This window comes from Neospora caninum, chromosome V, assembly GCF_000208865.1.
Source record: "Neospora caninum Liverpool complete genome, chromosome V".
Taxonomy (NCBI): domain Eukaryota; phylum Apicomplexa; class Conoidasida; order Eucoccidiorida; family Sarcocystidae; genus Neospora; species Neospora caninum.
In genome coordinates, this window is record NC_018391.1 from 1,235,850 (window position 1) to 1,373,140 (window position 137,291).

Here is a 137,291-nt window from a genome sequence, read left to right on the forward strand (position 1 = left end):
TGCAGAGTTCGCGTTACAGACAGATGCAGATGTAGGTACCAAATGGCATACACAGAGACGTCCGCAGAGATATATCGATTTGGACGCAGGCAGGGCGGTATAGAAAGAGTTACAGAGAGAGTGGCATAGATCCATGTAGACGCCTGCATACAGGAGGATATGGAGGCATAGGTCGGCGCAGATTTGGATAGAAACAGGCTTCGAGAGGCAGGGCAAAAGGCAGAGAGATACGGGTCGGAAAGCACGTCTCGGCAATCGCACCTCCGCGCGGTCGTAGAGATTCAGACACCTAGGAAAGTCTTGTCTTTGGCTGTAGCATGCCTCTTGTGGACGGCGGCAGTGAGGCAAGTTTTTCGTTTCTATCTCACCGTCGCAGATGCAGCAACTACGACTGTGCCAAGGAAGGAGAGCGCTTTTCCGAGGAAGACGGCCAAGCCGATTCTAATCGGATGCTCCATCACGACTTTGAACGCGATCCAGGCCGAATGACAGAAATTCTTTCCCGTTAACGCAATCTGGAAAACACGGAAGCGTGCATGCAAAGACGAAAACAGGAGGTAGATCTCTAGACGGGCGAAACGCAACATGCTTAGCACGGAAGAACAGGAATGACAACAAAGCGCGGGTCCCGGGAAGAACGAGGCGCAGGGTGGTGCGGGGACAGGCGTGGACACAGGGGCATTTGAAAGGAAAATGTGAAGACTCAGATAGTTCACATGGTCCTTTAAGATATAGATAACAATGCAAATCGGTCGAGAGACCGGCACCTACACAGGCCAACAAAGCAAGAGATAAACAGTCAGTTACAGATACACAAATTCTCTATCAGCACATATACATCGAAGCCGCATGCACATCTGCTGCTTTTCAAGGTTTACATTCTGCTGACGGCATTCATAAAAAAGCAAAACGGGTACGTGCGTGTATATATAGAGAGATATCTATATCGTGTTTCAGGTGTATCAGTAGATGTGGATAGAGGTAGATGTATGCAGATATGTATATATGTAGACGTATGTATATAATATGTAAATGTGTGTAGATGTATGTGTGTTTATGCCTGTATGGAGAGGGGCGAGTCGGAGGCAAGAGTTCTTTTCGATCTGTTCACCTGAATGTAGGCTTGGCGATCGAGGAACTCAATGCATTTTTCGAAGCATTTGACGAGGTAGCGGAGAATGCCGATGAGTGCAGCCCAGACGGTATTGCATGCGCCGACCGTGGAGAGAAGCTTTCCAACTCCACACGGCGAACAGCGAACGCACGCAGCCGATCCTCCCTTCTTGATGTGGCGATGCTGAGCCGCTAGGTAGCGGAGAAACCACTGCGAGCACAGAGGGAGACGCTCGAAGCAAGTTGGCAAAGGAAAACCTGAAAAACGTTTCCAACCGTTCAGCGTGGAATTAGAAAAGCATCAAGCGAGACTCGCGCACGGCGGAAAACACGCGACTCCAAAACCTACTCTTGTGTCCCCCGTCGGAATCCAAGAGGTCTCTCTATCCTAACATCTATGCAAACATATATGTATATATATAATACATGTCCTCAGATGGGTGAAACGACATTTATATCTATCTATTTATATATATATATATATATATATTTGGGAAGGGACTGCGATGTGCACAACAGGGTTGCGGTTTTTAAGGAAGGTATTTTGTCGGTTGATGAATATTGGGGCAGAGGTTTTTGAAGGTGTCTGCGGGCGTAGGAGGTACCGCCTGCTGAAGGTGTCCGTTTTTAATCCCTGTCTTTCGCATGCAGAGAGGTTCACCTTGAACAGTTTGATGACCGAGAGAATGAAAGAGCCAAAGGCGAGAGATCCCAAATGGTACTTTATTGCGACACCGAGAGACTTGACAACAACGCCTACACACACACGCGATACAGCAACGAGAGTGTAGAAAGGATGCCGGTGCTCTCACCGGTGTGCGGAGACCGCGCGAGTCTAACGGACGTCTCGACGTGCAGGATTGGTCTATAAATACTCGCTCTGCAAGTGTATTGAAAGAGTAACCCTAAAGAAAGCGACAATCAAACTGCCTTGGTGCGGAGGTCTTGTTCTCTATGCTTTGTTTCTATGCTTCGTCCTTTAAGCATGTGTGCTGGTGCCGCATACACCACAGCTCTGCCTGCGCTTTACCCCACGCACCTCGGGATTCCTTTTTTCCTCTACTGTCTTCAGGGGTAAAATACCACCTGCAAACGGCGCCGGCCAGCACTAGCTTTCCGTTATCGCAGAGATCAGGGAAGGACAGAAGGCGAGCCACCAAGCAGAGAAAAAGGAGGACACCCATGCAGGAGATACACCGGAAACGTGTATTCGTCGCCTCTGTGTCTGAACGTGTCCTGGTCGTCCCTACTTCCACGAACGGCCGGTATTTGCACCAAGCGATTCTGCCGCTCCGTTTCCAGTCTTTTGAAGACACAAACCCGTTAGACGGAAGAACCAAGCGTGTGCGTCTCTTTCACGTTTCTCTCCCTCGTTCCCATCCGTGCGTCATGTATCGGTACAATAAATTACGGATGTTTGCGTACACCTAGACATATCCATATACCTAGCTGGATGCATGTGTAGTGTATGGATGTGCATTGAAAAAGAAAGCTGCAAGTTCAGAAGGGTCGTTACCGGCTATAGATTCACGTGTGAAAGTCTTTTCGTACTTTTCTCTTTTTCTCGTTGGGTATCTGTGTTCTTCGACGCGAACGGGGCAAGACACTTATCCCCTTCCCAACTGCGAAGAATGGAAACACGCCTTTCCGAGTGTATGTTTCTTGTTACTGTCTTGCTTCAGGGGAGAAATCTTTTTTCCACGTTTTTTTACGGAGATATATGCGTGTGAGACAGTAAAACTCGTGACACACCACATTCGCGTAGACAACACCTGCAACGTGTCTGTCGGTGAAAGTACCTGGTTGCAAGCGAGAAGGAAGCAGTAAATCCAGAGGAAAATGAACAGATGGTACCTGTGGTACACAGAACACGCACACTGGGAAGGCTTTCTGACGCCCACTCGTACACCAAGCCTCTGCGAATCACAAAGCAGGAGTCCTCTCACGAACAGGTGCGTCGAGAACAGTCGAAACGGATCGGAAGGATCAGCCGAGAGAGCGAAGAACGTTTCTACAGGATCTCGTGAGAGACGCCATGGGGTTTTTCGGCGAGTTACTCCCACTGTGCGTTTCGCTTGCCCGCGCTGAGTCTCCCTCTCCTCGGCGATACTTTCTCTTTCCTCAACTGTATGAGCCTCCTGTTCACCCCTCTGTCTTCCGTTTTCAGAAAACACTTCTACACTATCTCGGTGGGGCGCAATTTTGACACGGAGTCTAGCGCATGTTGCCACGACGGGAGTTCTGCCTTGTCTTTTTGTGCGTTTTCCGCTTCGCTTTCAGCAGTGGTAAAGTGTCGCTTTTCGCGGCGGGAACAAGCAAGAAGGGAATCAAGAGATGACGAGCTCTCAATCTAAAACGTGCAGGGTAAAACTCTGCGCCTGTCGCCGTCGCGGTGGGTCGGTTTCGACCGACTACTATGGCGACCAGGTGTCTCTCTCAGGCTGTACAGACACGGCATGAAGAAGAACCTAGGATTTCTGCTCTGCGGCGACGGACGGAACTCTCGCGTTTGCCGCCTCCAACCGCAAAATGGAGCATGGGATGAGGCAAACGCTGAGCGCCGAGACGCCCCCCTTTGTGAGAACGAACCAGAGAAGATTTGTGACTGTTCCACTCATTTGCACGCGTTTCGTCTCCTCCAGAATTGCACCCTGAGCGTCCACGATCGCTTCGCTGCTGGAGTAATAAAGGGAAGCCGCCTCCAGGATCGAAGGCTTTCTAGGATCCAACAGAGACTCTGTGATGCTCACGCGATCCTAAAAGCAACGGCGGGGCCGAGCGAAGCCGAAAACACCGGAAACCAGCGTTTGCAGAGGTAGACAAAGAGGCACCGAAGCGTGGCGCACGCACACGAACGTACACTCGAACCTAGAGAAATCCATATACATCGAACGCGGAATGTGTTTTTTGGTATGTGCATATTTGGCCCCACGTACATTCGTAAAGTTGCACAGATAGATACATACATGTTCATATATATATGTTTATATATATATATATAAGTAGGGCGGCTGCTCAAGAGAAAACGCCGTTTTGCGTCGAGGGCGAGAGTTGCAGAGAGGCGATTTCGAAACGACACCGTCGCATACGGCATCCAGATTTTCTACAGACACTCTAGCGTCTCTCACGCACCCAACACTTATTCGCTCCACCAACAGTCACAGCATTTGCCCCTTTTTCTACGCAGATGCTTCCAGAAAATCTTCACTTTGTAGGCTTCGCAATTTTGGAGGGTCTGCCCCAACGTCATCGCCTCACACCATCGGTCTCTCCGCATCATCCAAGTAAATACTACACGCACGCTCCTACCTACATCTACATACATACAACCCTATATATGCATATATATGCATATATATGCATATATATATATATATATATATATATTGACACTTGTACCCTTACATGCTTACCCCCATGCGCATATATATATATATATATGTATATGGTGAGAGGGTGGTATGCGGTTCTTGGGTGTGTTCCGTTCCTCGCCCTGTATGTGGCCTGCCAGGTTTTTCCTGTGTTGTGCATAGCTTGCATTCCACTTCTTCTGAGAGCGTCGCTTGTGTCCGTCTCGCAAGTGTCTTACCCACAAATCTCGAGGCGCGAGGTTTCCTTCAATCTCGGCGTCTTGTTTTGCCATCGATCCCCGCGGTGCGTGGCGGGGCGCGTCGGCCGTGCGGTCTCCCATGGCGGCGAGTTCAGCGGCGATCACGGAGTCTCGTTCCACAAGTTCTCTCGTCAGCAGGCGTCGTGGCTCCGGGAAAGGTTTCCGTGTCCCTCGGAGATTTCTACCCCGCTCACTCTGGCGACTGGGATGGCCTCCTGCGTCTCTGTGGCGAGCTTCAGTCTCTCCAGAGAACGGCCGAGACGCCCATAGCTGCTCAGACGGCGGGTCAGGTGCGCTCAGGCGAGGCCGAGAGGGAATTGCGGCCGCCTCACCGCTCGTTGGCGTGCGCCCCCACGGAGACAGGCGCGCTGTTCCATGCGGGCTGCACGGTGATGGGTTCCGCCGGTCTTCGAGGTCTTCCCCCCCGGCAAAACCGCCGGATCTTCGAGACGGTGGCGAAAGAACAGAGTGAGGAGAGGTGACAGAGGGAGGAAAGGAGACAGAGGGAGGAAAGGAGACAGAGGGAGGAAAGGAGACAGAGGGAGGAAAGGAGACAGAGGGAGGAAAGGAGACTGAGAGAGGAACGGGGGAGCGGCGAGAAGGGGAAAGAGAAGGTTGGGCGGATCCGGTTGAGGCAGAAACCGGCGGAGCCCCGACGCTTGGTGATAGACCCCATGGAGGAAAGCGGGTCTTTTCCGAGGGATTGATCACCGGTGAAGTCGCCGTAGGCCTCGCGTGTCGTCCAGGCGAGCGGATTGAGTCCGTCGACAGCAACGACGAGCGGCTGCTTTCTCCGGGAAAAAGCATACCTGTGTTTGTCAAGTGCGTGGTAGACGGCGAGGAGAGAGGGTCAGGCTGAGTGAGCGCGACGGGCGCGGAGCTCGAGGCGTCCAGCGAAGAGCGCGACAACGGCAACAGGCTGTCAAAGGGCCGAGGAGGCGGCTGAATCGACTGATTTGCGCGGTGAACGAGGGAGCGCGAGGGCTGGACACCTCCAATAATCGCGTTCACCTTATCGGGGAAAACGTCGACGGCAGTTACCAAGCACGCAGCCGTGTAGACTGCAATGCAGAAATAGGCAGCCTGCAGTGAGACGGTAATCACGGGAACTGCGACGGCGGTCGGTTTATGGTGAAGAAACATCGCGGCGACCTGGCGCAACGAGACCACAGCAGAGAAAGCGGAGAGACGTGCAGCGAAACGAAACTCCGGGAAAACCCCGTCTTTGCAGAAACGGACTCTGCACCATGTCGAGAGACACACACTAGCTGCTAAGGTGACTCTCATCGCGTGGCACGATGCGCCTCCTCGCTTTTGTGCAGGGCGCTCTGAATGGCCATCGTTGGGTCTTTGCAGCGCGTTCTCAACTGTTTCCAGTGTCTCCCGAGAGATTCTTTAAAACGCGGAAAACCCTTGCTCAACGCCAAAAGCGACGCTCGCCATAAAAGACGGCAGGAACCCCGTTAGAAGACCTCGGACCTCACATCACCAATCTGCTCACGCGACGGCACCCTGCGGTTACTGGTGAGGCTGTTTCTTCACGCGAAAAAGTCTGTTTTGTGCGTCGGGAAATCGGTCGCTCTCTTGACGCGTTGCTGTTCCGTTGTACCAGCGGCGCGTGGGCGACATCTCTCCTTGTGCTGGAGAAGATCGGCGCCTTTTTTCCACCCAGGTCCCCTTTTACCGCCTTCAGTGTCGGTGGGCGACACCACGCGGTTGCGTGATCGAGGAAGGCGCTGCAACCGCCCTGCGGAGTCGAGGAATTCAAGCAGTAGTTCTCTCGCGTCGCGCTTCGAACGCAGCCTCACCTTTGTGACGGCAACGGCTTCGCGAATGCACTGGGAGAGGAAGACCAGGAGGACGGCAAAAACGCCGCCAAGGCCTAGAACGAAAGGAGCACGGAGGCATCGACTGCAGTGTACACGAGCGCTGGGCGTCACCCGCAGCTCCAGGCGTTCGAGGGAACTCCGCCCCAGCAGAAAAATGCTGACAGCCGAAATCCTAACTTCGTCGTCCCTCACAGGGGCGTGCCGTTGAGCCAACACACAGAGTTTTCAAAGTTCAAAGTTGCATCCGTCTTTTGGGCGGATCCCATGTTCGATCACTTGTGCTTGCCGCAATATCATAGGGCAGTTGACGCACCTAAGAGCGTGTAGCTGGAGTACCGGGCGACTTCAATCCAAAACGAAGCCATCACAGTCCCTTGAGGGTCTACCCCAGGACGCACGGTCTCGGCGGGGACCGCTCGGGCGTGGACAAACCACATGCCGACGCCGCCGGTGACGAAGAAGGCGGCGAGAAACAGAGTGATGGCGACGTAGACCAGCGCACCCCCTAGGAGGCGCAGTGCAACGAGCCAGAGAAAGCTGAGAAACGAGGAGATCAAGAATCAGGCGGAACCGAGGTGGAATGCAAGAGATTGTGGCTGTGCCCCGACGAACCCAAGGCTTTTTCGCATGGAACCAAACACAGTGTGTCGGATTAGACCCTCTCCCGACCCGGCGAAGAGCGACACATCGCGTTCCGTGGTGTTGTAGAGGGTGTACAGAGATCCACGTGGTGAAAAGGAAGCAGAAGAACTCATCTGGCCCACCTCGGGGGACAACTGCGATCTCGAGATGCACTCTCTCAGACGAGAACACGTTTAGATTTTCGCGCCCGCGCACGCGCGGCCAGCGAAGAGGAGTCCTGTTTTCTCGTCTACCTTACCCCACAACACAAGCAACGACCGCGCAGGCGGCGATTGCAGGCCAGGAGATGCTCAGCTCCTCGGCCGCTTGCTGCCAACCCCGGAGGAGTCGCTCGGGAATGTATTCGCTGTAGGGCAGGAAAGTATGGTCCAGTCCCTCGACGGCGGGGACACAGAATCTTCCCAACACTGAACGCGAGGAAAAGGGGAGAAGCGGAAACAGCTAGCGGTGGAACGGGCGCGCCGTCGAGTGCAAGTGGGAGGTCTTTCCGTCACAACCTGGGGAGGCGAACAGCCCAGCAAAGGAACGGATAGGCAGCCGCCGACATCCCGTAGTTAATCTCGAGGCTGAGCACAGACGCATGAACTGCATACGCCAGTTTCGTCGCTGACGTCGCTGTATTTGTGTGACCGAAACCTTCCGAACATTGCCATGCGTCTGTGTGTCCGAACTTCCGGGGTTCCGCTAGAACATGAAAGGACAACGCGTGAAATATCTCGCAGACGGGTTTTGCCACGATTCCAGTGCCCCGCTAGGTTCTACGAGTTTCGGAAAACGTGTGTGTGATCAAGGCCAGTCGGCATAGCGACGTTGGAGCCAGGAAGCTAAGCGGATGGAGAGCAGGCGCCGTGTCCACGGCCGCCAGATAACGCATGACGTACAGGTGGAGGTAGGAAATGGCGGGGGAACGCACATTTCCTCGGCGTACGGACAGTCGGATGAACTCATCGCCGGCAGCTGGATTGCTTGAGGGTAACGGGACAAAGGCAGAAAAAGTGGAAGCACTCAATGAGGGCGGCGAACAGCGGCATACACAGAATACACCAGTCTCAGTTCTCGGACCAATGGCCGGAGACGGAAACGCAGGCCGATGTGTTTTCCGTCCGTGAGTGTGTGCAGGAGCTTAAAAGAGCCTCAGTCCGTCTCTCTTTCGCGTGCGACCAATACACCAATTTGGCAGACGGAGTTGTTCTCTTCAAGAGAGGATACCCACATGCCGTGAACTGTACTGCCTTCCGCGTGCCGGACTTACTTTTGCCGTTGTGCGTGTATTTAAGCGTTCTCTCGAACTTTTCTGCGCCGCCTGACCCCGTTGAGTCGGCAGAAAAACAGGAGGCGATGCACACCGGCTGCAGGTAGGCCATTATGTCCTTAGGCTCGCGGAAGATGGTCATGTTCGCAAGCGCTGCGGGGCAGTCAAGGCAAAGGAGACGGGTGGGTTAAACCTGAGTGGGTGAAATGTGATGCGTACGCGAAGCTTCCAACAGCAAGTAACTGACACTCGTCCCCTATGGGAAGCCTCCGAAAAAACGCACAACCTGAGATGACGTTCATGTAGATCTACATGTAAGAAATGTACGGCCGCGGCAGAATGTTGGGACCACTGGGGTGTTTGCTGGAGATCCGTCAAAATGCGGAGCTACAAAATGCAGGTTAAAGCACGGTAACGTCCTACAGGGTGTATCGATTTGCGTCTCCATACAGAAGTGTTTTGGTTACAACGACATACGTAGTACATCTGCATGCTTATATTTGTGTTCACCGAGGCGTGTATAGTGTATAGGTTTATATGTACATGCATACGACGCCCACGCAGATTCGAGTCCCCGGTGTTTTGAGGGTCAGGGATTGCCTGCATGCGCTTTGAAAGGTCACGTACAGGCGTCCCTCCTCTTGCCTGCTGCTGACGCGCACCTGTATAAGGCAAATCCAGTAGCTCGCGTGCGCTTGTCGAGTTAAGCACGCGATTGACGTTGAGTGTGAATCCAACCATTGGGTGGTCAGTCGTCTTAAAGTCTGCCAAGCCGCAGAAAGCTCCATCGAAGTCCCGACCCATCAACAGCCGGGCAGGATCACCTGACAGCAGGCGTACCCACGCAAAAAGAGCCCCACAGGATGCTGACTAGAGAGTTCTTTCACGGACAGACCTTTTGCAGAACGCCATCTGTGTCCGAGGGAGAAGCCCACAACGTCACATGGCGCCAGGCATCCCGGTTCTACCTTATCGGTTGAGAGAATCGTGTGAAGGGTATCAAGTGAACAGGAGAACGGAACGTCAAACGTTGCTCCCCCGTAGAACCCCAGGGCAAACGCGTGTTGGTCTCGAACATTCCTGAACGTTTTCTTGCAAAATTCCCTTCATGCGCCTGGTTAATAAACACGAGTCAAGATGGAGGGTCTCCTTATGAAAGCCAAGGTCTACCATTTGCACTGGATGACACGCTTATGGCTAAGTTCACAGGCTCTGAAGGTGAGGCGTGCAGCTGAACACCAACCGTTGTGCGTTCAGAACTCCAAAATCTTTGTAAAGTCGGTGGCGCTGGGTCTAGGCAGGCCATAGCAGAGTTCCCTAAGAACGGTCCGTGTGGTTGTGGAATAACGCACGGCAGGGAGAACCTGTAACAGTTTGGAAGCCTCCGGAATGCATACTACATGGCCGCACCTTTGTGAAACGCGGCGATGGTGACAAAGACTGAGGCAGCAATCCCCGCGAGGAAGACGAAGAGAAACAGGATGTCCGTGCAGCGTCTCTTTTTCACCGGCCCTGGCAGCAGATCTGCAAAGGGTGTCAAGCTCCAGAAGGACGTCCCGGCAGAACTAGGTCGGTGGGGTAAAGACGGTCTATATTCCTGCTTACAACTGTTTATTCTATTTGAGTGATACAGTTCTGGGTCGCGGATCCTCTATACAGAGACAATATCTACTTATAATGTGATAATAACAATACATGATCTAGCCGTGCTGTGGCCAATTTGCCCGCCACCAGGGCGCGAGCCCATAGACATCCTGCTGACGAATTTCACGAATTCGGACAAGTCCTGCAACAAGAATGCCATTACCTGGCTAACTGTGATACAGCCCGTGCGCGAAACCAGACCAAAAGTGCTGTATTTCTCCTCACGCTATGTGTCACTCTGACACTGGCATGCCATTGCTGGCTTCGAACGCTTGGGCCCACGAGTGCCGGTGTATGCACAAGTAGTGTATCGTACGAATAGCCACTCAACGACTCCGTTACAGACTACAACTGGCGACATTGTGGAAGGTTATCTTATAACTTTTCTGGACATTCTTTTTTCATTCGTCTCAACGAAAACGCCAGGCGTTTGGTAGCGGGGGACCGCCACGGCAACTTCCGTAGAGTCTGTAATTGCTTGTCACTTGCTCACCGTCGAGTTCCAGATCGAGATCTCGATGTTTTCTACTTCTGGACCTGGATCGGTGGTCATCGTCGTGTCTGTCGTATTCCGCTTCCCGAGCGTTTCTCTTCCTATCCCTCTTCCTAGTGCTGTTGACCCCGTCCTCTCTGCCGTGAAAGTCGTCCCTTCTGTCCTTTTTGCTACGCTTCTTCCAATCCACCTCCCCAGTTGCGTAGTTGTCGTGTCTCCTGGAAGGATGTCTTCGTTTCCGTCCACTGTAGGACTCATCATCGTGCCGGCTTCTCGTCATCTTGTCCCCCGCGCATTTTATTGGGAATCACAACTTCGTCGATTCTAGTGGGTTGTCCCTACGCAGTCAGGCGATCGACCAGGAGACGCGGTCTTTCGCCTGGATATAACGGCTAAGAGACGCGTACCCCCAGTTTTGTTATTGCTTTGCTGCATATCCCGTGGTCTATTTATTGACGCAAAACACAGTGAAAAACAGAGAATCTGGCTTTTTGCGTTGCGCAAGCTTCCGGCAAGCGCTCCCAAGGAGTGTCTTCGAAGAATCTCCGTGTATTCGTTACCTACAACGTGAATGCCGTGAGACGAAAGAGACGGGAAAGACAAAGAGCGACGGCTCACGCAGGTGTTCGCCACAGCCACTTTTTGCCGCCCTATTTTCCACAGCAACGGAGATCAGGGCTACTAGGTGCCCCTCGCGGTGGCGACACCGCTCAGAACTCAAGAAGATGAACTTGCATTACTTGTCGTTACAGACAAAGATCAGCGCGCTCAGGTAATGACTACGGTTTACGGTAAAGCCTGCTGATTCTGGACTCTACTACCAGTGATCGCCACACCCCGGCTATCTCGACAGCAGCCAGCGTCACTACGTCTGCACTTTGTCTTGCCAATTGTGGCCATATGCGTGTCAGAGCCATCAGAAAACGGTAAGACTCAAACAAACCGTTGTTTCTGTTCCTGTAGCCTGATGCTCTTGGAGCGTGTCCTATATGCTGTATTTCAAGCGCAACATTCCCTCGACACCTCCGAAAAGGCAGAAAGCATCAAGGCCTTGAAACAAGTCGGAAGACAAATGCATGACTCTGCCTTTCATACGCACCTTATGGATAGCTGTACGCAGAAGAATGCACAGAATTTCTTGTGGAAACGAGGCCTTCTGAAGACCAACAAGTCCTTTTCTGGGGTATTTAGTTGGGTTTCAAGTACCTCTTACAGCTGGGAATGCTTGACCTTTTCAAAAAGTACATGCCAGAAACACGAGACAGAAGAGTATATCTTCCGTAGTGCCATGGGTGTGTACGTCTTTTCTTTTTCGGGAGACATTGTCTTGGGATGGCTTCCATAAATAGCATCAGCAATGGTTGTTGCTGGGCAGTGTGTGATCATGCACGAAACAAACCATTGTTGAAAAGATGCTGCAACCAGGCAACACGAGAATGCGCTACAAACAATTTCAGGGATTCTACACATCTGGTCCCTCACGGTAATCAGGCCACTATAGGTGAAAATGTGTCACACGGAAAGTAGGTAACGTGGCATTTCTTCAGAGCAAAATTGCATGGGGCGAGACGGTGTTCGTAACCCGCAGTACGCAGCACACGTAGAGATCTCGAGTTTCGTGCATGCATGCATGCGACCAGCAGAGGGAATCCCGACGGAACCTGCAGTCCATTCCGATCTCTAGGTTTCGATGTGCGTTTTATGATCCTGTGTGAAAGTAATTGGCTCCTTGTACCTAAGTGCAACAGTGAAATGCAACGGACAGTTTCTGCGTGCCATCGGGCAGGTTGTTCGCAATCGGAAACGCAGAAAGATACACCTGCAGACTTCAGCGGTAACGTAGAAGCGTTACAAACCATTTCAGCATTTCAGAACAAAATCCAAAGGCAGGTATTCTCTTCATCTCAGGTTGATATCGCACCGCGCGTCGTTTGGTGACTTGTCAGGGTCTTGTAGTTTTCCCAGCAGGTGGACAGGAAAAAGGTGACGAACAGCGGAGCATGGAACACAGGAATGACTGGACAGGATCGACGTTCACGGGAGAATCCCGGAACGGCTGGTTTGAGGGTACTGGGAGATACAGGTTTGCCAGTGGTGTTGTGTACGAGGGACAATTTCGGAAAGGAGACTTCCATGGAGAAGGTATGCGCGACTCTGGCTGCATCCGCGGTTCAAAGCCAGCAAATGATGCTACACCCACATCAAGGCAGAGAGACCGTTAGCCCCTCCGAAGAGCAGGCACCCTAGAGGTGTGAAGATGTTGCTTGGCCGGATGAGCTTGCTCAACATGCTCTGTAGCAAAATGATTCCTTGCGTAAAATGCCTCGGGGCCACCTCGGTACATCTGTAGAAAACTTGCATGAGTTTAGTGCCTCATCGAAGGCGCACAAAAAAATTAAATACCAGAAGTCAAAACATATAGTGATGGCGCAGAATGTATGTCAGCGTATGCGTCGACCTTTAACTGTATAGTAATGTGTTTGCTCACATATCGACACGCCTCTGAGATGGCTTCGCAAGTGTTCCTCAATAAAGTCTGGAAGAGACAATCTCAGCTAATCCCCCCCATTTGGCTCGGGCGTCAAAACACAACGCCTATACTCCCGAACTGTCGACCGAATCTGGTAGTACATGCGTCTTCCGGTGGATCTGCTACTCGAAGCATGAACCAGGTGTCGGCTGCCTCGCGACGTCACGCCCAACGTGCAGGCAGTTAGAACAGTACAGTGGAAGTATGTAACAACTCCCATGATGGTGTGATGTAGGCGAGCTTATCTATCCCAATGGAGGGAGATACAAGGCGACATGGATTAGGGGAAAGGCCACGAATGGAAAGTACATATTCAGTGATGACTTGGAATACAAGGTGAACAACTGGGAGTATATTATTCCACAAGACCGCCGTTTCTACGCTGAAACGGTTGGGGGCTTCCGACCACAAGGAATAGCCCTTCAAACCAACCAAGGACAGGCAGAAAACATTCCATATGGAACGTACAATACGGGTGAGGCAAGAGTCCAGTGCTCCGCACACTGCTGCAAGGCCATAGAACTACCTAATGTCAGGGTATTTCCACAACATGTCCGAGAACGTGCCTCTCATGCGCATTACCATGGCTTCAACGAGCGGCATCAGTACGGGGGATTGGAAGTGAGGAAGACCATCCGGATTGTTTGCACCACGTGAACTTGTGTAGCACGTTGATGAGGGAAACTGCAGGAGCATATTTAACCCTGTTGGCACAAATATGCATGGGCGACAGGACTCGATTTGTGTTTGGCTATGCATGTGCTGAATGGACACTTTTACTGCATCAGCAAGGAGAAGCCGCTCTTTGCCTGTTTCCTTTTGTGAATCGGCATCCTGCAGGTGATGGATTTTTTGAACGGACGTCCCGGCGCATCCATACCTATGACGGCGCCCATGTTGTCGCGGAACCAGATCCTGCGGAGATCACGTGGATCGTAGATCAGTGTAGGAAGGGACTTGAGGGCCCGACACCCGACCGTGCAGAACAACTTCGACAACAGGCGGGCAGTAGGCCTAGCGGAGTTAACAGTGTAGATGACGCTCCATTGGAACAGAGCTCATGCGGAGGCTCAGAAAATTATGACGAGAACAGTGCGGGGAAATTTTAGCTCCTGTGTAGCCGCGGGTGACGGAGTATGATCTTTGTGAGGTGTGTTTACCCCCGCTGCTGACTAGGGCCGGGCTTCTCGTTATTGACTTTCTCGACGATCCGGTGGTCCGCCAGTGTTGTTAGCATTTACGCCGTTTCATTTCTACTCCTTGCATTCTCGCCACTGCGAGTATTTGTATCGTTCGGACAACGCATCGCAACGCCTTTCATTCTGATACTATGGTCAAGGCTCATCGGTTGCGTCAACTAAGGAGTGCGCACCCACAGAAAAACCGAGACGAATGCGTCACAGCGAGGACCTTATCACACAAGGAAATGAAGGATGGTAAGAGAGCCTCAGAAACAATTTTGGCTGCACACGCAACGAGTCCCGTCCATTTGCCTGGTTGCTGGGTGTCACCGGGGTACCACCTGCAGATAATCCGCAGAATGCTATTGTCAGTGTGAAGGGAAGAAACCGTTTTCGCCGTCCACGTGCCCTGTATCGGAGTTTAGTGGGCGGCCTGCGCGAAGCAAGGGCGGGAGAGAGGCGGGTGTCAGGGTTGTACTGTGCAACTCTCAATCCGGATGTACTTATTATCGTCCGCTGCCACTGTCGTGTTTCCTTTTGAGAAGGCGCGGGTGTCGCGGGTGTAAGCCGGAGACCTAACACAGAGGACCCTGTCTGCTGGCAAATAGTCCCTTTAAGCGGATCACTTCTGTTTTTGCTCGAAGGACGTCTGCCCTGTTTTGTGACAAGACGCATAACCGTGTCGGTGCCTTCCATGCATCGGCTGTTGCTTTCCGTTGTGGAATGTGGAATGTCAGCTCTGGCCATTCACTTGCTGTTGACGGAGCGTCTGTCGGATTTTCGTTTGGTGCTGTCAAGAGATATTTTTTGTCAATTCTACAGCATTTGAGGAAGTGTGCTGCCTCTTCCGTGCAAGCCTGTCCCACGTCGGTGAATATTTCCAAGTGATCTACAACCGCGCATAGCGACAATGGCGTCCCGAAGGGTACCACTGTTCGTTGCACTTTGTTTTATTACGATAGTGGCACAGCAGTCAATAGAGGCACTCGGCAGTGCCAGCGCTGGAGAGCCAACTGACACAAAAGCAGCGGAGACTCGTTGTCAAATATCATCCGAAACAGCATCGAGTGCATCAGAGCCTGCCGCCGACCAACAGTCCTTTCTGACGGCTCGCAGTTCGTCTGTTTTGGAGAATGAGGTTGCAGGACAAGGTGATGTTGAGCCTCAGGAGAAAGACGGAATTGCACAAGGCAGTGGCGCAGGCCATCGGTTGCCACAAGGGAGCACTCGACGACGTGATCAAGCATTTGCGTACGGCGGATACTACAGCTACGGAGCAGGGTTTCCAGGATTCATGCCTTATGGCGGTTATGGTATTTTTGGCGGCTTTCCGAGGATGCCTGGTTTCGGTTTCCTGTTCTGATATGGAAAGGTGACAAATCTGCGTTGATACAAGCGAGGGCTCTCGCCGCTTATTGCTTTAATCGGTTGGGACTGGCATCCGCTATCTGTGTGTCGAATGAACTTATGAAACTCTCTCTGACCTCGAAAGTAACGTTCAAGATGTTTTGCCCTAAGGGCGCAAACCGCCGAAGACGCGTGTGCTGGATTCCAGAGATGATTTCACAGTTTTTTTCGCTGTCAGTACGGGGAACAGAGGGAAAGAACCTTGATGGAGTCTACAACGAAGGGGCTCGCACCCCAAAATCAGACTGAGTTGCATCATGCTCTCTCAGAAACCACGAAGCATCCAGTTCCGGCAGCTGCCAGCTTATTTAAAACATGTTTTGGTGTTATTGTCTCCGAGTTCCACTTGAGCCCACCAGAAAGTAAATACATTCCCGTATTTGTGGTCGCTGATATTTCCTTCGTGCACCTCGGGCGCTTTAGGAGAAAACGCCGTAGGGCTCATGTCAGTCTTTTTGAAGGTGCGAGTTCTTCAGCATGTTTCCGATCCAGCGAAACTGCACTGGCGCAGTTGCTGAGCGCGTGAGCAACACGACAACAGTCACACTGACGTAGCGAACCCGGTCCGAGTCTGTCCTCGAGACTTGACACCACATAAAACCTAGATTGAATATCTGACACGGCTGGAACCGTAGGATATGCACGGTCCTATCGAATTGTACTGTCCCTAAAAGTAAAGATCTAGGATAAACCGTCTGTAGTAATCAAACGATTCTGGGATATCCACTTAGAAACGACGGCCGCGGTGTGCGTATACGATAGATCGACCGCTCCCTGAATGGTCTACAGGGATGCACCGGGTGATCGCAAGCGGTCCAGCTACTTCCCTCGTTGGAGTGAACCAACTGAAACTTGATTTATTCCCTATTAACACAGGGCGACGAGGTGTGCGATTGCGTGTTGTTGAAAAGCTGCGAATTGGAGATGTTTTGTTTCAAGCGGAGATACGGTAACCTGCTCAAGATGTCTTTTCGAGGCGAAAAATGTTAGTCCTTCCTCTGGAAGACAATGAGTCGGTTTATCCTTCAACTCAAGAGTACGTTGTGATGCACCTTGCTGGGCGCCGACGTCTCTGGATTTGAGATAGTTCCGGTGCCACATAGGCATGCGCCACTGTAGAATAGGTATTTTTGCAGTCAGCCGATAACTGGCGATCGAAGTCGATTCGGTAATGGCTTGGTTTGCGGGAAGCTGATAGCGTTAGATGCGCTTCGGCCACGGTTTTGGGGCTTCTGTACTCTGTGGGTAAACTGAGTAAAGTCTCACTACGATATTTAAATGGCATGTAACATATCCTCGTTGCTGTACAATGTTTAGAGCGGCAGCCTTCCATTCGGCTGCCTCAACATGTCATTGTGACACGCGAACATAACTCGAATGGCCATCGGCCCGTAACACCGATCCCCCTCCTACCACGTTCAGGCCTCATAGTGACCGCCGTTTGGCATGCGCATGCACGGAAATTATCCCAGCTAAAGTGGTTCTTAATAGCATATGAGGAAGACAAGCAATGCACTGCCATCGGCGAAGCTGCTCTCCACCGCTGGGAAAATGTTGCCCCAGACCCTGCCGCGATTCCTCGGGTGAGCGGTACCAGGTGGGCGCTTTTCAGGAATTCGGCAAATTAGCCCACCATTGAGTCTTCGGTGTCGATTCATCCCACTGGGGCCATCGGCTTACTATGTGCCTTCCTGCTGAAGCGGGGCAGAGAGGCTGATGGTCTCTGAAAAGCCTGTCCGACTTTAGTCTGAGAGGGAAAGAGCATCTATCTCTAGCAAGGCAGAAAGGACGGTTTTGAAAAACCATCACCCAAGAAGAATCGCTTACGAAGAAGCAGAGGCGCCAGAACACAACGACAGCCAAACCGAGACACCCCGCAACGGCGGTGGACCACGTTGTAAATCTGGTTGCATAATGTCACTCTTTCATGAAAGTGGTTCGCACTTCGAGTTCTGGGAACGATCCTTGTGAATGTAGGCTGTGCCCCAAATACCTCGTGGCTCTCACTTCTAGGTTGTATTCTTCACTTCCACAAGAGTAGCTTTTGGACCGTGTAGGTGGACGAGTCTATTGACGTGAGTATCTTAACGGTGCTCAATCTGATTTCTATGCTACACAGCCGTACAGAGTAGTAAATACTAAAGTCCAATACCCCACAGTGAGTTACAGGATATATTCCACGTGTTTTTACGGCATGTCATCTGTGTTGTACTTTCGCTGAAAATGACAGTTGAGCGGTGGGATCAGCCAATTCTGAATTTGGCGGATTCATTGACGGGCAAGTGCGCAACAGAGAGAGTTGTGATTCAAAAGATGCCGTGCTGCCTTCACCAGCCCAGAGCCAGAGATGGTTTTTGAAAATGCTCCGGTTGCGCTATTTTTCCAGAGGCCTGCTCCGAGGCCCTTCAAACGGCTCAGGAAATGGTGAAGAGGATCACTGACGAGAAAGAAGCTCTGGAGGTGGCCCTTGAAGAGCAAGAGCAGGCGCACGCCTGCCGCATCAGGAACTTTCAACTGGTGTGTCGGCGTTATACAGAAAACGGAACGCGATACGCTTGAAACCTTCTACCCCAGTGCCGGCAGAAGCGCCATTGTTCAAAAAGGAGTTCCTGGAGCATCTGTGTTTCTTTCAAAGGACCTCGGGAATGTGGGTTGCTCATCGTTTTTCTGGACTTAAACCGGAATTATTGTTACGCCATCGTTATCTCTGCGGTGACACAGTAGGCATCACTGTGACTTCACATCTGACAGTGTGGCGCACCCACAAACTGTTGAACACAGCTTTTGCCCACGCAACAGGATGGATCTTCGATTAGCAGATATGAGCAACGTTGAAGACGCTGTGACTTGTTTCCAGGAAATGGAGAGCTTGCAGGCCAGGATGGAACAGGTGGCCTCTGAACTGTTAGGAAGCCAAGAAGAGTTGTGTCGTCTTCGTTCCATAAACGCCGAGGTCAGCAGTCCGTTTTAGTCGTCCAGTTACACTGGCGCACCTAGAAATGCGCGCGGTTCAAGTAAAACTGGGTTTCTGAGCCCAGCTGCCGAAGACCAGTGCTCGCAGTGCAGGAGTCAGAGCTTTAGTTTTTTCTGCACGCGTCCATATGTCTCCGAAAGACACTTTTCTAACGTCTAAAACTCCCTTCAATTTTGCTCGTGTTACATTCCTGTCGCCAGCATTCGATCCTCCAAACTTCCTGGTTTGGTTTTGCAGCTGGAATCTAACGTGGCAAATGCCGTCAAGCAGGCTCGCGCCTACAAGGCCGACAAGTCCGAGCTCAAATGCAAGCTGCAACGCCTATCGCAGGAAGAGAGGATCCGAGCGGATGTGAGGAGAGCGTTCTTGAGGACGGGCGTATCCTTGACCTGACTTCCGAAGGGTCTGCGATGTAGCCTCTCGTAACCGGAATACCCGTGGCGCGTCACTGTCGCCACACATTTTTTCTGTTTCTTCTTTCGAAGAGGGGTTGTGACTCGGCATGGCGACGATCATCACATCCTGTATTACACGAGGGGCGCATGTCAAGCGGGTGGCGCACTGGGGCACAGATATCTTTCTAAAGAGACCATGGCCTGTTTTGTGGATACGAAGCCAGAAGCCAGGCGCCTGGAAGTTGTCTGCCGTCGCATTATCCAGGAAGCGCAAAGAGCGTGTGACGCCTTGAGTAGCGAAGTCCGGCGAGCACGTGGCAGCGCTGAGACACTCGCCGCAGCCCTGAAGGACTGCCTGATGGAGAAGTGAGGAAGGCACGACTCTGCACGGTGGTGTTTCAGCGTAGCGATAGCTCTCCGTCGCTTCCAAAGGCAGCGTCGTCTCCAGGACACACTCACGCAACCCTGGATTGGCCTCGACGCATGTGTTTTTTCTACCATGTCGCTGAGAGTGCAGCCAACGTTCGAGGGCCAGAAACCCCCACGATCATTGCTATCGCTGTTTCGCAGGCACTACCGTAACCGCAGGAGTGCAAGAATTCGTGCCATCTCTGGTCAGTGGTTGCGCTACGGACGGCTCGTTGGATGGGTTGTTTTTGTCGACACAAATAAGAAGGATGCGGAACTCAATCTACGTGTAGCGCAACGGCCGCCGCAGTGTGCAAGGCCTGAGTACCTCTTGAAGCAACCGTTTCCCCGTTCGTTGTCGTGTCCTGGATTTACAACCGAGGTTCCCGAGATGTTGTACAGTTGTTCTTCTGTACGCGCACCTTGTAGGCGAAGCATCCTGTCTTTCTTAACGGAAGTCTTCAGCACGCCGCCAGATACCTCTACACTGATCAAACCTGGCGCGCTGCAGAATGCCAAGGTAAATCAAGACAGCAGGCCGTCATGTCAAGCAAGTCTTCTGCTGCTGCCGCGCAGCTAATGGTGAAGTATCATCACGTTGGCGAAAAGCGAACAGTGCCACGACAAATCCGAGTTTTGGGCTCTGTCTTTTGAGTAGAAAGTCTTTTATGGGCTGCCGAGCATTCTGACGGCGCGTCCAGCTGTCCGTTACCGCTGGGCACAGGATGTTCCTCATTATTCCGCTCCTTTGTGTGCGAAACATGAGACATCGCTTCGGCCAACGGTTTCGTCGCCATTTTTGCAGTTTTATTACTAGTCGAAGTCTGCATGTCAATATATCTATGTGTATGCACGTTCGTTGTTTCCTCCTGTTGCCTTGTCCTTGTGATACTGATGCAGTTTGTTCATTCGACGCTGACCCCTCTCTCCATGCATGTGTTGTTGGTGTTGAACTGTTCTGGCTCGGGGTATAAACGCCTGTATTTGATTCAGCATGGAGGACAGGAGCTGTTAGGCCTTATAGGAAATCTGGAAGTCGAGATTCATGACGCCGCTATGCACCTGCATCATATGGTAAGCCCCGTGTGTTGGCGTTCGTCTCGGAGATCTCGACCAGTCCTCTGCCGCTGGCCACAGCCGCTTTTCCCCCGCTTCCCTGAGTTAAGGGAAGCGTCCTTCGTTCAGAAAGAGACACAAGAAATCCTTTCGCGACTACGCGCGGACTTCACAGTGGTTGTGGACTGACTCCGTTTCTTTCCGCACAGCTGCAACGTTTACGAGAAGAGTCCAAGTACACCGACACTGTCTTTGATTCGAGACTGCAAAGTTTTACAGTCGACGAGCTCATACACCGTCTTCTGCTCGAGAGGCACAACTCAGGAGGAAACTGCGTGCTCGAAGATGCCTGCCACTGCCCAACTCTTCCCGGTAACCAAATAGGCGCAACGCGATTCAGGCGCATGCGAAATTGCAAACTGCTAGCGAAACAACCTTCCGTTGTGCAGGTGCGGTGTGCTGTGTGTCCGCCGAAAATCTGCCTGCTGAACGCTGACGTCCATCTCTGGCCTCGTCACTTGAGAGAAAAGCGAGTTGGTCAGCCGAATCCTGTGGGAATCGACCACGGCACACAACTTTTTAGAATATACGCCAACTTTCGACGGTATGCCCAGTACCGGCAAGTGTCTCATTCATTCACCCCGAAACGATGAAGCATCATCCATGCACAGAAGGCTACCCCTGATCGCGCATCCTCTCCTAGCGGGGCACGAACACAACAGCCCACCGTGTCTAGTTAATTTTCTCTACATCATCCCACCGCGCCCCGCCGAATTCTCTTCACATCCGTGTGGCTGTTGACTGTTCCGTTGTGTTTTGGCACTCCGTGTGGCGCAGTGACATGCCGCATTGATTGGCGACTGGAAAAGGACCGTTATCTCAGGTTGAAGCACGTGATCAACAGAAAAGTTGGACAGCTCCTCAAACTGCAAAAACTCGCGAAATCTGCAGCTGCTGCCAACAGGTGCCCTCTGTACTAGGGTTTCACAGGGAACCCGCGCAGAGAGCGAAACTCACGAGCGGCGGGGCGACCAAGGAAGAAATGGTTTACGGTGGGGCGGGACAAATGCTTTTGCGGGATCTCTTGTACGGCCCTGAAAAGGGGCAAATTAGAGTGCCGATACCCTCTCCGCAACCTGAGTCGCGGTGAATAGGATCGAGTCGGCAACCTCTCCACGACGGTTGCGGAGCGTGAAACTGGCGTGGACATCGACTTGGCACAGTTGCAGAATCGCTCATGTGTCGGCAACGTCATCATGTTTTCGTCTTGCGAAAAGGGATGAGATAGTGTGCAGTCCGGCTCGCCTGGAATGTCTTGTTTTCGTTCAGTTTGGTCCTCGGGAAAGCGCGCCAAACGCCGCGCATTCGGTCACTGGGGTACAGAGGAAATAAAGAGGGTAGCTGGAAAAGCGGCTGCCTGGAATCCGTTCCGCCGTTTTGGTACGCCTTTTGTTGCACATATGTACGTGCTCGCGGAATCGCAAGCTGTACATGACCGCTTCGTGTTTCTTCCCTCTTGTGCACCACATCTTGTCACACGGGGCAAAAGCGAGCAATCTGTGTGAATACACGCAGCCGTCGTTCCACACGTTCTAATCGCTATCGGCGCCGACCCTTGCAACGAGATGAAACATCTCGTTCTTCTCGGAGGCATGTCTGTTCGATTCAAAAGTTGTGATCCATTCCCTGTTGCGTAGATGTGTCGCACTTGTCTCGCGTGGGTCTAGTGTCGAACGTTTCTTTTGACACGGACACCAATCGGCGAAGCTTCGCTTCAAAAAGACCCCGGTGGGGAGAGACGCTTGCTTGCGGACTCGAGACACACAGTTCGTTGAGACGGCTTCAAAAATGACCAGCAGGCGACTTCCGGAGAAACGGAGACTCTCAATATCATCACTGGACGCAGTCCTGTCGGGATCACCTATTTCTAATGTCTGTTTTCGTCGCACACTCGATTCGAGGAAGGCAGTGTGCAGCCTACCCCTCGCCTGTCAGCAGCAGTGGTTTTGCGGGGTCTCTCTGCCTAAGCTGCGCATCTTCGAGGGTGGTTTCCCAGCTCTCGTTTTTTTTTCGGCGTACGCCAAGCCGTCCACTAGACACGATTCTTCACACAGTTGGTCTGTGCAACAAAGTTCATCACAACGTCCACTGGCATTCAGCTACCTTCACACGAGCACCCGACTCAAGGGTATTCGACGCGCCTTCACACCTGTTTGGGCGACGGGCCAGCAGGCGTGAATTCAAAAGACGAGAAACCGGTTGCAGCCACACAGCGCGCGCGTTCAAAGGGGGTGTGCGGTCTTGTGTCACCGTCGAACGGTCACTTTCCTCGGGAAACGCGTCTCTCTGCCAGTCGCGGTTCCTGCTCGGCAGCACTACACCACGTCAGACGAATCCGAGTTCTCCCGTTTTCCAGTTTACCTCTGGGCACAAAATCCTTCGGCCTCCTGTTCCAAACGGTCGGCACAAACGTGCAAACTTCGTGGCGCTCGATTGGCGGAGTGCGCGGTCCCCGCAGTGCAGAAACCTGCGGCTTCAAGGCTCATCAGGGATATCTGAACGTCGGAAGACGTAGATGTATCCAAGGTCGATGGGCGGCTCCACCGCTTCGGCGACCTTTTCGTCGTTGAAAAGAACGAGTTTCCCCGCCCTCTTGACGTGACACACGTAGTGCCCCGAGTTGGCGTTCTTCCCCATGTGTGTGATAAAGCCGTGGAGTTTGTATAGGCCACTCGGGTTGTCGTCCAAACCCCGCCGAGCCTTCTCAAGCGGCGTGAGCGCCGACACGTCTTCCATCTCTGCTTCCCGCTGCGTCTTCTCTGTCTCGGCCAGCACGGACGAGACGGCTGCGTCCAAGTCGTCCATGTGATTCAGCAGCCAGTCTGCTGCTCGCGAGCACACGTCGCCGCCAGGTCCGACAGCCAACAGCCCCGCCTTCGCCTGGTCGGCCGTGAAGCCCATGGACGAAATCATCGCGACAGCTTCGTCAGTCCCAGACGAAGACGGCGACTCAGAGCGCAACGGATCGTTCACGTCCGCGTCGTCCATGTGCGCCATCAACCAGTCCACGCATGCATCTGGACTGCCGCCCTGAACGGCCAGGCAAGCTCGCCTGGGACATCCAAACCCCAAAACACCGGAAACAACAGTGGTGCTCCTCCATCCACATCAAAATCCAAAAACAGAAGCACAGTCCTATATATATATGCGTATATATATATGCGTATATATATATATATATATACATGCGCATGCGTGTGCACATGCGTATGCGTATATATCTATGTGTGTGTATGCGTATATGGATACAAACCGATATTCCTGGGCATCTCTCGGCTTCTCGTCTCGGCACAGCAAGGGTCTCCTCAAACGGAACCAGCAAGCATGCACGGCTACGTGTATGACGCGAAAGGTGCACATATTTATATATTTATGCAAACATATATGAATAAAGCGTCTCCGACTCCCACATGCAGGATAACATCAGCGAGGTATACAAGGGTGCGTGCGGAGGCGGGAAAGTGCACATCCTTAGGCCTGTACAACTGAAAGGGGCTTTCCGAGGGAATCGCTTGTCTGCAGCTTAGGATTGTTTATAAGCCTTTTCTGCGGAGTATATACTACGAGTTGGACTGCAGCTCTTCGACTTACTTGCACGCATTTTCCGAAAATCCCATGGACTGCAGCGTGGTGAGGAGTTCCTCGTCAAACGCAGTGACAGCGCCGGCAGCTTCGCCTGCAGACGGTCGCCGACTCGACTCCTCGGGCATCACCACTTCGCCCTCTCTGAGACCGGAACCTCGTGCCTCGGCGATGCTCAATTCTTCGGGAACCTGAGAACGCACAGTGCATGCGTGTCAGCTGGCGCCAAGACGTTTGCATGCTTCTGCGTACGAAGAAGAAATGACCTCCCCTGGGTACAGAGATCGACGCGCCGACACAAAACACATGTTTCAACTGGAAGAACGCGTGCACACGTTCTTCTCGGCCCCCAGCAACGACAAATGCATGTGCTAACATGTTTCCGGACGGGCATAACGTGCACAAACGTATATGCGTGCCACGGTGTAAGCCTAATCTGTAGCGCATAAGCGAAAACATCTGCATGTGTGAAGAATATGTGTGCACGCCCACAGCTATGTAATCAAGCGCCTGGTTGCATGCACACACACGTACGGAGATAGCTGTGTAGGCATCCTTTTTGTTTCTCCTTTTTGTCTGAAGGCGACAAGTCGTGTGACGCGTTCTACGCGCCTCTGAGGCTCTTTGGAGGAACCCGCGGTACTCGCCGCAAAAAAGGCTGGAAGACGAAAGAAGACGACGCACGAGAAGCGCCTCAAGCAGGCGCGAGAGGAACAGAGGAATCGCGATGGGGCGATGAAGAGAGCTCGAGAGGAAGCGTCGACATGGCATCTTTCACGAGGAAAAGAGAGGAGATGCAGACTCACCAAGACGGGGCAGTAGAGCTTCTTAGCTTGCCAGTTTTGATCTGCAAAGAAGCGCTTCAGTTGAACGATCAAGTACGGCGGAAACGAGGCTAGCCGCAGTTGCTTGGAGGCCTCGCCTTTTTTCCCTGTCGCTGACGAGTAGAAATCCTTTAAAAGCGTGGAAGACAGAAAGCTGTCTAGACACTCGGAGAGCGTAAAGGAAGGAAGTTGCTCCGGAGGAGGCGGGCACGACGCTTCCGCGCCTCCAGGCGAAGAACTCCCCGCCTAGAGGCAATGCACAACACAGAGAAGGCGACAAAAAAAAGGTGCCTCCGGCCATCCCCGTAGGCCTCTTCAAAATTGACGGCTGACGCCTCCGCCGAAAAAAACACCATCCTGCTAAAAAACGGCCCAACCACCGAGACACGCAGACGGCTCTGCACAAGCTTAGATCTCTACATGCATGTACCTGCAAGTCATCCACATCCGCCGGCTATACATATATATATATATATACATACATACATGCATACACATACACATGCATATATATGCATAGATATCCATAGAACCCATACATACATGCGCATACGTGCCTACGGATATGCATATGTATTTGACTCAAAACCCTAATATGCATATGTAACACGTGCATATATATATATATATATAGATAGATAGATATACGTATATATTTACACTGATTTATAGTGTAAATAAATGTAAATATGCCCGCGGTTTTGGGAGCTTTGGGTTTTTCTTGTGTGTACCCCATTTTCACTGCTGACAGTGGTTGTGGACTCTGGCGAAGAACGGTCTTCCAGTTCCTTGTCGATCCCTGGACCTTCTTTCTTTTTCTGTCGCTTTTTCGACCGGCGTTCCGCCTCTTCGTGTTCGCGCTGTTCGCGCTCGAAGCGCTGTTGAATCTCCGGATCCAAAGGGACCGGAAGGGGGAGAATTTGCTGCCGAGTGTACGAGTACCGCACTTGCTTCGTCTCTGCACATTCGATGCGCTGCTCGACCTGCACACACCACAGACACAAAACACAAAATCTCACCTAAGCAGAAAGCGCATGAACCTAAAGAGTGATCAGTCTGTGCCCACATCTCTGTCCTCATATATATATAATATATATATGCATATATTAATGTGGGACCACAGGCGCATGCGATCACATGCACGGCCACATGTATACTGCATGCACGGTCCAGCTGTTTCGATGGCGCGTCGCGGTCAAAACCGCCTTCTCTCTCTCCGTACCCGGGCCGACATCGTCCCCGGCGGTCTCTAAATCTGCAGGTGTCCTTTCCGGGGGTTTTTCTGCCACGGACTTTCTCTGGCAGTGTTGTGCAGCTGCGCTCCTTGGTCTCCCCGTCCGGTGAGCTCGCAGTCAGCTGTCAAAACTCTCGGCGTTCCCCCGCCCCCCGTGGAAATCTCCCACCCCGCCACCCTCTCTTTTCTCATCTGTTCCCTTCTTTCCGCCCGCGGAAGTTACGACTCACGGCGAAGGTGAAGAGTTGCTCAATCTTGGCTCTTTTCAGCGCATTTTCTGCGCATGCAACGTCGTGCTCTGTGAAGTCTGTAGCAACAACTGTCTCCGCCGCGCCGCTCTGCGCGGCCCGCAGCTGCTCTCGGGCCTCCTCGACGCGCGTCGCCGCCTCGCGGTCTCGGTCCTCCAGCCACTGAAGGAGAAGAGAGAAAAACTCTTCTGCATCTTGCTGGTGCGAGGACGCGAATTCCGGATGAAGCGTTCCCACCAGGTGTCGATACAGCTGAGGCGTCACGCTGTCCGTCTCCAGATACGCCAGACCTACACGCACAGCGCGCCAGGCTCGCACGTGTTTTTCAAAGCAGAACACCTCCAAACCTGGGCGTTTCTGCATGCAGAACCCGCACTGGCGACGAAAAAAAACAGATCCACGCAACGTATCGAGCGCTGCGAATGCACGATCTGTGTATATGCCTCTCATGCCGTACAAGCACACAAACATACCTCATCTTATATATATATATACAGTTTTGTGTTGTTTCGGGGTTCGTTTCGTGTATCCTGTCTCTTTTGTGGTGTTGTGTCTTTTCGCTGACATTTTGCGGCGTCTGTATCGGCGATCTTGTGCTCCAAGGCGTGCACTTCATCTGTCTCTTCGAGGGCGTCTCCGTTGCCTCGCTCCGCGCGCGCAACTTTCTTCAACACCGCGGCCCTACGCCGCGCGTGCTGGAGTCGGTAGCGCGGCGACTGAAGCGCGGCCGCGAGGGCGCTTTGCCGGAGAAGGAAATCCGCAGTCGGCATGCCCGCAGACGCAGACAGAGAAACGAGAAGCGCAGGCAGCAGAGCCACGTACTTCTCCCGAACCAGCGGAAGAGACGTTACAACCTGAGGCCCAAACGGAACAGAAAGAACAGTCTGCATCGAAACCGGACGCAAAATGACGCATCGAGGCAGAGAGAGAGAGACAAAGACAGAGAGATAGAGGCAGATACGGATAGGGGCAGATACGGATAGAGGAAGATAAAGATGGAAGAAGATAGAGATGGAGGAAGATCGAGGGAAGACAGAGACAGAGGAAGAGAAAGAGGGAACGAAGCCGTGAGAGAAAAGGTTTGAAGTGGGATGAGGAAAGACGAGAGTGTGAGGTTTCTTGGGCTTCCGAAACCCGCTGAGAGGGAGTCGGGGTGCCCAAGACAACGGTCACTTGAAGTCCGCACGCTCAGCGGCTGAGGGAACGCAAGCACAGCTCGACCCCTGTGGGAGGCGACAAACTTCGCGTGAACTACCCTAGATTTCTCTTTTGAATGATGGGTCTTGATTGAAAGTACAGGTGAACGGCTGTCGCGTCCCAAAGGCGCGAACTTCTTTCCAAGTGGGAAAACGAGGCACGCCACAAGTCGGAGACGAGAGCCGTGCAGCCGTCGAGCAGCACGCGCTCACGGTAGGTCGTGACGCTTTTCCCGCATCCAACACCCCAGGAAACGAGAAGCGAGACGAGACACGGGAAGGAGACGAAGACGCAAAGGAAAGGAAAACGGTGAGACAGGAATGAGAAAAGTGTAAAGAGCAGAGACGAGAAGCCGTTGTGGGGTGTACCTGCAGAACCGCATTGACATAGCAAGTATTTCCGAGGTTCCGGAGACCGACGCAGCCTGCGCCGTTGAGGGGGACGAGCTCACGGTCTGCCTCCATGGCGCGAGACCACTCGTGGCGTACATTCCAGTCGAGGGCGAGCTCGTTTGTGCTTTTCTCCGTCTTGGTAAGCTGAGGAGGTTTCATCGGAACGCACAGAAAAGGAACGAGAGGGCCCTCGCGCCTGAGAGACGCGCCGTCGAAGGTTAGAAAAACCGGGGATACAGCGAACACCAGACACAACTCGCAGCCGCGAACGGCAATTCGGAAACAGAGACAAAAGGAAAACGCAAGCACAGGGAGACGGGGGGAAACAGAAAAACGAGAACGAGACGAAAACAGAGAGAAGGCAAAGCAAAGAAGGGAACAGAGAGGACCCGGGGTGTAGCAGGGGGGGGGGGGGGTGGCACTGTCCCAGTCGACTTTCTTCTGTGTCACTCCGCAAGAACGGTTCTCCTGGCTGTCGCTTCCGTCCACTCTTCACCGCACCTGTTGCACGTTGATTCCAAAGTGCGCGAGGTGTTCGGGGAGGTGCGGGTCCAAGACTGTGCAGTCCTCGTCGGGGGCGTAGCAGTAAACGTCGGCCGAGTACGGCGTGATGGTACCGAGCTTCACGATCAGCGGGTATTTCTGGCCAGTCTCCTGCGAAACACATCAACTCTCCATTCTCCACGTGCACAGACATATACACAGACACGCGCAGACACCTCTGTGTCGCGACAGGCCCTCACGTGGGAATTGAGGCAGACGCATTTGGAGAGGTGAAAATGTCTGCATTTGGGGGTTGGACCACGAGAGCCTGCGGAAGCGTCTCGTGACGACGAACGCTGGCAAAAAAACGGGGGAAACTGCACCGATGGCTCTGAATACGCCGAACGCAACAACTCGAGAGAGGACTGCGCACGGAGCGTGCGGCTCGCCCACCCAAGAACCAAAAATGGGGCTGTAGCCAAACTGTGGATGCATGCCGAAAAAAGCACTCAGATGTGTGTCTACCCAGTAGGCCCAGTTCTGTAGACGTTGATCGAACGATAGAAATACATGCATACATATTCATACATACATACATGCATACATATTCATTCATTCATACATACATACATACATATATATATAGGTATATGTCGTTACAGATATCTAGGTACGGGTGCCGCATGCCAGTACGTAGATTATGCACAGGGAGATACGAGAATTCGATACCATGATATAGATCGAGTGGGAAAGGTATATATATGGATCTGCGACTAGGTGTATATATACGGCTACATACGGAGATTTTGGGGTGGAGACATCTACGAATATCACTCTGTTTTCGAATGCTCCGACGGCACACATCTCTCTAAACGAAGGAGCTCGGCGCTCTCGAGAGAGAGGCGAGCCCCGCAGAAAAACGAACCTCAAAGTGGCGGATCGCTGCTCCTTCCCGTCCGTCTGCGCAACCTCCTCCGACGCCGTAGAGTTTTCGGCCACATCCAATGTATCTGCAGGTCCGCTCAGACACGCGAGGGGCGATCTTTTCCCTCGTCAAAACTCGTTTTCTCAGCCTGTCCCGCTGCCACCTTCTAGCAGCCCGTGCGCTCCGCGAAAGGCGCGTTCCCGTCTGGGTGTCTCCTCGTCGAGAAACTGCATGCGCTGCTTGGCAAGTCCTCTTTGTCCCCCGCGTCTTCACCTACCCGTCAGAGAGATTCAGCCACAGATTGGCTGTCGCCCCACAGTCGGCGCACCGCCAGTCGGTCGGTCCCACCAGCGGAGGCTGCGGCACTTGCTCCAGATTTGCCGCATAGCGACTCGGCTGGGAGGTAAAAACGCAGACGAAAGAGAAACGTTTCAGGCGCACAAAGGTGTTTGAGAAGAGAAAGGGACGCGGCAAACAGGAGAAACGACCCGGCAGTTCTTGCCTCGGTTGCCGGGTCCGGTCTCCCCTCGTCTCTCTCCCTCAGCCTGGGTGTCTCCTTCCATGTGAGCCTTCTACCGACGATCTTGTCAGTCAGAAGGGAACCGGATCCTCAACTAGGAAAGGAAACAACGAGCGTTCAAAGGGTGGGGAGTCGCTGCGTCTCTGTAGCCAGAAGACTGGAGAACGTTTTTTCGCCTTGAAACGTGTGTGTGCGTCTGGGGCACTTTGCTCTGCTCACCTTCAGTTCTTCTTCCCACGCGCCAATGGCAGTTGAGGCAGCGCCGCCTCCGAATCCGCGATGCTCGATCAGCGCTTGGCAGGCTGCTCGGAGGGCCTCGGGCACCGTGTTGATTTGCAGAAATTTCAGCTGCCGCAAGACGCTCTTTTCCCAGGTTTCCTGTGCCTTCGCAGCTGCTTGAGCGTCCGGCGCCGGAGACGCAGCGGCAAGGTAGGTGGAGCGGTAGCTCGTGGGCGGCAGTTCGAGGACGGGCGGAAGCAGCGCGAGAGAGTAAACAAACGTGTTGCTGAGAGTTTCTGGACACGCGTCTCCGCTGTTCTCTTCGATCTGGAAACTGAGGAGCGACGAGCAGAAAAGACAGCTGCGGATCTTTGCAGAGGCATGCGCACCGCGGACACGGACGGGGAGATATCACAGGCGAGACAGGGAACCACCCGAGCGAGGCAGGCGACGAGAAAGCCGCATGAAGAGAGAAAACGAAAACGGGGAGAACTCGCCACGGACATCGACATGCACACACGGCGAGAGGCAGACAAGGCGATCTGCGGCTCCGTCAAGAAGCGGAGATCGGGGAGGAGAGTCAACAAACCGGCTGAAGCGACGGAGCTTAAAAAAAACACGAAAAACTCGAAGCATCTCTGCAGCGTCTGCTCCCGAGAAAAAAGCGTGACGAATGAAACGGCCACACATGTGCTTTGCTTTCGGGGCATCCGCCCGTTGTTGCGTCGAGAGTTCGGCGACTCCCCGGTTACCGCTTCTGCTCTCTTTCGTCTCCCGCCCGTCTCCGCTTTCCTTCGCTCTGTGTTCGGTTCTCCTACGCTTTTGTCTTTTTTATTTTGTGTCTGGGTCTCTTCAGCCGGTGTCGCCCTCCCTGTCGCAGTTTCTGCTCCCTCTTGCCAGTGTCTCTCTCGCGTCCCTGCGCTTGCTCTGTGTATGCAGGTGTTCGTGCACCATTGGGTTCGAGCTCCGCGCCTCTCTCAACTTTGCTTGATCGCCCCCCATTGTTCCTGCTTACCCTCCTTCCACGTTGATAGCGAGTTTGTGCGGCTGTGCCGATGCTCTTTCCTCTTCGGCGGCGACATCTGCTTCGTCTTGGGAGGGAAGAGCCTGGTCTTTCGCATCGGGAGTTCGCCCTTCCGCTTCATGGAGTTTCCGGTGTATCTTCGCGGCCTGCTCATCGTCGACTTTCGAATAAACGTGGAGATACAAGCGCTGTCGAGGACAAATTTGTTTCGCAGCAGAGGCGGAACGCGAGGTCGCCTGGGTTGACGCTGTTTCCTTGGTGAGCACACAGTCCAGGGGAAGGGCGTCGATGGAGGCCGCGAAGAAAGTTGACAAATTCACAAACAGGCCGCACGGTGACAGCGGGCTGTCCAAGCTGAAAAGACAGGCGAAAGCACAGTCGCGGATGCACGTAACAGTGGAGGAGGCTGGCACAGGCACACACTTGTTCGCACCTATCTACGTCGGTTGGCGTTCTCCGTGTCTAACGAATCCTCCGCTTCTGGGTTCCTCTGGTCAGACGTATCCCCCCTCTCCAGTCTCGCGTCACTGCGAGTCACCATCTGTGCCACGGAAAGATTTTTCCGCGGAAACGTCGCTTCTGTGTCTTTGCTTGCTTCCTGCCCACGAAGTTTCCGTCCCTTCCACCGGGTGCATTTCGCTCGAGAGTGGGAAATGTGCGAGACTGGCGCGTGAGAGTGCAGCCAACAGCGTGCCTAGAGTGATAGGAGTGCCGTCCGTCACCTGTATGTACACTGCGTTTTCACCACCGTGTCCATGCAAGTGGCCACGCGCGCCTGGCCCAGCAAGGTCCGGAGCTCTTTCAAAACTTCCTCTGTTGCGTCCTGAGGCGCCGTTTCTGCAAAGGCTCCAAAGAACGGCGAGCCGGGGAGAGTAGCCTCTCCTGCACTCTGCGCGCCGGCCATGGCGGAGCGGTGAGTTGGAGATAGCAGACGAAATGCGGGAAATCGCGGGGGAAACGGCGACCGCGCGCACAAACGCGACACGCACAGGTGGCTGTCTTGTCACAGAACGGCGCGGCCTCGACGAAAAGAGGTAGAGTCCTCGTCAGTTTTTTCGCCTTCCCGGCACTCCGCAGTACTCCTGGTCGACTGAAGCAGAACGAAAACGCCTTTGATTGCTCGCTGCCACAGCCAACAGAACGCATCCGTGCCTGCTCCTCGAAACGCTCGCCCGGAAGCGGCCAGCGCCGAAAATTAGCGCAAGCGATGTTGTCCCAGCGACACAAATGCCGTCTGCTCAAACGAAAGACCGATCGAAGCAAAAAGATAACGGCAAATTCGGATACGGTTGCACTACAGAGTGAGCTCGTCCACGCAACGCGAGACACCGATTCTACAGCCGTCCCGCCATCCGCTTTGAAGATGTACGACAGTTGCCACGCATGCGCAAAAACGCTACATGCATTCGGACTCGCCCTCTGTTTCAGAAACAAGGCACTGCAGCGTGCGCGCGCGGTCTCCATGGCCTCTCACCCGCCCGATCCGCCAAGAGGAAACAGCCCAGACACGCGCGCACTCGCTCCGGTCCTTCCGGCCGACGAAAAGCGACGGGCAACCGCCCTCGGTTTTTCGCCGGAGGCGCAGGCGGTGAACGCACCGTCCTGGGCTGGCGCAAAAGCGGTTCTTACCCGCCGCTGAACTTCAGGCAGAGACAGCGGGGCAACAGGAGCGCAGTGCGGGTTCTCCGCGGGGCGGCGCATCACATGCCACGGAACCCGATCGGAGATACCCTGTCTCCCTCCGGTTGCGGCGTCGTTCACCGCGGAGTCTGGCCGCCGGGCACGAGAGGAAAAGCAAGTGGACGAAGCGATTCCGTCGCGAAAAGAGAATTTTGAGCGATACGTACTTCCCGAGGCGGATCGATCTTGTGTCTTTAACCGCTTGGCAGGTTTTCCGTGTGCAAGTCTCTGTGCCAAAGTCCCCGAGGCCCACACGCCTCTCCCTTCTCTTGCCACCGACCCTGGCAGGTTGCGTTGCGTACCCGGACGCGAACCGAGAGAAATCCGAGGCGCGAGAACGCGATTCGTCGAGCAGACCACGCCCCAGTTTCACTCTCGGGGAAAAGACCGTCTCCTTCTCCAGAACCTGTCAAACACGAGCAGCAGCACCGATGTGGGAGTCGCGAACCCCTCTCCGGCTCGCCGGACGCGTTGCTGGGTCGGAGGCTGTCGCGGTTTTCCCGCGCGTCACGAAGGAGAAGCCACGCGTTGGAAAGCGTGCGCTCGTTTCCTTGTGTTCTGTGGTCTTGGCGCTCAGCTGCGCGAGACTCCCGGTAACACTTGGCGCCGAAGTGGAGTCGAGTAACGGACTGGCAACGAGTGGCAAGTCTCCGTCGGACAGCCTGTCTACAACGGATGCCTACTTCGCCTCCTACGAGCCCTCGTCCGGCGAACAGGATGAGGAGCCGACACACCGTTTGTTCGTGGACCCAGCTTTCTGGGAAGTGGAGCGGTACCTGAAACTCGCAGAGAGTGTCTTTGGCGTCTTCGACAGGGAGTTTGACGAAATGCTCAAGGCGGCGTGGAAAAAACAGTCCGGCGACAAAGACCAAACGCTCTCGAGAGAAGAGCTCGACGCTCTGTTTTCCGAGCTGAAAGCCCAGTTCAAGGAAGCCGTGGTGGAAGATCAGGCAGAGGAAACCGCAGGTGGAGGCGCTGGAGGAGAAACAGCCGTCGGCGAGGATACGAACGGCGCCCGCCGCGCCGAGGAAAACCAACAGGGCGGGTCCAGACATCTGCGCCGCCGGGTTTCCGAAGAGTTAGGCACCACGAAACGCAGGGGGGCCATGTGGCTGTTTGATTCGGCGAATCTCGAGGAAGTCAACCTCATCAGCATGTTCCTGGTGGCGCTATCCGTGGCCTTGGAGAAAATCCCTATCCCGGACTTGTCTTTTTTCGACATGTTCTTCTAGAAAAGGTGCGCGGACATCAAAGGTGCACACTCGCTCCACTTCGTACATGGGAGAGTCACGGAACAGTGACGAACCCTCGAGTTCTGTGGAGCCGTGAATCTGCTATTGCAGGCAGGGCGGATGAACAGTTCTCTTGCTGGACAACATCCTGCATCTGTCAAGTGCTAAGAAACAAGACTCGCGTGTCACTTTGCCCCCGCCAACGAGGCCTCGCGGATGTACTGTCGAGGCCTCCCGACGTGAGCGAACTGTCGCATGGTGTCCTCGGAGTCGAAAGGCTGGTGGTGTCCACCGCGTATGCTCTCGATGGCTAGCCTTAACGGAATTCCTCACCGAGGCACAGTATGCTTGTTCGTGCAGCTTTGTTCCACCTGGTGTTGAGAAAAAGTTTGTCGAAAGCGGGCGGCAGCGGCGTTCGTTCTTGCTTGCCCATACCGTGTCCCGGCGACAGACCCGTTGAACGTGTACCTAGGTGGAACTGTACGTCGCGGTTACCTTGTGAAAAACTGGACATTCTGTCGGAGAAATGCGTCGGCTGTTCCACTGAAAGCTGGAGAGCAGCCTCCGCGCGGCTGTGTCGATACGGAGGTGTCTGCAGTGGATTTCGTTTCGTCGCTTTCTCGAGCTGAGGCGAACCCGGTGGGGTCACGCTTCGTGAGAATGCAGTGCTTTTCCCCGTCTTCTCAAATGCGACCGATATCTATATTGAAAGGGAAGCTGGAATATGGTGGCTCATCCTCTAAGTTGGCAACTTGCGTTTCTGAGGCGTCCCTGTTTATGCAGCGCTACCGATGGGATGCGGGCACAAAGTCTCGGGCACGCGTGTCGGTAGCCGGCATCCCCGCGGGGCTTGTTCCCATCGGTTGTGCACGATGATATTTCGTGTGATATGTCGTTTCCGTTGCTGGAGTTTGAGGTAGCCTCCCGCGTTTTGACTTGAACAGTTTGGGAGTTTTTCCATAAAGGGATCTAAAGAAGTTTATCTGACACACTTCGCGTACCAAAGGTGTTGATGATCAGCCGTGTCCCCACTCTGCGGCCCGTGTCTTGCCAGCTGCGTGTGTGTTGGGAGTGGTTACTGGTTTCTTCATGGTGGGACTTCCTTTTTTAAAATGCATTTTCATGCCGGTAAAAGCTATTTCGCGTCACGATGACGTAAAGGAGAGACGGTGGCCGGACTTTGGCTGACAGCCGCAACGGCAAAACCTGAGGAAAGAGAGACACGTACGCAACTATGATAGGTTGTGCGGATCTTCAGTGGACGAACCCACAAACAGCTCTAAATCTCTTTTGGCAAGCAGTTGTTTGTATCCAGGAGAGCTGTGGAAAATCGAATTGCGCACACGACGGCAGCCACACCTACAGCAGTTTTTCGACGGGAGGCCGGTAGTGGCTTAGAGTACGAAGCGCAACTTTCAGCGGAGGCAAGCGAAAGAGTCCGGCAAAAAACACTGTGGAAGCACGAAACTCAGATATTCTCGGCTGAGGCCGGCGTCCGTGTGCCTTGCGGTCACCGAGGCGCTGAGGGTACAACCGTTTGTTTGCATACTGGGAAGTCTGCTTCCGTTCATGATCTTTCTGTTGCCAAAACCTACGGAATCTCCGTTTAAAGTAGTTCGCAGGTATCTGGCTATCCTCAACGGCTCCTGTGCGACAGAAGTGATCGGCCGAAAAGCGCCGACGAGGCAGTGTGCATCCAGATCCAGAGCTTGCTGCTCTTGTAACCAAACAGACAAGAAGTTCGAAGGACAACACACTCAAACGATCGACGAAGAAGTTGCAGTACGTAGCAAGAGCAAGCTGAGGCACCAGACAAAACATACGGGTGTATCTTATTGCGGGGTTGATGAGGCATCTTTCTTGTTAGACTTCCTGACGTAGACCGGGCTGATTCTTCCACAAAAGCGACAACTATTGCGACTTTACCGAGTGTGTGAGATTGCCGAGTCGCTCGAGAGCGGACTGCCCAATACAGAGCAGCTTGCATCGAGACTGGACGGCCCTTCTCGCGAGAAGTGGCAGCCGTTTCGAACTCTCGCGGGACTTTTTTTCGTTCCTGCCGTATACAGGGTGGTTCATCTGAAATTCGCAAAGAGCTGTGCCCGCTCCGGGGCGGATCGCAAGCCATAGAGGCGCCGAGGATGCACTGTTTCATCGGAGTCTTTTTTCAGAGAGGCGTGAGGAATTTCTAGGCCTTTCTGTAGGCCTCTGATCACGATTCCGGTAATGGGAATATCCGTCGTTTTTTCCCGTGTCCGGCCGACGCGCAAGCACTCTCGTCTCACGTACCGTCAGTCAGTCTTCGTGGCGCTCCACCTCCGCGCGTCCGAATTCCCCCGAATCCTCACGTGTCAGTCTCTTTGCCTTCGAAAGCGGACGGCAATCCTCAGCAGTCGGCAATCCTCAGCAGTTCCAGGAACAGCGGATGTATGTTCATCTGGTGGATTCCTCGAAACGTTCCACGAGGACCACAGCGAAGACCTTGAAGTGGTCTCGTTCCCAGCGGCCAACACGTCACTTGCCCTTCAGACGCGTGCGATACTCCCGGCGTTCCCTCTCTCTATATATCAAGAGAAAAGCGCTTCTAAAGGGTGGGTTCCCGGCCTGCATTGTGAACACACACTTGAAACCCGTTGGCCGTCGTGGACACTAGGCAAAGACCCCTCTGATGCTCTCCTAGAGACCTGGGAATTCTACGCGACAGCCGTACGTAAGTAGTAAGTGCGTGCAGCACAGCTGAAATGCGAAGTCTGACAACTTGAACACGTCTACACCCGATAGCGGAGCTTCGTCGCTTCCTCGACTACATTCTCTTCCTGGTTTCGAAGAACAGATCTAGCTCGGCCTACACACACTCGCTCTTCTTCTGGCGCTTGATGCTGGTGAAACCACCAACGAACTTTCTACAACAAATGTGAGAAGCGTGAAGAACGGACCGGAGCAATCCCCCCGCGAAATCGAACGCTTCGGCCGCTCTCTGACCGCTCTCTGACCGCTCTCTGCGCATGCAACGGCACCGTTCTCATAGCAAAGTGTCTGCCGGCCTCCCCGTCGCGTTTCCCGTTCCTCCTCGCGGAGATGTCCCATCTGCACTTGGCGAAAACTCCGCGGCGACGGGGTTCTCCCTTCAAAAAGAGAAGACACAAAGTGACACGGCGTGGAACGACGTGCACCTTGCCTCGGGGGCTCTTCTGCTCGGCGAAAGTTTTTCGCGTGGCGCTGGCGCCGCGTGCACGCGAGTTACTCTGTCTCGACTGCATCTACGGCGGACGCCCGTGGATTCCGTTCAGTTCCGCTTTTTTCCTTTTTCGATGACTGATCAGGAAAGAACAGGCAGTCGAGAACCGCTCCAGGTGGGCAGCCGGCTTTGCCACAGTGGAGCATGCAAACCCCCGCCCTCTCGCTGGCTTTTCTTCTGGCGCTTGAAGAAAAACGTTCTGGCGTTCTTTTTCCAGTCCGCGTCTGTGTTTCCAGTGTATGTACACCTCCGGAGCGGCGCGCGCGTTTCCTCTGTCGCTGTCTAGCCTTCATTCCTTCTGCATCATCTTGTACACGGTGACGCAGCCGCGCAGTTCGACGCGGTTGTTTTAAGCCCTCTCTGCGGCTTCCGTTTCCGAGCTGTAGCAGTTTCCCAAGTGCCAATCCTAACCAAGACGAATGACAAACGTTGTCGAAGGCACTCGCGAAGCCTTGAGGATCGATCCTACGCCGTTCAGATCTTCTCCGTGCTCCGTACCTGTCTTTTTCCGCCTTCCGGCCGAGACTCCCTCTCCTCCTTCGTCCTCTCTCGGTTCGCCTCTGCTTCCCTGCTGTGTGCACAATGAGTTTGGTTCGAGATTTGCTGGGGTTCACCCCCCAGACCGCGCAGGGGGTTCTCCAATTGAATGAGCGACTCTTGCTCCACGAGGCTGCAGTCCCAGCGCCGCCGGCCTCTTCGCTGCCGGAGGTGGGTGCAGCGGCCAGCACGTCGGGGAAGGAGCGCAGCATGAACACCGCCGTTCTCTTCGCCGCCAAGTCTCCTCTCGGATCCGCTGGAACAGAGAAACTCGCGAAGAACGGCGGTCTGGCCAGGGACTTCCGAGCTGCAGTGATCGGCGGTACGACCGCTCTGCCTTCGCTGCCCGCCGTGATGCACAGACCTCGCGCGGTGAGAAGGCCAACGAGGAGGAAAAGGCGGGACGCATTCTCCAGAAAAAGGAGGAGACAAACGCCCAGACAAACGAGGGGGGGAGAACAAATATCCCCCCCCCCCACCCCCCCCGTGTTTTGTGCTGACCCGCGGCTCTTCCTTTTATCCGTATTTGGGACCAGCCAGTGGGAAATAAAGGCGAGGTGGAGCGAAAAAACGAAGTGTATGGATGGAAAGTGGAACAAGGAAAAGACGCAGGCGCGAGAGCTGGATTCTCTCGTCTGACATCCCGTCTGCTGGACCGTTGTCTCCCCTTCCTCCCCTCCCCTGCTGTCTCTGACTCGATCGACCGCTCCGTCGTCTCTTCATTGCCCCCACCTTATGCCCCGTTCTTGCGCCCAATTTCCTTTCTTCTCTCCCCGTGTTTGCTTCCTTTCTTTTCCTGCTGCAAGTGCCGGCGCCTCACCTTTTCTCCTCTGAGCCCGCTGCGTCCGTTTGTGCTATTCCGCCCCTCTCTGAGGCCGCGTTTTTTGCGTATCTGTCCCATCTTGGAACTGGTGACCGTCTTCGCTCTCCGTGTCTCTGCCTGTTGCTGCCGCGCCCTCCGCAGAAACGTGGCCAGGAACGACGCCCAGTGAGCAAGTGGCGCATGTGCGCGTTCTCGAACGGCGCGCGGCAAGATGGTCTTTGCCTGGCGCACTGGCGGAAGGTAACCGAGCAGCAGGCGCGTCAACTCCAGCAGCAAGTCTCTGCGCTGCATGCGAAGCACGGCGCCTCCCAGGCCTCCGAGAGCCCCGCGAAGGAAGAAGCCGTGAAATCCGAGGCCGGCTCTGCTGCCGGCGCTGAAGGCGAGCAAGAACACGACGCGCAGAACCAGACGCGCCGTCTCTCTTTCCAGGACAAGCTCCTCGCCTTTCTCCTCACTCCAGAGAAGGAGTACCCTTTCGCCAGGTTCAACGTAAAGACAGTGCAGCCCCCCCTCACTGCAGATTTGTACGAAAAGTACATTCAGGTGAGACCAGGGAAACTCAGGAGGCACGGGGGGGAAAGACGCGCGCCTTTCGAGCGCCGCGCTGTCACCATGCAGTCGCTTCGAAACCCAGGCCCTGCGTTGTCAGAGGACGCGGGAAGCGTTGGGATCTTGTGAGGTCGCAGAGCGATGCTGAAACGCAGTGACAAGAGGAGAAACGGCTCAGCGAAGCATGTGAAAAAGGCAAAGTTGTGGACCTCGTACGGCCCCTTTTGCTCGTATAGAGAGGAGTAGGAACGCATGCATGCGTGCATGCATGTCGAGAGGAAGGTCAAGAGGTAGACGGATACAAGTCGCTCTCACGGGTTGCTTCGACAGGGAAAGGAGCAATCTGCCGGAGGGAGAGAGACCGACTCTTCGACACACAAGCGTGCGAGTGAAAACACCCAACACTTACTCTCATATATACATATATACCTCTGTGTACATATATACGTATATATATGTATATATATATATATATGTGTGGGTGCATATGAGTGCGCTTCCGTGGAAAGCATGTATCTCTTGATTTCGGTGTCTTAATGCATGCTGTCAGTGGCAGAAAGCGGGGAAGGTTGTTCTGTGTGCGGTTGCTGCCCCAGCCTCTGGACAACTCGTGGAGCGCAGAAGAAACGTTTCAGCTCTGGCATTTGGTGCATGAATGCGATCTTCACTGGCCTGTCATCTTCGATGCTTTCCCCGCCTCTTTCGGCCGATCCGTCGAAGAACTGAAACAAAGATATTACGCCGTTGCCAAAAGGTAAGGTCCCAGAACGTAACCCCTCACGTGTCCCACTCCTTATATCTTTCCTCTTTCTTTCCCACTCCTCTTTGCCTCGTTTTCCCTCGTTTTCGCCGTTCTCTCTCGCTCTCTCGTCCCCTGTGCAACTACACGCACGCGCGTGTCCCTGTGTTTTCTCCGCTTCCTGGTGTCTCTTTCGTTTTCGCCTTTTCTGTCTCCAGTTCTGCGAGCTTTAGCCTCTTGAGCTTGGTGTCTGCACAGATTGGTTGCGCGGCAATTTGAGGAGAAGGAAGAAGAAGAACTCGCAAGGGGGTCGGCAGCGAGCAATGCCGTCTTGGCGCGCATAAGAGAAGAAAAGCAACGACACCCTCTCGTTCGCTTCAACTTCAAGTCCGTAAAGACTCGTCTCTTTCCACGTTTGCTCCCAACACGCATCTCCACATCTGTCCTTAAATGTGTATTTTCACGTGATTCTTACGTCCTTTCATTCACATGTACGCAGTTAAATACACATGCACGTATTTGTGCATGCATCCACTTGTAGCTTCGTCTGGACAAGGAGATGGCGGCACATACATACCCCTGCGCACCACGCGTCGTACTTGCCTATATACATATTCATCTGTACATATGCATATATGCTTTTGTGTGCAAAGATGTGTGTGGAAACGTTCCTTTGATGGGGAAAACGCGCCTCGTTGTCTGCGTAGGTTGCGTGCCCCGGCTGCTACAAGGAGAAGCGTGGAGGAGAGGATGCCTCAGCGCATGCATCCACAAGTGTAAATAGTATGTCCTAAAGCATTTACATGTAAATATGCATTTGCGTATGTTGAATCGCGTGTCGAGACGCAGAAGCTGTCGAATCGGCCCCCGTTTCGGCCCTTCGTCTCTCGTGTTTCCGGTTTTTCAGCGGTCTCTCGCGCGCTGCCTGCGGTGTCTCCGTTTCTTCGCAGCTTCGTGGCCGAGTGTCAGCGAAGGCTGCTGCTCGAGCGCCAGCAGCGCATCGGTGCCGAGGAGCTCCAAGCTGAGCAAGCGCTCCAGTCCCAAATTCGAGCCGCAGAGGGGAAATTCAAGAAAATCGGAAAGGCGCGAGAAGAACAAAGGAAACTGCAAAGGCGATTTGACCTCCCTCCGGACGCCGCGCCTCCGGTAAGAATCATCAATCTACGCTTCTGTACATTTGTATATATATATATGCATATATATATATATATATGTTTCTTTACATTTCGATGTTGCAAGAACATACGCACGTGTACGTATATATATATATATATGTGGTGAGTGAACTGTGCACAGAGAGAATCTGGACACGTAGTTTGGGTGAAGAAGCCCATCGACTGAAACGCATTTATGCATCTTCATTTGGGTTTATGTGTGTTGTGTGTGGAATTTTCCATGTGTTTGCACATCTTTGTGGTCCTCCACTTTTGCACATGCTGCTTCTTTTCACAGACCTCGTTCCTCGCCGATTTCATCTGTGTGTGTGCGCATCTTGTATCCACCGGTGTCGACCTCTGCACCGTGTAACTCCCGATGAACATTTCTGTGCGTTGGATCGGGCGTTTTGTGTGTGCTCGACTGTGTCGTTGTCTCCCCCGTGGCGACCGCGCTGCCTGGGGTTTCTCCTGGATCTTTTTCTCGTGGCCGTTGCCGCTCTCTTCGTAGGTCTCGGCGACCGACTTCCTCGAGCTAAAAGAGCCGACTTGCGTGACGCTCAGTGTGCTGCTAGAGGAGACGAAGAACTCGCGCGTCTCCGAGAAGGGAAACGCGCTGATCGACAGCTACCTCTCTTCTCTAGGAGTTGCGCCGCCCGTCTGCTTCACGTACAACATCGCCGAGAGTTACTGGTGAGAGAGCGAAAAAGGCCGGCGGCGCGGTCGTGATCCTTGAGACTTCGATGTTGTGGTCTCAGCTCGCGAGTGCGTGGACGTGGTTTTCTCGATGCGTCACCAATTGAGGGCGGGGCAGTCTTCGGGGCTGGGGTGGCTCGGGCCGCTGTGGGCCGCGGACTCCCCGAGACAGAGCAAAAGAAGGCGTTTCGAAATCCGCAAAAAACCGTCCTCTCTAGATCCCGGAAGCGATTCACCTGAACTATTTCAGGCGAGGACAAAAGAAACACACGGGTAGAAAGACATTCACACACATAAATGTGTATATCTCTGGAGATGCGTGGACTCAGATGTGCAGAGAGAGGACGGCTCCTGTCCGTCGACGCGTCTGTGTGGAAGTGAGAAGTGTAAGTGCGGGAGGACGTCTCTTTTTTCGATTTCGTGGGTCACCAGAGAGACACACGAAATCGAAATGTGCAGGGGAGACAGGAATCTGCATGCTTGGGTTTTCAGCGTTTCTCTTTCTTCAGGGGTTTGCGCACGGAGGTTTCGACGATGTTGCACCTGCGGCAGCGCGTGGAAAAACTGAAGGAGGTACGCTTTTCGAGCATCGCGACCTTGTCCCTGCGCCCAATTCTCCGGCGTCTCTCTCCTCGCTCTCGTTTCTCCGCAGCATGCATGCGCTGCTGACTCCCCCCCCCCCCCGCTCTGGATTTCTCGCGCCACTTTTTCTCGACCGTCGCCCCGCGTCGCGTCCCTGTTCTTCCTCGGTGTCCTTCCCTTCCAGAAATGCGAGCTCTCGCCCAGACTCTTCCGGCGTTCTCGGCGGTTCTCTGCTCCCTTTCCTGTTTTTTCGGTAGTCCTTCCTTCAGTTTGGTCCCACGGCCATTCCACTTCTCTTGGATCTGCTGGTGTGTTGCTTCTTCCCGTTTTGCTGGTGTCTCTCGCCCTGGCCGTGTCGGTGTCGCTTCACCGCCACGAAGCCTCAAACCCCAGACGCTCCGCACGCGCCCGTTGCGCGGTTCACCGCGCGTCTTTGACTGTTCCTTGTGATATATCTCGTGGTTGGCGTCAATGCGGTCAAACCTCCGGTTTGGACGGCCTTACAAAACGCTCGCACTGCGGGGCCGCAGTCTGTGCCTCGCGACACATCGGGGCGCTGCGAACTCGTGGAGAGATTGCCGTGTTTTCGCTCCGTGTTCAGGAACTGAACTACTGGACCACTGTGACGGCGAATCTCCCCCCGCTGCCGGTTGCTGGCGCCGCCCTCCTCACCTCGCCTGACGCTCGCCACGGGGCCGCGCATGCACCGGGCGGAAAGCCCGTGGGGTCGCTGCAGGCGCAGTTCTACCCTCGGCAGAGCGCGCAGGCCGCCGACGGCAGGGAGCGGAACGGCCCAGAAGGCTCGCCGCAGCCACGTGAGACGAACGACCGGGAGAAGCAAAAACGGGAGAGAAAGGCCGAGATCAGAGGGGACGGAAACGCGAAAGAACGAGAGGAAGAGAGGGGACGCGGGCCGCGAGGATGCAGGGGAACCTCTGAGGGAGAAAGGCGGGAGAACGAGGGAGGGAAATCGGTGAGATCTCGGACCTGAAAGGGGGCGAGTCGGGTTGGAAGAGGGATTTGGGCGAAAACCAAGGGAAGAGAAACAAGCGCGAGTGGGGAGTCTCAGTGAACCTTCGCCCCGCGCGGGAGCGGTCGCACAGTGTGTTTCCTCTGGGTCACCTCGTCTCTTGGTCGTTTCGTTTTGGCGCGGGGGCGTCTCTGCTTTTCTCCAAGGCGGCTGCAGCCTCTCTCTTCTCGCGCCCCAATTCCGTTCTCGCGCGCCGTGTCGCCGTCCTCGCGCTTCCCTCTCGAAAAGTCGGTCCGTTTTCTTCCCCTCTCGGCGCTGCGACGCTTCTCCCCGCCTGTCTGGTCTCTCACCTTTTTTCTCGGTTCTTGGGGCGTCCCGGATCCGTCGCCCGCGTCGGTCTCTTTTCCGGGTTTCCGCCGTCCCTCTCTCCTCCTTGTCCATTTGCTCGTCTTTCTGCGTGGTGGCCTCGCTTTGTCTTCAGCGTCCCGCGACGCTGCTTTCCCGCCCCAAGGCGCGTCTCGAAGCCCGTCGGTGGCGAGTGGCCAGAACCCGGACAGCGCGCGCACGCGTCCGAACGCTTCTCTCCCGGCTGCGTCTTCTGTCTCCGCGTCTTCTCCGTCGCCGCACAGCGCCTCGCCCTCACCGCCTCCGCGCCCCCAACCCCACGTCGCCAGCGGCGCTTCCCACCCTGCGGCTCTGCCTCCGACCGCCGCGCCGACGCACCCCGGCCTCGGCCAGTCCCACGACCCTGCGGCGGGCGCCGCCGCGATGCATGCGGCCTCACACTACCCGGTGAACGCCCCCGGCTCGGCGGTCTCTGCCGGCGCCTTCGCGCACGCGCAGAACGCGCACTCCCGCGGGCTGGTTCCCTCGCCGCAGCTCCACCGGCCTGGGGGCTCTGCGCCTGGCGCGGCCGGAGAGTCCGCCCTGGCCTACGGGGGCGTGGCTGCAGGGATGCATGCAGACCGCGACGAGCGGCCGTCGCCCCTCGCGGGTGTCTCCGCGGGCCTCGCCCAGGGTTTCCAGTCCTTCCCCTCGCACTTCCAGTCTGCGGGCTTTCAGGCTCCGCAGTTCGCGCCTGCGCAGCCGCGCGCGGCGTTTCCGCAGATGCTCGCGCACGGCGAAGGCGCCCACCAGAGCCCCGACGCAGGCCTCGGACTCCCGAGTGTCTCTTGGGGCGTCGCCCACTCAGAGGGGACGGGGATGGCGCCCGTTTCGGCGGGGCAGATGGCCCAGAGCCCAGCCATGGGCGAAGGCATGCAGAGCCCGTACGGGAGCCAACTGGGCGCGGCGGGCGTGAACAGAGGAAACATGCGGCCTGGGCAAGCTGGACCTCCACAGCAGAGCAAGTAAGAGAGTCGAACCCTCGGGAGACGAAAGGCTTCAGGGAGACAGGAACCGAGCCAAGAAAAGGCCAGAGAAAAAGATGGAGGGGGCGGAGAGGGACGTGGTGGAGGAAAAGGCAGACGGGTGTCGAGAACGGGAGAGGCCTGCAGCAGAGATACACGCAGCCACGGGTTTTTGCTCAAGTGTTTGTTTCAGTGTGCCTCTACATCGTCAGCCCCCCACATTTCTACCGACAGTTCCTGTCTTTGGAAGAATCGGTTTCCGACCGCTGGCGCCCCCGTCTTTGAGGCTCTGCCTCGCTTTCCCTCTCCTTCTCTTTCCCTCCTTCTAAATACGCTGTCTCTTTCTCTTTCCCTGCTTCCTCTTTCGCTCTGGCCTTTCTTTCTTGTCTCCACACAAATCCTCTCCGGTTTCCTCCACGCACCGTTTCCTTCTTCTTCTCGGGTCGTTTCGTCAGGCCTCCGCGTTCGCGCAGCCGCTCTTCCTCTGCTTCTGCGGGCTCTCCGTATCCGTCGGCGATGGCGCTTTCGCCGTCTGGGCCGTCGGGCGTCCCGTTCGGGCAGTCTGCGTCTCCGAGCCAGGCGCTTGGATCCTTTGCGGACCCGAAAGACGCGGCGCACGCGCGGCCACGCGCCGAGAGCGGGAACCGCGCCGCCAAGAAGCCGCGCTCGGCGTCGCGGAAGGCTCAGGCGGTCCCGGCCGCCCTCTCGGGCTACGCGAGCCTCCCGGCCCAGCGCGCCATCCAAGGTCCAGCTCAGGGAGGCGCCGGCGCCGAGGGCCTTCGGGGCGGAATGCTGGCGCCTGCGGGGCCCGAGCCGAACGCGACGCACCACCAGCCTGGGACGATGCATGCGCTCGACATGAGTGGAATGGATCACGGCTTGCCAATGTCCGGCGCGGGCGGGCTCCCCGGCGCGATGTAACCCGCCTGGGAGTTTTGGCGCAGCGCGAAGCAGGCGGCGACGGTGGGGTGCGCAGAGGCCGCCACCGCGGCGGAATCGAGAGGGACCGTTAGTGCGGGGAACGCTGGCGCGGAACACACGGGAGACGGGAAGAAAGACCAAAGGTCGAAAGGAAAGAGGAGAACGGGACGGAGAAAGAAGAGCCGTGGAAGGACACGCAGGCGGGGTTCGTTGGTTCTTCTGCATGCAGAACAAGCAGTGCCCTTCCGGGAGAGTCCTGCAGGAGAAACGAATGACGTTCGCGCCGGTTCGTCCGTCTCGACGTGTCTCGAGATGTATCTCGCTGTATGGATCGCTTCAGGCGCGTGAAGGTTTTTTGGGGATTCTCTGTGTATCTGCGAGGCTGTACACGTGTGCATAGTTAACTCTGTGAAGTTTGTTGGAACGGTGCGCTGAGCCCCCTAGACCTTTTTCGGCCGAGGTCTACGGCCTTTTTGTTCCGCGGCGAGACACATCGCTCGCTGCCCAACCCGTCACTCTTTCTGCGTCACGGTCGTAACGTGCGACGGCGGATAGACTTTCGTCTGGTTCTTCCTCGCACTCGCCTTCACCCGCCTAAACCACTCTCGACGGCAGAACTCTCTGTGCCTCGCTTTTTTCTCCTGAGGGAGTCAAGCGAAAGGGGGGGAGGGGGGGGGGCCGGTCTTCCAGCTCTCGGGCTCCTAAACGGTCGGCGACCACGGCACGAAACGCAGATGCTTCACCACAAAGTTGTACAAAGCAGGCATCCGTAGCGGTCTGCAAACAGTTCACTGTGACGAGTCTAGGGTCTCGCGAGGGGTGCGTCCACGCGCAACTTTCGTTTCTGACCCGCGCCTGGAATCTTGGACGAATGCGCGAAAGCCGTCAGAACACGGCCCCCGCGGGGCTCTTCCGCGAAGTGTCGGTTTCCACGCCACGTCGCCCTTGAAGCAAACGACGCGCTACGTTTTTGTTCGCGAGGAGCGCGGCAGAAGATCTGTAAACCTATTACAATACAACCTGTAAAAGGGCGCGTGTACGAACCTTCGCCTGGGGCGCGGTTCGCTTCCCGTGTCACCGCACCGCCACCGCGATTTGCGTTCTGAAATCCAGTGGAAGAGAGAAACGTGGAACGGGGGATTTCCCGTTCCACGTTTCTCGGTGAGCTGACCTCGTTTCTCTGTGTCGTCCACATCCCTTGTGAATCTCGCAAGGGAACAAAACGAGGGTGAGCGCAGCTGGAGAACCGTAGGGAGAGCCGTCACCAAAGGACGCTTCGGGTCCTCTCTCTCGCGGAGGAATGGAAGCGATGATTTACAAAAATGTGGGATTACGCCGGTTTAGATTGTGTGTTCTTTGCAGATCCAGCGGTTGATTCTTCGCTCTCGATCCAGCGAGCTCGCCCCGGCGCCTCGCGTGACTTGCGCACCGGTGAAGAGAAGCCCTTCCGGAACCTCCCGGCGGGAACGCGGGGAAACAGCGAAACAGGGAAAAGTAGAGAACGTTTTTTCGAGATGCAGTGCGTGGGCCTCTGGTGAAAGAAAAGGCAAGAGCGCACGTGAGAGGGAAGTGTGTAGCGAACCTAGGGTGACCGCAGTGTGAGAGAAGTGCCCGGAGTCCGAGGAGTCACTCCTAGAGCGCCCCGTTTTGCCTGACGAGACAAAAACAGGGTGACGTGCGCGCCTAGCTTTCGAAAGAACGTGTGCGTCGCTCCTCTCGCGCATCCGAGGACACCGCGAACCGGAGAGAGGAGGCGGGTGTGCGCGCGCGGCGAACGGAGTCGGCGAGCAGGGCGACACAAACCTTCGCGTGGTCTTCTCGCCACACGCTTCTCACCCCTTGACACAGGCAGGGAGAAGCAGAGTGCATTAAGTATAGTGGTGTCCAGCGTATATTTGAAAAACCAGCATTTGTGTACAAGCTGTACGAATGTCATGATATTCACTTGGTACTCTCCTTCCTGATGTTAGTCTGTACGGAATACTTAGGTCTATCTATTTATATTAACGACAGTGGATTTGGTAATGGTGTATTTATACTTGTCCCCGAAGAGGGCAGTGTTTCCCGACCTCGGAACGAAGGCCAGCGAAGACACACGCGCCTGTTCACAGTGCCTGAGGGCGCTTGCATGCGTCCACGGGTTTCCGTCCAACAGGGGCGAGCTCTACAGAAACAGAGAAGTCGCGAAACTCGGCGACAGCCGTCGCACTCGCGCGATCCGTCTGCCGCACAACTCGACCTCTCCCCGCGAAGGCTCTCGCTGCTGAATCTGCCCGAACCGTTTCCCTCGTTTTGCCGACCAAGTGTGTTGCCTCGCGCCGGGAAAGGCGCTCCGCGTGTCTTTCCTCTCCGCCTTCTCGCGCCTGCTCGCCTGGGCAGCCACACGCGAAGTCTGCAGGCGTGAGATCCCTTCAGGTGCGTTCGTCCGTTTGCCTCGCGTGGAAACCGGAACGGGGAGTTGCGCTCTCGTTGAGTTGTGAAAGGGCTCGGCTCTTTCCCGTGCGAGCTCCCGAGATTGCAGGTCACCGAGGCGCTTCCTCTGGAGACACGCGAGACCGCCGACACAGGTGGAGACAGGCAAACAGCACAGAGAGGTGGCCGGAAAAGACAAAACAGAGCACGGAGAGCGGGAGTGTTGACACGCAGCAAAGAAGGAAAAATCGTTTTGAATCAGCAGAGACCCGAAAGGGACCGCATCTCGACTTCCGCAGGCCTCGGACTTCGCCGCGAGTCGCGAAAACGCGTGGCAAAACCCCGGCACGCACGCCTCGGGAAGCCCAAAAGAACCTGAGAGAGAACCCCGGACGCCGAACGAGAGATGCGGCCAGGAAAAAAAATGTAAAGGTACCCTCCGCATAAGCCCCCCTCTCTCTCTCCATGTCTTTCCTGTCGTCGCGACTTCTCTGCTTCGCGTGGGGCGGTCGCCGCAGCAGACACCCAAGTAGATGATAGGCAGACGGCAAGAACGCGGTTTCCCGCACGCTTTCAGGAGCGCGACAGTCCTTAAAGAACAGAGAGAAACGGAGACTGCGCTGTCTCCGTTCACTTGCCTGTTGCACACGCGGAAAGCCGGAAGGCCACGACCCGAGTGGCGGAAGTCGAAAGCGTTTGCGTCGCCGGATTCTCAGACGGAGCGAACAGCCAGTCGCTGCGGCCCCTGCCTGGTCGGTCCGGAAACCCCGCGGCGAGAAGCGGCGAACGCGAACAAGGTGAGCACACACGAAGGCGCGTTCGGCTGTGGGTCGTGGTTACATTTGTCTTGCCGACAGCCAGAGAAGAATGCATCTCTTTAAAGCGGAAGACGACGCCAAGATCCCCACATGAAGAGTGAAGAGACCGAGAGGACACGCATCGTCCAACAGCCGCCGCGGAAGAGACACGAAAACAAGACACAAAGACGCCCTACGAAGTATCTTCTCTCTCCGGAAGTCGCCTTCCAAAGAAACGCCTCTCGGATTCGAAAACGAATTCGGCTCGGGTCTCTCTCTCTTGCAAGAGAAACCGACGCGCTGTCTCGCTTCCACAACAAAAGAACCTTCGTTTTTCCGAGCAGCCGAGCCTCCCTTGCCACCCTCGCCAGCAGTCCCGAAACAAAGCAAGATCTCTCCTCGGCGCCTGTCTCCCGCGGCCTTTTCAAACTCCCTGCGCGCGCGTCTGTTTCCTGTCTTTTGGATGTGCGTCTATCGACTGTGTGGCCGTTTCTTTGCTGCGGCCTTCCCACTAGCTCTCTTCGGCGTCGGCGTTTTCGGTCTTTCTGTCTTTTTCTGGATCGTTTTCTTCACGCTGACTCCCGAACTCGCGCTCTTCGTCCCCTTCGCTGCTCGTTTCGGCGCCGCCTTCGCAGTGGTCTTCGTCGCTCTCTTCGCTGGAGCCTTGCCGTCTTCCTTCTTCCCGGCCACTTTCTGCCGCCCTTTCTTCTCGGGCTTCGCTTTCTCCGCGCGCGCTCGCGACTGCGGACGCAAACTGTCTCTCTTGCCCCGCGTGCCTGTCGACTTCTCTTCTCGCTTCGCTGCTGCCGCGCCGGCCCGACCGCCCTTCTTCGCCTCCGCGGCTGCAGCCTTGCCTTTTCCTCCACTTGGAGCCGCGCGCGCCTTCGCCGCCGGGCGGCCTGCGGGCGCCTTCTTCGCCTGCGACTCGCCCCGCCCTGTCTCCGTTTTCTCCGCGTGTCGCCCCGACCGCCTGTCCTGAGCCCCCAGGCCGCGGCCGCCGCGGGACTGCGCGCGCGGAGTCGCCGCAGCTGCACTTCCCGGACGAACCGACAGCCTTCTCTTGCTCGGTTTCCGCCCTCCGACACTCTCCGTGAGATCCACTTCCACGTCCTCTTCCGGTTCTTCGTCCGCAGTGCCCGACGGCGCAGCGTCTTGCTCGTCCGCGGCCTCCTCCGCTGCGTTCTTCTCTTCCTGCCCCTCCCCTGCCTCCTCTTCCGCTTCTCTCTTGTCCTCCTCTCCCTTCGCGTCCTTCTCTCCTTTCTTCGCAGAGCGCGGTCGCTTGTTGCCTCCGCTCGGGGACACGCCGCTCGCTCCCTTTTCGTCGTCGAGACTTCCGGTCTCTGCAGGCTCCTGCGACGCGTCGCCCGTTCTCTCAGCGGTCCTTCCCCCGCCGAGCTCAGCTTCTGCTCCCTCGGCCGCGGCAGGCGCGACAGCCTCCGCCTTCACCGCGTCTCTTCCCTGTTTCGAGACGGCGGTCTCTTCGCTCGTCGCCGCCTTCTCGCCGTTCTCCGCGCTGGAAACCTGCGCGGCGTCGCTCGCACGCAAAGCGCCTGGCGCGGCTGCCTCCGCGCAGGTTTCCAGCGCTGACGAGCCTGCAGAGCCACAGAGAAAACGGGGACCTACACTCGAGAGCGAAGCGCCGCAGAAACGAAGAACGCGCTTCGCAACCGCGCACGCGCTGTTCGCGAATTTCACCTTCCCACCAAAAGCGCCAGCACGAAGGCGGAAAGAAGCACGAAGAGGGCGCGAGGGCTAGTCGTCCACACAGATTTCACGGAAAACCTAAATTCGCATATTTGATTGGCATTCGCCCTTCTCTTTCGGCAGGAGAAGGGTGGGCAGCTTACGTCTTCTTTTCGACTCTCTCTCGGCGTCGTCTTCTTCTTCTTCGTCGGTGTCGGGGCGCTGGCGTTTGCGCCTCGCCGTTACCTCCTGGTCTTCCTCCTCCGCGTTTTCCGTCGCGTACTCGCCGCTCCAGCACAGGACCATGCTGTGCTGCGAACCGCCGTGCGCCTGAACAGTCCCAGGTAGAATGCGAGACCAAGGAAAAGTAGAAATGCGCCGCACCTCAGTCACATCCACACAAGACACCACCAGCGGTGTGGGGATCGGCGTGCGTCTCTTGAGCAGCGACGAAGACGGCCAGGCGTGGCGCGACGCTGAAACACCCGCAGGGGCTCCAAAGAAACTCGCACACTTCCACCGGAAAGAAACGCGACGTTGTTCTCGAGGCGCAGACGTCTCCTGCCACCAGTCCTGTCTTCTTTCCTCTCTGTCTTCTTTCCTCTCTGTCTTCTTTCCTCTCTCTTTTCTGCGCTTCTCACCTGCAGCACGAAGGTGCTCTGAAAGAGCCGCGGATCCACGACGTACGGCGTACGGCGGATTTCCACGTCTTGGCCGTTTCCCAGCTGGAAGTTCTGGCCCGCGCCCCAGGTGTACAGACACCCCGCCTCCGTGACTGCGACGCAGTGATCGCTGCCGCACTGCACCCAGCGCAGCGGGTGTCTTTCCAGTTTCTCCAGAATCTGAGGTTCCTCCACCATGCCGTAGCTCTTCGAGCAGCCGTGGCCTGCGAGCGTCGACACACACGCCGCACAACTTTCTCAGCCGGAAGAACTTTTTGACGCGCTCCCACAAGCCTCAGAACCCGCCAAACACGTTCCGTGCATGCGGCCGACGCACATTCACACACGTGCTCACAGAAACACACGCAAAGATGTGGGTGTGCATGCCAAGAGAAGACTGACATACATGTATATATATATATATATATATAGGTTTAAGTGTATACGTGCGTGGAGCTCTCTCTAGATATATGCATAAAAGTAGGATAGACGCAAATGACACATGTATGAGTGCATATGCACAGAAGCATTTGTGTGGAAAGATGGAGCCAACGGCGTAGCGACGAGTGGATGAGCGATCCAGAAGGCGAGCGTGGGTCCACCGAATTCCGCGGTGTGCGCGCAAGAGCCAACCAAACTGAAGGGCGCGCGCCGCGAGACATTTCCACGTTTAGGTGGGCGATCACGTCTGTCATGAATCTGTGCCTCCTTTCCCTTCTCTGTCTCTCGTTTCCCTTCTCTGTCTCTTTTTTCCCTTCTCTGTCTCTTTTTTCCCTTCTCCGTTTCTTTTTTTCTCTCTCCGAGTTTGCATCCGCACCTGTGAAGTCGCTTTGCCCCCAGGTGTACAGGAGGCCGTCCGTGCGGAGGGCGACGGAGAAGAACTGTCCCCCGCCGACGAATTTCAGCGGCGTGTTTCGCAGTTTTTTCACCTCGACAAAGTGATCCACGACCGGTCCCTCTGCGCTACCGCAGCCCACTTCTCCCTGGCTGTTTCGGCCGCATCCGAGAAGCGCGCGCTCGACTTCTTCCCTCTCCTCTCGGGCGATGCCCACGTCGCCGTTTCGCTCGTCCTTCGCCTCGTCCCCGCTTGCGGCCGAGCCGAGGGCGAGGAAGGTTGTGCATCTTCCGCAAAAGATGTGCTGGACAAGGCGGTCGGGAATCGCGGCAGGGACTTCCGCGAGCGTGCGCCGCATCGGTCGCAGAAACTCCAGTTTGTCTCTCAGCGCCGCCTCGCCGCCCTGCGGGGCGACTTGCGCGTCTGTCGAGTCGCCAGCCTGCGCAGCTGAGGACGCCGACCTCGAGGAGGAGACGCCGAGTTGACCGAACTCGTTGCTACCCCACACGTAGAAGGCTCCCCCGCCGGCCTCCAACGCCGCCGTGTGGTTCTCTCCGCACGCCTAAACAGGAAAACCGAGTTGTTGAAGCAACGAAAGGGGAAAGTCAGGGAAGAAAAAAGAAGGAAAAGAGAAGGAAACCAGAAGGAGAAGAGGAAAGAAAGAAAGAGGAGTGGAGTCAGTCGTGAGGCTGCTGAGGGCAGAAGCGGAAAGGAGGGACCACGTGAGAGAGACGGCGAGCGTGTGGAAGAGAAATAAAGAAAGGGCCGAGGCGGAAGGAAGAAGGAAGTTTGCGCTGGACCGGGCGGGCGTACCACTTGGGAAATGCGCGGGCGATCGAACCCAGAGAAGACGAGAGCAGGGAGTGCGTGGTGCGCGATGAACGCCGGCGCTCCGCCGCTGGCTGCGCCGGCAAAGTCGGGGAAGCCCAGGGCGCCGTACGAATCCTGGAAAGCAAAAACATGCACGAGCCAGACACCCCGGTTTCCTCTGGAGACAACGAAGAGAGCGGAGAGAGGTTCGCTCTTGAGGACGCGCACGGAGGCAGAAAGGCCCGATGACGAGAGGCGCGAGCGAGAGAGGCCTCGGGGACAACGAACACGAAGAACCGAGGCCAGAACGAGCGGGTGAGTTCCGGAGATGCCACCCAAACCAGGTATGATTAGAATATATGCTTCGGGATGTCCGAAAAATCAGAATAAGTCACGGCCCGCGGGGAATGGTCGAGGAGCCTCGCGCGTCGGCAGACAGTCGAACGGAGCGGAGAGAGCACACGAGAGCTGAAGGCGAAGACACGTCTACGCGGAGGCAGAGACAACGCACGAACGCGCGTTTGGCGCCCACACCGTAACTCACCCGATACGTCCCTGCCAGGTAGAGTCTGCCGTGTCGCGTGAGGAAGGCCGTGTGACTGTCGCCGCACGCGACTGCGCTCACTGAACCGCCGACAGGCACAACCGCTGCGAAGTCGGAAGCGAAGGACATCGAATCGGAAAGGCGGTATGAAGAGAGACAAAAAGCTCGGCGACACAGACTGCACGCGCACAAGAGAGAAAAGCCGGAAAAAAGGTGGGCAAGAAGTGCACAGGGCGCAGAGAGGCTGTCCGCAGCCGCTTTCTTCTTGAAGTCGAGGGATGAAAACCCGCGCAGCTTTCCGTGCTCATCAGACTCGGTCTCCAGTGTCGCTTTAAGAGAAGACGGGAAAATGGAGACGGGGAGACACTAGTACACCTGCCCACGTGATGCGCTTCAGGCCTCTTCCTCCTCTTCCTGCGGATTCCTCTTGTCAGATCTCCTCTGCGTGGCTGCCCGTGTCTTTACCTTTTTCGCACATTTTGCCTAAAGAACGGGCCTTTCCTGTCTCTCTGCGTGGGGAGAAAGGCGCTTCCCGCGTTTTCTCACCTGGCGAAAGCGCGTCGTCGCCGAGGTCGTCGCCTCGGCCGAGAGCTCCGCCGTCGCTACACCCGAACGTCCAGCAGCGGCCGTCAGCTGTCAAGACAGCTGAGTGCATTGCGCCGCTCGCTGCTCGGACGACGGGTTTACCGTCGAAATCCGTGACGCGTCGCGGCTTCACAACTTCCCGATCTTCTTCTTCTTCGACGCCGACCCAAAAGGGCATTTGGTCCATCTCTCCCGAGCCGAACATGAACACCTGCGCAGTCGGGACTTGCACAGACTTCTTCCCCTCAGCCTCCACGGGCTTCACCAGCCTCACCGCCAACCTCTCGCGCTCCTCTTTCTCCTCGGCATTCTCGTTCTCTTTCTCGCCGTCCGCAGCCGTCTTGTCTCCGTCGCAGGTTGCCACGTTGTGGGGAGAGGTTTGTTCTTCCTTGCTCTCTGGGGAAGACGCAGGCAAGACGGGGACGAAGCCTGAAGGCCGTCTCTTCTTCTCCTCGACCGCAGCTGTCGCGCCGACTGCGCAGCCGCTCTGCCCGAAAACGAACGGCTGTGTGGTGCAGAGAGAAACGTTTTCGCCGATTCGCACCGGCCCAGCAGAAAAGCCGGGCGCGCTGGACAGGTCGGGGCGAAAGCCCTCGCTTCTTCGCGCGGCTCCAGACGCCTCCCCAACCTGCGGGAAGGCTGAAGCAGAGACGCTCGAGACGAGGTGGAAACCCGAACCCGCCGTAGGGGCAAACGGAGACGCTCCACTCGACGCGCGCCCCGAAGCAGACGACTGAAAACAACGCCCAGACGCATAATTCCACACGACTCTCACACGGAAAATATAACACACATTCACAGTACACACATATATCCACATGAACAAACATGCTTAAACATATATATATATATATATATATATATACATATAGGCAGCGGTACACGGATTTACACGCATTCACACAAGAGTATATCTACGTACTATGCACATGCGTACCCTATAGAGGTCTGCTGCTTCTAGGCGCTCAGAACCCAGGATGGGGGGAAACGTGAGTTCAGATGCATTTCACATTCGCAGTCCTTAACCAACATGGAAATCCAGATCCAGATGTTCATATGCAAGCAGATGTAAATACGTATGTGGAAGAAGACTGACGCCCGTCTCCAGATACCTCATAACCCTCCCCCATAATCATATATATATATATATATATGGTCTCCAGAGGGTTGTTTCCGTTTCCTTACAACAGGGGCAATTCCAGGTTTCGGTCCTTCACAACAAGGACAGGTTAGGTCTGTGGAGGCGTTGACGACGAGGCAGATGGGGCATCGCCACTCGGGCTCGGACGCCGACGCAGTTGAGTTGCCCTGCGAGCCTTCTTTCTCTTCTGGAGGCTCCAGAGATCCGCCGTCTCCCAGCCTCGCTCCCCCCCCTGGAGTCGACTGCTCAGGCGTCTCCGTGCGTACACCGGAGGCTTCGGCCACCGACGCCTCGTGCGGCGCTGCGCGCCCGTCCCCCGGCTCCGAGCGAGGAACCGTTTCCATCGCTTTGTTCTCCACTGGTGTGGACTCCATAGCTGGTTTTGGCGGTGGGTCCGCAAAGACTGAAAAAGGAACGGGAGGCGAGCGAACTGGGAGCGAGCGGAAGACGCGAAACAAACACGAGAGATGCAGCGCGCAGCGGGGAGACGTGGGGCGCGGGCACGATCAAGGGGACAGTTTCAGGTGTCGGGGACGAGGTGGGAAACAAGTATTTTATTTCTCTGGGTCATGGGCCACAGAAAACCCGAGGAGCGCCTGTCTGCTTCTCCGTCGCCTCCGCGACGCAGAAAGACCGCACAGGTGTGAGCCGGAGGCGCAACTGGAAACCGTGTTTGTGTGCGTCCCTGGTGGCTGAAAAACGCGGACGACCAGGACTGCGCCGTTTTTGAAGAGAAGGAAACGAGAGCGACTGGTTTATCCCGATTGGGCAGTGACGGGATTTCGCAAGCGAGGGCGCGTGCAGTTTTGCGTTCCCGCTTTACATACGTTCGCGCAAGCTTGGTGTGTGACACCGTGACTCGTCCACTCGTGGTTTCAGACTTGGCCGCTCTTCGCGGAACGGGCGAACAAGAAACGCAGAGAGGGTCTCTCCGCGGATTTTCTGCAGAGCTGCGCAGGGGGGACAGAGCGGCGGGAGTGGGGAGAGATTCCAGCAGAGAGCAAAAAACACAAAGAGTCGAGCTCGAGGCAAGAAACAGGAAAGCAGGCACTCTCCCTGTGTCCATCAAAGGGTAGGCAGACACGGGAGATGCACGGCAGCCTGGCGTTTCCACAGCAGAAAAAAGTGTCAACAGGCGGTTCCAGGGTTTCCCCGTTTTCCAGTCATCTGGCGAGGGACACTAGCAGTGAGTCTGCTGCAGCAAAACAGAGAATTCGGAAGTACCTGGTTCGTGTTCCCTTTCCGTTTCACTCTCTGAGCTCCGCAAACAGCGAAAAAAACGCAGAGCACAGTCACACGGCTTCGCTTCCGCTCTCGCGCAACGTAGCCCACCCACTCTCCTGTGACCCGCCACCGCAGCTGTCCTACACGAACATGCACGTGCAAGACCTCTCTCCAGACGAACCGTCTGCCTGGACGACGCCGGCGCGGATTCCCTTTTGTGTGTGCTGCGCACACGCACGCAGCGATCAGCAAAGAGGTGCCTGCTCGACAGCCTCCGGTACGAAATTCCAGATGTCGCTGCGAGACGCAAAAACCGAAGAAAGGCTTCTCTCGTGCCTCTTCCTGACAAGTCACGGCGAACGAAAGAAAAGCCTCCCGCGCGCGTGCTGGGCGCGCGCCGGCCGAACACACTACACCGAGAGAACAGTTCGCGCACAGAACGGACGCTGCGGCAAAACCGGGGTTTCCAAGAAACGCCGCTCTGCGTTTCCAGGCAGCTCCAAGCGGTTGGCCACACCAAGGATAGCGCCAGCTTTCCGAGTCTGCGGAAGAACCGCACGTCCGACCCAGACACGCAACGAAAACCCAGCCGACAGAGCAGGGGGAGCGTCACTGCCGTTCGCCGACTGCAGTCCGGCAGTCGCGCTTGTGTCTCGCTGCAGGCAGCTAGGTTTTCCGATTTTTCGAGACGATTCCGCGCTTTCGCAAGTGGAGAAGAGCAGTGCAGAAAAGTGCAGATCTTGGTTCTGTTTTCACGGTGACCGATTTTGCGGTGGTAGCGCGCGTTCCGCAGCAAAATGGCCGCACAACGCAGGGATTCCCTGAAATCGAAAGCCGGCTGCCAACTCTGTATCGAAACGGTTACGGAGCGGATTCTGAACGCGCCGTTACCTACTGAAACCCGTCGTGTCTCTTTGATCTCGTTGCTTACTGGTAGCCCAATTTTCTCAGTCCGTAAAATCGCTGTCCGGAAACCGTCAGAACAGCGGCGCGCTCTTCGTCGACAGAGAGCCCCCAGACAGGCCAGGCGACTCGCTCTGCCTGCCTGATCCTCGCCAGTCTCAGTGCGTGAGTGCATGCACGGGAGGAGACACAGCAGCGAGCGAGCTGGCGTGGTTCACGCACTGCCCGTTGCGCATTTGCGGAGTCCACTTCAGTTCGATGTTCAGGATCGAAAAATCTGGGGACGACGGCGTTTCCCTGGGAGGAGGCAGCTAGCGGTGCAACCGCAAAGCTCCGCCCCGGTGTATCTACACAGGGTATCCTGAAACGGCACCGCCGTCTGACGGGTTTGCGCCCACCAGCGCATCGCCATTTTTCTTGCTCGACTCGCAGATCCACTTTTCGCGTGCATCGTAGTAAGCCACCAGTTTCCGGGTGCTCGTAATCATTCGTTTCCTCGCCGCACATGGTGAATAGCCGTCAAGCTACCTTCAGGCAGTCCCAAGAGGGCAAAAATTCTCAGCTGTCTCCCGATCTCATATGGCTTTCTCGCGCCTGCCGTTCTCCACCAAACCCCGTCGGCCGTCTTTTCCCAATTTCTTCCCTCGTTCCTTTCCTCTCTGGTAACTTACCGTCCTCGTTTTACGGCCGCTCCGCTTTTCCGGCCCTCGTCCCTCTTTTTTGAGGCTCAGCTGCCAGCTGCTGTGCGCAGCTTCTCCCCGTGTCTTCGCGATCTCCGGATTTTGTCATCGACTTTCCCTCGTCTTCTCCAGTTTCTGTGCTCTTTCCGTCCTTCTTCTTCTCCAGTTCTCTGCTCTTTCCGTCCCTCTTCTTTTCCAGTGTCTCTGCTCTTTCCGTCCCTCTTCTTCTCCAGTGTCTCTGCTCTTTCCGTCCCCCGTCCGGCCAAGAACGCTTCGTCGTCGCCCTCTCACCCGCCTTTAAATTCTTTCAAGATGGAGAAGTACCGCGTATTTGGCGACGAGAGCACCGGCGTTCACCCGTTCATTCCCGTCGCGTACATGAAGGCGCAGGTGTCTCCTCCTCCCACCTCCTTTGTTGCCCGGGTGGCCGCCGCCGGCGTCTCTCTGGTTTCTCTTCTCCTCACGAATTTTCTGGTGGGTCTTCGGCTTCTCCTGCTTCTCTCCGCCGCTCTGCTGGCGATCACCCTGCAGCAAATCCTCCTGGTTTTCTCCCCGCTTCCTTCGCTTCACTGGATCCTCTCGCTCTGGGTGCTCGCCCTCCCGGCGCGGGTCGCGCTCCTGGCTCTCGGCGTCTGGCGACTGGACGAACAGAGCGCAGGTGAGGACGCCACACAAGAGGGGAGAACTCCACATTCTGCAAAACCGCAAAACCTGCGTTGGAACGCAACCAAAGAGCAGCCGAAACCTCGAAAGCAGAAGCCGACGGTGACCACAGGAGGCAAGGAACCTGCGTCAAAAACGCAAGGGCGTGTGCGTGTGTATTCTCGCCTGCAGATGCCCCTCGATCTGCCCATGCGTGTCCGTGCACATCGACACACGCATCTTTGTAGGGTCTTCCTGCACCGTGTTTCATGCATGCAGATCGCAAAGGTGGGCACCCAGGCCTCCTGTCGTCTCCCACGACGGCCGCCATGCATGCGCGCCTCTCGATGGACGTGCCCTGCTCGGGTGCCATGCGTCTCACGGCGGAACACGCCGCGCACAGCCACCGGCGTTTGCGCCGCTCCACGCCTTCGCATTGTCGCTGTTCATCTCTTTGCAGATGTGCTTCATTTTCTCTCCTCGCTGTCTCCAGATTTCCGCCGCTTGAAAATCCGCGCACCACCGCCGAACGCGCCTGCGCCGTGGTCCACCTTTCTGGCTCTCCCTGCGTCTCCTACGCTCCCGGCGGGGGCTTCGAGTGAGGCGAAACGGATCCGCAGCTGCCGCGTGTGTCTCTCCAACTTCACGGGCCTCGTGGAGCCTCTCTATCTCTTCTACCGCCTCGCCCCCCAGTTCGTGCTTCTCCATGAACAGGGGGGATTCTCTTTCTGCTCAGTCTGGGCCATGCTCAAGTTCAGCATGCAGTTCCGGGTGAGAGCGGTTCCCACAACGGCGGGAGGAAAGAGAGGAGCGTGCGACAGACGAGCAATAGTGCGGCGCGGGACTGAGAGAAGAGGGAAGAGACAGCCGACGCTGTACGGAGGTTCGACGCAGGCAGATCGAGTGCAGAAAAGAACGCGCGCCGATGCCTCTCCCCGCCCCGCCCCCGCGGGTCAGATGCTGACCCGTTTACACCCCATAGCGATGGAAGACGGGAAAACGGTGGATTGGTCTCCATGCTGGTTTTTCATTCGTACGGGGCTGTAGCTCTTCTGCCTCTCTCCCTTTGTCGGAGCCTCGTTGTCGGTCCTGACTTCCATTTCTCCAGTTCGTCTTCTGGCCCTCAGCCCCATCTTCTTGTCTCTCACCGTTCTCCCTTGTCTTGCCTGTCTCCCGTGTCTTGCGTGTCTTCCTTGTCTTGCGTGTCTTCCTTGTCTTGCCTGTCTCGCTTTTCCTCCCCCCTTTCTCCCCTTCCTCCCGGTTCTCCCCTGTCGCTCCAGTCTGGCGCTCGCCGAGACTGTGCTTGTCTTCTTTGATACATCTTTGTTTCTCGCATGCATGCCTTTTCTTTTGTCGCTTGCGTTCTCAGCTGGCCCCAGGGAAAGGCGCGTTTCGGTCGCTGTCTGCTTTGCTGCTCGCCCACCAGAAGAGCTCGTCCTCGCGGATTCCCCTCGTCATTTTCCCTGAGGGACAAAAAAGTAACGGCACCTGCATTCTCCAGTGGACAGCTGCGGGGGCGGCCGCCGGAAAGGGCGAACGCGAGAGTCTCTCTTCTGGTTTTGATACTGCGGCGCTCCAGCTCCTCGACGGCCGCATTGCGGAAGTCGGGTGTCTCTACACTGCACTGGCAACAGGCGGGCGAGCAGGAAGCCCCGCACGCGGCTCCGTGCCCTACGGCCCTCCACATACGGTGAGAACGAGTCTGTTTCTCTCGATTCCCTCTCGTTTTCCCAGCCCATCTCTCGCCTCTTTCTGAGACGCACTCCTCTTTCCGTGTCCCGCTATCGCTCTTCTCGATCTCCCTCCATCTCTCGCGCTTCTCCGCTCACCACGACTCCTCCCCGGTGGTCGCCAGTCTGCGTCTTTGCCCAGGTGCCGTTGTCTCCTTTTCGTCCCCGTCCCACAACCCCTTGCCCGCTCTCGCTTCTTGACAGTCTCCTCTCTGCTTGCAGTCTTCTCGACGCTGCTCGCCTCCGCTTTCGCTCCCGCCTCGAGCCTTCTGCGCTCCTTTCGACATCTCGCTTTCGGTGTCTCTCGTCTCGTTTTCTTCCCTGCGGCGCCGTGCTTTCCCCCATCCTTTCTCTCTTTCCTTGCGAGCTCGGTCCCAGCGGCTGCTTCTGCGTGTGCATGCCCGCTCTCCTGTGCGCTCTCTCTCAATTGCATGCGTCCGCCTTCGCCTGCCTCGGCTGTCTCCGCAGGTTCACTCGCCGCTCCGACACCTTCGCCTGTCGCTTGCCGAGCGCTCCCACGCAGTAGCGCCGATCTGGGCGTCCCCGGCGGCAGTTCAGGCGTCTGTACAGCTGCAGAGTCGCGGTGCATCTGCCGCCCCGCCGGAGGCAGTCGAATGCCTGCGAGAAGTGATGATTCGCATGCTTCCGGGCGTCACGGGAGTGCAGACCAAAGGCGGCGCAGATCTCCAAGCCTTCAACGCGTACTGGGAGAAGACGCAGAAGGAACAGTACCTGAAGAGCCAGTGACGGCGAGAGACCGACGGGAAAGAGCGACACAAGTGGGGGAAAGCGACACGAGATCGTGACGCTGCGAAGATCCGGCAGGCCGCGGAAAAACCGCGGAGACAGAGTCTCGCCTCGCGCAGCTGCGGGGAACCTTTTGTGGAAAGAGAACCAACTGCACACCACGTATAAAGAAAATAATAGGGTCATCTGGATCCTTCTTCGCATGCTGATTCGCGAGACGCAGTCAACGTCGCAAGGTCCCCTGCTTCTCTCATCTTCTTTCTTCTACCTTTTTCTTTTCCCACTTCTTTTCTCCCCATTTCGGTGTGGCCGTGCTCCATCACTGCGCATCTACTGTTCTGTATCTTTTCCGTTTCCCTCTGTCTCCTCTCTCGCCTTTCGTGGCCCTGTCTTGTTCTTCTCGTCGCTCCTCCCTCGCGTTTTTGCGCTTGTCACGCCTCCCCTTCGTTACCTGTGCCTGCGCTCGAGACTCCCCCCGTGGTCGCACTCAGTTTTTTCCATGGCAGTCTAACCATCCTCGTGAGACTTTCCCTAAAGACTCAAAAAGTCGGAGCCCTCCGAGGTCCTCGAAGCTCGCCTCGCGGGGCAGGACGCGGGAGCGCGTAGAGTTCCGGTGTCTGTACACCGGAACTCTGCGGAGGCGTTCTCCAACTCGAATCTGCTGACTCGCCAGATGCGGAGTGCACGCAGTCCGTGATTCCCGGAGAGAGCGGTGCCTTCAGCGCATGCACTGCGTGAGTCCTCCCGATTTTCTGCATGCGCCGATTCTCGCCCCCTCTGCGAAAGTGTCATGTGCCTCTGTGGCCGTGAATTTGCACAGTTTTTTGCTCTCTTAGAAAGCGACGGTCGCACGCAACTCTCGAGATCGCTCTCTCTCTCTGCCGCTTTCTAACTCTCTGAGGCCAGGCCTGTTTTCACTTTTCGTGTACTATCTACAGTTTTCCCGCGGGTTCTGGGTGGGTCTGGAACGGCGAACTTTTGTCGACAGCCTCTGAGCACCCGTGTGCGTCGCGCACGACGGAGACTCGGCGCGGTTTCGTCCCCGCGAGATGCGCACGTTTTCTTGTGGCGAGTGAGTTCTGCAGCGAAGTGACGGAGATTAAAAAAGGCGAATGTTCTGCGAAAAGACATTTCTGAAAGAAAGCGCACTGGCTGCGACCTAGCGGGCCGGGGAGAAGAAGGCTGGGCAGGGGACAAAAAACTCGGACAAGTCAGAAACAGAAAACGAGAGAGAGGCGGAAAGACAAAGCGGAAACTTCTCTCTTCTCCCGTGAGCCTTCTTGCATCGCAGCAACCAAGCAAACACATGCACGCGCACCTCTAGAAAAGGTCGGGAGACGAACCTCCCGTTTGTTGGCGAGACCAAACCGGCGCTCCTGTCCCAAAACCGTCGTTGGCCTCGAAGTCCACAGAGGCAAACGGAGGATTCTCGCACCTCTTTTCTCTGTGTAACTCGAACCTTTGATCGTCTTCACAGGTTTAGAGTCATCTCTCTCTTTTTCTTCTTCTCCACCTCTTTCTTTCTCTCTTCTCTCTCCTACTGGCGTCCCTGACAGCTGGTCGCGTCCTCGTCCGCGTTCGTTGCTTCTCTGTCTCCCTCTAGTTTCTCTTAAATTCTTCTTGCCTGTCACAAGTCTCCATTTTAAATCGCTTTACGCTCGCTCTTCCCTCCTCGCCTCCACCAGGTGCGTCTTGCTGGTGCGTGGTTCTCTGTCGAGCAAGAAGGTGTGCATAGCGCGCGAGAAGGGAGAAAAAAACGCCGACGCGCTTGGAGACACACAGACTCCCTGGAGAAGAAGATCCTGTTCCTTCGGCAAACGTCGTCCGCTGCTCCCGTCTTTCCCCTCCGACTCTCTGCACAGAAACGCTCCAAGTCGGTTGCCTTCGTCTTCTCTCTCTCCCCGTGGCTTTTCTCTCTCATCCTCCCCTCTCGGCTGTTCTCGCAAATCTCCTCTCTCTTCTCGGGTAGGGTGTGCACTGCAGGAATCGCCTCCCGCCTCTCCTCTGCCGCAAACGAGAGCGCTGCTGTCGTCCCGTCCTCGGCTGACAGCTCGTTCTGGATTTTCTTCTCTCTTGATTCGTTCGTCCCGCTCTTCTCGGCGACAGCGCGTCACAGAGACCGTCGCCGAGAAGACGGCGTGAGGAACTTTCCGGCTTCGTCTGCAAGCCTCCGCCTCGCCCTGTCCCCTCCCCGTACGGAGACTCTTCAAGGAGACAGGTGTCTCCTTGCTCCACGGCGCCAAGTCTGCCCACATGCTGCAGCGCGGCGCAGACAAACCAGAACAGAGAAGAGAAGAACAAGAGGAAGAAGACGAACGGTCCTGAGGAAGGAAGAATTCCCTCTCCTTGTCCGTTCTCTTGGGAGATCGAGGATCCTCTTCGTGGCCCAGGCGTTCCCCACTGTGGGCCGGCTGCATCCCGCGCGAAGGCAACGGCGCCGTTCGGGAGAAATCTCCAAAATGCGGAGAGGCGAGAGAGCGGGACGGCGAGTTCGAAGGCGACAAGAGAGGCGTACGGGGCGAAGCGAGAGGGGACAAAGAGGAGACAAGCGCGACGACGTCTGACAAGTGCAGACCTTTCCGGCGCAGAAGCGAGGAGAGACGCGCCCGCAACGAGCCGAGCTGTGCTTCGTGGCGCTGCGAGACAAAGCAAAGGACCAAACAGCGACGAGGCTCTGAGCGTGTGGCACGAGGATGTGAGGGTGACCGGAAAAGAAGAGAAGAAGCAAACAGAAAAGGAAACCAGAGAAAAACAAACGAGCCCTGTCAAACTGGGGTTCTGTCAGCGACAGAGAGGTTCGATCTTCCTCTCTCAGAACAAACAAGAGAGAAATGATTGCGGACGATGCCAAACACACAAGACAGAGACCCTAAAAAAGGCGAAACTCTCGACAAACAATAAAAAGAGAACGAGAGCACCTCGGGGCTCGCGCTCTACTCGGGAAAACGCATGCACTCCACACCTACTACCGTAGCGCGCATCTTCTAGAGCGAAAGAGATGCAGCGGGGCCGGGAGAGAGACACGGCCTGGTGCAAATACACCAGAAGCAGGGAGGGGACTGACAGAGTGGAGGTAAAAAGGTGTTTGGTGTTGTGTCCTCATGATGTGGGGTGAAGCCGAGGGACAGGCAGATTCTTCCTCACCTCTCGAGCCTTCTCAGCTTGTTCTCGCTCGTGCTCCAACTGCTGGACTGCGTAGTCGAGCCACCACGTGCGCAAACGGTTCAGAGCCTCGTCTCTGGAAAGAAAAAGAACAGATGCGTTTCTCCTGGTTTGCCGACAGAGACCGCACGACGAGACGCGCACAGGCGCTGGCTTCTCTGGGAAGACTCGCCTGCGCGTGTGTCTCGGGCACACGACGAGAGAGACGCAAGCTATCCGTGGAGGCGGAGAGCCGGAAACGGAGACACCGGCAAAAAAAGGAGACAGCTCCAGAGACGAACCCACAAGGGAAGAGGGAAGGGGGGAAAGGGGAAAAGGGGGGAGAGTAGGAAGAGGGGAAAAAGGCAGCAGTGGAAAGGGAAGGAAGAACGTAGGACAGAGACGGAACCAGAGAGACGCACAGTCTATATGACGGACGGAGAGGAAAGCTAAGCAGGAAAAAGAACCTGGGGAGAAAGAACAAAGAAGCTAGAAGAAGGGCGAGGGGGAAGAAAAACGAGGACGGAAGAACGGGCAGCGGAAAGCGGTCATTCGAAGGGAAAAAGAGCGTCGGCAATGACAAAAACTGGAGGCGTTCCCTGAGAGACAGCTCCGGTCTCTCCTGGCTCGGAAAAAAAAGGTGCCTTTCATCCCTCCTCGTTCCACTGCAGTTTCCTTTTCGACTCCATTTTGTCAGCCCTTCCCTCGATTTCGTTTCTCCTTTTTCTCTCTCTCACGCTGTCTAGACACTCCAAAACGCACCGTGCAAGCAGTTCTTCGTGGCGAGCTGCAAGCGCCTTGACCCGCTCTACGTGCTCGTCGTTCCACCTTTCTTCTCTGTCTCCCTCTTCTCTCTCTTCTCTCTCTTTTCCCTCTTCTCTCTCTTCTTCGGTTCCTTTGGATTCATAGTGACTGGGAATCTCTTCCTGCTCGAGGCGTCGCAGTTCTCTGCAGAGGAGTCCGAGCCTCGCTTCTTCGCGCTGAAGAAAACAAAGACAGCTGGAGGGGAGTCTCGCTCGACGCCCGAGGCGCGCGCGTCTTCTACCTACGGAGCAGCGGAGCTAGGTGTTCCGCGCGTGCACGCAAAGGGGCGAAAGCGACGGGGCGAACTGAGGCGAAACGCCTCGCGACTGCGAAGCGGAAGGAGCACGGGGAGGAGCGACGCGGAAGCCTCGTCGAAAGAGGAAGCGAGAAGATGGACGTAACGAGCGACACCGCCAACTGCGAGAGGGAAAGCGAACTCACGGCCTCGTTCGCCATGCGGAGGCTGCACGAGAGGAGACAAGAACTTGTGGAGCGGCAGAGACGGCAGCGAGGTTCTGTTTGAGAAGAAGAGGAGGAGAGCGACGCCCCGCAGAGAGGGGCTGAGTAAGACGGACGATGAACACCGATGAAAGATGGAAGAGAAGAGGACTTACCTCGAGAGTTTCGTTGAGTCGCTGCTCTTCGTCTTTCGCCGCTTCCTGCAAAAAGGCGGTAGTCGGGAAAGAGAAGCGGAAACCCCACAGGCAGTGCAGGCCGATAGCTTGAACAGGAGATTAACGGCCAAGACTAGCAGCCAAAACTTGCAGATTTTACGTTTTCCATGGCGAAATAGATCGCAAAACACAAAAGACACGAGTGAAGCGAGAGGGGACGGTGGCGCGGAGGTACCGCGTGTGGGGCGAGCGAGGAAATCTGGAGACTGTCGGAACAAACCAAGCAGTTGCGCAAACTGAGACGTGGAAGGCTCAGAGCGCATTTGGGGGGAAAGGATGACGGCCAAGAGGAAGAAAGGAAAGAAGAACGATGCACAGGACGAAACCCGGAAAGAAGTGACCAACCGACAGGAGACAGACTCGCGGGAAAAGAGTCGCAGCCAAAACGAGAAAAGACGAACCAGGTAACTCCAGAACACAGTCTGTGAAAGGACAGAACCAGAAGCGGGAGAAAGAGAAGAAAGAGAGGAAGGAGAGAGAGCAAGAGAAGAAAGAGAGGAAGGAGAGAGAGCACCAGAAGAAAGAGAGGAAGGAGAGAGAGCACCAGAAGAAAGAGAGGAAGGAGAGAGAGCACCAGAAGAAAGAGAGGAAGGAGACAGAGCACGAGAAGAGAGAAGGGAAGAAGAGAGAGCAAGAGAAGCAAGAGAGGAAGGAGAGAGAGCAAGAGAGGAAAGAAAGGTAGGAGCAGCAAAGCGACAAGATTGGCCAGGGCCGAAAGGCTTAGAACGTCAGACTCACGAGACGGTCGTCGAGCTGCTCATGCTCCTCCAGCAAGTTTGACGTGTCGGCTTGACCCCGCGGCGTCGAGTCGCCTGTGAAGAACGCAAATCGGGGTGCGGCAGAGATGCGAGCAGAGAAGCCGTCGAAAAGAGAACACAGCCAAAGGAGCCGGGGATGGGGAAAAACCGAGGCCAGCGCATGCAGGACAGAGAAGAAAGACGCGGCGGGAGAGGTTGACGCGGCGCCACGGGGAGAGAAGGGAGAGCAAGCGTGAGCGACGAACGCAAAAAAAAAAGGCCGACAGAAGACGGAAAAATTTCCTTCGAGGAAAAGGCTGGTCGCGTGTCTTCACTTCCCTCCACTCCGTTCTTCGTGGACAAAAGAGTTGATTCTTTCCTTCCTCGGCGACAGGCTCTTACCTGAGTGTCGTCGCCACTCGCCCTCCCGACGGCTTCTGAACAAAGAGCAGGCAACGCGCCGAATCCATCTCGTGCGAGCGAATCGAAAAATGCATGCGTCTCTCCACCGTCCACAAATAAACGCGGAGACACAAATGCACGCAGCCAGACGGATCGGCGTCTAAGCACGACGGCATATGATTGCAAATAGGACATATATATATATATATATATATATATATATGCGTGTGTATAAAGTCTAGGGATATTGAGGGAGAACGCCACATGTTCGCGCGCACTTCTTGTACATGTGTCTCTGTGTCGGCTTTTGTACACGCATATCTTCACGTGTACGCGCGATAGGGAAGTACGGAAACAGACAGACGAGCGCAACGGAAAAACGATGTGCAGCAGGGCAGCGTGGACATCACGGAAGGACCAGGAATAGGAGAACGGTACGTCGCCGAGGGAGGAGTTGGCGTAGCGACGAGGCTCAAAAACGCGTTTTTCTCTCACTCTTCCACTGTCTCTGTTGCATTCTTTCTCTCTCTCGCTCCTTTTCTGTTCTCGCATTCTCTCTTTCTCCCTGTGTCCCTTTGTTTTTCTGTTGCGCTATTTCTCTCTTTCGTCCACGCTGTCTCCCTGTCGACACTCCTGTCTCCGTTACGAAGAAACTTTACCTGGACTCCAGGAAGGTGCGGAGCTCTCGGACTGCTGCATGCAGTTTCGACGTGAGACCCTGAGAGGGCCCAGCACAGACAAAAATCTGAGACTCCACCTCTCTGCTGCCGCGGGGGTCGTAGCGCGAGTTCGCTCCGCTTTCTGTTGAGAGTCAACCCTCGCGGACGTTTGCGGCTCCGCGTGCCGCTGGACCGTATCAGACCTGCGCATGCCTCCTCATGAATACTCATTTGAATCCGCTTATTGCCATGCATTCCTGGGTCTATCTTGCTGTAGACTTTCTTTGCAGACGCGAAAACAGGTCGAGTCGCACAAATGCGTACACACGGCGAGCAGACACGAGAGCTGGCGACGGATCCACAGATGCAAAGCGATACATCAAGAGACACCCTCAAATCTATATTCAGACATACTCCGCTTATAAACAGATATACGGGTTATATATATAAGCATACAGGTTCAAATGTATGCGTGTACAAAGATATATATATGTATAGATAGATACATGAGAGTACATGTTTAGGTGTAGCGATTGAGATGCACATCCTGACATTGTGATCATGTTCAGACCGAGATCTCAAGACGGCAGATGAAATCCCCCTGTGCGTGAACCCCGTTGTCGCGTGCCTTGGAGGAGCCTACGCACGAGTGCGCAGTGTACGCATTTGCAAGGGTTGGTGTTCCTGATGTGAACGGACAGCCAGCTCAGCACACGGCTGGGGTGTCTGTACCTCCGCAGTTGTGCGTGCCTCCTCTCGCTGACGGCGTAAGGCTTCTCTCCTTCTGTGCAGCTCGGCCTTCTGGCTTCCGGCGTCGCTTTCGCCCAGAGCTTCTTCCCCCGCCGCCTCACGAAGGAGATGAACCTCCCCCTCAAGACGTTTCACCTGTCGAGCAGGAGGCCGAGGCAAAGAGCGACTTTAAACGAAGACGTCGAAGCACGAACGTTCTTCTCGCGCCCTCGGCCTCTGTGAAGAGCTCCTTTTCCTCTATCTATCCGCTCATTCGCCGTGTCCCTTTCCTCGCCTGTCCGCGTTTCTTTTTCTTCCTTCGTCCTCCGCGTTCTCCTTTCCCTCCCCCTGGCCTTCGCGTTTCCCGTTCCTTCTTCTTCCGCGTTCTGACCCCTTTTCCGTTTCGTCGTTGTGTTCCACTCTGTCGCTCTGCTTACCTCCTCCGACAGGCGCTCGACGGCGTGGCAAAGAGTCTTTTCTTCCGCTTGAAGTTGGTGCGTCTGCTCATTCGTGGCGCGGAGCTCGGACTCAATCTCCTCAACGGCGAGTGCACGTGCTTTCGCCTTCTCTTCTTCTTCCGCAAGACGAGACGTCACCACCGCTTCGACGGCAGCCACAGCCGCAGGCCTTGACTCTCTTCGCGCTGTGTCGTCGGCTGCCTCGCTCGTGTCCATCTGTCTGAACAACTCGTGCACTTCGCGTTCCTCCTCTTCGCTCCCCTTTGTCGTCTCCTCGTCGCCCTCGGCTGTCGTTCTCTGCTGAGCAGCTTCGGCCCCTGCACAAACACGACGCGCATGGAGAGAAGAAACGCATGAAGAACTGGCGCCCCGGCGCCTTCCTCTGTGAGCCGGAGAGAGAAGCCGAGTGTTTTTTTCGAAGAAGAAAAGGAAAAGGCAGAGGATTTGGCAGCGGGCGCGCTGGTCTCCACTCTGTGGAGCGGGGGGAGAGGAGTGACGAGCACACGCCCGTTCAGGCTCTTCTGAGAGGGAGGCGCATTTTGGTTGGCAAAAACGCGCAAGGCAGGGGCCCTCCTTTTCGGCGCTGAAATCCCTTACAGTCTTTGTTGTGTTCTCGACAAGGAAACGGGTCATTCACGGCACCTGCCGCGCGGTTCTTCTCGAGGCCGTCGTCCAGCACTCGGCAGATTTCCTCCTGAGTCTTGGCCTGTAGCAGCCCCGCGATGACCTGTCGGGTGTCTCTACACCGGAACGGGGCCGTCGCCTTGTCCAGACGCGCCTCCAGCGCTCCTCTCAGATCTTCCAACGCGACAATTCGGTGTCGGTCCTTCTCGATTTGCGTCTCGTAGAGAGTCCAGAGGGACCATCCCGCCCCGCAGGCGCAGTCCCGGGCGAGCAGACGGAGATCCTGAAACCAGAAAACGCACAAACGCGGTGAATCCCTACTTGTCGACCGCGCCCACAGGTAGCCAGCGCTGCTCTGTCCCGTCGTCGCGTTGTGTGCCGGAGTTGCTAGGCCAACCCGTGTCTCCCGCTGCGAGAAAGCGCAGCGTCGAAAGATCCCCCTCGACGCGATTCTTGTCCTGATCGTCTTCCCCCTCTCTACGAGACGCTCGCGTGGCTTTATGTGTAGATCCACACTGTACCGCCGCTTCGGGCGGCTTGCATGGTGGTCTCTATGTGGGGTGAGGGCGTTCTGGGCTTCCACTCGACGGCCGCATGCAGTCGCGTTTGTCTTCCTGTTTCCCCCTCTCGCCTTCCTTCCCCCCCCCCCCCTCTACAGTCTCCAAGCCGGTCGCGCTCTGTAGATCGACACTGGTTGTCGCGTTACACCTGCTTCTCTGTTCCCGCCTGTTTTTTCGCTGGTCTCGCCTCCTCTGCTGCCTGTGCCTTTGCGCGCCGTCTTCTGCCTTACCTGGGCGAGGGCAAGTCGCCTGGCCGCGCGTATGTCTGCTTCGGTCCCGGGATGCATTTCGGCAGTCTGCCAATCATCTGCGCCGTTCGCTTCGCGTGTTGCCTCTGGAGTCGCCGCGGGGGTTTCCTTCTCGGTTTCCGGCTCTTGTCTGTTTTCCGCCGACTCCTTCGCGCCCTCTGCGCCTGTTTGCACCGTGTGGGGCGTTCGCGCTGCTGCGGGCGTTTCTTCCGGTGACGCTCGCCTCTCCTCTGCTCCCTTGGCTTCGCGTGGGAAACGCCTCGGTCGCTCTTGGACTTTTCCCGCCTTTCTTCCCACAGTGCCTCCTCTGCCTCCGAGCGGGCGTTTCTCTCGCTCTTCCATCGCGCTCGCCTTTTGCGACCGAGACGCGCACAGAGGCAGCGCTCCAGCAACCATCTGCTTGCGCGGCCCCGGCTGGGCTGGGCTAGGAGACGCGGCAGAGACGCCAGGCGACGCAGAACACATATTCGACTGCCGCGAGGCCAGACGCGAGGGTCGTCCGGGCTGTTCGGGACAACTTTGCGCGGATTTCCTTTCGGTTTCGACGTTCTGCGCGTTTCGACGAATTCGCTCCGCCGCCCGAGCTGCCGCGCGCGCCGCCGCGCGAGCGGCCGTTGCCCGACCTAAGGCTGGTCTAGAGGGACGACAATTCGCCGTCTCGAGGGCGCGAGACGCGGAAGACGAAGCACTGAGGATCGGAGGCAGCGCTCCGAGAGCAGACTCCAGGGACGGGGACGTCGACAGTGCTGTGTCGCGTCGCGTTTCTCGGCAGCTGTGGAGGAAAAGAGAAGTCGCGGGCGTCTGAGACTCAGCGCAACGCCGCGAAGCGACCGGCAGGACGGTGGTGCGCCGATCCTGACCCGACCGACCTTCGACTTCGGCTGGTTGATCACACGGTCCAGCGCACACGTCCTGCGGGCTTTCCTGAGGAGCGACGGGAGCGCGGTCCGCCTCAGTAAGCGTTCCTTGGTTCTGTTGGCCATTCGCACGATTCGAATCGGTGGGTCCGGATGCACGTCCTCGAAACGCCTTTTCAGACGCACTCGAGCCCCGTGGCTGAGCGTTTGGACGGAGGAGCGACGCGCCTCCATGACTCCTTCGAAGCGCCGGAGAAGCGCGGGTCTTCGACGTGTCTAGACACCGCGCGTCCGTGGGCATGAGTCGCGGGCAAGACGCAGCGCGCATGGCTTCGCTTCTCGCGGTGAACGCAACAGGATTTGCATCAGGTTTGTTTGCGCCTCCCCGGTGCCCGTTTGCTGAGGAAAGGTGGACTGGGAGAGCGTTGGACGGGTTATCGCGCAGTTCGCGCAAGACACCCGCCCGAGAGCCTTCGCGCTCGATCGTTTTTCTCGGTACCCCTGTCATGGCGGCTTCGCGGAGTAGCGACCGCCTGGCCGACACAGTCACGGAGCGACTCGGAAGAGAAGCCCCGCGAGCGCCGAGTGCTTTGTTGCGAGTGCAGGCCACGCGGTCCGAGAAACAGGAAGAGATCCCGGCACGTCAGACGCGGAAACTGGAAGAGCCAACCGAGGAGGCAGCGCAAAATGCGTCCAGAAAAAAGCCAGATAGTGGATGCAGGCGATCGAAGGAGAGGGGATGAAAACGAAGAAAAAACCACGGGTCAACGGCGTTTATTTCAAGGTGTGAGACAAAGGAACTCGTACGGCGGCCCGACGCTGAACTGCGAGCTAACTGGTAGCGCGTATCTGATCCGTCCGTTTCGACTCCCCCGGACAAGACAGGCGTATGTTTTCCGTCCTCTAGAGAGAAGTTGACAAAATAACCCACCGGCTTTAAATGGCGAGAAAATGCAAGCGAGGGAAAAGGGAAAGTTCCCCGTGACCTCGATCCTGGCTAGGCGGTCTGACAAGTTGCAAGGCACACAGTGCTGACAGGACAGCGAGAGAAACTGCAAAAGGCTATCTGGATACTTCGGGGTCGTCCCCGACGGAGTACCCAGAAATGCATGAAGACAAAAAAGTGGGAAAATGGAGACGGAACGAAAGGCATGCCAGAAAAGCGACAACGGCCAAGGTACATTTGGCAGTCGTCTACGAAAAACACCTGCTGTTCGCTTGTCTCGAACAGTCACACACATCGCTGTTGACAGAACCGCAGTAGACTTGAGGAGCATGCAACTGCCAAGACACAAAAGCGCGCAACTCTCAAGTTGGCGCGTGAGACAACAGCGGATAGAATTCCTCCGAGGCAACAGTTCACTATGTTTATTTTCATTCTCTGCCCGGTCGCTCTTTTTTCAGAAGAAGAACGGAAATCCAACTCCACTATGAAAGGCAGGGCCCCTCCTACCAACCGCGCAGTAGCCGCCGCGCGCCTGCGTCGCCGACAGAAAACCACAAACGATTTACCAGGCTGGCGCTTAGCGAGTGCATCTTAAGCAAAGCAAAGCGAACGTCTTACTATTTTCCTCTGTGTGGCGGAACGCTTCATTTGTGGGCGCACAACAGAGAGAAGCTAGGTCTTGGGTCCAGGCTTGGGTGTGGATGAATCTCCATATGGGGTCCGTCGCGAACCCAAAACTGCTTGAATCCCAATACGTGTCAGAGAGACCCCGAACCTGTTCACTGCATCTCTCATACAGCTTGCCTGTACCCTACCGCTGCATAGCGTCGCACGCGAAAGAACTCCGGAGGGTTTCTTCCGTATCGGGGTCATCTATTCCGTGGTCAGTCACGTGCATAAACAACCACGGTGCCGCTGTACAGTTTTAATTGCCTCCACCCCGAGGGGGTTACCATTATCCGCATGCGTTCCTACTACCGAAGTCCCCTGAATCGGTTATGCTCGGTGGTTCTCTTGCGCTGGGAATGTTTTCCAGACTTGGAAAACGCTAGGTATCTTAGGACACGCGGGCTCATCAGATCATTCCACTTCGCCGCAGGCTGTAAGAAGTACCCTCTTGTCCGCAGTCCCCAAGCGGAAAACAGGCAAGGCCTGTTGTAATACGAATGGAACCAACATGGTGTTACACCGTCCTGGCAATTTCATGCGTGCCTGTTTCTCGCAATGGGGCAGCCAGCAGGAATTGCATTCTTGGAAGCACATTGAGACTGTCACAAACCGATAGTGCCTGACCGGAATACAACTGTCTTTAGCACGACGGGGCTGACATCGAGCGGAAACTATTCTCGTTCCGACTTTCTATGCAACCTAAACGGTCTTCACCCATCCCATATGGGATGAAGAGCGTAAAAAGCTTCGCTGTCGGCGTCGGGTGGACAATCGGGGAAAAGGTCGCCTCTGTGAACGATAATAATCCTGGTATCGCATGGTCTCCCGCCTGCGCTGAAGGGCTGCCAGAGACTAAATTTGACGACGTGACTCTTTCTTGGAAAGAGTCCATGATTCTATGGTTGAGATAAACGGGGTTTCGCCAACTAGATGTAAAAATCCCTATCGAACAGAAGTTTCCCATGTAAAGCGAGGCGCTGGGTAATCCGTTTTGAATAGGGGCGAGAGCCCGAGTTTCTTGTTTCGTCACGTTCCCCAGGCGCTGAGTTCATTCTTCAAAAAGTAACTTTTGTTACAAACTCGAGTGTAGTCTGCGTGCACCTTAACGGCGATTGCCACCTGGGATCAAGGACGTGCTGTCGGTCAGAGGCCTGCGAGAACTGAAATACGCTTTTGGGAAACTTAACTGAGGTGAATGGCAAAGTCGAAATCTGAACAGCCTGTAACTCCGTCGCGGTCATGTGTACGGAGCGTTCGACCGCTTCCCTTTGCGAAACATCACCCCCCGTCAAAGGGCTTTACAGAGCAAATGGGAATGTCTCGTGTCAATACGTGCATGTGAAAACAACAGAGCTGGGACTCCCTTCGCTTTGCAACCTCGGCGCCAAGCATCGAAGCTACCCCGTGCACCATCACACGCGTCAGGATCCGAAAGGAAACAACGGACCACGTGCGTTGCATGTTTCCTTGTTGACAGCAACAGCCCGAAGTGCAGCACTAACTCTAGAACTGATACCGATAACGCCAGCAAGTGTCGCGCTCAACAGGCCGTTTCATCTCGTGAAGCTGCCGTCGCCGAGGGGCCTCTCTGTGGCGTACAGCGAAAAAAATGACCAGAAATCAGTTCGCGCGACACTGTTCCGATTGTTCTACTGGTATCCCATGGCCATCTACAAGGCAGAAACGTCTCCCAATGCGTGTGGAGCTTCTTTCCAAAGCGATTGTATCAGGTGATGGAGCAGAGAGTGCAGTCGCTGAGCCTGTCTTTGAACGAACGCCGGCAACCCAGGAGCATTTTTAGGTCCAGAAGAACCGCAAAAGCAACGATGCGACGCCCTCATGCAGCTAGGTGGACGGCTCTTCGAGATGTGGAAGACTCAGTTCGAATAGAAAGTGGAAAGCTCCCAAATTCCTTCTCTGCTCATGCAGGCCTTTCAGGTCGTTATAGGCCATCGGTGTGACCTACGGCGGAAGGCAAAGGCGCAGAGCGAGTCCGCCCAGCCTCGCTGCTACGTAACCGGGGCGCTTTCCCCCCTGTCGCTGACGAAAAATGTTAGTGTAGTGTAGAGGGAATTGTTTTGGCGACGATCTTGTGCTTTGTCGTCAGACACCCCGAGCGCTCCGTTTCCGCATCCCGGCCCCAGATGTGCTGCATGCGCATGCCGCGAAACTTTTGTTTGCACCGTGTTTTTGCGAGGCAGTCGCGAACGTTTCCGCTACAGGGTTGCGTGATTTGTGGGCTGCATAAGAAAACGTCAAGGGAAAACGCCTTGACCTCTTTGCGAGAATGGAAGTCAGCCTGAGGTCTTCTACCTCGACGGAAGGTTCCTCGCTCTCCCTTTCCCGTCCCGTGCGGAACCGTCGGCGGGGCTGAAAAGCGAAAAGGCTCTCCTCACGGTTTGCATTCGGTGCAGAGCTCCGTTTTTCTTCTGTCTTTTGCGCGCTTGCCTATTTCGCCGCGTCAGCCTTCACTCCTGTGAGTCAAACTCCCTTTTTCTGCGCCAATTTAGAACCACGGAGCTCGCTGTCATTTCTCCGCGGCATCCCTGTCGATTCTCTCAAGCGCATGCACACGGCGTCGGCCGCGGAGCGCCGAGTCGATCGTCTTGCTTTTCGAACCGTCCCGAATTTCTCGCCTCCACCGCGAGTTTTTCTTTCCTTGCTTCTTTGCCTCGCTCTGTCGTCTTCGCCGCTCTCAGCGTCGTGTGTCTTTCCCCGCGGAAACCCGGGAGCGCACGGTTCGCGTCGTGTTTCCGTCCACACAGGCAACACAGCGAATCCCGTTCTCGTTACCATCGTCGTGCACGTTCGTCCGCATCGTCCGCGACAGGACGGGCGCGCAGTCCTGCCGCATCCACATGCTCGTGTCTGCGTTTTTCTCCTTCGCCTTATCTTCGAGGCTTCTTTCGATCCACGCTGCCTGTGCTCCTCTGGTGGTGTGTTTGTCACCTCCCTGCAGTCGACGTGCAACCCTCGAGTTCCCCTTCTGGTGAGACGCGCTGGACAGCCGCGGCTGGCGCGACGCTGTGGTGGTTTTTGGACACCGCGTTACTCAAACCTAGGATACGTTCTTCCTCGACGCAGCTGCGCGTACAACATTTTAGATTCGGCGAGGCTTGGATACTCCTGAAAGCCTTCGGAATGAAGACGCCTTCTCTCTTTGTCGGCATTACGTACGCCGCCAGCTGAGTCGCGAGAGCTCGGCCTGCGGAGCGCTTGCGAGAGGCATTCCTCGCGGAGTAGGGCGGGTCAAGACCCGCCGGCTTTGCGGCCGTCCCGCGCCCTCGTTCAGGAGCGAGAAACTGCAGAGAGAAACAACCGACGACGGTCGAGGGACTAAAGCTCCACACGGGAGGGACACAGACGCGGCTCGAGCGCATGCGTGAGAAAGGGAAAAAGGCCAAAAACCAAAGGGTTCCAGAGACGAAGGGAGAATGAGAACCGTGGCGGTCTAAAACGGGGAGTTTTCTTTCGCAGCGACCCCCTCTCTCCGTCCGGTGCTGTCCTGGACGCCCCTGTACGCCGCTTCTTTTCTGCTGACGCCTTTTTTTCCTCATCCTCTGTCGGTGCCTTCGCCTCTTCCCCTTCTGGCGTCGTGCAAGGCGAATCTCCTTCAACTCCAGTCTCGCACGTTGGCCTTCCCCCCGCTTCTTGCTGAGGACGATGCTACCCTTCTGTGGAGTGAACGCAGAGACGCTCGCGCAGGCGCTCAAGAAACAAAAGCTGCGGGTTGACGGGCGCAGTCCGGACCATTTCCGCCGGCTTCAGATTTCTTTCCGGCGCAGCAATGGCCACGTAAGAGTCTTTCGTGCATGCATCCTCAACTCCCTGCCTGCATCTTCCACTTTTTCGCTTCCAGGTGCACGTACCAGATATCCACGGAGCTCGTCAAGTGTGCGTACACCGTCACACGTGCGTATGGATGCATACGTTTCGCGATAGACAAAAGTGCAAATGTGCACGGGCGACACCCAACACGCCTCTAGCGCGCGTCGGTCACCGGGTCGCTGGGCTGGGCCCATGACGCTTACAATTCAATTTTCCCCTGTTTTTCCGGTACCACTGTCTTTCGTCTTGACCCCCCCCCCTCACCTCCCCCCCCCGTCGCCGTCACTTGGCTTGGCACACTGCTCGTAATAATGCCTCCGCGTTTGGCTCTGAGTGAAGCAACTGTCTTTCTATTTACGGTTCACTGTCCCCGCGCTCCTTGTTCTACGGCAGCCGGTAAGGTGTCTGGTCCTTCTATTGGTTTCGCCTGTCCGTCTCTGTCCACGCCTCGCCTCTTCCTTCTGTCCACTGCCTCGCTCTCCCGGCTGGGTGCGCTCTGCTTCGGCTTATAGGCGGAGATCGCGCTGGGTCGCACGCGCTGTCTGTCGCAAGTGACGGCCAGCCCCTTCGCGCTGCTGCCGACAGACCGCGCCTCGGACGGCGAGATCTCCTTCCGCGTCGCTCTTTCCCCGTCGATTCCTCCCACGAGCGCGGAGTTAGCTGGGCAGAGTGCGCTTTCGGCCTCGCTGGCTGCGGCAGACACCCGGCGGCGGAGCACGAAGAGCTCTGAGCTCGAGCGCGAGCTGGAGCGAATGCTCCGCAGACTCCTCAAGGACAGCGGCGTCGTCGACACGGAGGCCCTCTGCATTCAGAGTGGGAAATGGGTAGGCCGAAGCTGCGTACACATACTCCACGAATCGCGCACAACGGAAGGCGAAAGAGACAAACGGGACGGACGATCCACCGCACAGAACGCGTCAGAGCCCACGTTCACACCCTGGAATGCGCGTGGGCCTCTCATATATGCATGTGTGTATGTGGACAGATTACAAGAGTGTATAAATGTGCGCGACGAGCGCAAATGTGCAGAACTCTCCTTGGTAGGCGTGAGTAGGTTTTCCGGAACCCGGAAAGGACGTGTTGCGCGCAACTCTGTGCATGGTCGCCCCCATGCGTATGCATGTGTGCCTGTGTCTAGATGGGTTAATAACACGCATCGGAGGCGACGAACTGGCGGATTACACCGCTGCTGCATCTTTCGTTGCGGGTCTGAGAGAAGATTCGGATCTGTCAGTGGGAGAAGTCCGTGACTTGCATGCGTTTCGTGTCTCTGGCCTCTGTTCGCCATTCCGCCTGCCTGCAGGCTTGGCATGTGCGGGTTGCAGTGACGGTCGTGGAGGACGACGGAAATTTGCGAGACACGGCTCTCCTGGCTGCGCTCTGCGGGCTCATGCACTTTAAAAAGGAGGTGCGTCCTCGTTTGTTGCTCCGTTTGCGCATTTCCACCGGACCGATCTGCCGGTTTCTCTGCAACGTCGGCGAGCGCCCTTTGGATGCTCTCGCCCGAAACTGCGTATACGCAGTCCAGCCTCAGTTCGCCGTGCGAGACGGCGAGGCAACCACGCAAAACCGCATGCGTCGAGAGCGCTAACGTTTCTCGTTCTTCCCACGAGCGAAACAGTCTGTCTTCTCTTCGGCTTTTTAGCGCATGGATCTGGTGGTGTGGACGCTGCGTGTCCTCACCGCGTTCACCGACGCGAACCGGACATTTTGTCTGCCTGCCTGTGTCGCGCACGTTCTCCTCGTGTTGTGCCGGCTACGCGATGTAACTCTCCCCGGTCGAGTCTGCTTTCTCGCGGGCGTTCCTTTTCCTTTATCATCCGCCGATGTTTTCTTCCCGTTTGCCTCGAAAGTGCGGCCGATCCCTGCTATGGCGTGACGGCCGTGTGTTCTCGCGTGTTCGGGGCCCGTTCCGCCGTTCGGTGCATGCGCGTTGCCGATCTCGTGTCCGGCCGATGGCACGTTTCTTGTGCTCCAGCGTTGTGTTCAACCTGCACATGTCGGTGTAGGCTCCTGGCGGTTTCGGCTTTTCTCTCTGGAGTTCTATTCAGCAGTGCCGGGTGAACTACGGAAGAGTCGCGCGTAGTACCCACGAGTTACCTGAGTTAAAGAATAGACAGGGCCGTGGATCCCACTTGAATCCCCTCTGTCGTTTTGAACCGCTAATAGACAGTCCTCCACGCCACATTATCCAAGTAGTCAGAACTCTCACCTGAGGGTTCTCTCCGCAGCAGGAAGGGAATTCAGGATTTTTTCCGCGCTAAACGCACCTTCACATCTTCGTTTTCCAAAATTGCGCTGCTGGGACTGGTGTGTACTCCCCAGACAAAGCGTAGAGTTCCGTCTCGGTACCGCTTCGTCTTCTGTGCTGTGTCCGGCGCAGGCAGTCACTTTTGACGGCGACCAGGCAGTCTTTCACCGTGCGGCAGATCGCGAGCCTTTGCCTCTCTGCATCCATCACCTGCCGATCCTCGTGTCGTTCGCGTTTCTCCCGACGCGAGGCTCTCTCCTCAACCTCAGCGCCCCCAAGGGTGAAGGAGAGGACGAAGAAGACGCGCTCCCTGAACCCTACTCGTCGCAAACTGCGGGAAAGCGCGAAGACGAAAGAGACGACGAAGACGACCTCGACTACGTTGTCGATCCATCAGCTCTTGAGGAGGCTACCCTTCCTGGAAAGGTAAGGAGCCCGCGCCCCTGTGTTTCAGGAGGACTTGCGAGCTCGTCACGCTTCTCCTCGCACATGTCGTTTCTGTGCTCCCGCTCCGTCCACAGCCGTCGATCTGTTCTCTCAGTCTCCACAACCCCGGCGCATCAGGAACCTAGGAATCTGTTTTCACCGCCCCGCCAATAATCTGCGGATACTTGCATTTAATGTGCCTTTGGACAGACCGAGCGAGAGAGTCGCGATTTCAGAGTGTATTTGTAGTAGGGTTCGTGCAGCGTTTTTCTCTGAGGCACGCAGACGGTGATTTTTGTGGGTTGCGCGGTGGTTCCCACAGGTTTCGATTGCCGTAGGAAAGCAGGGAGACATCTGTGGGATGTATAAGGTCGGAGGCCCCGTTCTACGATTTTCTCATCTCATCAAGCTCACCAACGTAAGCCTTTTTTCACGGACGACTCTTCTCTCCTCTTCTCACAAACTGCTCTTTGTCACGCGCCGACACTGCGTCGTGCAAGTTGGAAAGAACGTTTAGATGCACGAAACAGCCTCCGTGTGCCGGCATGTTTTTGGCGTCAGCCGTGTTCGTCGCCACCACTGTCGCGGCAGCGCCAAGGATCGGGTCCGTGAGCGCAACTTTTCGTCACTTTTTGCTGGCTGTTTTACTCAGCTCCTACTGAAGGTCCGCGGGCAGGCAATGTGTCCAGCGAATACGCGTGTCCACAGTTCTTCCGATTCGTTCGGACAGAGTGCAACTGAGCCTTACGCCTTCACACAGAGCCTCCCAACGCCCATGCGGTGCTCAGGCGGCGAGTGCAGCCTCCATCCAGTGGTAGCCTGCGTGAAGAGTGCACGTTTCGACGCGTGACAAGACTGCAGCCGTTCCTCGAGTTCGGCTGTAAATAGTCCGCCCGCGCCGTATTTCCTACAGTGCCGAGGCACAGGTTCCCGCGCGAGATTCAGCCGAGGGTTCTTCTCGTGTCGAGTCGCATTTGTCTTTGCAGCTTGCTACAGCGAAGGCCAAGGAGCTCTTGTCAATTGTGCAGGCAGCTGTCCAGCAGGAACGGGAGTCCCATCAGCGGCGTCTCCGGACCAATGCTCGAAGCAGGTATGCTGAGGGTATCATGCCGTACATCGACTGAGCGTTCGGCGCAGTCGATCCCTTCCTGTTGTTTTTTTCAAGTGCTCATGCAGGAAAGAGTCCTCTCCTCGGTCTATGCACTGCCGACACGCAGAACAGAGGAGAGGGAGTCTCATCGGCACTCTCCCGCTCGTCGTGCTGGGCACTGGGGACCGCGGCGCAGGGCGGCCCGTTTTCAGCTGCGCTTTTCCGCGGAAAGGAAAAGTGAAAACCAAGCGAAAGTGGAGGCGAGCACAGGAGTGGCGGTGCGTCCGTTTCCTGCTTCGCGCACCTTTGAGCTTTGGTTCTCTCTCTCTTTCTCAGGTACGAGGAACCGTGCGTCCTCCTGACCCTGCCAGACAAGCACACGTTGCCGCTCCCGTCCACTGCCCCGCCTCTCCCGCCTCATCTGGACAGCTTCTCAGCGGCACCGTCGATCCTTTCCAGGCGAGAAGTCGTCGCTTCGCCTCCAGCGCCTTCGTCAACTGGGCCGGTCTCGGCGTTCGATGCCCCGAGTGTGTCGTCTCCATCCGGTGCTGCGGTGCCGTGCCCACGTCGCTCGCCTCTAGCCGACCCGATAGAAGGCGCTCGCGGACCTGCAGAAGACGGCAAGAGCGAAGGAAAAAGTCGACGGAGTTTGGACGCGAGAGAGGCCAGTCAGCGCTTCCCAGCCAGTGGAAAGGAGCAGTCGACAGCTCACCAGTCCGTCAGGTTCCACTGTCCCCCTGCTCGCGAAGTTTCCGACGGGATCGCAGCCACAAAACAGCCCCAAGACACGGCTGCCGAGAGCGTGTCCGGAGCTAAGATACCACATCCGATGACGTCAAGAGGATCCGACGCTAGAGGGGTCGGCGACTCGGATGAGGAAGCCCTTGATCTGTCGAGTGCGATTTCATCGTCCTTCGCCTCCAAGGTGAAGAAACTACGAAAGTCGCCGTGAACGAATACTGAACTGCAATGCTTTTGGTATTCCCCTGCTTCCTCCCTGTGTTGGTGTTGCCTGCTCTTCAAAGTGTCTTCCGTCCAGTGAGCGGCAGTTCAACACTCACCCCTAAAAAGACCGCCTACGTGGCTCTAACGGCGTGGCCATTTCCTGCCACAGTTTCTTATCGACGCGCGCTCTCTCCCCCTGAAAAGATGTGTCCCTCAGCAGCTTTTCACCTGTGCGGCTCTGTTCGCTGTCCTGTGTTCACACTAGCCCGGCTGGCGGCACCGTGGGGGTGCGCCCGTTGAGCAGTAAGACTGGCACGTACACCGCAGTCCGCGTATTGGGTGTTTGTCTTTCTAGCGCCTCCTCGTTCGGTACGCAACCTGCTCCGGGAGACATCAGACATCTGTTCACAAAGGAACTGGCGACTGCGCAGTCCGTTCCCTACTCTCCCTTGCTCGATTCAAACCTTAGCTGTCAGAACCCGAAGTTACGATGTGTTTATGGGAAGGGCTGTGATGTCCGTGGTAGCCGCTTCGCACGTAAAAAATCACCTGAACCGAGGTTCGATGTCGTGGACCCACTGCTCGCCGGGGCGCCGTGCACCGGCATCGACACTGCGTAGACATCCACGATGAGCTCCACTGGATGTCGACAGCAGTCGTGTCTCTCGCTGTTAATACAAGATTACAGTATTCCATTTGTAGCACGCCACGAACATAACCGATGGGGAATCATCTCAGTGTCGGACGATAACCGAATGCTACGGTTTGCTCTGAGGTGACGGAGCACGCTGTAAACAAAGAACTTAAACTGAGGAGTCAAAAGAGGGTGCTTTCGTTTCGTCCGTCGTTACGCGCTTTAAAAGTGTACCCTACGTGAGCAAGTATCGGGCAACGCGCTCTTTGGAATGCGACAAAACAGGGGGTGTTGTGCAATACCCCTCGCGACAGTCGCACCGCGTCTCAAACGCCATGGGGATTGCGGCACGCCCGTCTTCGCCCATGAAATCTACACGAGTCCAAAAGGCGGCGCACCAGTTGAACGCCTGAGCCGCCATGTGCAGCCAGTCTGAGAAATTCGTCTTTTCGACCGTCCTCGTCTGTCTCCGCGTTCGCGGTTCGGCTATTGGTCCCAAACAAAACTGTCCGCGTATTTTGAGGTTCATTCAATGCATGTGTGTCTTCGATTTTCACGAAAATTGGCTTGGCAGCCACAATTGATGTTCAGTTTGAACGGGAGAGAAGCGACACGAACTACTCAACGCGCTTAAAGGCTACTAGAAACTGAAGTGCACGTGCAACAGCGAAAAGCATAATCGTAGGAAGTCAGTGATCTCCCCGACAGCTTCAGTTGCCCCCCTTTACAGGTGTACACACATGGTTATCAGCTAGATGTCCTTTGTCTACGATTCGCGTTGCCTGCCGTGGAAAGAAAAGGGCGGCGTAACGCTCGTGTTGACCGACTCTCCAGCCCGACGTCTCTCCGCCACCCTCCGCCGGAAAAGACACCGCCGAAGTTAAGCGCTCCCGCCACTGGCCAGCTGGCACTGCTTGAGAGCGTCAAAGTGGTGCTGACACAGGCTCAGGTCAGAATGCCGCTGGATGCACTGGAAACACACAGACAGAGACACCCCACAGGCAGCCGCGTCCCTGGAGTTGGCCGCGAGCACACAGTGTGCGGGAGAGGAGCCGTGATCGGCTTCCTGACCGTCAGAGGTAACGAAAAGTTGGAAAACCCGTCCACACAAAAAAACGCACGCCGTTGCTCGACCCCAGGTTCTACCGGCAGCCAGAACAAATCAGCCACTGTTTTTTGCCTCTGCCGCGAGAGCGGCGTACACACACTCGGTCACGCTACAAACCAGTTCGCAGTCGACTACCCCGAAGACAACGCACGCAGGTGATGCGCAACCGCGGGAGTATGACCCCTCTCTCCCGCGGTTACCGCGCAAACCGACGGCACTCCGGACGCACGAAACGAATACTGAGAAGTGCACGTGCTCCGTTGACACAACTTGCACAGCAATCGGTACAGACACGCGTCTCACCTGGTTCAACTCTTCGCTCAGTTGCTGGCATGCACCGACAGCGCGCGGAGCAACTGGCGCCGGAGCCGCAGCGGCTGGCGCCAGCGGCGCAGGGGGCACGGACGTGTTTGTGTGGACAACCTCCACCTGGCGGGCTCCCATCACCGCGTCCACCGCGCGCTGAGCAACGCCGAATCCGACGCCTACAAAAAAGGGCCACGAGGCAAACAAGTGCCGAAGCGAAATCCGAGTCATACCCTCGCACTTTGCACAGATGCGCCGCCGACGACACGCGCTAGGGGACGCAGCCAGGGTATCCCCCACCCACCGCAGTCGGCGGGCCCCCTACGGAGTCTCCGCAGGCAGCAAAAACGCACAGAAGGGATGTGGAAGGTGGCATGTTCGATTTTTCACGCGTCGTCCGTGGAGTCCCTCTGAGCAGACGCCGGAAAGTCTGCTGTACCACACGAAGGCAGAAAAAAAATAGCATTGCTGCGGCACAACCGGTAAGCTCCTCTCACGTCCCTACACACGCACTACGACGTAGTAAGATACAGTAATTGGAACTAACCTCTACACAGGACCTCGGCGCGCGTTCGCCAGTCGTGTGGCAACGCCCGCCAGCCCCCTTTTCAGACCCGCCGCTACGCATTTATGTGGTTTGTTTGACCCTTAGAACTGTCTAATCTGAAGCTTACCGGACGCCATTCCTCCGGCAACATTGGCAGCCATGTTCGCCATGAAGCCGCCGCCTCCGCTAGAGGGAACTGGGGCGGGAGCGTGGTGAACCGGGGCAGGCTGCGAGGAAGAAGAAGGCTTGCTGACTGAGGGCACACAAAACGATCACACACAAAATCCGAATCCCGATGGAGGCGACCTGCCTGCGTCCCTGCAGCTGCCCTGAAGACATGAAGAGTTGTCGTTCAACTCTCCTCTCCTCCACATGTCAAAACATTTTGCACGAGAGGGAAAAGAGAAGAAGGTCGATGTGGCAGCTAGTCGCCTCATGATGCTTTTCACACAGAAACGACACTGACACCGGAAGAGGCCCGAGCGTGAAGCCAGAGTGCAGCTCTCAGAAGACCTGCCCCCTGCACTGTCTAAAACACAGAATGGAATCGCGACGCCCCAACAAAGGTTCTGCAGCCCAAAAACGGCCCGCAGTATATACTCTCGTCGGCGTGCACCCTGCTCGGCACTTTGTGCGTGTCACAGAGCCGACTCGCGCAAATCCGGCAGCCTTCACTACTCGAGGACCGCGTCAGCGTCTTACTGACGCCTCGGATAGAAACCATGCAAATAATGCAGCACTTGAAGCCAGAGGCGCCTGCGATTTTCACCGCACGAAAGTCGAGATTGCTGCTCACGAAAGTCAACCGACACATCGCGGGTTCTATCGAAATAACGCCGCGCGAGTCAGCCGCGACACGTAGTGCGTTCTGAAACCAGAGCGATTCACCGAACCAGGAGAACCATCGCTGTCACCAGACCAGAACGGACTGCCAAAACGCTTATTTTGCAGCGGCAAAAAACAGTGACGCCCCGTCATTCGTTTCCAGGGGTGAAAATGCCACAGGTGGGGCGACGCGGGGCAAACCGTCCGAATTAAAAACAGCGACGCGGTAAAACTCCTGCAGAATCATATACACGGCTGGAATACGTCAAAAGGCACGCTCTCAGCAAGACGATGTTCCCGATTCATCACGGCTTTTTTAGGTGAAAAAACCAACTTACAAAAGCCGCCGCCACTGCCTGCCGAAGACCTCCTTGCGCCACCTCTTTGACGAGCCATTGTTTCTCGAGGAAGGAGACGAAAGAATAGCTAAATAAGACACAGTCCAAACTGAATATATTTGCGACTAAACTTCAAGGGTAGATGTTTGTGGGATTGAAAATCATGCGCTACCACAATCGCCGTGCTCTTCGTCAGCTGGCCGGGGGACGCGGAGGTGCCGAGCATCCGAGGCTGGTCGTCACGCATGTGATTTTTTCCAGTGGAGACATAGCTGACAGCTGAGGGTGTGAAACTGTACCGGGGCTGGCCAGGCTTCCCCAAATTTGCCGAGTATAGTGCGATTGTGGCATAGAAAACCAGACACGCCAAAAAGCTGCATCGTTAGGACACAGCATGCCACTGATTCCGTCGAGCGTATATTTTCTGGTACCCCGGCAACTGGAGTTCTAGCCGTGGTGGGGATATTCGAGCATGCATCAAATCAATTTTTAATGACAGGAGGCCCAGGTGGTTACGCCGCGAGCCTAACAGCGTCAGTCTGATACCAATAGAAAAAAACTGCGAGGCAGTCACGCTGGGCTCGAACCGGATGGTTTGCACGTGTGAGGTCGACATGTTTCTGCTATCGTTACGTACCACCAGTGATCTACTACACCACTGTGAATTGCGGTGACAACCCAAAGTTTCCCGAAGGAGTATAGAGGTTGCAGTATGCTGGATGCAATATAGCATGGTGATACCGGGGCATAAACCCACCTCGCCTCATTCCCAAGCTCCACTCTCTCCACGTGGTAAACGTTGTAGGCAAACCATTTGCTGATGTCAGCCACAAGTCGTACCGCATCTCGCTTTTGTTTGTCCACTATGCCATAAACAGGACGGCAGCTGGGGTACAGAATGATGTAGGAACCGTGCTGCCTCAATAGAATTTGGATCCGGTAAACAAAGGCATTCAAGATCACATTCAATCCATGAGCGGGAACAGTGTAGTTCTGTGCAAGTTGAAATGCTTGCCGTGCAACACCAGGTGGAAGCGCATGTGTTCGTGTCCCTGCACCATGGTTTCTTCAGGAGATGCAAAACGTTTTGCCAAACGGCGTCGGCCTTGCTTCCTTCTGCGCTCCATTTGTTGATACCACAAGAGGCACTTGTAAAACCGCATATCCGTCCCATTCGAACGGACAACTATCGTGCTGGTGCCAAAAGGTCATTTGAAACGACTGGCATGTGAATTCGTCTCGGAAGCGATCAATCTTATACAGATTTCCTCTATGATCGGAGATTGGTTTAATGAGGCATCTTTTTGCCGGGAAGTTCTCGTCTAGAATACATAAGCGAGTATTAACTTAGATACACAGATGGACGTAATAAATCATTGCACCTTTGTACCTACTTGACTCCTCAGATTAAGTCAGGAAATCCTTGTTTACGGCTGGGTTATGCTGGTGGGAGCCCAGGAAATGCTCTTGATTCTGCGTATCACACGGGACGCTGAAAAAAAAAACCATCTTGTATACTATAGCGCAGCATGGTCAGGATCACCTTTAACAGCATATGCGAAGTCCAAATTGATGGTGGCCTGTTCGCTTGGAAGGGATTCTGGTTGCCGCTCCTCGCTACCTCGCCTCAGCTACCGGCGCTCTTCTTCCAAAAGCGATGGGTATTCCAATTACGGCTACGACGACAGCAGTCACCATGTTTCCACGCCTCTCCCGCTTGCACTGATTCTCCGTTGGCATTCAGCGTTCTCCAGCAGCACCTCGGGCGAAAACAGTTTTGTGCAGATCCGCAGGAACAGTAAAGATACGAGCTGAAGAAACGCAACAGCGTCATAATGCCTTACGCAAGTCGAAGAGTCTGCAGCTCTCCTTCCAGCCTAGTTTTTGTTTCTTCCAGCAAAAGGTGACGCTAATCGTAGTGAGGGACTGCCCAGATCCTGACCAGCCATACGGTCACACTGCGGATGCTGGTTCCTCGTTTTTTTCATACGTGCCTGCCACAGGCACTCACCTGCTGCGACGAACCATAAAAGAACTTTGTAAGTTTTCCGACTACACAAAAGTATGGAGCTCGTCATTCCGCTTTGCAAATGACGACCTGCCTAAAAGTGGATGTCAAAATCGTGGTCTCAACCCCGAAGTCCGGTCTCGCAACACTGCTATGTTCAGTGTTGAGCATGTCTCACATTCCCATGCAATTCACTCTCTTGCCATTGTTTTGCAAGAGCATGCTACCCGGCAAGTCCAACTCGTAGTATATACTCCCCAGAAAAAGGTAGTTTGTATAAACCTAGGAATCCCATTTTATAATGTGGTACAGGGAGTCTAGCTTCAGTTGTTATCTGATTGGTATTGCATGCCTGGTGCTGCATGAATATATAGAGTTTGGGAGATTACACCGAAACCAGGTAAGATTAGAATATATACTTCCGGATGTCCGAAAAACCAGAATAGCTGTTGATATAATACAACATGATGGTCATGAAAAGCACAATAGAACTTGGATCCGGTAAACAAAGACATTCAAGATCTATTCCACAAGCAACTTACATCTTATATGGTAGAGCAACATCCTAAATTTCCATCCTGCTGCTACTTCTCTAACTAGATGTTGAACGCTAGCAAATGCACAAGATGCTTCTGAAGTATATCTAAATGCTAGAGTGATTTCGCCTCCGCGGTCTGCGGCTCCGGTGGGCCGCAGATGACATTCATTCCAGTTTACAAACTGGGCTGCATTTCCGTTTTCTTGCTGGCGACGTGTCCACTTGCAACTGCACCACTGGCATCCCGCCCGGTCCCTCAGGAAACGTCGGAACGAAAGCTTCCACCAGAGACACGCACACGCAACGTTCCCATAACATCTGTATTCTGGGGCAAACCAAATGCTTGAAATACAGAAATGCCGCCAGTTCAGGAATCTGACCACTTAAAACGAATGCACACCCCGCAGCGCTCTTGCACCAAAATCCTACGTGGCACTCAGCATCGTTCAACCTAGTGTCGTTTGTTTTCGTTCGGGAAAGGCTAAATCAAAAAATTCCTGGGGAACGCGAAGAGCGACGAACAACTGAGCTCCCGGAACTCTCCGCTCTTGAATAGATATCTGCTGTGAAAACTAAGTTGCTGTTTTGGAGCAATGTAACACACCTCAAAACGAATCAAGCGCCAGCTAAGTCGCACACATCGATCACCTAGCTACGTCCACAAAAAGCCTGAGTTCTGCTTTATTGGGTTCTGCATTGGAGGACTGGGTCACTATGGCTACTTCCAGAGGATGAAGGCATTCCCGGAGTAACCACACAGATGGACGACTTTGCCTAAGGTTTCCTGCAGTCGTCCACTTTAGAGACGCTTGCTGCTCGGCGTGGACCCAGCCACATTTGCCGGTGCCCAATAAACCAATTCCTTCCATTAAACCTCGCGAGTAAAAAATCCAGTGAGGAAGGCGAGACGTGCCCCACCTAACACACGACACAGAGTTCGTTTCTACACCATTTCATTTTGCAGGCAACCCCCACAGGACAGAAACACGGCCACCACATCAGTCTGCCTTCCCAGTCACAGGGCGCTTCTGAGACGACCCTCCTGGATCCTTTCGACAGTAGTTCTGAATGAAACCCCAGGCGCTCACGACGAAGTCCACAAAAAAGATTAAAACAGCAATCGCCAGAATTGCCCAAGACGTTAAGTACGTGGCTCTCGACTGGCAGACAAGACGAGATAAATAAATGTCGTAATCGAGTTGTCGCACTGGATAGTCGGAGTAGTTGCAAATGAAGTTGAGTTGTTGTGCGCCAAAGAGCATTCCGCCGACACCCACAGCATTCACCACGAAAAAAACAAAATTAATCAGGACATTAATAGTAGCGAGGACTTGGCAGCGGTTCCAGGCAGCAAAGCACCCATAGAGGCCACAGCCCACATTTACGAAGCCCAGTATGTAGAGAGCACTCAATGTGGTATCGAAGAAAAGAGAATACTGGGACGACACAGCTACAGGTAGGATTTCCACATTCGGCATGCTCTCCTCGACCGTTTCAGAAATATTAATAGGGATGAGAAATCCGTGTCTGTCCACGTTAGTCAAAGGCCCCACGTGACTCTCATGTTGTTCCTCCGCGGCGTTCCGCAGCAAGGCATTCCTAATATCTCGGACGGCGTTATCATACTGTGTACTGTCTCGAACGACGAGAGTGGCCATGGATAGGACTGTCGCACCAGCGGCGAATTTTAGGTAACCTAGAATTAGAGTAGCCTCAAAGAATCGCGTGTATCCCCTGACGAACAAACACAACTCGGAAAGGACTGCGGCGGCCGCCACGCCTACCGTCACCATGATGAGCCCCTTCTGATCGCAAAGCATCTGGCCCGCACTCACGGCGGGCATGGCGGGTTCAGCGTAAAGATACGTCCAGTCGTAAGAGTTGAAATTGCAGAACCCGTGCATCACGAGGAACAGCGGTGCCACGAGCACTGCCAGACAACATGTGGAGATGAGGCAGCAAATGGTTGTGGCTTTCTCTTCGCGGGCGAAGTTTTCCTTCGAGCCGTTCCATATGACTGCAAACGTAATATACGAGTTGAAGAAAATCGTTGTCACCAGGACAAGCACTGGACACAACAGCTGCCACTCGAGTGCTATCAGCATGCTGTCTGCCCAAGTGTATCCTTCTCCAACGGAGAAAACGTTCTCCCCTTTGTAGCAGATCGCCGCTGTGCACGTGACGCTGTCGCGAACGCGAGAAAATGTGAATGTGCCAACGGCGAGAAGCGCTACGGCAGATACGACGCGGAAGGCCAAGGCAAAGCGAAGCAAGAGGAGCCTTGAGGCGTGACCCTTCTGGAGACGTTTAACGCCAAAGTCTGTAAGAACCGTAGAATCCATCCGCCGTGAAAACCTGGAACTTTCCATGGGGTATTGCACGGATTGGAACGGCAAAGACTGCGACGGGTACCGCGCCGGATCCTCAAGCTCGAACGCTGAATACCGACTTTTTGGCCTGGTCGTCCGTGGGTGGTTCGTTACCCTGCTCGGGGCTCCAGAATTCGATTCCCATCTGCTTTTCGTCGACCGTCTCTCCGGTTCCTCCACGGGCCCCCAAGAGATGCCTATCTGGCCTGTCTCTCCCGCCGCCGTCACCCGGACCTTGTCGCTGGCACGAGCAGAGACATCTCCGGGGGACCCTGGAACGTCCGGTTGCTCCTTTTCCTCACCTTCGCTGCAACTCGCCCCTCCAACACTGGATCCGTACTGCGGCGCTTCCGAATCAACGCGTGGTGGACTGCGCGCAGGAGTCCCCGAAACGGCGTTCGCACGCCCGGACACAGACGACCCTCGAGAGACCGCCTCTTCGGGAGTCTGCGGCCCCGACGGCGCGCGGTCAAAAGACCTCGTTCGGTTCGGACTCAAAGTGGCCGCCGCGGAAGGTTGCGGACCCTCGGACGCCGAAGCCTCTTCAGTATCGCCTGCCGCGACGGGGGCTTCCCGCTCCAAAGACTGCGACTGCCGGAGTCCCCATCCCGGCGCTGGACTCAAATCAGGGACGATTTCAATGCTCACCGAGGAGGTATCACTCATTTTCGCTCAGCGTGGAGAGGGCAAGCCCCCACGAACGGCGAGGCGCAGACACGTCTCCGCGTACGGGCTAGGCGTCAGGCCCTCGCCACGGGGAAACTCCTTTTTTGAGCACCGCGTCACCTACAGCCCCCAGGTTGCACAGGCCAAGACATCAAGGCAAGCAGGCACGGGCTCCGCGATATCCGGCGCATGACAGCTTGACTTTTTACTCCCCGCAAGGGTCGCCGCCCTTCTCGCGAGCAGGATCCACGCAGTCGAGAGCGTCTCTCCCTTTGCATTTACACAGAGACTCAGTCGCGCGCGTCCCCGAGCACACTGCCTCGGCATTCACCCGCGGATTCGCTGCGCAGATATACTCTACGACAAGCTGGACAGCGCGAGAGAGAAGATGCGTGACAGCGGTTTTCCTTTCGGTCGTGCTCTGGAACTTTGTATCCCCGGCAACCGCCCCTCAAACGGATGTGTTGCGCGAAACGCGTAGGCCTCCCCCTTGTTTACAGAAATGCGTGCTCCCAAACAGATGCCTCACGACACAGCCCAGACCTAGTCATCTCCCGTCCCACCCGGTTCCCCGATCAGCAGCCTCTCTCCAAAAAAACACGGGACTGCGTTTGGACCCCAATCTTGTGTCGCAGAACAGCACACCCGGAGGAGCTGGAACCCGCATAGCGAAGACTCACGCGGTGCTCGGCAGCAGAGAAGCGAAATCGGCGCGGATGAGCAGACAGCGACGTGAGAGAAACACGAAACGAACAAGAGTAATCGGAAGGCAATGAAGTGGTTCTATGGAGGGGACGAGGGTGGGTACTGCAAATGATGGGGAAAGCTGACGCCTCACATCGGCACGGTACGGAAAAAAAGTGACATCAGAGGGCGAGCAGTGAGAACGATAGAGAACGTGCTACTTGCGGAGAAAGCAGGCGAGAAAGCGGCGGAGAGACTCTTCAACTGTCGAGCTCGGCTAACCCGCCGTGAGCAACCTGGACCACTTCCCGCGATTTGAAGAAACAGCGGGGCTACGCGCAGGAGCAACAGAGCCTCGCGAAACCCCAACTCCTGTCATATTATGTCGGCATGCCCCACAGGATAAAACATATTCACGACGCGACAGAGTTTTGCTCCGTGAGACAGACGAACAATCCGCTGACACTCGAGATCTGCAACACACATACACGGTCCCATGTTTCACAGGGTGAGGCCGTGCTGTCCACTGTGTGGACGCTCCGTCTGGAACCACAGCATGAAAAAGAATGAAGGGAAGACACCGGTTCACCCGAAACAGAACAAATAACTCGAGATGACCTGTCGGAACGGACTGCCCAAAAGAGACTGATAACCGAGAAGCAAACGTGGACGGCTAGCCACAGAGATGACGCGGCAGCTACGGTTGCACTCTCCGGGTCCCTGCTCGAGTCCCACCGAGGAAAGCATTGAAGGCCAAAGACGTCTTGGTCGGATACTGACACGACGAAAAAAGGCAAGGATATCGAGTGGGTGGATGTGCTGCGCGAAAAGCGTAAGGAAGACCACCAAGTGCCCTGGGTGCACGTACCAGGGGCACGGGAGAGCTGTCGCATGCAGTAGATGCCAGCACAACAGGTGAAGGAGACTACAACAAAGATGAACCTGTACTTTTAGAAAGGGAGTGCAAGCTTTCGACGGAATCTCAAACGGGGAAGAAAGGCAGACGCACAGCAAAAAGAACATGCGACTCCCTCCGGTGGCCTAAAGGAACGAGATCTAGTGCCTTTCCTCCCGGACGACAGAAAGTGTGACGCCAGGAAAGTAAACAGATTCACTTTGATTCGAAAGCGGGAAAACGACGGAAAAGATATGAGGACACGACGGGAAGACAGCAAAGTGCACGTCTGTCCCAGTCGCGCCGCATAGAAAGATACGGCTTTTGACATAGATTCCTTGAAAAGCTGATTTTGCAGCTGTGTGTTCCAATCGAACTTCCGCAGAGGAAGAAGTGCTAAAAACGAACTCCGCGTCTTCCCATCTTCTTCATCATAGGCACACGCGAGGATGAACATCTGTTGCGCTGCGAATGGCCAGCCGTGCAAAATTATGGACATCCAGCGGTCTTTCCCTCTGGTTCGACCTCGGTGGAACAGTCGACGAAGCGCATGCACTTACAAACCGTCAGAAAGCGCCTTCGCGTAGAGCAACGCTGTGAGCAGTCGAGTAATGGTCGAATCGACGAGACCTGGAAGTGTCGAGTCGTGTTACTTGTGCTCGAGAAGCTTCAGAGATAAACCGCGTCCAACCGTTTCCGCAAACGGGTCGGCTGCGGAAACCCAGACAAGTGTGAAAGGTCCTGTCTGGGAACGCGTTGAAGTGTAACGCGTCACTCCGGCCCCGACTGGCGTGTCGCGGTCTGAGTTTCTGTCAATGTGCGCATCGAGCGGGAATCTCTCCTCCAAATTTCACTTCTCTCTAAGCCACGGTGTGTGTACACATGCCTGCCGGGCAGCGTCTGCTCAAGGTTGCGTGTCCAACAATCGACCAGTTGCTGCGCATGTGCCATTGTCCCTCTCGATCCAAGCACTGATGAGCTCAACACCCCCGCGAAGCTGGGGTGCGGAAAAATGCAGGTGTTTCCCGCTTCTTTACAAATAAAATGAGTCTCTTCTCGTTGGACGGGACCCTTCTCTCGTCGGCGACACCGTTTCATGACCCCACCGTAGTATTTTTGCTGGGAGGGCTCGACTGCCAGTCTCGCAACTGGTCTCCGGCCCACGCGTGAGGACAACGTCGTGGAAGTTGTACGAGATGCCAATCGCCCGCTCACGCGCTGTCTTTCTTTGGTTTGCTGCAAGTCCCTGGTGCAGAGCTCGTTAAGTGTAGAGTCTACAGGCCATTGTCGCCGACACCCCCTTACCCCAGACCCCGGATCCTCGAGGAACTCGCCGTAGAGTCCGGTGCCGCCGTTTTTCCGCCTGCTCTGGCAGGGGGATTCAGGGCACCGTGCTCGCCATGCACCAAGTAAAAGACAAAAATGTGTCGAAGCGGTTGTCGTCCCAGAGTGCTTCTGGCTCTTGATACCGGCCGAACGCAGGAACTTACTTATCCCTGCCTCCGTAGGTCTCCCAGGAGTCTTGTGAACGTTTCCTCCGTCCCAACATGAACGTAAGGGAACGTCAGATCTCAGAGACAAACAGACTTGCGTACCTGACAAGGAGGGCCGGAGCGACACCCGGACCCTTTGGGCAACTCGACACCGAACATGCCGATCTTTTTTCGGCGTCGAAATCGCGGTCGTCTTCTAGTCTCCTGTTTCTTTCCAAGACATCATTCGAACGCGTTCCGCCAATCCAACGCGTTGTCTGTCGCCGCAGTGCCGAGCAAAGCATCTTCCGCGGTTCTGTATGTTACCTGCAGGGGTTCTAGAGCCATTTAACTGGAAGTAGAAGATATGTAAAACTACTATAATACAACCTATATCGTCACCATGAACGCGTTTCGCCTGCGCCACCTCGAGCAGGCTCTTGAACTCTACCATAAGCTCCCCGCCACTCCGTCTGCTTCCTCCTCCGCGTCTCCGTCTCTGCCCCTCGATCTCTTTGTTCGACACTACTTCAAATGCCACAAGTCCATCAACAGCGCAGACAAACTCTTCATCACTAGCCACCTGTATCAGATCGTCAAGTGGAAAGGGCTTCTCGACTTCCTCACTCCGCCCCCGGCTGCGTGGAGCAGCCGCATCAGAACCTACTTCATTTCTGATAGGTGCGTTCCTGCATGCGAAAACCCCTGCTTGCCTCTCTCCCCCCGCACACCACCAATTCATCGCCAACTGTCAGAAACTTTGATGAACTATGTCGTGTAGATAGATGCAACACGCGAAATATGTATATATACATATATATATATAAAGCAACGTGTCTGTCTAGTTGACACATTGACTGAGGAGACGGAAGGCTTCTTGTGTCTACCAAACCACGAAGGCTCCGTGGACGCCGGCTGTCGATTGACAAGGAGTGCGCAATGAACCCCTCTATGTCGATTAGCATAGGTATTGCAGCAGCTGAGACGTTGTCACACAGTCTGGTGCTGAAAGGTAAAGCGGAACAGCAGGGGCAGCGTAGCAGTGGGAGAGCTGCCTGCTCACTTTTCAAATGATTTCCGCTCGATTGACCGTGCGTAGGCTATTGGTTTCGGTGTATTTCCTTTCAGGTGGAAGTTGCACTCGACCAACGAACGCCTTCCTCCACATCTGCGCTGTTCTTTCCCCGAGCCTCTGTTTGCTCGCTTGGAGGCAGCCCTGGGGACGGTAAAGGCAATCCAGGTCTGTAACATTCTGAATGAGGATCCTCCGACCTTCCTGCGTGTCAACTCAAACAAGATATCCCGAGAAAGACTCTACAAATTTCTTCTTAACAAGGGTGAGTCACTGACGTAGCTCAGTCGACTTCTTTCCATCCTCTGACCTATGGTGCGTGTACCTTAGCAAGGCGATATGTATTTAGTGTCCGGAAGAGACTGCAGATGTTCTGAAAAGGGGTGGCAGCGACAGGTGGTCGGCCGTTTGTCTCTGGCTTTCTTGCCGTGACATCTCCACGATCACACATGTGTTTGTCTGCATCGCCTCGCGCCGACGCACGCACAAAGCTTCGGTAGATATGCCCAATGAACTGCTACGTCGACAAGCGTGGAGGCACACACTGAAAAAACATTGTTGCTTCCACGTAGCGGCAGAGGAAAGGAACATGGTATTGCGAACAGTGACATTGAACCGATTATGCATTGGTATCCCGAAGGTAGGGGAGGATACTGTGTGCACCAAGTCCAAAGGAAAAACCGGTTTACAGCGCCAAGACAGGCAAACAGATGATATAACGATCACACAGCAGTCCAGTGGGGTGGTGGTGTACAGCGATCATAAAGAACTTGGTTGTCTGCATCTCATCTGTGCCCCTGATTCCCCTCAAGAAAATGCCGAAGAACATGGCATGCGAAACACGACGTCGTGTGCAGGCTATGAGAAACCGTGGGAACAGTGCCGACAATTCAGCGAGCGTACTCGGTGCATTTGTTGGGGCATCAGTCCAGAAACTTGCAACCGTCGTATACCTTGTTTCCGTGAAGCGTTCACTCTGTGCATGCAGGCGTTCTCGTTGAAAAGTGCGTCAACTCGCCTTTTGGTCTCGTCCTTCCTCAGAGACAAAAGCTCGGAGATTTGCCTGAATTCAAGAGTGGTTTCTTCGACATTCAGGACGAGGCTTCTCAGCTGGTCGCGTTCAAGCTCCAGGTCAGCCACAGGGGTCACGTGTCTCGCGGAGGTGTCAGAACAGACAGAGTCGCCCTCTTGGTAGCTGGGACCAGTCTTATGCGAACCACCACTTTTCTCCAAGCTTGTCTGACAATTTGAAAGCAGTATTTGTATGTTAATGGCAGATCGTGGCAGAGCTTCAGGCTTCGTTCATGGCCGGAAAAACTTGTGGCAACTGTTTCGATGTCGTCTTCCTGTATCCTCTCCCAAAGAAGGAAACTGCTGTCGGACACCGAGACTCAGAAAGCTAACTCGTTGTGGGGGAAACGAGCGAGTGCTTGACTAAAAAGTGGTCTGCCTCTCGGTGAAAGGTCTGTGCCATTGGTGCAACGCCCTTTTCCAGCATAGGAAGATCACATTTCTCTGGAAGACGCTTTCTGTGGTTCCGTGGCGATGCATTGTTTGTCGAGCGGGAGGCGGTGGCCAGACCCTTACCGCTGTAAATGACGGAGTTGCCAGAGGTGATTTCACCATTCGCCTGGATCGGTTCCACTTTGAACGCCAGAGCATTATCGATGATAGGCTGCCGCATACGCACATCCCGTCACATGCAGGCCCACTGAGGGTCTCGGCGTCGTCCCAAGGTGTTCATTGAATGCATATTATGTCACATGCACAAATGTTGCACCCCCCCTCTATTTTTTGTATGCCTTTCCTTCTGCCAACTATTCTGTCTTTTGCATATGCGTCACGTACATGCGAGCATCTGCTTCTTTTGTTATTGTTTTCCAGGTTGAACCGGGGCAGAAGGTTTTGGACTACTGCGCCGGAAGCGGAGGGAAGACACTTGCCTTTGGGCCATTGCTTGGGAACACCGGTCGACTGTATTTACATGACACGAGGGAGCATATGCTTCTGGAGGCAAAGAAGAGGTTAAAACGGGCAGGCATTCAAAACTATCAAGTTCTCTTTCCACACGCCACTCCCGACCATGTGTTCAAGAAGTTGAGAGGCCAAATGGACTGGGTGAGTGGCTCAACCTAAAAGCGAGGCCGTTCCATTGCCGCGCCGCGTGATATCACACTCCGGCCTCCTTGGGGGAACTCGGACGCCGGTCGCGCCGTATTCTCGAGAACGACCAGTTGTCGAATCTTTTTAGATTTTCTGCCGACAAAACGGTATTATCGCCGGTCCAGTTGCACGCAGCAGCAGAAGTATAGGGTGTCAGTGGAAATCATCACACGGGAGCGTTAGGACCTCTGTGCCCCAACAGAAAAAGGACCCCGGACGGCTCACCGCAGCCCGGGTCGGCGGTATCACGGTACGACCCCCTCTTTGCCATTCCTATTGTTAGCTGATTTGCTATAGTTTTCCTGCGTATTCAGGTTCTCTGTGACGTGCCCTGCACTGCAACCGGGACGCTCCGACGGAACCCCGAGCTCAAGTGGAAATATTCCGACGAGAAGGTACACAGTGGTGCTTCAAGTTTCACCGCCTCTTAGATAGGAAATTGCTGCAGAGAACTGCACGTGGATCGACCATCAGATTGGCATCTTCCATCTTGCGCCGGTGACACATCTGCAAAAGGATGAAGAGTGAGGGTTAGCTGTCGAACCGTTTTTTAAGACGTTTTCGGCTTTGTCTCCACCGTGTGTCCTGCTGGCGTTGCAGCTTTTTGATTTAGTAGCATTACAAAGGGAGATCTTTGCTTCTGCATTGGTATACATGAAGCCGGACAAGGGTCGAATTGTTTACAGTACCAGCAGCATACTGGACGAGGAAAACGTTCACCAGGTAAGCAGGAGACTCAGACGTTCCATATCTTCAGTGTCAGTTGTAATGCGAGCACCCAGTAACACTCGGTTCGTATCCACTTTTCGAGCTCGGCTGTGGTTGACTGGCTACACATGTTGAGGGTCACTCTATTGCTCCGAAGTGTCCTACGCACGTCTGCTCTGGAAGCCTACGTGCTAGCTTACGTATGACGCTTTCCGCTGTCGGATGCTATTCTCTGATATTCAGGTCAAATTCTTCTGCCAACAACACGGCTTAGTACTAAGCGAGGCACCCTTCCATGCATTGCCGCAGTCTAAGGGCATGGATGGTTTCTTCTGTGCAATACTCGAAAAACGACATGATTGATTCCACGACTCGCAAAAAGCGTGTACCAAGTGTTTGAGGCTTGCCGAAGACGGACACGCCTGTCCGAGGGGTCGCCCGGCGGATGTCTCTGAGGGGTAAATGGAGGTTTTTGGAACGCATGTTCTTGCATGTGGTAGGCACGCGAGCTGCTGCTTTTTCAATGGTACTCTTCCCTATTCGACGCTCAATGCCTGGCCAACGCCTCTGCCTTGTTAGATCGATATCACATGCAGGATCTTAGGCACGGGATAGCCCTGTACCTCGAGAAACGACTCAGGCCCAAGAGTCAACGACGAGCTTTATCGTATGATGACGTACGCTCAGTTCCGTTTTTTAAAAACCATCAAACTGTCCGTCCTTCTATCGTCTCAATTCATGGGTTCACGAGAAGCACCTGTACGGCTACATTGAACACTGCACCTAGGCTTTCTCTCGTCACATCCGTCCAGTAAGATTCTGAAAATCTCAGAACCGCAACTGTCCTGTCCGCTGTCATAGGGCTGGTGAGGAGTCTTGTTTCCTGTGCGTTCCTCTGAGCACGAAAGGCTGGAGTATCACGTACACAACTCGCTGCGTTGAGTGAAACAGAAGCGTGTGGCAGTAGACCCCTGTTTTCAGACACTCTCGTTGGTCACACAGGGAACTTCACTTACCCCGTGGCATGGTTTCTTGTGGACAAGAGGACTGAAGCTAGGTAAAGCGTGGGCAATACTCGGTGATCTAAGCCCTCTAGGGGTGCAAGGAGTACTCTCCTGCTAATTTCTTTCCTTCTTCGTCGAGGGTCACCGCCGCCCTGATTCACGTTAATCGTGCAAACAAAATGATCTTCGACGAGCAAAACTACTGGCGAAAACAGAGCTCCCTGCCAATTTAAAACCCGATGTTTCACCCACTCTGCCACAGTTCCATTAATTCGGGCAGGGCATGCTAACTCCGCTTCTTTTCCTGCGTCATCCGAACCCTTCTCATGGGCAAATTTTCAGTACTGTAGTAATTTCTCCATTGTACACCACCGATTCATGTGCCGACCACCCGTTTTCTCCGTGTGCTGGCAACTCCATTAAAGGTCTCGCTCTATTTTCCTATGCCCGCTACCAAACAGGCGCCAAAAATATAAAATACCAGGCAAACGCAGATTTTAGCAGAACCTCTGTCAACAACCCATCATGCAGAAGCAGCATTTATACCTTATGGAGTGTCATCGGAGATAAACTCTAGATTTAGTCCGAGCAACGCTTCACCACGGGTAATTGTCGAAACACCCGCATATGTCGCCAGCGGTAATGCTGCGCTACACAATGTCGAAATGTCGCCAATCGCGGCGAAGGAGGCACGACACAAAACGACTGATGCCGTCGACACGTCAAGCGAGTGCTTTGTCACATAGCCCTGTTCAGCAATTCGGACCCGCTCCTAGGTTTTCACCGTACGTCTCTTCACGCAGCTTCCCTTGAAGACAAGCACTCAACGATTGCGGCAAAAGACGCAATCCTGTGTTTCGCCGGCGGCAGCACCGTTCGGCCAAGCCACGGAATCCGCTCTTACGATTGCGGACACAGTGTCTTAGAGTAACGCCCGAGCAAAGAAACTTCTAGCTCGGCACGATCGAATCCGGCTGCCTGTTAACAGCAGAACACCCTCGCGTTCTCACCTTCTAAGGTGTCGAGCTAGAAACGGTCTCCCGCAAACCGGCTGACTGGTCTATTGCATCTTCATGGGAAGAGCCTGGTATTAGTAAACGTTTTCTCTCAAGTTGCACGGGGGTTACCACGCGACGGAAGAAAGATTATCGTTTGGAATCAGTGCCTTTTCTCTTTGGATCCCGCATTCGGTTCACGAAACCCCACCTTCAGTGCCGCGTCCCCGTTAGGCGGTTGGCGGCCGATTGTATCAAGAAATTGTCTCACCACTGTGCTGATCGACGGCAAGTTTCTCTTTGTTGTCGTCGTCGCAGCGAGATTCCCATCCGACCCGCGTACGAACCGGTTCTGCCGACAAGCTTATAAGCGCAAGCGAATCACCTGATGATCGCGGGTTGCCACAAAAGCTTGCCAAGTCCGGGATGGAGAACATTGCGCTTAGAGCAAAGACCGGCGATACTATTTTCTACAGGAGGCGTGGTTGATCCCACCGCAGCTGCGTAATTGCTCCTACTCTGACGCGGGCAAGCGCCGTCGCTATGTATACTCGAGCGTCTAATCCCCGCAAAAGGACGCGAATACGGTCACATTCACAAATTCATGCTTTTTTTCTATTCCTTCGTGCAGCCTCAAGGCGCGCCGACGCTACGCACACGAGCCACTGAGCAGCAGCTCGCTCTCGGAGAGACTTCACACCATATCCGTTATTTCGTCTGCTTCCGCCGAAACCGTTAGCGAGGGGGCCGCGTCAATATCGGGCAAAAGCGGCTGACTCCCCTCGGCTGTCTCGGACCACCTATATCTCTTACTAGTGACCCGACGTAGCAAAGGGCCCGGCGAGCAAGCGGAAGCGATAGTGACCTGAACCACGCCCCATGCCGCGCTCGCGAGCCGCCAGATTAAGCTGACGTCCCGCTCTGTTTGAATTTTCCAGCATTCGTTTTCCCCCCGGAATGTCGGTGGTGAACGTCGCAGTGCCGAGTCCGCACCGGATTTGCGATAATGTTCAATCGTTTTGCACTTGCCTTGCTCATGAAATCCACGGCGGGATGCTCTCGATGGCGGCAGACGTTGGCTTCAGTTAGTTTGCCTGATTCCTGTAGTGTCCCTCAGCATGGAAACAGGTTTTAAGGTTACGCTATCTTCGAATCCGCTTTGCAAAGGGTACTCTCGCGAACGACTCAGATTTTGCGGGTGTACACGTACACAAGAATTTTCAAAGATCATTTCAGGCATCTTCCTCTGCCCCCTCCCATCGGCTCTTGCTCACAGTTGTTTCTCCGACGGTGGTTCTGCGCTGGCACATGGAGCGGAAATGCGTGTGAAGCAGCGCAGAGAAAATGCATCCTCGAGCCAGGGACTCTTCGTTGTAATCAGGTGCTAGTAGCGATTCAGAGGCAACGCTAGCAACAATGGAGCAGGCGCCACTCTGATGATCCGGTGCTTTTTCCTCGGCATAACGCGTCTCCGATTCTCTTAATGACCCTGGGTCCCCCCGGAAACAAAAATTCTCTGGGCGGTCTCCAGGAGCCTGCTTAGTCGTTGTCCTCATTGAACGCATTTTCGAAAGAATCACTCGAAAATGCAACGACGTTCGAGGTCTGCGGCGGTAGGTCCTCGCGGCGACTACGCGGGTACACTCCTATTTTCTATGAAGATAGATTACTAAAAAGACAGCGTGAGCCCACCATGACAAAGCCGCTTATAGACTCCTTATTCCGTGACTCACTCCTTTCCTTAAAAGAGCTTGAGACCGGAGCAATCAGTCCTCCATGTTTGGATGTGCCCGCAAACAGCTACGACAGATTGAGCAGTCGGTCCTAATTCCTGTAAGTAGAATGTACCTTTGGGATTTATGCATCCTCTTTCACCATCGATTTTAATTGGTTAGAGCTAACGAGTAGAAGCTAAGACTCGTGCAGAGAAGAGGATTTGCCTGCACAACACCATATGCAATGCCGCCTATGCTTCTGCGCAGAAGTACTCATGTCTGAAAGTGACTTACGGCGTCTTTCCTACCTGTGTTATCCACGATCAAACTCAACACGACACACCTATTTCGGAGATGCAGTGATCGAATTGTCGCGCAACGAAGCAGGCAGACGCGTGGTTTCGTTGTAGCGGACTCATGAGAATGAAGGATCCGGCTGGTTTTCTCCCGCCAACAGCCCTTTCCAGTCCCCGGAAATGGAACCTCGGAGGTACCATAACGACGAGGCATGGGCAGCCACAGTAAAGTCTGTCAAGGTTCGATTCAGCTCATGTCTTATAACGCATATCTTTCGCCCTCTCTCTGTGCAACCAGAAATGGGCGGCATCCGGAGAGAGCTGTAAACCGAAAAACTGTAGAACAGCGCCGTTAAACAGTGGCGCCGCATTTCGCGTTGAAGGATATATATTTTCAGACTGCCTCACTAAGAGCCACAGCCCTTTAAGTTGTCACATGGCTCTCCGAAGTATCTCACAGCGCGAATACATGTCCATAAAAATGAAGGCGGCAGATACACGAGGGCTAAAGTCCTTTATACGCGTGAGAGAGGCCAGCTGCCAAAGGCGAGCGGAGGCTCAATTGGTCACAATATTGTAGCTTGCGGTAGTACAGACTCACCCAGGAGGCATTGCAGGGTGGTCGCCTCCACTCTTCAGAATGTCACCTCGACAAATCGCCGTGACACGGTCGGGCCTTCCCTGTCTGTCAGCTCAGCTGTTTCCTCTGAAAAGCCGGCCAGCCGCGACGTTGTAAAATCTGGCTACGAACAGGCGTTGGCTGCGTCTCATACGCGCGCATTCCAGAGACCAGCATGATGTTGTTGGAGTATTGGCAGGCCTGAAATGATACTGCATTGCCTTCCTGCTTGAAAGCTCCTTGCATGTAATATAGCTAGCTCAGGCTGGTTTGATGGAGAGCCCCATTCATTCTACTATGGTCCGGTAAAGCCAGAGAAAGGTCCCTCCGAAAATGAGCCACTGTATCAAGTCTGTCACAATCTAGCCTACACGAGCGTGACTTACTTCAGGCCGCTCCGGTTGGTTGCTGCAAAGTCACCGTCTAGGCAGTCCTGCTCCATTTGTTGCTGCGCTGCCTATTTCGCCAGAGAAATCGCCGAGCCGTGGAGGCTGAGCAGGATGTTGGCTCCTGACTTTAACGCTGCAAACTGTAAAGAACGGGCTCCGGAAGAGTCGTGTAGGTACAAGCCGTAGAGGAAGCAGATTACTAAGGTGAAGCATCATGCTATTCATTTACGTAGGATGATTTCCTCTCAAATCGAGCAGTGCTACGCAGGCGTTTGCAATGTTAACCATATAAGCAGGGAAGCCGGGATGCTCTGCCATCCATCAGCTGATATGTGGATGGTGTTGTTTCTTTAATTTCTTAACACCTTTGAGTGTTCGGTACTCTGGCCCCACTCTGTGTCTCATTCGCTGAATCAAGGCGCCATAATCATGCTCTGGTGCTTGTGAGTTTTGCGACTAGAAGCTGGTCGTGCAAGCGCACTCGGATGACTTCCAATCCAGGCAAGATGAGTTGGTATATTCAGTAAGGGTGGAGTCCATGGCTTGGTTGTTGTGTGCGGTATTCGGACATGCTGGACATGTCGACCACGGTTCCCAATACTGTGCTTAATGGTGTTGGGATCATGCGGATCCGCTCCTTGATGATGGCCAGCCCGTTACAGATATCGGGTGGCAAGAGCCACCGCTGCGTCCGTTAGCTCAGGATTTGAATCGCAAAAAACACGAGAGTTTGTCACCTCTGTGTGGGGTCAATTCCTGAATGCCAGGGGGCAAATACACAGCCAACACGATCCGGTTGTTTGGGAATAACTCCCTTATGAAAGGGTAGTCCAGTAGGGTGGTGGTGTACAGCAATCATAAAGAACTTGGCTTTCTGTATCTCATAACTGGAGTGATATTCAGTATTCTAGTGGTTCTTTACCTTACTTGGGTATCTGGCTTTGACCTATGGGCTGCCCTTAGTTTCGTTGTTTCATTCACCCTTGGTGGTACAACAGGAGTATTTATGGGTAATGCAGATATGGATATTGCACTACATGATACATACTATATTATTGCACATTTCCATTTTGTATTATCTCTTGGAACAATTGGTAATGCATTGACATAGTTATCGTACAGGCAGGATTATTTATAAGCTTTTTCTAGGGAGGTGATACGCGATCCAGAACTGTGTAACTCAAATCGAATAAAATGTCTGTGTTTTCCGGATCCAAGTACTAATACGTAAAACAGCAGGACCTCCAATTGTTTCTGGTACGATATGAAGTGGTGTTACGAACCGGTTGACTGGTATGGACCTAGCTGGGTGTGAAAGTTGCATCAAATCGAAAGCAAGGAAAAGGAAAGTTAACAACATATAAATTTTTTATCCAGTGTCAAGTTTGAACGTAATGAGCCATCCTACCGATCTTCATGTTTGCTTGGAGGTTCTCTGTAGCACTTCGATGTCCCCTACTACATTAAGGTTATTCGCGAAGATTACTTTGTAACTCCGTTCATGGAAATCAAAAGAGCTGCTGCACAACTGTTTCGTCCAACAGGAAACAACTTCCCGGTCTCCTCCAATCCACTCGGGATACCAATATCACTCCACAGTCAAGTACCACCACGTCAAGGAATCATCCCTCACGGCAAGCTTATTCCAGGTCATCGGGAGAAGGGGCAAGGTCAGGCAGCTAAAAGGGCGTTGGAGAATAGGTATCAGTACTTGATACCGAGTACCCTACCGTGTAGGGTCATCATGATGATTTTGATTGCTCGTTGAAAAAGCTGGTTTCACTGAGACATCACTCACGAAGAGACAAGGGTGACCGTGACAAGCATGTTGTCGGGAGCATAGTTATTGCTGTGCCTTGAGAGACAACAGAGCTCCTTTACATGTGGCTCAAGGGCTCATAGCAGTTCCGGGTAGGATGTATTTCTGTCGTGCAAGCACAATTCATCTCGTGACCATGCGCGTGGCTAGTCCATGTACAAATATGGGCACAAACGATGTTGGTAGCAGTATCGTCTCGAAGCAGTGTACATCCCCCCCCTAGTGCGGCGTTGAACGAAAGAGGAAGAGGCAAGAAGAGATGAGGGCCAGCCTTTTGCTAGGGGGTTCCGTGGACAACTACCGTGTAGCCGTCTTACTGATTATCGCACCTTTGCCCTTGAGATGAAAACTGTAACGACCCGAGAACTGATGACTTTGTAAAGCCGTCAATTCTCGAGTTTGTCTCTTGACCACTCGCGGACAACAGCCTTTCGAAGTTCGCAATATCTGCCTCATGGCCTTGATCTTCATTATGGGGATGGATAGGTTCGTCCCTGGCTGTACTTCGTTGATTAAAGGCACTTGGCTACTGGATCGCTGGCCTCCGTCTCTCAGCGGTAATATCACTTCAAGTATCGAGCCACAAAAAGAAGCAAATTCAGGTAGTCGGTGTGTATCTGAATCGGAAGGAGCTGAAAATTCCTTGAGTAGCGTTTCATCAGCGAGGACTTGCTCTCTCCAGCGACGCTAAACTGTTTTTCAAGTCCCTTCCATTGGTGTTGTCAGGTTACTGGACTCCTCAGCTACCGCTTTTGGGGTAGAACAGTAGTCGATACAAGGGCGTTATGTCATCGTCCGTTTGAGGCGAAGAGTGTACAGGGAAGAAACATATTTCGCGGATTGCAGTTGCGGTGGCGTGGTCAGTAGTGATCCGATATAACATGTTCTATATGAAAGATGCAGTTTGCCGCAGATAGTGGTGCCTGTGGTCCGGCTCCTCTTTTACCGGGGAGACTGAAGAGAGCACGGGCTCACGAGTCCAATCTATATAACAAACCAAATGCAAGCTTGAACAGGACTAGAGAAAGGAGTGACATTTGTCGCTGTTCACTCGTCTGCTACCGAGGGATTATCACTTGCCTCCCCACGACATCGAGTTATTTTCCTTATAGGCAAGCGTGGGTTTGCCAGCAGCTAAACTAAGACAGAGTTTCAGCAGTGGAAGACGTCTTCGTCTGGCTAGTCCACAGGCGGGTGCAGCTAACGATGCTGCCATACGATGAGGCAGCTCCGTACGTGGCATCCCAATGTAACCTCGGGCGACCTCGTCCGAGCGAGGAAGCCACCCATCGAGGTAGTATCCTCATTAAGAGGCCTGTTCAGTGAAGGAAGTACAGTGCCGCCAACATGCATTTTTTGGTAACTGTAAAAGCATGGGAAGCTGGGTATGGCCCCTTGGCTGCATTGTGACTCCAGTGTAGTAGACGATTACTTACCGAGAGGTCCACGTGTCCGGTCTCGTAACCTTACAGGTGTGGGCAGCGCTTTAGATGGTTCGTCTATCAGTTGACAGGTGGCCCAGTGAGCGAGGTAATCCAGTTTAATCCCAGCAAGGCGTCGACCGTGTGTGTTAACCCCGTCGGAGTGAGTCCTTCTGCTTTTAGAAGTGCTTCCATCCTCCTAGTTTATTCATATATCAATATAAAGGGAAATGGAGGTTTCTTTGCGTAGCAAGCATACGTTAGATCTCATGAAGGGCGGTTTATCATCAAGGGTTTTAATGTGCTTCAGGTAAAGCAGGCTTAACGTACCGAGTGGTCGAGCCCACATTGGAAGCGTTGCTGGACCGGTCTGTGACTGTATCTCAAAACGCCTGTCGCAAAATTCATTTGCTCTCCTGGTGGCGTATGGACAATGGAGGAGACCCAGGAACCCAGCTCCTGTCTTGCACATTCACTGCAGTTCGTTGAATGAAAAACGTGCGGCACGATACGGTACAGCAAAATCATTTGTGGCTCGGGTGATGCAATGCATAGTAGCATGTGGTGCGACTATTTCTTGCGTCCAGGTCGCCGGGTTTCAACAGGAAGGAACGAACAGGCAGATCATGGGGCTCAGTGGTTCAGTGCTGTGCTGAACTCAATGAACGAATTCCTATGGGTTCGACCGCTGGAGAGCTCCCGAGTGACGGCCGTTAGAGTTGATCCAGGTTGACTAGGCATGATGTTGGACTATGTAACTGAATACATAGCCTCTGCACATAACACCTGATGGAAATACGATGATGTGGAAGGAAAGTGAATTCGGCACGCCGGACATACTCAAGCAAATAACACCAAGCGCACATCAGGTAGCGGATAGGATACGGATAAATCACGTGCAGAAGAGGCAACATCGAGAATTTCAGAAGTTTCAGCATTTGAACATTTCCGACGGTGGCAATATGCACATCCCGTCAGGAGACGAGATACGCTGGTAGCGGTTTTCTGTGTCGCGCTGGAATGCGTTGTGCTGACATGAATTAATTTAACCGGCTGTTTCAGCATTCAATTTCACAGGTAAATACATGTACCAACATGCACATCCAATATACAGCGGAATACGCTAGGTTGTTGTGTTACGCTTGCGGCCTCCGGTGGCTTGAGGTTTAGCAACTCATTTTATTTTCGAGAAATGCACCGGTTAAAGACGGTCAGGGTGAACTGTGGTAGAACAGCTGAGCACTGAAGTCCCCCAGTTGTGTCTTCACACCTGACGCAGCTTCGCAGTGTCGCAGAAGCGCTCTTATGTTACTCGAAATGTGCTGGAAGGCAAATGACTTTCGAAAAGCAATAGCTAGGACACGCAGGAAATCAGAGGCTTGTGATACGTATTCTTATAAGACGCACAGCTACTCGCAGTGATCCACACTATCATGGTGGATGAATGTGGATCTAGATACGTCAGCACTGCACTTTTTCTTGGGGACGAAAGTCGATGAGGGACTCCTTAATCCTGGAAACGCCACGTCTCTGGTGTCGTGGAACACACTGTTCTTGGGATTGTTTGTGGGCAGATGGACAGGTTTTATTCGGAACACAGTAACATTTCAAAGCAGATTAGCACCTTTAGAACGCGTTCCGGTGTTTGAAGATTTTGGCACTGCAGTGCAATCACAAAGGGTCAGATGGTCGTTCGAGTCGCCGTGTGCCATGTAGCGGACTCCGCGCCACGCCTGGTTAAAAGCGACATAAGCGTACACACGTTAACCTGACAACCCAAACTGCTGCATCGAGACGCTCAGGCGTCAGTGACACAGGCGCGTGCATCGCGGCTTTTACGGCTTTTTGTTCCCTGACGAGGACAGGTTGAGGTGGGCCACCAGGAACGGCCACAACCTAGCACTGATGACGCTGATATGTGTGCGAAAGAAGCACACGGGCATCATTGGTGAATGTGTCTGGAGATACATAAAAAGCTTTAGCTGGATCATTCATTGGGGATCCCCTGAATGCCTATTCGCATTTTCGGTCAACAACGTGCTCATGTTGTGTTCGTGAACACGGCAACAACGCATAATCCTAGGTCGCGCCAGGCGATACGGGCCACCACGCCAGGTGGTTTATTTCGTGATGAAAAGAAAGTAGGAACCGAAGATGCAGGTGAAGTCTCTGCTGGTTCACTAGAGGCGGGCAGAAATAACTTCATATAAGATCTCCTGGAAGACAAACATGCTGCCATCTGGTTCTCATGCAAGTCTTGCTGATTCCTTGATAAAACCGTGATACGAACAACCTGTGACCGGTTCGCGCCTGTCTAAATCCCTTTTGGCCTGCGGATGAGAGATGGAATTTTTGGAGTAGAGGAGTGGCTGAAAAGATTTGCCGGCACTGTCTGAAGACAAGATGGGACGGGAGTCAGAGTCGACGTAGAAGGACGGGTACTTTGAGTACAAACTCTCTGGGCCGTTGTACGCATAGTGCGCAGAATGTCGTGAGAAGTCTACCTCACAACCGGAGGCAGCCGTCACGGTGGAGCAAAAGAATGAAAACGGAAGTCAAATCCGGTTCGTGCAAAATGGCAAGTCTTTACCAATCGCTTCGTGACGGTCGCCAGAAACTAAACGGGCCCGCCACGCGGACCGTCCAGGGATTGCCCTGGCTTGTCTCCGTCGGGCCCCGCGTGTGCATGCGCACAGAGTCTCGGGGCAAGACACTCGCTGACTCCTTTTCTGCTTTTTCGCACCGATTTACGCCAGCAGCATCCGTCTATGGAGGGCGTTTCATTTTTGTATGTTGCCTGAAAATCCGCTCAAATTCTCCGTTTTTTGTGTATGGGGCGATTTCAGGTACGGTTACGGCCGTCCTCTGCCACCTTTGTTTGAGGCTGTCTACTTTCTCCACACGGTGTCTCTCCATCGTGTGTGCGGCGATGGCGGGTTTTCGTCTCCATCAGAAATCTTCACAGTTTTTCCGCAGGGTCAGGATTTCGAGACAGACCACACTTTCTCGCTTTGACATGAGTGGCGTCACCTGTAGTCCTGCGGAGCCGCCCTCTTCCGCAGATTTGGGACCTCAGACGAAAGTGACTTCCAAATTAAAAGTTCACACTGGTGTTTCACGGAACCAAGTGCATGTCGCCGCCGATATGAGGAATTGCACTTCCGGGCGTCGTGCCCGGAAGTGCAATTTCTCTGTTTCGTGTCTTCCTTCACGCATTTGCTTTCTGGTGCTCCTCGCGCTCCTTGCCTTGATGTGGCCCTGTTCGTTCCCTCCTGTGTCGTCCGACAAATCTGCCGCATTGCATATCTCTCGCGCTCTTTCTTTGCCGGGTTCTGTCATAACTGCGGACGCCATTCGTTTGTATTCAGCTTCTGCTGCGACACCTTTCTCGTCTTTGTCACTCCTCTCCTATCCATCGCGTAACACTTCTTACCGGTTTTCTTCTGCGTCGCCGGACTCCCCGGCTCGGTTGTCGAACGCCGCGAGCTCACCAGAGTTCTCGTCAGCCCTTAACAGGAGAACGCAGGGGGGCTGCTTGGCGGCTGCATTGTTCGAGGTCAATCGGCCTAACGTTCTTGCTATGTCCACACCCTCTGTTTCTTCTCTCTCCGCTCGTTCGCATCCCGAGGCCGCTCAGACCTCTCCTGTACACGGAGAAGCTGAGCCGTCAGCTTCCCATTTCTCCACCTTAGCAACACCATGGCGAGGAGGGTCAAGGACGATTCGTCAAAGAGCCCCGACGGGCCTTGGTGCCGTCGAGAAGGGTGGGTTATTCGCTCCGGTACAAAGGTCCGCGGAGGCGAAGGGGGTTGCACGGCAGTGGACAGATGCCGTGAACGAACCTGCCCATAGGGAGTCAGCACCTGGGGACGCTTCTCAGGTTTTGCTTCTCCCTCTTCTGAAATCGCTCTCTGGGAATCTGCCTCTCCCTTTCTCGTCAGAGGATCTCAGGAAAGACGGGGCGGCAGGAGGAAGTCCGAACCGAACCGAGAACAGAGAGGAGGGTCCGGAGGAGAAAGGCAAGGATAGCGGCGGCAATTCCTTTTCAGCGAACCCACTGACAGATGGAGCTCTCGATATATCTGAATTGCCTACGCGTACTCAACCCATCCACCCTCTCTACGTCTACGGGGCTGTGGGGAAAAACGTGGGTGTTCAAGCGGCCGTTGATGCGGCTGTAGGACTGGCTGCCTCTGAGGCTCTAAGTCACGTTGCATCTTTGAGCGAAGCCTTGCAGAAGCTGAGTGAAGTGCTTCTTCGCAAGGGTGGCCAGCCGGCTGGCGGAGCTGAAGGAGAGAACCGAGGCGCTGCCGCGGCAGAGGGCGAAATACACACAGTCCCGCCACTGGAGAGCCTGAAACTTCCTCTTGAAGGCTCTGATGCCTCAGACGTCATCGCGGCAGCGCGGCAGAGGTTTCGGGAGGTAGCAACTGCCTCCCTTGCGAAGTCGGCGGGTAGCTCAGAGTCATCACAGCGGCCGCAGGAGACTGAAGTGGCAACCGCGATGGCAGAGGGCGAGAAACAGCTTGAGTCGATTCTCGACGCCTCTCTCGGAGCATTATTTCAGCAACAAATGAGCCTCTTGCTCCTGCACATTGTGCAGAGGGTTACTTCGTCCGTGTCTTCAGGAGCCTACGGGTCCGAAAAACCCGCGCAGCGATCCGAGGCCGTCCGTGGCGGACTGGCTAAGCACGCACCTTCGCCTGTGACAGCCTGTGTCCAGGAATTCGAGAGCTTGCTCAGACGGGCTGTGCCGAATGCGGAGCAGAGACGGCGATGGGGGGCGAATTCGCTCCGGTTGCAGCTGCAGAGACACCTTCTGAATTGGGAAAAGGAGAAAGATGTCGAGAAGAACAGAGAAATCCGTCAAACCCGGAGTCAACAGGCTCTCCTCCAAGTTCTTCAAAGACAGCAAGAACAACTCGAACAGCTGCAACAGCACATCCAGCAATCTCAGCAAGCAACGCCGGTGTCCTTTGGGGCAGCCTACCGGGTTCCTGACACCAATCTCCAGCTCGCTGCGGCCGCAAGACAAGGAAAGTTACACATCAACGTCAGTTGCCTCCCAGACGAGGCGGCGGCGGCTGGAGCAGCCGGAGGCATCCTGGGGAACCAGGGATTCGTCAAGGGTGTTGAAGCAGCTGGTAACTTGGGGCTTAGTGTAAACTTCGGGATTTAATGAGAGCACGGAAGGCGGAACAAGAACAGTGTGAGCATCCACACTAAACGGAGAGAGAAGAGACACCTCGGGAGAGACAGCGGAAGAGAGACATACGGCGCCAAACAACGGAATCGTGGGAGGAGAACCTTAAACGGGGAGAAGGGTTGTGGAAGGCACGTTACCAGGAAGAGGAGGCAAACTGAAGGCAGAAAAGGACCAGGGTAGCACAAAAGGGAGGTAGTGATAAGAAGTCCGACTGGCAGCTCCGAAATACAGCCGGCTGTGTATACTTGGAAGCTTCTTCAGCGAGAGGGCGACTGATAACCGGCAATTTCTGTAGCCAACGTGGATTACTATGGGGACTGTTTGGCAGGTGCCCGACGCGATTTGGCGTTTCGCGTGAGTTGCCTTCTCATTGGTTTTCGTTTGGCACCACTTGCGCTACCAAACGCATGGATAGGTCGGGACCGGGGTTCGCACAGGATCTTTTGAACGCGTTCACGGACCGTCGGTGTGGACACTACGGAGAAGTTTGCCCTTAGCGATTGGTGGTATCAGCTTCGAGGTTCGAATCAGGAGACCTGGATGAAAAATTGTTGTTGCAACATGACGGAAGAGTGATCTCTAGCTCCAGCAGATGCTCTTCAGAAGACACAGCCTTTCGTTTTTTGTTCCCTTTTCCCTGCACATGTCTCTCGGGAGAGCAACGCGACGCTCCCCTGGACCACAGAAACGAAATGCTGTCAAAAACCGCCCTCACGGTTGGGCGACCGCCGAATGTATGGCGGAGGACAATTTCGGATGCTCTTGAGAAGCGAGGAAACTCGTAAGAATTTGAGGAGTCTGCGTTTCATCTCACAGAAAGGAGACACCGTGAGTTGAAAAAAGGACGGCCATATCTCTATGAAATCACTGCGTAGAAACTTTTTCCACCCTCTCAGATGCTTCCACGTCTCTTTAAGTACACTCTCCTCGAGCAAAAGGATCTGGAGAGCAGGAAAGACTGCGCGCACGCTATGCCAGTGGGACGAGGCCCGCTACATCCTTCACCGGCAACACGTGGAGGACAGATGCTGCGACAGCGATTCACACCGAAAAGCTGCGTTGGCGCAGACTGACAAAAACATTTTGAAACGCTACCCTGTCAAGCGCGGATCTGCCGGTTTCCTTTGTGAAGCTGCAGGTGATTATCACACAGCAACCCCTGCGTAGACTAGGAAGACGGGGTCTTCACGGAGGGCTGGGCGACAGTGCTTTTCCCGTTCCTGTTTAAATACAGAGTGTGCATGAACACATTTGAGGAAGATAGGTTCCTAAAGCGCGGAGATCACCAAGCGAGGCCTGGATTTGAGCACATCAGTGTGCGTAATTATTTCCAAGACGCACAATGGAACTCGAAGGCAACCACGCGTACGTGTTCCGTGGCGTTAGCTGTCTCACCAAATGCACCCGTGCCGCCTTTTGAACGACAGAAACGACCTCGCTTGTCTCTTCCCTCCCTCTACCGGCTGCGAAGATACCGATACCTGTCTCCGTTCCTGCGCTTGTTGCACTTTGACCCCCCAGAAAGCTGCCTGACAGAGCTACCGACCGAAATATGCAACAGCCGCTCTTCTCGAGAACTGGACGCTCTGCCTGTCCCTTACAGGTTCGCAACCCCGCCCTTTTGACGGTGGCGCTTTTCACTTATACGCTAGTCTCTAGAGTGCTCCGAAGAGCCGAAAAAAACCAGTAACTCCTGAGGCACATCTCTGCCTCTGCCCGGTGCTGCCCGACTTGCAGCGCGCAGTGAAATTGTCTCCGCACCAACTGTTCACGGATAGACATCCACGCCCAGCTCGGCACAGCCTCTTCGTTCTCCGACTGTCGGTTTGCTTCCATCATTTGTTCCTTGTCGGCACGAGCACCAGCATCTCCCATCAGCATGTCAAAGACTGCCGCACAGTGACGACTGCGCAAATTCGCCAACCGCTGACAGCTCCACGCGCTTTCAGACGAACAGCACGCGCATGAGAAGTGGTGTGTTTTGTGGAGAAGAAGCAGACGCAGCATTCGACTTCTTGAGAGAGCCTCTCCGTTGCACTGTGTTCCGCGCGGTTTGAAGCTAATACGTGGCTGAAGTGGAGCATGAATGTTCGCAGCGATACTCTCATCTGTGAGGCGAACACTTGCCACGGCGCTCGACTGACCGCCTTTTATCTTGTCGAGGAAAAGATCCTCCACTAAAAGCCGCTGTTCTCGGATCGCGGGGCGTACGACATCCTGCCACCATTTGCTCTCGCCCAAGTCGTCGTGTGCATCACGCAGAGAGACACCACTTTGAATGGCTTCGGAATTCGCACTCCGCCGCCTCTCCCCCCCCAGGCATGACCTCCATGCAAAGCTGTTGCCGGCACTGGCTCTCGCCGCTGCTATCCTCTGTTCACTCCGGAACAGAAGACGTCCCAGTGTGCCTCCGATTTGAAGCATTAAAAACTCGCTCACAGGCATTCTCACTCGCCCCGTACGCCACGGATCAACGGACTGCTCCAACAGCTCGTCTCGCGTGCACAGCGCCGAGTTGCGGCTCAGCTGCTGTCGGCGGTGAAGGCCAGACATCTGGTTGTCGGTTGACAGAAGGTTCGTGGACGGAGACGCGGAACTGTTCAAAACGTCAGACTGGGATTTCGCAGGGACACCCGAGTCTCCATAGAGGGCTGCTTCAATGATACGGCTGGTGCGAATCTTCGCTTCTTCGGATTCGCCTGGGCAGTCCCCGGGCTCTCCTAGTCCTCGGCCATCGGGCTCCCCATCGTCTGCAGTATCCACATAAGCGCTGAGCGCCAAGACTGACTGACGGCACGCTGCGCACGGACACCCAGCAGAGAACTCTGGCGACGGCGAAATGCGCCTCCGCTCCGCCTCTGCGATGCCAGTGTCTGTGCTGTCGCGAAACGCGCCATTAGGCATGAGATGATCTTCTGTAGGCTGTCGCGTCTCCTGAAGGAGAAGGGGCAGAAGAGGCTGAGGCAGAGCGTGGTGGAGGCTGACGGATTCGAAGACATCGTACTGCGCAATAGAAGAGAGGAACGCCGCTGCCACGAAATCTACGTGTTCTTGTACGCTAAGGAAGATGTCTTCTTCGCGCTGGCTAGCCAATGCAGCCACGTTCAGAGCGCCTTCGTCCAGGGCGACGTTGTCCCATTTTCCCGGCTCGGCGTCGGAGTCGATTTCTCGCCCAGACCCGCTGGCTGAACGTTCCTTGACATCCAACGTCGAGCCGCCAAGACCTCCACGCGACGGACTTCGAATCTGACATACGTCATTTTCCGTGTTTCCGTGGCCATCTGCGGTAAGAAAGCCGTCCATCACGCGTTCTTCTACAGCTGAACAGACCCCTGAATAAAACGAAAAGGTGGCAAGGCAACGCGCCAAAAGTTCCTGCTGCCTCTCTGCGGTGATGCGCGCCAGAGGGGGCCCAACTGCGCCTCGTAGAAGGACCAGCCTTTTATCGTTGTCGTCGCCTGTCCGCTGTGAAGTCCTCGATTCTGGGAGTTCCTCTGAGTCAAGGTGGAAGGGAGTGTCGCTACCGATTATCTTTGTCTCTTCTCCACCTCGCAAGTCGCCTCTCCCTATGGCCCCCACAGTCTCTTCTCCGCCTTGAGACACTCCTCCCTTCTCTCCCCCTTCCTGGTCTCTGTCGGATAGAAGGGAGCCCAGCGGGTGTCCTGCTGCAGCGTTGCCAGCGTCAAGACTCAAACGTGCGCCAGGAACGTGACCTGCTTGTGCATGCTGCACGTCATGCACGATGCACGGTCGCTTCCCTTCTGCGGCGTCGCGGTCTTGATGGACTTTGTTTTCGCCTAGTCCTGCAAAACCCCAGCTTCCCGTTTCGTCTGCCATTCTCTGAATATCGAGATCCGCTTTGTTGTGCGTTTGGTGCAGCTGTTGGGATCGCTGCCACCTTCCAGTGAGGACCTGAACAAAGTCGTCACTCGCCTGCTGTTGAGCAGAAAAGACTTCAGCAGCCGCTGCTCGCGCTGCAGCTGAATTGACCGAGGAGAAAGGAGTCGACAGGGCGGTCGAATTGGTGGAAGTCTCGAAAAGGCACCCCTGGGAGAGATCCTCGAGTGTGTCAGGCGCCGCCCAGGGGAAAAGCGCCGCACGCAGACGACAGCTACCCGTCGCAGCGGCTGCCCCGGACGCCGCAAGCGAAGAGGAAAGAAGGAGTTGTCCAAAGTCGGCAGCTCCGGACGCGGGAAGATTCAGAATGGCGTGGGGGGCTGTGGCCGACACTGCGGCACCCAGAGACACCACGGGGAGCCCGGAAGCGAGCGGGGAGACTGCTGCTTCGCCGGACCGTTTTGCCGACGAAACTGGCTGTGCCGTTCCGGCAGAAGCCAGCGGGGAAGGCGCCGCCGCCAGCAGGAGGAGGAAGTCTTCGAGACCTGAGAGATTGTCGGGCGGGTCGGAGAGGAACAGCGGAGACTGAATTGCCGTTTCGACTGCCGACAACGAAACGCCTGGCCTTCGGGGCTCAGCTGCACTACCTCCACGCCCTGGCGGTTGCGCAGAGTGAGAAAAAAGACGAGAAGCCTCAAGACCAGCGAGGAAGTTGTGAAGCATGCAGAGTTTGTGAGCAGGCAGGAGACACCGCGACGTGTACATCCACAGGAGGAACGGGATCAAGCTTGCAAGGAAGCCTCGGACATATTCGACACATTCTGCACGACTGAGCGAGGCAAAAGGACAGCAGCTGCATCTTCGATGCATCGCCGACTCAAGTGTGCCTCGCTCGCCGTCTTCCTCGCCTACGGACTGATCCGTTGTCTCTCGACCCTGCCTCGCCTCACGTTCCCGCTCCTGTCCGCGGCTTGCTTCGCCTACGTTCCTCGCTCCGGTGCGGCCTACTTCAGCCGCCTCTGCCTCGTCGCCTCTGGTTCGGGGCGCGGGGCACCTGGCAAAAGAGGCGTGCGCCAGCAGTAAGTCTCTCGCCTCACCCACGCTTTCCAGTGCCTCCGTTACGGCTAGAGCTGCAGCCGAATCCTTCGCGTCCGCTAGGACGGCGACAGGCTCTGCCTGGTCGCAGAGTCTCCACCAAGACGCCAGCGCATGGAAAAGAGAGTCTTGGTAGTCGGCCGGCGACGACAGAACGAGAAGAAGGAAGGCAGAGAAGGCAGTCGGGCTGCTCCGCAATGCGCAGCAGAGCGAAACTGCCCGAGCGAGCTGGCCGAGAACTCTCCGTTCATGACGCCTTTTCCGCCGTTGCCCACGAAGAAGCCGCTTTGCTCTCGACCGAAACGCCGTTGGGGCTTCTGCTTTCTTCGGGGCGTTTTCAGCCCCCAAGTCGCTTCCAGCGCTTCTCGAGCTCGCGTCCCGCGCACCGCATGATCCTTCGTTTTCCTGTCTCGACAGCAGCTCGTCTCGGCGTGCGTGCACACCAGAGCCGGTGTGAACGCAGGCGTCGGCGTGAGCAGAGCCGGCCAGGCTGCCGGAACCAGCTCTGGCCGACGCTTCTGCTTCCCCATCATGATCGGTTGCGGTGTCGGTGCCGGAATCGCCACTTGATTCATCAGAAAATTGCATTCCGAGTTCCCACTGGCGGTCCAGATCGTGCGCCTCTCGATAAAGTTCCGTTTCTCTCTGGACCAGCACGCGCCCTCTGGGATGATGCATAACGCAGTGGGCATGCCTTCCCTCTTCCGGCTCCGCCCAAACGTCTCGGGGACCAGCTGCTTCGTTCGGCGGCACAATCGCCCTTGCTTGCAGCTGAGCCGAAGAAGTCGAGGAATCCGCCACGAGGTGCACAAAGGCTTGATGCAGCTCACTCAGCAGTGACGCAGCCCGGAGTACGGGCGACGAGCACGCATCGCCACTGGAGTTTCCTCCTGGGACTGGAGCCTCCGAGCCTCGAGAGGAAGGTTTCCCTTCTTGGGCGTGTGCGTCTCGGCCACCGGAAACGTCGGTCGGCCCCGATACCGCGGCTCCAAACAGTTGAAGAACTGCAACGGACGGGAACGAGGAAAAATCACCTTCGCTCGCTTCATGCCCTGGTTCTTCGAGGGCAGAAACCAGGGCGGCAGCAAAGGCAAGAAGCAGCTCCAGGAAAGCCTGGATTTCCTCCGTTTGGCCATCGAGGATCTGCAAGTTCTTCGGCGCGTCGAGGTGAACGCGGGGAACGCCGCCGTGAGGCATTTTGCCGTGAACCGACGGTGACGTGAGGCCGGAACACAGCATACTCGGGGTATCGGCGAGCGTCAGTGCGGGAAAAGAGGATCTGCGGACGGATCCCTGCCAAGCACCGTTCACACTTGTGCCCGGATGAGCCTCGAGTGTGTTTCTGATAGTGCAGAAGGAATCCTTGTCATCGTTGTAGAGAGTGTTTCTGCCTCCCTCAGCGACGTTGGAAAAGAGCTCCCCTGGGCACACATGCCACGAGACTTCACAATCTCCACTTGCAGCCGATGTGGTCTCTGGGTGGGAAGGCCGGTCTCGGAGAGGATCCATGGTTGTGGCACAGCAGAGACGACTGGAGGACGAGGCCCTCAGACAGGCACGACGGTTGGTTTATCGCACGTACTGCGCGCATGATGCTGTTCTGGGATGAAGCTCCTCGCGACACCGCATCCCTTTTTATCCGGGCGACTTGCGCACGAGTTTCAGACTTCCCGCACCCAGACTCAGCAACCAGGAATGGCAGGAGCACGACACCCATAGCCTGTGACTGTTCTAGAATGTCGGCCTCGTATCTCACCGAGGATTGACTTTTCGGAAGCACACCGGAGAAACACGAAGGCTGCTTCGCACGAAACGCTCAAGTGCCGCGTGCGGAAATACATATGCCAGTTGCCATTAAGCCACACAGAAGAGGTAAACGGAGGAACACAAAAAATGCAACTGAAAAACCCCCGGTACCCTCAGAGGCTGCACGCTGCACGAATTGGTGCTGAGGCGGCAATGCAGTAAGACCACAGGAACCGGGGGAGGAAACGAGGAACAAGAGACCTGACAAAGTAAGGGGAGCTATCTCTTGCCTCTAGTAACTCTCTGTGTCTCTAAGCTGTTTTACAGCGCAGCGACATCCCTCTCGAAATCATCTCCTCTGGCTGCTTGCCTGCCACTTCAGCTGCTGTGTGTATTTCTTCAGGAAACCGCTGCGGCACAATGAACATAGGAAAACACGAGGAGATATTTCCTTGATATTCTAGAGCAAAGAAATCAACAAGGACTGTACAGGACTCTTTGAAGAACTACAAGCCCGCTTGAATTGCCTCCGAATATAGCGGCATCTGGTGTGTCTCGTCATCGGTATAAGCCCAAGACAAGAGGCATACAGCGTGTGGCATTCTACAGCTTTCGTGCATGCGCTCGGAGTGGCACACAGCACTATCTCGGAACGCCGCCTTCTGCATCGGCTGGTCGTTTGTAAGCGGCGACAGTGACAGCTTTAAAGAAGACATGCAGATAGTCGATTGTGATTGACATTAAAAGCCAGAACCATGGCCCTACACCAGAAACGAGGCAAGCTGCAGGTCTCACATCCGATGCCTAGGCGCCGGCGCCTCTGCAGTTGGAGACCTCCACGTATTACAAGGGAAAGAGGAAACAACATCATTGCAAATAAAACAAAACAGAACACCGACAACCGCTCGTGGAATGGAGAAGTGGTCCGGCTCGGTTCTGCTTCGTGTTCCGTGTTCGTAGCCCCTTAAAATGGACTCTAATGGGGACTCCAGTTTGGCTTTTTTCTTTTTAACTGGAATCGACTCGCAAATCCTACGGGAATCCCATATGCTGGTGACACTTTTAGGCTTTGAAAGCGGCATTTCCTCGGTCTTCACTGTAAAAAATAAGCTTCTGGCTTCTATTCATTGCTCACCTCGTCTGCGGCAGGCTAGCGTTCTGTGTTACCGTGGCCGTTGTCTTGGTTGTGCTGAACCAACAGCACTCGTAACACGTCTTTTACATGCCCTAGACGGCGCGTCTACCATAGGATTCCCACCATCATCAGAATGCCAGTTCGCTGTCAGGACCTCTCTTTCGAGGCAGCTGTCTATGCCTCTCAGCAAGGACTTAACCAGATTTCGTGTGTGTTCATAGATGGGGGGCGTATGCAGTGCTGGAGAAACGATTAACTATCGGAAAGATACGGTGGACCACTCAGTATTAGCTGGTTGCTGTGATCCAGGATGTCTGGGTGTAGAACATCTTTTGCATGGGGACAGGTAGGCGTAGCCACTTCCGTTAAGTGGGGAGATTACCCTTTCTGATAGACCCCGACAGTACGGCTCGTCACAGTAGCGGCTATAGGGCGTCTGCTTGGCAGCAGGGTGAACAGGTACAGAGCAGAAGGTGCTCGTTAGTGAGGGACAGCCTTAAAAAATCTGATCAAAACAATTTGTTTGAATTCGGGGTCAGTAAAGGCCGAGACACATACACGCAACTGGAAGGTGTCGCGTTCTGTCCACAGGTGGCGCCAATGCACCCACACACCGGTTCCAAAAGCTCGGTATATGGAAATCCCTCTATGGTGCCATGCTGACCATTCGTAATGACACGCGGTACACAGGAAGCACAAGAGATCATGAGATATACAAAACCGGGCTGGTCATGCTGGCCTGTGCTCCGTCCACAAGTCTTTGGCGCATCTGATGAAAAAAATCCCGCCTGCTGCAACCACACCGGTCGACTGAGTGGCGCGCTCAATACGAGTAGCGGACATATCCGTAAGGCGGGTTCCTATATCCGTAGTAAGAACCGTAGTAGGGACTGATGGGGACATGGTAGTAGCCGTACCGACGATGCCCCATGTTTCGTACTTTCCTGGATGCAGCCCAGAGCTTCGATTGCGCCGCAGCATTTTTATCAACAACAGCCGCACGCCGTGCCGTCTTCAGGTATCTTGGATACGAACTTGGTACGTACTGGACGGGGGCATAGTATCTTGCGGGAGCATAATAATAGCTGTATGAGACCGGAGAGTAGCGGCCACGATGAGACAAATCTCGCTCCTCCGCTGCCGGTTCACCGGTGCTGATTTCCTCCTGCCGGTCGTCGACAGCGTGCCCGCCATCTTCTTTCGAAGCGTTCTGCTCCTCAAGATACCTTGGATAGTAGTGAGGAGCGGCGTAGTAGTAAGAAGAGGGATAGTAGAACGGCGAGGGGAGTACGTAGGGCACGGAGTAGGGGTACCTCCGGTGATGGGACATGACTCTCGTCGTATCCCCGTCCTCTACAAACTCATGCTTGCCTTCATCGCTCGCCGAATTTGTCTGTACTTCTTCTGAGGGGGTGAACTGGTCTGCAGACACGACCTGATCGTCAGCTTGAGCCCACGACAACAGCTGGGTAGACGCCACAACGGCAATGCTGCACAGTACGCGTGAAATTTTCATTTTTTTGGAAAGGTCGTTTCCTCAGAGGGCGTGGCAAAGGCAGAGAACTCTGCTCCCTTTCGTGGAGTTTAGGCAACTTCTGTCTTTGCTAGTCTATCCCTCCGAATGTAGCTCTTGGCGTGACGGCACTTTTACCGGGCTGGGGAGGCGAACGGGATTTGGACTAACAAATGACGGAAAAAATTGATTTGATAAATGGCGGGAACCTCGGCTTCCTTATCGCTGACCGCGGAGTGCTGTAGGCAATGAGAAACCCCAGAGGGCGGAACCCGTCCACCACTGACAACGAAGAGACGAAAGTCCCAAAAGTAAAACTGAACTCCATCCATACGCTCCGCAGCGATGCACCCCTCCCATTGCACCGGAAAGCCACAAAGGCTCGTGTTTGTCTTTCTTCGTGTATCCCCGTTCCATGTATGGATCTAAACTTGACTACCCTCACGAAATTCCTGCGAAGCGAGAGTGGCGCCGGCCTCAATAATGTCTCATTGTCTTCGCAGGGCTGCCTTCGGGGGGGTGATTGGATTATCCTGCCACATTTCATATGGTAGTCACATGTCTCCCGTTCGCAGTAGTAGGTGTTGTGGGCAGCACGCAGACGAGTTGGAAGTTTATCAGTCGACACCAAGAACCACCTGTGTTTTTAGGAAAAGGAGAAAAACATTTTGAGAGTATACTTTATATAACTGTATTCTTCTTTAAGGATATTCTGACTACGAATCGAAGAACTGCCTAACTGCTGCTGCATCTCAAGCCGGAGAAAGTCCAGAACGACAAACAGCATGATCCATTAACTGGAACAGCCATGTTGCAGATCCTGTCATACAGATTCACTACTACGGTGATGTCTCGGAAAAAGCGTCTAGACAACCTCAAGAAAGAAGCCTGATCGAATGCCAGTCGGCAGTTTCATCCCCCCACAGGATCGAGCAGTGGCTGCAAAGACGGAAAGGTTAGTATAGTGTGGCTCCGAGTGTTGGAACATGCTACCACCAAATACTCGAACGCACTATCGTCAGAAACATTATCCTCGTGTGTGCGCTTTTATCGTTCTGACTGCACCTGAGCACAGAATTGTCTGATCGACTAAGCGATAACGAAACCGAAACCGCGTTGGTTTAATCCTGGGGCAGGCTGTTCGTTATGGTGCAGCTGGCCTGAGGCGTCCGCCACCCAAAATCGCGTCTACCGCCGGAAGTACACGAAAGACTCGAGTATCGGATGGACCCGGATTGAGGCAGTGTTCTTCCATGTTGAGGGACACGAGGTGTCACGGACCTACGCGGCACCTCAGTTCCCCTGCCAATTATATCCCTGCATAGAAAGACGTGCATTTCTTGTTGACGCTTCCCACACAACAACTCCATCCGCGCAACACAAAAAAAACAGCCAGTCGTCGGTCGGGGCGGTTAAAATATTTTCTGCTATCGGGGTTTTCCCATATCCGTCCTTCAGTCCCGGAAAGAGTGAGGTCTCAGGCTGTGTTGGCTACTGCCGCTACCACATGTACAGTGAATAGATATGAGTGCGGATGTATGGGTGCACACGCATGCACTGGCAGTGCATTCTTCACCTCTCAAGAGTGTCAGCAACAAGAGTCACTGCCCTTTGCTGCCACCACACAACCGAATATCAGATTTTTCTTCGTCTTCACAGTTTTCCTCTGCTGTTACCGGGAACTTGCTGCGCTGAAAGAGGAGCAAGCAAAGTAGTCGTGAGTAACCTAATCTCTGGGCTGTGTTACATATCATGAGCCTACGTACTACCACGGCATAGACGGTGGAAGCCGTTTAACTGATCAAGAGCCCTGTTACGTTGTACATGCGGCGGCAGGCACTGGAAAAGCTCTTTCTCAGGAAGCGACGATGTGAGGTGGGTTGACCGAAACCGGAGTGAGAAACGGATTGTTGTTGGTTCATGTCCCTCACGTGCCAAACGCCTGGCTTCTCAAGTTCCATGGCGAATTTTTATGCAGTTACAGAAGAGAACTACGCCATTGATGTACCTGAAACCTTGCTCTGCAGATGTCGGGAGCCTTTGGATCCCGTCACTCTCCTCGCTTTGAACATCATCAACCATCCCTTTTACCGTCACCAACACGGAACCATCTCACCGTGAAAATCAGATGGACTTGGAACACTTTCCCTCGTCGACAACAAGATAATCTTCGTTTCACCGATATACGTCCCTACATGAGCGGTTCCCTCTTCTTCCGAGAGCCTTGGCCATGTCTTGTGGTATGCTAGCAGTTTCCAGAACTAGACCTCGGTGCAGCGGGGCGTGTAATGGGAGCACCCAGTACTCTCAGTGAGCGGAAAAACACTCACGCGCCTTTCGGCTATCCTCAGCTGTAATTCTAAGTCATTGTTCCTCATCTCCACTTGACGGTTCATCGACTCTGAGAGGCTTTGTCTCTCCTTCCTCCGAGAGGCGCCTGTTCTCCGCAGCCACTTCGCGCACAGTTAATCCTGGGAAGAGTCCTTCTTCCTCCCCGGGTCGTGGCAACGTGATTCCCTCCCCCCCGGCTTCCGTGTGTTGGTGGTTCCTTTGCTCTGGAAAAAACAAACAACGCGATGCTGCGTCTAGACCCCAGACAGGGTCGGAAAGTGGAAACAACGGGGATGGGCGACCGGCTGCGGCCCCGCTCCCTAGACAAACGGCTGACCAACTAGAGAGGTCTGACTGCCTGGTAGCAGCGATAGGAACCCCAGACCCGCTGCAGCGCGGCGGTGGAGACGCCTCAGCTTGGGATTCGCTGTCATCGTCACTAGGAGGCTCTTCCACATATGGAGGAGGTGCGGTGTGAGGAACGTATGGGCACTGCGGTGTTTCTGCTTGCGAGGGGATGCAGGGGGAATTCCGCGAGTTGTACACGCTTCTGCAGAGCTCACTCTTTCTTTGTCCGCTTGAGTGGAGAATACCCCTCTGCTGCGTATTTAAATGGGTGCGCAATGTGAAAGCATGACCATGGCTGGGACGACCAGATGCAGTGACTTCGTCTTGTGGCGAAGACAGAGAAGGGAACGCCGAAGAATGTGAGACAGGGGAAGACGGGAAAGGGTCAGAGCATGAGCCCGAAATCGGCGACGAGCACCCCGGAAAGGAATGAACTATACAAGGCAACAACCCCGCCTCTCGTTTACTGCTCTCGTCTTCATTAGCTTCGCCGTTTACCTGTTGTCCTTCCCCCTTCTTCCAAAGCTTTCGGCGCTTCACAAGACCTCCGTCCCCTTCGGGAAGCCGGTCCACAAGGCTCATTTTACTCTGCGCACTCTTGAACGCCGACGCCATCCACGCCATGCTGTGTCCGTTAGCGTGCTGCATCTGTCGCGAGAAGGACACATGAACGGACACAGAATCCCTGCCCTGTGAGCGCCTGCTCATGCTCATGATAAAATAAACGCGAGATGGGCAACCATACTGTTCTGCGTGCACGAAACGTACACTGGGAAAGGCTGCGGATTGCATTCCAGAGAAGAACAAGCGATGGGAAACATTCACGCTCCAGCACTCAAGGACGCAGGACGTGGAGGTGCGCAACGACTGAAGGGACCTGAAGACACTTGATATGCCGGCTCCGCACGTGGAAATACACCACATGAGACGCTGGTGAGACTGCTGCCATTGTTCCACCACTGTCGACAGATCATCTGATGGCTGGCGAGATGTTTGGTGCAGGAAACGGTGGACAAAAGAAGATGCAAAGCGTGTTGAGGCAAGGTGCTTACTACTTCTTTGTACAAAGGTGTAGGGCACCAGGGGACGATTGTGTCGTACAGTCATTTCGCCTCGCCGCCTAGTTGATGCAAACACTGTTTAGCGGTCAGTCGAAGCGTGAGCCTCATCCGATCTTTGGAAAAAGCGTGTTTCCCCACGAAACCCTTCATGAGCACACCGATCGCTTCAATGCAGCCTCCAACCCACTGTCGCTACACCGTGGGCGCTGTAGGATCGCCGAGGAGAGGCTGTCGTCGAAAGCAACCGAACACGCTCCCCGTTTCCACCTGCATTTCCCATCGCAGCCTTTGACAAAATGCCCCTTTCCAAACGAACGGGCATAAAAGAAAGATTTGTGCGCCACCGTCCCTCCACAGGGCAGATTGGCTAGCAAACCGGTTTTACATCCCGGCTCCTGAAGGGCGCCGATGGAAATGCCAGCTTCATGCCGTGCATGAAATATATAGCCCCGGCTTGCCGAGGCTCAATGCATTTGACGTTCTGCACCAGACTGTCTAGTCCTTTTTAGACAAGCAAAACCGTTCCACTGAACAAAAAACAAAACGCGACAAATACAGTTGTGGTAGGCGGCTCTGAGGAGCGCAAGCAGAGTTTGCCGACAGCCGGCACACCGGCACGACAGAAGTGGAAGATTTATTAAAAGAAGAACAGCATGCAGTATATGAAGGCACGCTGTTCTCATCTGTCTGCATTATCCTTCGACTGGGTCATCATGAGCAGGAAATGAGTGGCATCAGCCACGCAGAACCGTCAAATTGTCACTCCTCCCAGGATAGCTGCTAGATCGCATGCGGACGGTGATGCCGCCGGGCATGGATTGCGCAGAGCCGCATGCGCAACTGTATCGTCTCACAGCGCGACATAAAACGCTACTCGTTCCCTGGACTTGCCCCATCAGGGAACTTGTCTCCTTGATTGGACTAACTACCACGGAACCTCACCAGATCTTCGCATCAGACAAGCTTTTTACTGCATATGGAGCGACTTAGGGCCGGAGCTGGTTGGCTGCTAGCCAGCACACACTTTTTACGAGCCACACAATTGAGTTCCTTCGTTGCACCGGTTACCGCGAGCGGTTTCACATTTTCGCGCCTGGATCTGAATTGTCATTTTTTGTGTCACACATGACTCTGATCTCCTGGCCAAGACCGCTACCATACGTTTCTACTTTATGGTTCGAGCAACTGTTCCTGTTGGCCGCTACAAGCTTGTGGGATAAATGGATTAACGACAGTGCTACTACTGCTGCACTCTGTCTGTCTTTAATTCAGGCGCTGTTCTTGCATTAGACGTATTCCACTTGATCTCACAAACGAGGATATGACCACGAGGGAGGGCGTTGTCCTGCGCTGGCGGTTGACTGCCTACGACGACAGCATATGCAGCCGCGATAAGTCAGTCCTTCCTTACGTTTGTTGATAGTCCTGAATCAGTTAGCAGAAAACTGACATCGTAGATAAGGTGGTTAGTTGCCACTATCGTCGTCTAGTACTCGGTGGTACGAGCCACTCCTCGGAACAGTTTTGTCAGGAGGCGAACGTGCGCTTCACACAGTCTCAATTCGCCGTACGGCTTCTCCCATACGCCGTTTTCCAAGGACAACTCAAATTAAGAAAAAACTCTAAAGCCAACACCGCCAAGCATTCTGTCGAGCAGACTGCAGTAGGCGCTTGGCAGGAAGGAACCGCAAGTGGCAGACGCCATCCCCTGAGGCAACTTGCACCACTGTGACAAAGAAGCCGCTCCCACCGCCTCATGTGAAGGCGGCAAGCGATGATCGGATAACTCGTGTAGTAGAGCCTGCGTTGTTCACGAGAGGCAGTCTGATGTTACCGTGCCTTGCTGCCTTTGCAAAAGGTCAATGCCTTCCTGTAGTCTACGTATTGCTACCCGCTGCAGCGTCCTTGCGAGTACACAACGGTCCAACTCGTAGTATATATTCCCCAACAAAAGGTTCCCCTCATCGGCACACTCGAATCTATAGTGTTGCCTTTTATTTAAAAGGCGTTCCTCTGTTGACGACCGTAGAGTGTATCGCTTTTGACCTCCGGCCTGACAAACTGAAGGACCTCTTGGTTGAAGAGGAAAGTCGAACGAACGGATATGGCCAACTTTACAGGAAAAAGAGAATCAGAGAGTGGAAAAACATAAAGGGTATGCACTTCTTGCTGGTTCTTGCTGGTTTGGCAATCAGCGAGCCAGTGCAATCATGTGGCATGTGGCCTCGATATGCCAACGAGAAATGCTCCGCGGCGGATCCGCTTTTTGGGGGATGCGCCCCTTAATCTGCTGCGGAGCACCAAAAGTACTGGTCCAAGCTAGCCACATATTGTTCAGGCGTTGACCGAATCAGACGCAAATCACGGTGCATTCCAACTGAACCAACAAATCTCAATCAATTTACACAGTAAAACGCGTCTGATCTGCAGACCACCTGTTTGACTGTCGCCCGTGGAGAAAGTTTACCGTCGACGGCCAATCCACAGAGAGACAATGGGTACTGGAGAAATGCACATCACACTCGAGGATGACTTTTGGGTTGCTGGCCAGAACTGTCTCGAATGATTCAAGAAGTCTGTGGTGCCCTTTCCACCCAGAGACACCAAGCAGATTGAAGAAAGTGACCTGATGATTTCGCTTCCGCAGCGAACGCTAGACACTCCGAAAAAACACTGCCCACCCGAGCAACTATTTCCAACGCCACGCCTACGTTTGAAAATCTTGAGTAAAAACGCGGCGAAGGCAGGAATAGCGCCATCTGTTGAGCAGCAACAACAGGAGTGCCACAGAAGGCACAGGGTACGACCACACCTCAGTGGAGAACCAGTTTTGTCGACGCACTCTGACCATGCAAGCGTCGTCGGGTAGGAAACAGTGCAGTTCCAATTTCCAGGAGAGCTGAGACAGCGTTTAGGAACAACAGACTCCACTGGTGGAATTTGTTTCCGCTACTGCCACCGGAAACTTAGCGTCGCGTTTCCGCCCCAGCACCCTGAGTTGCTTGCTGCACTAGCGCAGCTCCTTATTTGTGATGGATGCAAGCAAGGTGCTTCGATGAAATACGTACCCTGACGCGGTTTCGCATTCACAGAAACCTCACATTTTGTTCAAACGTGGCTGAGCAGATAGGTGCTATCTCCTGTTTTGACACTCGGAATCATGAAACACAAATGCACTCATCATGACAACCTTTCGAATAGCACCCATGCGTGCTATCGACGGTCGAGAGGGACAACGCCCGCGATAAGCCTCATGAAGGGGTACCCGAGTTCCTGTGAAGACCATCGGCGAGTGCACCAGAGGGTTCTTACAAAAAGATACGTGGGAACGCCCCGGTTGCTTTCAATTACAAAAAGAGATACATGCACAAAAGTGACGCGTAACGCAGACGGTGCTCAGGAAAGCCAGCGTCGACTCCTCATGGCTGCCACGACAACATGAAATACCTTGAGAGCGGCCGAGAGGCCGAGCCCGACAATGAGGCCATCGGTGAAAGCACTCTGCATGGCGGCAGCGGTAATGATGATCACAACATATTCAGCAAAGGAGACAATGCTTCGACTCGCAATCAGCCCGTCGTTCACCAGAACAACGCCAACATGGCACATAAACACCGCCGCAGCAGGTCGGGGGAAATATATTAGAATCACGTTAGGCGACAGAGTGAAAAGCAAGGCAATCGTCCCGAGGCCCACGAACAGAGACGCGGCATGCTCTCGGACGCCACACTTCCAGAAAAGCGTGGATGTTGAGTACGTCATATAGCACTGCAGCCCGCCAGTGAGCGCCGCGGCCAGACTGGCTAGGCCGTGGACTTTCAGCTCGTAGTCGAGAGAGGAAGGGATGCCAGAAGTGAGCGTCAGCGACGGAACGTTGATGGGTGCATGCAACACAGAAAACACAACTATTGCAATTATGGAGGGCGCCTGGGACAGTACGCAGTGCCAGTCCACACATCCAATCGAAAACTGCGAATAAATGCTAAGCTGGTCAGCAGTGTTTGCAGGCTTCCCGCCGCTGCTCAGTCCAGCAGGGTGGGAGTCCTGCAGCCGCGCAGACGCGGCGGTGCGTCCAACAGCTTCTGTAGGCAGCGCCACGGAGGCGCCGAGGTCGCCAAGCGGAGCGGCGCTGAAGGCGGAGGCCACCAGGGGCGACGGCTGCTCCTCGTCAGCAGCTCCAGGAGTGGTTGCCCAGCCGAAAATCCATCCCGACTCTCTCGCCCGTTCGACAGATATGCCGAAAAAGAAGAGGGCAGCGTAGAACATCACAGGAAAGGCAAGCAAGAAGATGGGTGTGAACGTGGGACTCGCATACTTGACCTCTGCGAGAATCAAAATCACCTCCACGAGCAGTGTGAGGCAGACGCAAGGGAAAGCAGACGCGGACAGAACCGTTGCAAAGGTTTCGGAGTTCCACTCCCACTCGCAGCCTGCGGCGACGCCCAGCGCAGCGCTCACCATGAAGAGGCCCATGCCGCCGATGCATCCGAGCAGCACGGTGTTCGGAATGTAGTCCGCGACGCGCCCGAGCTTCAGCGCGCCAAGAAAATAGAATGTCGCAGCGGTCAGAAAGGAGGCAACCATCCAGCACATCAGAATCGTACTGACAACCCACTCATCGCTGAGTCCCTTTGCAGCGGCGTTCTGAATGGCCGCAACGCTGATGCATTTCAGGAAAGGGACGTTTTCAATTGTGAAGGCTCCCACAGCGAAAGGGAACACAGAGAACAGCGCCATCACGACCTGGCTTACAGCAGTCGTGGTCAAAATCGCGGTTGCCCCGAGGGGTACGAGGTACGCGTAACTCGATGGAAACAGGAGCGTCGCGTACGGCATGTTGTCCAGCACGGCAATCAGGATACCCATCACAATCAAATGCGTCTGTTTGACGACCGAGAAGGCCGTGTGAGCCACCTTTTGACACACCGAGAGGTTGCCTGACGATCGACCTTCATCGCGGGTGCCTCCGGAATCTGCGACAATGCTTGCCTCCGCCTCAGTCCCCCAAGCAGAGCCGCTGCCTTCTGGCGGCGGTCGCACCGTATCGCCCTCAATACTGTCCTCCGGAACGCCTTCAGACTGCAACGGAGCCTGTGGAGCATGCAACCAAAAAACACCTGAGGACCGAACAGACTGCTTGCCTCGGCTGCCTCGCCCGGCTGCCGGCTCTTGGAGAGACATGCGGCGTGGAGAACTCGCAAAGTAGGAGTAATGCGAACGGACAATGCTGTGAGACGGTTCTGGAGCCAGCAGAGACGACCCAGAATCCGCTGTGACGGGATTGTCCGGGTGACCGCAGGCAGGCCACGAGACGTGAGCACGAGGGGGGGGGAAAGACCTGAGCGGAACCCCTCGAGCCGCCGATTGAGCGGTCGCACGTTGTCTTCTTCCCCCATTCTCGGGAGGGATCGACACATAGCACGAATCCTCCATCGTGTTGAGTTTCGCTACACAACACGTGATGGGCTTGGGCCCGCAGCTGGCCGCAGCAACCGCCTGGTCGCCGACAAAAAACGCTATTCCGAGGAGTGCTCCGACAGACAGGCAGCAAGAAGGCTACCCCGAGGGCACGCAGAGCTGCCTGAGAAGACCGAGTGAGAGTAAATCTTCGAAATGCAGCGGAGCTCTGGCGAGACGCGGACACGGTAAAGGACCTTTTCCCTTGTCAGGCAATGTTCCGCAACAACGAAAAAGCGGCCGTTCGAGCGGGGAGGCGACTCGCCCGTTCCCTCACCAAGTCCTGTGACAGACCAGGTGGGACCGACCCCGCGCAACAGCTGAAAAAGTGGCCTTCAAATGCGCACAATTACTCTGCGGTTGCACAAATTCTGCATTCGAACCCATCTGCGATTCAACGGAAAAAAAGTCACACATTGGCCGAAGGCGTTGGCCTCGCTTCATGCCACAGTGCGTCAGTTGGGCAGGGCGTGCGACTCGCAGTTTCGTCGTCGCCCCAGCCAAAAACGAATTCCAAATCTTGAAGGTGACGCTTGCGTGACTGAGAGGGCGTTTCAGTCCTTAGACTACTCATAAGGCTCCTGCGCGAAATATCCAACTGTTGTCTTCTTTTGAAGGCATGCATGCACAAGCGGAGCCAGAGAGACAGCGTCCCCTCAACTCCAGCGCTCGAATGAGCGTGCCGTCAGAAGCCGCCCTCAATAGACACCAGGCAGGACGCACCCGAACCGGCGACCTGCAAAATGCGAAATACTCGGGTCTGTTTCGAGGATTTCGCGTTGATTCCTGAAAATAGAAGAAACAGGCAGGGTGAAAACCATGTAAGATTTCAAGAATAAAGGAGGAGCGACTCAAGACAGGTGCGGAGTCACTGCGTTCCTCCACGGTAGTCACAGTTTCTCTCTCGACTAACCGGTGTCTTGCGAAAGATTGCCGATTGCCAGTTTAGACGGCATAGCTCGCTTGGACATCTCGGTCCCTACCGTCAAGCGTTAAACCGCTTTCAGACAGTTCACTCTGTTCTGCAGGGTTGATCACAAGGAACAACTCACCGCATTCGCTCCTTGCTAACCGAGACTAATTCCATTCCATGGTAAGCGGTGTGTGCCTACGTGCTGCTCCGGTCTGCTCGGTGAGTGCTCTGCTGGCGCTGCAGCGTACTCGTTCATCGTGACCACTTGGCATCGTGATGGCCTCCCTCTCTCCCAGCTAATGGCGCCCTTTCATATACATCAACCCTTGACGTCCAGTCCACAAATCAGGGGATCCCATGAGTCATTTTGACAAGCAACCCACCTGCTTGTTATTTTGCCTCCCCCTTACAGGAAAACTTCAGTTCGGAATCAGAAAGGGGAAAAGGGTACACTTAGATGGTACACAGTGAGAGTTATACACGGATTCGTTGTATACCGCTTAGCCGTTTGCTTGTAGGGAAGAGATGGGGGGGGGGGGGGGATTTGTGTAGGGCGACGGACATATTACAATTACGCAAACCTCTGTGAAAGCGTTAGCTCATTACCAGCAGATGCCACTCTATCAGACAGACCACGCGACTCAAGCAGAGAATACCGAAAGTTAAGGACCACTAAAGATCAGACTGCCAACTGCTGTGAGTAGGCGGTCGCTGGTATGCCTCGATGACGGCAGGCTGTCAGCCGAGGTCAGTTGAGGCTCAGTAGAAAAGGCGACAAAGTTAATGTGTGCGACACTTTCAGCCACAGTAGGAGAGGGTTAGAAAGAATACGGAGAGAGAGGCAATTTTCCGCTGGTGGCAGACGTGAGTTAGAGCTGCTACTGAAGGCTTTCTCCGATTCCATTACTGATGTGCCAGTCGGGCCTGTTGGCACGCATGCGTCCACGCAGAGAAGGAACGGCGACCAGTCATAGGAGACGAATAGCATAATGTGAATTTGGGGCGGTTGCGGATGTTTGCCCTGAACGCTGCCAGCCACGGAGATCACGCACACATATGCGGGGGGGGGGGGGGGGGGGGCACTTCACAGCTGCCGGTTTGGAGCTCCAGGAGCAACCATTTTGTACAGCCTTACGAAACAGTACCTCATAAAAATGGGTTTTGTTCAGTCAGATGACTTTCAAACATGTTGGCTCAGAGCATGACAGCGTAAACACTGACAATCTCTCAATGCTTACACCGTGTCAGGCCGCCAAGCGCCGATCTGTATGGATGTTGGGCACACACTGATGATGCGCGCCACACGAAAGAGTCAAGCAAGGTTGCCCGCAGTGAGGCTTGTCACCTGTTCCATCTTTTATGCCCATGGGATGCGGCTACAGGCCCAACACAGAGGACTAATGTCGGGAGGTCGGGTGCGGAAGTGTATTTCCACACGGAACAATGCCCGGGCACACATTTCCAGTGCCTGCCCGAGTAACCAAACATTTCCTATCAAGCGGGTGCACCACGTCTTTAAAAAATTCACGGATCAAGCTGAGACGTTGGTAAATCGGTACGACTTTTGTACAGATATTAGTTCACTCCGAACCATGCTCAACTGTTTGCTTCAAAATGTTTCCTGTGGATCCATATTAGGCCACTCGACACGTGCTGGTCCGTGCTTTTTCAACGCTTGTCTGTCACAACGTCCGGGGAGTGGACCGTTATCATAGATTGTTTGTTACGAGTCCATCCATCGTACGCGAAACCAAAAGGAAACTGTTGCTCATGATTGTCCAAAAACGCTTATCCTTTAGAGTTGCCGGACAAGCAACAACCACAGGAGTCGAGGGGCGGCGCTTCCCCCCTCCAACATGACACAGGTTGACGCCACGTATCGACAGCAAGGCACACATCTTCTGCCGTCGTACTCTTGAACTCATTCTGGCCAGAGGCACTGCCGAGAGACCTCCGATGACCTGCATCGGCGTTCCCTTAAGGTTTCGAGTTTGACACATGTGCTAGCAACGAGTGACGATGCTTGGGTCTGGCTACGCGGGTCGAAGTCGCCAAGTTTCCGGAAAAAGATTTGAACTGAAGCATTGTATTCCTCCATCCACGACACGTCCCTCGAGTCTGACAAGCTCGAGCAGTGAAGACTCACTGGGCATTCCACACTGCAGGAGGACGAGTGCCAGTGAAACCGGAGCTGGCGGAATCCTTGACCACGTACCCCAAAAAAGACCACTGGACACGAAACGTGGCCCGAGACTCACCTACACCAGAGGGTTTTAGTCGAGGCAAACAACAATCGATGGCGTTTCGAGGCTGTGCCGCGTTTTCCCCTTCCAGTCGGCCCGAAATTCGCCGAACCACGGCTACGCAACCAGCGCAATGCCCCTCTCTCAGGGACGGGAACGGACTCGCACCAAAGAGAGGCTCCTGAGATACGAGAAAGGTATAGGAAACACTGGGAGGCATCGACTCCCCTTTCTGGATAGTTATCTTGTGGGGCAATTGGCTTTCTGAGCCGGCACCACACCTCCAGAACGAAGACAAGTGTGCTAACGGTGGTCGCTCTGGCTAACTGTGGCGGTTTCACAGGAAGCTGAAGGGAAAAACACTGCTCCCCCCTGTTCTCTCTCCCCGAAGTGAAGGAAGACTGTATAAGTGAGCGAAAGAACCCTAAGGGGACACAAAACAGGTGGACAAAGAAGCGGGATGCGCCGAGCGGGGTGTTTTCCCCCGAGCCTTTGGTGCTGAGCCAGCGACAGCCGAGTCTCGCGAATCACCGGGCGCGACACGGGGTCTGTGGCACGTGCTTCACAGCAGCAACGCGCCTAGCGAGAAACGGCCTGTCGTTGATTAATGCGAGTGCTTACTAAACAATCTGGACCTATTCCGTTTCAAAGGTGCCCCCGTGCCTCCGTTGTTCGCACTTTTTCAATGACTCATCCTCTGCGCGGACAGTGGGAGGCCATCTCTCTCAGTCAACGTCCATAGCTAGTTCTCAATTCCTCCACAGTTGCATGCACCGTCGACTGGAGGACTCACGACGCTGTAAACTGGCTGAAACCACAACAACGAACACACTTTTCTTCCTTATCAGCTTCTTGCAGCATTTTCTGTGACACGGAGGGCCATACCCGTGCAAGGTCGCGTTCCCGGACTGAGTCTTTGGGAATCAGATGCTCGGTGACTCGTCCGGGCAATCGACGGAGTTCGTGCGAATCGTTGTTCGCTGCCCAGTTGACCTTTCTGTGTGCACGCCTGCTTTTCCTCGAGGCCTGCAGCTTTGAACAAGACAGGTGTGCCGCAAAACGAGTGGCTCAGCCAAGCTGGGACGAATAATCTTCCCTTTCTATTAGGCATCCTCTCTATACCGGAACTGCTTGCAGCCCACCTGACATCTGGCCGCGGCACCGCCGCGGGTTTCCCTTGAATTAACCCCGTCCTCTCTGGCTGGTTGCTCGTTGTTTGAGGTTCTCCACTGTCAGGATCTACCTGCTGGTGACGGAATAAACACTCTGCCACGTGCTCGGTCTGCTTTGTGCCGAATGCGTCAGCAGCAACTGGGGACGCGGCCTACTGTGCCATGGTGGCCTATTTTCGCTTCACGTTTGTTGTCTTACGCACACAGACTCAAGTCGTTTCGTGTGTGAAAACCACCGCATTTTGCTGCGTTCATCGCCCTGATGAAAACAGAGCGTCGTTCTCTCGCTGATACTGACGCCTCTTGAAGTAGGGCACCTGCCGTCTTCCAAAGAGGCACCCGAAGTCACCTGAGTTTTCTTCGTCAGCGTCACTCGCCGAAAAAGCTTCGGTTGGACGCGCGCCTAGTTTCAGTTATAAGATTGAAGATCAGTGTGCTCCTCAGGGGAGACTCACGATGCCTGGCTGACATTACCGAGAGGAAATGGCTGCAGATCTGGGCAGGTTTGTGTGGCGGGCGGATGCGAAGCAGGAGGGACTATTCTACACGGCAAGGGCGCTGAAGGAGCGACAAGGTGGGAGCCAATGGCGGAAGAAGAAAACCAAAAAATTTCAGCATGCGTTGCTAGCAGAAGAAAAAAATGTTGCCAAGCCCGAGCTGGCTAGCTCCTCTGCTCTGGAAGCCGAGATAAAGAGACGATGTCAGCCAGGCTTCTTCGTTCCCTGCCGATACCTGCTACCGTGCCAGCAGTACATGGAACTGTACCAGCGAAGGGCTAAAGAGGAACGAGAACAGCCTCACACAGACGACAGAAGATGCAGGTGCCGAGACACCGTACCGGTGGCAACCGGCGGATGTAAAAGGTACGCACTAGCTCGGGCCCATCAGCGTTGCACGTTGAATTCGAGACAGGTTTCCACAAGGCCGATTTCAACCCCTGTGTCGCCGTGCCACTTGCATAATGCTGTAGTTCATCCAGCGGAAACGTCTCTTTCGTTCGATGCTTTCAGCACTCCGTGTTGTGACAGCGCACCCGCTGAAGGAAGAGAAGCGGCTAGTGAAAACAATACAGCTCAATGAGGCGCATCACAACTCTTTGGACATGGACTTGTGTGGAGATGTTAGGAGGCGGAAATAATCTCCCGTGTGTCCTGCTGCAGCACCCATCCGACTGCGCCCGCCTCAGGCCGTCCATGTCATATCTATGGAGGAGCGTGTGTTTTGATAATGAAGTCCCCATAGAGGGGGCCAGGCGGAGGTGAAGTACCTTGTACATCACGCCGAGTTCCTTGCATAATTTCCACGGAAGGTTGACTGGCACAGTATGGCCGTAAACCGGCGCTGACGTGGTTTCGAAAGCGCAGGCCATGGACATGCCGTGGGGCCTTTTAGAAACTGAAGGGACGGGGCGGGGGGGGGGCGAGCGTGTGCGTGAATCCAGTCGATTTAGATGCTCGGCGGCCTCTCTGGCGTATGGCTACACTGCTGTGGAGAGGTTGTGGCCCACGGGCGGGAGGGGGGGGGGGAGGAATCCCCAGGACAGAGAAGCTGTACTCGCTAATGGCTGGGTTTTGGCGGGAAATTGGGTCTCTCGCGTTTCCAGCTTCACTTCGTTTTCCCGTCGCATGGCATTCAGTGACAAACCCCGACGTGAATGTTCGCGGTGTCTCGACAAGCCCGTCTGGCGATGCCGGCCGCCGTCCGTTGATTTGAGGCTCTTCCGTACGACGCCTTACGTCTCGGATGCAAGCAGAGTTTCTCGGGTGTGTGCCGGGGCGTTTTCGGGTGATTTCAACGGTCGCTCCGCGCTAGGGCAGCCTGTACTGGAGAAACTGCGATTGCATGCGCAGAAGCCGGGGAGAGGCCGGTCGATGCACAGTGGAAGCGACAGTCCCCGACGCCAGGTGACGAGTGTGACGCCTTTTCTGTCGGGCGACTATGGAGCGCTTGGCGCGGCTTCTGCATCCTCTCGGAAACGTAGTAACTCCACACTAGCCGCGCTACATCCAGCTCGGCCCGTGGAAGCCGCTGCTAGTGTCTGCCTGTGGTGCCAATTTCCCTTGTGCCGTCGCCATTTCGCGTACTACTTTTTCAGGGGACATCCTCTCGAAATGTTCGGCGTTTGGGAATATGGCGATTGCTCGGTAAGTAAACAGTTGTCTCAGGCCAGCAATTTACTGTGCTTCGATGTCCAGAACAAAGGGGGTGTTTCCATGCGGATTTGGAGACAGGCGTCACATGAGACACCTAGAAGGCGTTTTATCAGCAGGCGTTGTTGGAGAAGCTGCCTGCTGGTTGTTGCTTTTCACGCTCTAGGCATGCGTTGCTGTGCCACGTCGTGGCCAGGGCTGTGGTAGGCTGCTGTTGTTGATTATCGTGAGTGTTTTTAGGCAGCGTCCGCCCTGGCAAATTCGAGTTTATTTGCTGCATCCGACATAGAATATTACCTCCAGGAGCAACAGCTGGCGTGCCACGCGTACTAGCCGGCACAGCTTCTAACAGATTCAGTACCCCACAAAGCTCCAAGGAAGTAAAGAACGTTGGTAACAAACAGGCTCGTTGCGATGATAGTCTCACTGTGCATACCGCTTCGGGATGAGTAAAACACGGTCTCACCAAGGAAACTGTTCGCAGACGATATCGAGAGTGGCAGAATACCCTCGGATCGTGGTTCGCTGACTTGAGATGGATCCAGCGGCCACCCTCCGTTTTGGAGTAGCGATTGTTCGTGTGTTTGAATTAAGGTGATGTGTTAGACCCTCTCTGTTTTGCAGGTGTGCAACCCCCATTCCGCGCGATTTGGAGACGATCACGCGACACATGACACAGTGCTACCTGGCCAGGGTTCGCTAGACCGAGACAGAGCGGAGGATGGTCAGGCGAGCACGAGTGGTACGGGCCTTTCGGACATCTCGTGGGGAGAGTCGTTTCGCCATCCAGAAGCGCTAGCCCGAGCAGGCGCACAGATGGAGCAAGCAGAAAGCTGGGCGGGATATCCACGAGGGCGATACCAGATCAACGTAGAGAAGCCCGAGGGATCCGAGGACGATTTGGAGACGTTTGACTATGACATCTCTCCGAAGAGTCCATCATCGGCTTCTATATTTGTCGACGACGACACCTCGTCCCATACTCCGCGAAGACACCGTTTGTTTACCGGTGAAACAGCGGACGTGACAAACGTGTCAGGAACCGTAGGATCCTCTGGCCGTTGGCGAGCGTCACCCGCAGCCAACTCCAGATATACTGGCGAATTCGGAGCGACTTCCTCGTAAGCCGCGCTCAGACGCCGTTATTAAAGCCGCTGTGACGGAACGCCAGTTTGCGTTTCATGTGCGTTCACAGTTCTCGGCGAGTGCAAAGTTGCCTTCGGGGTGCTGGAGCCGCCGACGGGGCCCACCCTTAAGATTGGTAGACCGTAAACAGCGGCACCCGGCGCAAAATGTAGAGTGACTGAGCAAAGGCAAACCATTGCAACACGGTTCTGT

At 54.9% G+C, this 137,291-nt stretch overlaps 19 protein-coding genes across 19 annotated transcripts in view; 9 read left to right on the plus strand and 10 right to left on the minus strand.

Moving 5' to 3' along the window:
* NCLIV_013580 (hypothetical protein) overlaps positions 1 to 9,250 on the minus strand; it is a gene marked incomplete at both ends in the record, with an annotated part of 10,372 nt that extends 1,122 nt beyond the window's left edge. The window contains 9 exons of the mRNA XM_003881549.1: positions 369 to 515; positions 1,112 to 1,324; positions 1,775 to 1,869; positions 5,533 to 5,875; positions 6,532 to 6,605; positions 6,866 to 7,089; positions 7,433 to 7,601; positions 8,447 to 8,599; positions 9,109 to 9,250. Of these exons, the coding sequence (XP_003881598.1) occupies positions 369 to 515; positions 1,112 to 1,324; positions 1,775 to 1,869; positions 5,533 to 5,875; positions 6,532 to 6,605; positions 6,866 to 7,089; positions 7,433 to 7,601; positions 8,447 to 8,599; positions 9,109 to 9,250 (1,560 nt within the window). The remainder of the gene's footprint in view (positions 1 to 368; positions 516 to 1,111; positions 1,325 to 1,774; positions 1,870 to 5,532; positions 5,876 to 6,531; positions 6,606 to 6,865; positions 7,090 to 7,432; positions 7,602 to 8,446; positions 8,600 to 9,108) is intronic.
* A 5,954-nt stretch (positions 9,251 to 15,204) lies between these two features.
* NCLIV_013590 (conserved hypothetical protein) lies at positions 15,205 to 15,657 on the plus strand (the record flags this gene model as incomplete). Its single annotated transcript, XM_003881550.1, has 1 exon — positions 15,205 to 15,657. One exon carries the CDS (start codon positions 15,205 to 15,207, stop codon positions 15,655 to 15,657), a length of 453 nt encoding a protein of 150 aa, XP_003881599.1.
* A 1,052-nt stretch (positions 15,658 to 16,709) lies between these two features.
* On the plus strand, positions 16,710 to 21,514 carry NCLIV_013600 (conserved hypothetical protein; the record flags this gene model as incomplete). The annotated part of the gene is made up of 5 exons (XM_003881551.1): positions 16,710 to 16,737; positions 18,088 to 18,218; positions 18,913 to 19,026; positions 19,908 to 19,998; positions 21,372 to 21,514. 5 exons carry the CDS (start codon positions 16,710 to 16,712, stop codon positions 21,512 to 21,514), a joined length of 507 nt encoding a protein of 168 aa, XP_003881600.1.
* Positions 21,515 to 23,069: 1,555 nt separating this feature from the next.
* Positions 23,070 to 27,372, minus strand: NCLIV_013610 (Ubiquitin carboxyl-terminal hydrolase, related; the record flags this gene model as incomplete). Its single annotated transcript, XM_003881552.1, has 6 exons — positions 23,070 to 23,646; positions 24,186 to 24,367; positions 24,983 to 25,246; positions 25,732 to 25,983; positions 26,465 to 26,772; positions 27,048 to 27,372. The coding sequence occupies 6 exons, from the start codon at positions 27,370 to 27,372 to the stop codon at positions 23,070 to 23,072; spliced, it is 1,908 nt and encodes a 635-aa protein (XP_003881601.1).
* A 1,191-nt stretch (positions 27,373 to 28,563) lies between these two features.
* On the minus strand, positions 28,564 to 32,146 carry NCLIV_013620 (Ubiquitin carboxyl-terminal hydrolase, related; the record flags this gene model as incomplete). Its single annotated transcript, XM_003881553.1, has 6 exons — positions 28,564 to 28,725; positions 29,480 to 29,564; positions 29,757 to 29,875; positions 30,219 to 30,552; positions 31,234 to 31,596; positions 31,965 to 32,146. The coding sequence occupies 6 exons, from the start codon at positions 32,144 to 32,146 to the stop codon at positions 28,564 to 28,566; spliced, it is 1,245 nt and encodes a 414-aa protein (XP_003881602.1).
* A 1,207-nt stretch (positions 32,147 to 33,353) lies between these two features.
* Positions 33,354 to 34,154, plus strand: NCLIV_013630 (conserved hypothetical protein; the record flags this gene model as incomplete). The annotated part of the gene is made up of 1 exon (XM_003881554.1): positions 33,354 to 34,154. The coding sequence occupies one exon, from the start codon at positions 33,354 to 33,356 to the stop codon at positions 34,152 to 34,154; it is 801 nt and encodes a 266-aa protein (XP_003881603.1).
* A 3,820-nt stretch (positions 34,155 to 37,974) lies between these two features.
* On the plus strand, positions 37,975 to 45,712 carry NCLIV_013640 (hypothetical protein; the record flags this gene model as incomplete). The annotated part of the gene is made up of 9 exons (XM_003881555.1): positions 37,975 to 38,301; positions 38,894 to 39,295; positions 39,898 to 40,055; positions 40,991 to 41,186; positions 41,706 to 41,887; positions 42,400 to 42,463; positions 43,074 to 43,287; positions 43,924 to 44,791; positions 45,247 to 45,712. 9 exons carry the CDS (start codon positions 37,975 to 37,977, stop codon positions 45,710 to 45,712), a joined length of 2,877 nt encoding a protein of 958 aa, XP_003881604.1.
* Positions 45,713 to 49,392: 3,680 nt separating this feature from the next.
* NCLIV_013660 (putative regulator of chromosome condensation) lies at positions 49,393 to 55,555 on the minus strand (the record flags this gene model as incomplete). Its single annotated transcript, XM_003881556.1, has 9 exons — positions 49,393 to 50,513; positions 50,769 to 50,934; positions 50,989 to 51,080; positions 51,299 to 51,490; positions 52,084 to 52,663; positions 52,915 to 53,046; positions 53,456 to 53,559; positions 54,002 to 54,773; positions 55,226 to 55,555. 9 exons carry the CDS (start codon positions 55,553 to 55,555, stop codon positions 49,393 to 49,395), a joined length of 3,489 nt encoding a protein of 1,162 aa, XP_003881605.1.
* Positions 55,556 to 58,300: 2,745 nt separating this feature from the next.
* Positions 58,301 to 61,107, plus strand: NCLIV_013670 (conserved hypothetical protein; the record flags this gene model as incomplete). Its single annotated transcript, XM_003881557.1, has 4 exons — positions 58,301 to 58,646; positions 59,124 to 59,401; positions 60,000 to 60,320; positions 60,829 to 61,107. 4 exons carry the CDS (start codon positions 58,301 to 58,303, stop codon positions 61,105 to 61,107), a joined length of 1,224 nt encoding a protein of 407 aa, XP_003881606.1.
* Positions 61,108 to 62,759: 1,652 nt separating this feature from the next.
* Positions 62,760 to 71,508, minus strand: NCLIV_013680 (conserved hypothetical protein; the record flags this gene model as incomplete). The annotated part of the gene is made up of 10 exons (XM_003881558.1): positions 62,760 to 63,743; positions 64,252 to 64,345; positions 65,011 to 65,228; positions 65,667 to 65,711; positions 66,465 to 66,538; positions 66,866 to 66,900; positions 67,525 to 67,583; positions 68,691 to 69,028; positions 69,309 to 69,618; positions 70,126 to 71,508. 10 exons carry the CDS (start codon positions 71,506 to 71,508, stop codon positions 62,760 to 62,762), a joined length of 3,540 nt encoding a protein of 1,179 aa, XP_003881607.1.
* Positions 71,509 to 76,278: 4,770 nt separating this feature from the next.
* Positions 76,279 to 81,162, plus strand: NCLIV_013690 (GF22565, related; the record flags this gene model as incomplete). The annotated part of the gene is made up of 7 exons (XM_003881559.1): positions 76,279 to 76,410; positions 76,956 to 77,267; positions 77,747 to 77,851; positions 78,827 to 79,120; positions 79,443 to 79,538; positions 80,107 to 80,210; positions 80,547 to 81,162. 7 exons carry the CDS (start codon positions 76,279 to 76,281, stop codon positions 81,160 to 81,162), a joined length of 1,659 nt encoding a protein of 552 aa, XP_003881608.1.
* Positions 81,163 to 82,669: 1,507 nt separating this feature from the next.
* Positions 82,670 to 84,971, minus strand: NCLIV_013700 (putative CHCH domain-containing protein; the record flags this gene model as incomplete). Its single annotated transcript, XM_003881560.1, has 5 exons — positions 82,670 to 82,759; positions 83,201 to 83,382; positions 83,878 to 84,003; positions 84,453 to 84,506; positions 84,914 to 84,971. The coding sequence occupies 5 exons, from the start codon at positions 84,969 to 84,971 to the stop codon at positions 82,670 to 82,672; spliced, it is 510 nt and encodes a 169-aa protein (XP_003881609.1).
* Positions 84,972 to 88,457: 3,486 nt separating this feature from the next.
* NCLIV_013710 (conserved hypothetical protein) lies at positions 88,458 to 90,494 on the minus strand (the record flags this gene model as incomplete). Its single annotated transcript, XM_003881561.1, has 1 exon — positions 88,458 to 90,494. One exon carries the CDS (start codon positions 90,492 to 90,494, stop codon positions 88,458 to 88,460), a length of 2,037 nt encoding a protein of 678 aa, XP_003881610.1.
* Positions 90,495 to 93,948: 3,454 nt separating this feature from the next.
* On the plus strand, positions 93,949 to 96,753 carry NCLIV_013720 (putative NOL1/NOP2/sun family domain-containing protein; the record flags this gene model as incomplete). The annotated part of the gene is made up of 4 exons (XM_003881562.1): positions 93,949 to 94,226; positions 94,674 to 94,882; positions 95,606 to 95,748; positions 96,502 to 96,753. 4 exons carry the CDS (start codon positions 93,949 to 93,951, stop codon positions 96,751 to 96,753), a joined length of 882 nt encoding a protein of 293 aa, XP_003881611.1.
* A 12,692-nt stretch (positions 96,754 to 109,445) lies between these two features.
* Positions 109,446 to 110,925, plus strand: NCLIV_013730 (conserved hypothetical protein; the record flags this gene model as incomplete). Its single annotated transcript, XM_003881563.1, has 2 exons — positions 109,446 to 109,578; positions 109,688 to 110,925. 2 exons carry the CDS (start codon positions 109,446 to 109,448, stop codon positions 110,923 to 110,925), a joined length of 1,371 nt encoding a protein of 456 aa, XP_003881612.1.
* A 996-nt stretch (positions 110,926 to 111,921) lies between these two features.
* NCLIV_013740 (conserved hypothetical protein) lies at positions 111,922 to 117,393 on the minus strand (the record flags this gene model as incomplete). Its single annotated transcript, XM_003881564.1, has 3 exons — positions 111,922 to 111,980; positions 112,725 to 112,841; positions 113,097 to 117,393. The coding sequence occupies 3 exons, from the start codon at positions 117,391 to 117,393 to the stop codon at positions 111,922 to 111,924; spliced, it is 4,473 nt and encodes a 1,490-aa protein (XP_003881613.1).
* A 2,195-nt stretch (positions 117,394 to 119,588) lies between these two features.
* NCLIV_013750 (conserved hypothetical protein) lies at positions 119,589 to 120,281 on the minus strand (the record flags this gene model as incomplete). The annotated part of the gene is made up of 1 exon (XM_003881565.1): positions 119,589 to 120,281. The coding sequence occupies one exon, from the start codon at positions 120,279 to 120,281 to the stop codon at positions 119,589 to 119,591; it is 693 nt and encodes a 230-aa protein (XP_003881614.1).
* Positions 120,282 to 127,414: 7,133 nt separating this feature from the next.
* NCLIV_0137 (sulfate transporter family domain-containing protein) lies at positions 127,415 to 129,199 on the minus strand (the record flags this gene model as incomplete). The annotated part of the gene is made up of 1 exon (XM_003881566.1): positions 127,415 to 129,199. The coding sequence occupies one exon, from the start codon at positions 129,197 to 129,199 to the stop codon at positions 127,415 to 127,417; it is 1,785 nt and encodes a 594-aa protein (XP_003881615.1).
* Positions 129,200 to 134,286: 5,087 nt separating this feature from the next.
* The window catches only part of NCLIV_013770 (conserved hypothetical protein), a gene marked incomplete at both ends in the record, with an annotated part of 3,883 nt that continues 878 nt past the window's right edge, over positions 134,287 to 137,291 (plus strand). Inside the window, 3 exons of the mRNA XM_003881567.1 lie at positions 134,287 to 134,666; positions 135,899 to 135,947; positions 136,578 to 137,074. Coding sequence (XP_003881616.1) covers positions 134,287 to 134,666; positions 135,899 to 135,947; positions 136,578 to 137,074 — 926 coding nt within the window. The remainder of the gene's footprint in view (positions 134,667 to 135,898; positions 135,948 to 136,577; positions 137,075 to 137,291) is intronic.